Source organism: Lactuca sativa, chromosome 7 (assembly GCF_002870075.4).
Source record: "Lactuca sativa cultivar Salinas chromosome 7, Lsat_Salinas_v11, whole genome shotgun sequence".
Classification (NCBI taxonomy): Eukaryota; Viridiplantae; Streptophyta; class Magnoliopsida; order Asterales; family Asteraceae; genus Lactuca; species Lactuca sativa.
This window is the reverse complement of record NC_056629.2, coordinates 76,358,066-76,502,244: the sequence shown is the minus strand read 5'-3', so window position 1 is coordinate 76,502,244 and position 144,179 is coordinate 76,358,066.

Genomic DNA, 144,179 nt, shown 5'->3' with positions numbered 1-144,179 from the left:
CCACCACCTTAGGGTGGTGGCTGTCGCCACCGGCTGCCGTGTCGGGTGGCAGTGTGTTTGCCTTGTGAGTTGATTCGTTTGGGAGGGGTGCTTGAAACCCTAATGGGCCTTGTAAGCTTAATTGGGCCCAATAAAGCTTAATGGACTCTAATGGGCTTAATTAAAACCCTAAGGGGCTTTAGTATTATTCTAGTGGGCTTAATAGGCCCAATAAAGCCCTAATTGACCTAAAAGCCCAACAAATTAATAAATGGACTAGTATTTGGGTTGGAAACCCTAATGACAATAAAACCTTAATTTTGAGAATTAATCAGGAGACACACGGAAATTATTTAATAACTGGAGATATTAAATAATAACCATTGGCAAAAACTAATCTAACCAATACTGGACTTAATAGATTAAGTCCTTAGTGGATTAAGTCTTTAATGGGTTAAGTAGGAAACTTAACCCTAATCGACATTTTATGAGAAACCCTAACTTCACTTGGGTTTATTGTTGCGCCTTTCTTTTGGGCCTTGATGATTGGATTATTAATGGGCCATCTAAGAATAATCATGTGGACTAAAATAATTTAATGGGCCTAGGGCAAGGCCCATGTAAGGGGTTGGGCCCAATTTGGAAAATTGGGCCATAGTTGGGCCTTAATGATTATATGTGATGTTGGGCCTTAGAATAAAGTCACGTAAGGGGTTTGGGCCAAATTTGGAAAATTGGGCTATATGTTGGACTTTGAGTCCTATTCGACTTTGGGCCTATGAATTGGGCCTTGGGCTTGAATAAGCGAAGCTGGGGGTAATATAGTAATTACCCAAAGTATGTATTTGGTTATGTAGTGGAACCCAATCGCTAATTGGGTGATGTTATGATATTGACAGATCGGGAATCTTGTCATCCAACAGCTGGGGTTTAGTCTGCGGGACTTCAACAATATGGGATTGAGTCTTCGGGACTTCAGCAGTATGAGGTGAGTTACCTTCTAGTAGGGGTGGGTCTAAGGCCACAATGCCGGCCTACCAACAGGGGTAGTTGGTAGATAATTGTATTTGTGATAATTATCTTGGTATGCTTATGTATTATGCTTATGTGATATGCTTTGTGTGTCGGTGGTAGTAGCAGGGAATAGTTCTTCCCTGAATCGGTCGTTAGGATCGAAGGGTAAGTCAGTACCCTAGATATGCCTGACTGTATGATTATATCATGTTATTATATGATAGTGGTAGGGGTGAAATAGTCCCCGGTTACCGGATGAAAGATACCGTTGGCGGATACCGGTTGAAAGATACCGATGGCAGATACCGGTTGAAAGATACCAATGGAAGTTAACGGTTGAAAGATACCGAAGGGGTATACAGAACTCATGCAATGCTTATCTGTCGGTTTATGATATGTTAGTATGTGATCAGCATGTTTATGATATGTTTGTATGTGATCAGCATGTTTATGATGTTAGTACGTGATCTGTATGTTTATGACATATTATTATGTGATAGTGGTAGAGGTGAAATAGTCACTGGTTACCGGTTGAAAGATACCGTTGGCAGTTACTGGTTTAGAGATACTGATGGTGTGATGTGGTATGTGGTATGATGGGGGAACACTCTAAGCTTCGTGCTTACGGTTTACAATTTTGGTTTCAGGTACTTTGTTTCAAAGGAAAGGAGCCGGCTTGGTCGCAACGCATCACACTATGTTTTCCGCACACGAGATCCTTGGGATTATTCTCTGATATGGTTTCATAATATTATATTTTGATTATTGACACTTTGGTTTTATGTAATAACCTAATTGAAAATGAAATTTTTGGCCTTGAATTTTGGGATGTTACAAGTTGGTATCAGAGCCTTGGTTTGAGGGATTCAGACATACTCTCGAGTGTGTCTGAACTCAAACTAAGGGCTTGGGATGAAAATTTTCAAAAGTAAAACCATTTTACAAAAAGGAGTTTGATAAGAATCTGAAAAGAGAAAAGAACTTTGAGAAGAACAAAGTGTGTGATGCGTGCAATCAGCCGAGCTCAAGTAAGTTTTCCCCAAGATACACGTACATGTTATGTTATGATCTGATATGATTATGAGAACTGCATGCCAGATTAGGGCTAAGGATCTATGGAGGATGCCTTACATGCCTGCTGTATGTGCTCATTAAGATGCATGATAGTACCGATCAATTAGTGATAGGATAGCCTGTTTAGTTATGCATGATTGCGTGAGCCTTAGAATTGCATGCTAGTATAGATCCCTGACAAGAGGATAGATTGATTTGATTGGAATATGTTGGTTGGATTTTTCCATTGTCCGAATGCTGCTTGCTTTGTGCTTTGTGGAACTCTTAAGTGATGGGAGTCAACTACTAAGTGGATGTGACGACATCCAGGAGGTAGATGACTGGCATCGTGGAGAGTTCTTCAGCAGCTGATGGCAGGACGAGATCGAGAACCTAGGTAAGCCTAGGATATGTTTAAGTGGGTTAGTAGGGAGGCTCTATGAGACTTGGGTGAACCAGTTGAGGAAGTGACTTGGAGGATCCAGGAGGAATGCTGAGGAAAGTATGGATAGGTGTGGAAGGTAGTATTGGGCCCGTACTACTGAAAGCACATGATCCGTACTCGAATCGTGGGAGTCTTGGAGAATCTGAGAAGCTTTGGGGAGATGTTTGTGACCCGGTTGGGGACAGAGGATGTTCCAGTGTTGCAGCTTAGCCATTGGCTAGCGAGCTAGTGAGCGTGACAGGGTGTCAGACCTTAGAGGATATGATTTCCAAGAGTTGCAGATGCGGGATCGATTTGAAGCACCCTGGAAAGAGGCGTTCGCGCCAGGTGTGTATAGTAAAGTGGTCCCGGGAAGAGACACATGACTTTTGATCATCGGGGGAAGGGCCAACAGGGCCGGAGACAGTGCAATGCGTACGAGAAAGTGCACGAGCGAGTTGTCACTACAAGGGTTTAGGCTGCTACAGGTGTGGCAGGGTTGATCTTGATAGTTGTAGGTTATCCGTATTCCTCCAGATGAAGCGGGTATGTCGTCTTCTACTGCTGCTAGATGGATGTTGGCGATACGTATCACTTTGGAATTGTGAGTGGGTGTGGATAAGTCAGACCTCGGGTCGGTTTTTCTGCTAGTGTTTGGGTTACCAAGGATCATATATGCCATCCTGCATGACGAAAGGTCCTTGATGAACCCACAGAAGGATGCATCTTGCGAAGTGGGTTCCTCGCGTACCGTTATTAGTTCGGATCTTTGTCGGTATCTATGCAGGAGTATTATTTAGAGGATACTCGGTCAGGGTTGGAGTGATAGTTCTCAAGTGAGGTCAACGTTCAGGGATTCTATCATTTGTTCAGGGATGGTCGGTAATTATCTATGGATGAACTTTAGAGTTCAAGGCACTACCGTTGCTAGGACGGAATTAGTGACATGAAGAGGGTAGTATCAGTCGCGGGTGTTATATGCATAAGTGGTTGGTCATTGGATGTTGAAGAGGATTGTGTTTTCGCATGGGCTGTGTTCGGTTAGAGTTCAGTGGTACTGCAAGATTAGGAGCGGGAACGAGGATTCGTTAGCTAGAGTGAAGATTAAGGTCTTCAACTGACAGCATGTTAGATGGATTGAGGTGTCAGACTAGAGAAGATTTCAAGAGTACTCATCGAGATTTCCGAGGATGGGAGATCTCAAGGTTTAATCGGCGATTAAATGCTAGCATTGGCAGGCATAGGTTATCATCGATGGGATATTAGAAAGCGAGAAGGATTGGGAACCCTTTAATTCTCAATTAATGTGAAGACTTAGTCGAATCTAAGTGGGGGAGAGACTTTTTATAAAGTTCACTAACTGTGAGTTCTGGTTGCGCGAGGTGCAATCTCTTGGGCACCTTTTCTACCAGAAGGGTATTCTAGTTGATCTGGCTAAGATAGAGGCCGTGATGCAGTAGGAGATTCCAAGGTCTCCATCTGAGATACGGAGTTTCCTAGGTCTAGCAGGTTACTACCGGAGATTTACATTGGACTTCTCCGAGATTGCGGTTCATTTGCCGACCGACCAAGAAATTGGTGGCCTTTCATTGGGGGCCTGAGTAGCAGGCAGCCTTCAAGACTCTCAGACAGTGGTTGCGCGAGGCACTTATTCTCAGTATGCTAGAGGGTGTAGATGATTTTTTGGGTTACTATGACGCTTTGATCACGGGAATGGGTTATGGTACTGATAGAGTGGGGTCACATGATAGCAGGTTTTGGGAACCAAGTTAGAGTTCCGGTTAGGACTCAAGTTCAGTGGTATGTTAGGTCGAATGTGTGTTTGACTCAGTTAGAAAGTGTTGTAAGACTACGGGGGTAGCCGTAGCATCCACTAGCAGTCAGATAGTTTAGAAAGTGTCGTAAGACTACGGGGGTAGCCGTAGCATTCACTAATGGTCAGTTAGTATGGAAAGTGTTGTAACACTACGGGGGTAGCCGTAGCATTCACTAGTGGCCAATTAGTTTGGGGAGTGTTGTAAGTCTGCGGATGTAGTCGTAGCATTCGCTAGGTTGGTAGATATCATGAGTGTGTTGTTAGGACGCGAAAGGAGCAATTGTACCCACCCGTTCGGGTGCAACAGTGAGGATATGGAAATCCACAGATTGGATTTCGGATTTACTCAAATGGATTAGATCTCGTTAAGCTAGCAATGAGACTGTAGGGGCGTCACTACAATTATGGGTTCAGGAAAGCAATGGACTGTATAAGATTGCTTGTGATTTAAGGCTACCATCGGTTAATTGGCAATCACTGTTAGCCTTGGATTTGATGATGACAGGATTCGACGCATGAACTCGATCGTTTAGATCAGAAATTTGTTAGAGCCTCAATGGCATGATAACTAGTGGCAATTAGTTCCGGAGAAGGATTTTGTTTGAAAGTCGCGTGAGGCGACTAAGTGGGAGTCCCTTGGCTCCACTACCGGGCCGAAACACGGTATTTCAGATGGTTGGTGAATAAATTGAGACCAGGCAGGTCTCGTTACATTTTGTAAAGCAGCCATGTGGCAAGATACTGCTTCAGGCAGTTCAGTGTTCGAGCAGTTTCAGTGTTTGGGCAGTCTTGGCATTTGTGTTTCAGGTTGCAAGTACGTACGGAATAGCCGGTTGACGGGGAAGTAACAAGTCACTCCCAGCGGGATTCGCTGAGCCTCAACCAAGAATAAGTGATATGCAGGGGTAATTAAGTCTGTGAACCTGTTTTATAGTTGGAGCCTCGAGTTATTGAAAGTTGAGTAGTCGGTCGAGGGATAAACGGACTGGATTCATCGATGATGAATCAATATGAGTGGTCTGTCAGGGAATCAGACCATCTCGAGATACTAGATTCAGACGAAATAGATGTGAGCTTGTTGTGAGGAATTCGTTCACCTGTGGATTTTAGGGCTTTACGAGGATTGGTCATGGCTACCCTGGGATGGCTAGGGCGTGCCCATATTGGTGACCAGGGCGAGTAAGGAATGATAAGGAATGATTTCGAGGACGAAATCTAATTTAAGTGGGGGAGAGTTGTAATACCCTATTTATTTATTAGATAAATAAATAAATTAATGAACAAATGGTAGCCCTAAAATAAATAATTATATATCAAAGAATGGTCTCGAAGAGCTAATTGTCACAAGTTTAGAAGATGGGGGTCAAAAGTGTAAATCTTGGACTTGATTTGTAAGGATTCTCAGAAGGAGGGGTTAAATGGCAATTTATGGATCTTAATTGAGAATAATTTGTAGAGGAAGGGTTATTTTGTAACTGTTGGACTAGTATTGAAAAGAGTTATGGGAGCAAGGGTTTAAAGGGTAAATTAAGGATTTGCTTTATAAGAAAAATAGAGGATGAGGGACTATTTTTGTCAATATGGTTCCTTGTTTGGATGGAACGGGTATAACTGCTCCATTGCTCATACCCTAACCCTAAATCATAAGCAACCGTCACCCCCTTTCCCCCTTGTGGCTCCCTCCAGCCGGCACCGTTCGTTGAAGGCATTCCCGTCGTTATTGAAGCCTGCCTCCGTCACCAATATCTCGCCATCGTAGCAGCACCACCATTGCCGGGAATGCAGTGTACATCAGGGAAGTCCACCAGAAGCCAGCGGCAGAACAAGGAGCGAAGATGGGTCGTGACCGCTGTTAGAAGTTGTTGTGACCGCCAACGAAAACGATATGCGTGTGTTGTTGCCGCTGATGTGCCCCATCGTCAATACATTCAGCCGCCGCTGCTGCTGCGTTTATTCCTCTATGTTGTCTTCTTCTCTTCTCTCTTCTCCATTCAAGTGCCTCACACCACCACAGGGGTGGCTGGGATTGGATGATTCTTCCATTAAGAAGCCACTGTGGTTAAAGGGACGCGGGTGTAGATTCCGTATGGCCAGAATAAAACCCGAGAAAAACCACCATGGTTGCCGGCCATGGTGGCTGTCGTTGATAACGTTGCTATTGCTCACCACTCCGAATCGCCGCTGCCGCCGTACGCCACCAGGTGGGTGGCTTCCTTCCGTTTTCAAACATAAAATGTGTGGCTAGTTGATCAGATTTCACTAAAGGGCCACCACCACCACCGTGAGGTGGTGGCTGCCACCATGAACCACCACCGGCCACCCACAAGGGCGGCTGTGTGTGTTTATTTTAGTGTAGTGGGTGTGTGATTATTTTTGGTATTTTTCATTGTAATTGCAAATGGAATAATAAAAGAAATTGAAAACCACCACCTTAGGGTGGTGGCTGCCGCCTCCTGCCGCCACCGGCTGCCGTGTCGGGTGGCAGTGTGTTTGCCTTGTGAGTTGATTCGTTTGGGAGGGGTGCTTGAAACCCTAATGGGCCTTATAAGCTCAAATGGGCCCAATAAAGCTTAATGGACTCTAATGGGCTTAATGAAAACCCTAAGGGGCTTTAGTATTATTCTAGTGGGCTTAATTGGCCCAATAAAACCCTAATTGACCTAAAAGCCCAACAAATTAATAAATGGACTAGTATTTGGGTTGGAAACCCTAATGACGATAAAACCTTAATTTTGAGAATTAATCAGGAGACACACGGGAATTATTTAATAACTGGAGATATTAAATAATAACCATTTGCAAAAACTAATCTAACCAATACTGGACTTAATGGATTAAGTCCTTAATGGGTTAAGTAGGAAACTTAACCCTAATCGACATTTTATGAGAAATCCTAACTTCACTTGGGTTTATTGTTGGGCCTTTCTTTTGGGCCTTGATGATTGGATTATTAATGGGCCATCCAAGAATAATCATGTGGACTAAAATAATATAATAGGCCTAGGGCAAGGCCCATCTAAGGGGTTGGGCCCAATTTGTAAAATTGGGCCATAGTTGGGCCTTAATGATTATATGTGATGTTGGGCCTTAGAATAAAGTCACGTAAGGGGTTTGGGCCGAATTTGGAAAATTGGGCCATATGTTGGACTTTGAGTCCTATTCGACTTTGGGCCTATGAATTGGGCCTTGGGCTTGAATAAGCGAAGCTGGGGGTAATATAGTAATTACCCAAAGTATGTATTTGGTTATGTAGTGGAACCCAATCGCTAATTGGGTGATGTTTTGATATTGACAGATCGGGAATCTTGTCATCCAACAGCTGGGGTTTAGTCTGCGGGAAATCAACAATGTGGGATTCAGTCTTCGGTACTTCAGCAGTATGAGGTGAGTTACCTTCTAGTAGTGGTGGGTCTAAGGCCACAATGCCAGCCCACCAACATGGGTAGTTGGTAGATAATTGTATTTGTGATAATTATCTTGGCATGGTTATGTGATATGCTTATGAGATATGCTTATGTGATGTGCTTATATGATATGGTATGTGTGTCGGTGGTAGTAGCAGGGAATAGTTTTCCCTGACTCGGTCATTAGGATCGAAGGGTAGGTTACTACCCCAGATATGCCTGACAGTATGATTATATCATGTTATTATATGATAGTGGGAGGGGGTGAAATAGTCCCCGGTTACCAGATGAAAGATACCGGTTGAAAGATACCAATGGCTGATACCGGTTGAAAGATACCGATGGCAGTTACCAGTTGAAAGATACCGAAGGGGTATACAGAACCCATGCAATGTTTATTTTTCTGTTTATGTTATGATAGTATGTGATCATCATGTTTATGATATGTTTGTATGTGATCAACATGTTTATGATATTAGTACGTGATCTGTATGTTTGTGACATATTATTATGTGATAGTGGTAGAGGTGAAATAGTCATTGGTTACCGGTTGAAAGATACCGATGGCAGTTATCGGTTGAGAGATATCGATGGTGTTATGTGGTATATGCTATGATGGGGGAACTCACTAAGCTTCGTGTGCTTACGGTTTATAGTTTTGGTTTCAGGCACTTTGTTTCAAAGGAAAAGAGCCGGCTTAGTCACAGCGTATCACACTATGTTTTCCACACACGAGATCCTTGGGATTATTCTCTGATATGGTTTCATAATATTATATTTTGATTATTGACACTTTGGTTTTATGTAATAACCTAATTGAAAATGAAATTTTTGGCCTTGAATTTTGGGATGTTACAAGTTGGTATTAGAGCCTTGGTTTGAGGGATTCGGACATACTCTCGGGTGTGTCTGAACTCAAACTAAGGGCTTCGTATGAAAATTTTCAAAAGTAAAACCATTTTATAAAAAGGAGTTTGAAAAGAATCTGAAAAGAGAAAAGAACTTTGAGAAGAACAAAGTGTGTGATGCGTGCAATCAACCGAGCTCAAGTAAGTTTTCCCCAAGATACACGTACATGTTATATTTTGATCTGATATGATTATGAGAACTGCTGCTAGATTAGGGCTAATGATCTAGGGAGGATGCCTTTCATGCATGTTGTATGTGCTCGTTGAGCTGCATGATAGTACTGATCAGTTAGTGATAGGATAGCATGTTTAGGTTATACCTGATTGCGTGAGCCTTAGAATTGCATGCTAGTATAGATCCCTGACAAGAGGATAGATTGATTTGATTGGAATATGTTGGTTGGATTTTTCCATTGTCCAAATGCTGCTTGCTTTGTGCTTTGTGGAACTCTTAAGTGATGGGAGTCAGCTACTAAGTGGATGTGACGACATCCAGGAGGTAGATGACTGCATCGTGGAGAGTTCTTCAGCAGCTGATGGCAGGACGAGATCAAGAACCTAGGTAATCCTAGGATATGTTTCAGTGGGTTAGTAGGGAGGTTCTGTGAGACTTGGGTGAACCAGTTGAGGGAGTGACTTGGAGGATCCAGGAGGATTGCTGAGGAAAGTATGGATAGGTGTGGAAGGTAGTATTGGGCCCGTACTACTAAAAGCACATGATCCGTACTCAAATCGGTGGGAGTCTTGGAGAATCTAAGAGGCTTTGGGGAGAAGTTTGTGACCTGGTTGGGGACAGAGGATGTTCCAGTGTTGCAGCTTAGCCATTGGCAAGCGAGCTAGTGAGCGTGACAGGATGTCAGACCCTGGAGGATATGATTTCCAAGAGTTGCATATGCCGGATCGATTTGAAGCATCATGGAAAGAGGGGTTCGCGCCAGATGCGTATAGTAAAGGGGTCCCGGGAAGAGACCCATGACTTCTGATCATCGGGGGAAGGGCCAACAGGGCCGGAGACAGTGCAATGCGTACGATAAAGTGCACGAGCGAGTTGCCACTCCAAGGGTTTAGGCTGCTACAGGTGTGGCAAGGTTGATCTTGATAGTTGATGGTGATCCGTATTCCTCCAGATGACGCGGGTATGTCGTCATCTACTGCTGCTAGATGGACGTTGGGGATACGTATCGCTTTGGAATTGTTAGTGGGTGTGGATAAGTCAGACCTCGGGTCGGTTTTTCTGCTAGTGTTTGGGTTACCAAGGATCATATATGCAATCCTGCATGACGAAAGGTCCTTGATGAACCCACAGAAGGATGCATCTTGCGAAGTGGGTTCCTCGTGTACCGTCATCATTTCAGATCTTTGTCAGGATCTATGCTGGAGTATTATTTAGAGGATACTCGGTCAGGGTTGGAGTGATAGTTCTCCAGTGAGGTTAAAGTTTGGGGATTCTATCATTTGTTCAGGTATGGTCGGTAATTATCTAGGGATGAACTTTAGAGTTCAAGGCACTACTGTTTCTAGGATAAATGTGGTTACATGAAGAGGATAGTGTCAGTCGCGGGTGTTATATGCATAAGTGGTTGGTCATTGGATGTTCAAGAGGATTGTGTTTTCGCATGGGCTGTGTTCGGTTAGAGTTCAGTGGTACTGCAAGATTGGGAGTGGGAACGAGGATTCGTCAGCTAGAGTGAAGATTAAGGTCTTCAATTGACAGCATGTTAGATGGATTGAGGTGTCAGACTGGAGCGGATTTCAAGAGTACTCATCGAGATTTCAAGGATGGGAGATCTCAAGGTTTAATCGGCGATTAAGCTCTAGCATTGGCAGGAACAGGTTGTCATCGGTGGGATATTAGAAATCGAGAAGGATTGGGAACCCTTCAATTCTCAAGTAATGTGAAGACTTAGTCGAATCTAAGTGGGGGAGAGACTTTTTATAAAGTTCACTAACTGTGAGTTCTAGTTGCGCGAGGTGCAATCTCTTTGGCACCTTGTCTACCAGAAGGGTATTCTAGTTGATCTGGCCAAGATAGAGGCCGTGATGCAGTGGGAGATTCCGAGGTCTCCATCTGAGATTCGGAGTTTCGTAGGTCTAGCAGGTTACTACCGGAGATTCACATTGGACTTCTCCAAGATTGCGGTTCATTTGCCGACCGACCAAGAAATCGGTGGCCTTTCATTGGGGGCCTGAGTAGCAGGCAGCCTTCGAGACTCTCAGACAGTGGTTGCACGAGGCACTTATTCTTAGTATGCCAGAGGGTGTAGATGATTTTTTGGGTTACTGTGACGCTTTGATCACGACAATGGGTTGTGGTACTGATAGAGTGGGGTCACATGATAGCAGGTTTTGGGAACCAAGTTAGAGCTCCGGTTAGGACTCAAGTTCAGTGGTGTGTTAGGTTGAATGTGTGTTTGACTCAGTTAGAAAGTGTTGTAAGACTACGGGGGTAGCCGTAGCGTCCACTAGCAGTCAGATAGTTTGGAAAGTGTCGTAAGACTACGGGGGTAGCCGTAGCATTCACTAGTGGTCAGTTAGTATGGAAAGTGTTGTAAGACTAAGGGGGTAGCCGTAGCATTCACTAGTGTTCAGTTAGTTTGGGGAGTGTTGTAAGTCTGCGGATGTAGCCATAACATTCGCTAGGTTGGTAGATAGCATGAGTACGTTGTTAGGATGCGAAAGGTGCAATAGTACCCACCAGTTTGGGTGCAACAGTGAGGATATGGAAATCCACAGATTGGATTTCGGATTTACTCAAATGCATTAGATCTGGTTAAGCCAGCAATGAGACTGTACGGGCGTCACTACAATTTTGGGATCAAGAAAGAAATGGACTGTATGAGATTGCTTGTGATTTAAGGCTACCATCAGTTAGTTCACAATCACTGTTAGCCTTGGATTTGATGATGACAGGATCCGACGCATGGACTCGATCGGTTAGATCAGAAAGTTGTTAGAGCCTCAATGGCATGATAACTAGTGGCAACTAGTTCCGGAGAAGGATTTCGTTCGAAAGTCGTGTGAGGCGACTAAGTGGGAGTCCCTTGGCTCCACTGTCAGGCCGAAACCCGATATTTCAGATGGTTGGTGAATAAATTGAGACCAGGCAGATCTCGTTAGATTTTGGAAAGCAGCCATGTGGCAACATACTGCTTCAGGCAGTTCAGTGTTCAGGCAGTTTCAGTGTTTCGGCAGTCTTGGCATTTGTGTTTCAGGTTGCAAGTGCGGACGGAATAGCCGGTTGATGGGGAAGTGACAAGTCACTCCCGGCGGGATTAGCTGAGCCTCAACCATGAATAAGTGATCTGCAGGGGTAATTAGCTTTGTGAACCTGTTTTATAGTAGGAGCCTCGAGTTATTGAAAGTTGAGTAGTCAGTCGAGGGATAAACGGACTGGATTCGTCGATGATGAATCAATATGAGTGGTCTGTCAAGGAATCAGACCATCTCGATATAGTAGATTCAGACGAAGTAGATGTGAACTTGTTGTGAGGGATTCGTTCACCTGCGGATTTTAGGGCTTTACGAGGATTGGTCATGGCTACCCTGGGAAGGCTAGGGCGTGCCCAAATTGGTGACCATGCTACTAGAGTGGCTGGGCGAGTAAGGAATGGTAAGGAATGATCTCGAGGACGAAATATAATTTAAGTAGGGGAGAGTTGTAATACCCCATTTATTTATTAGATAAATAAATAAATTAATGAACAAATGGTAGCCCTAAAATAAATAATTATATATCAAAGGATGGTCTCAAAGAGCTAATTGTCATAAGTTTAGAAGATGGGGGTTAAAAGTGTAAATCTTGGACTTGATTTGTAAGGATTCTTAGAAAGAGGGGTTAAATGCTAATTTATGGATCTTAATTGAGAATAATTTGTAGAGGAAGGGTTATTTTGTAACTGTTGGTCTAGTATTGAAAAGAGTTATGGGAGCAAGGGTTTAAAGGGTAAATTAAGGATTTGTTTTGTAAGAAAAAAAGAGGATGAGGGACTATTTCCGTTAATATGGTTCCTTGTTTGGATGGAACGGGTATAACTGTTCCATTGCTCATACCCTAACCCTAAATCATAAGCAACCGTCACCCCTTTCCCCCTTGTGCCTACCTCCAACCGGCACAGTTCGTTGAAGGCATTCCCGTCGTTATTGAAGCCCGCCTCCGTCACCAATATCTCGCCATCGTAGCAGCACCACCATTGCCGGGAATGCAGTGTATATCCGGGAAGTCCACCAGAAGCCAACGGCGGAACGTGGAGCAAAGATGGGTCGTGAACCGCCGTTAGAAGCTGTTGTGACCGCCAAGGAAAACGATATGCGTGTGTTGTTGCCGCTGATGTACCCCATCATCAAGACATTCAGCCGCCGCTGCTGCTGTGTTCAACTGCCTCACGCCACCACAGGGATGGCTGGGATTGGACAATTCTTCCGTTAAGAAGCCACTGTGGTTAGAGGGATGCGGGTATAGATTCCATTTGGCCAGAAAAAGACCTGAGAAAAACCACCATGGTTGCTGGCCATGGTGGTTGTCGCTGATAATGTTGCTGTTGCTCACCACTCCGAGTCGCCGCTGCCACCGTACGTCACCAGGTGGATGGATTGGTTCCGTTTTCAAACATAAAATGTGTGGCTAGTTGCTCAGATTTCACTAAAGGGCCACCACCACCACCATGAGGTGGTGGCTGCCACCATGAACCACCACCGGCCACCCTTAAGGGGTGGTTGTGTGTGTGTTTATTTTAGTGTAGTGGGTGTGTGTTTATTTTTGTTATTGTTCATTGTAATTGTAAATGGAATAATAAAAGAAATTGAAAACCACCACCTTAGGGTGGTGGCTGCCGCCTCCTGCCGCCACCGTCCGCCGTGTTAGGTGGCGGTGTGTTTGCCTTGTGAGTTGATTCGTTTGGGAGGGGTGCTTGAAACCTTAATGGGCCTTGTAAGCTCAAATGGGCCCAATAAAGCTTAATGGACTCTAATGGGCTTAATGAAAACCCTAATGGGCTTTAATATTAGTCTAGTGGGCTTAATAGGCCCAATAAAGCCCTAATTGACCTAATAGCCTAACAAATTAATAAATGGACTAGTATTTGGGTTGGAAACCCTAATGACGATAAAACCTTAATTTTGAGAATTAATCGGGACACGCACGAGAATTATTTAATAACTAGAGATATTAAAGAATAACCATTGGCAAAAACTAATCTAAGCAATATTGGACTTAATGGATTAAGTCCTTAGTGGATTAAGTCCTTAATGGGTTAAGTAGGAAACTTAACCCTAATTGGCATTTTATGAGAAACCCTAACTTTACTTGGGTTTATTGGTGGGCCTTTCTTTTGGGCCTTGATGATTGGATTATTAATGGGCCATCCAAGAATAATCATGTGGACTAAAATAATTTAATGGGCCTAGGGCAAGGCGCATGTAAGGGGTTGGGCCCAATTTGGAAAATTGAGCCATAGTTGGGCCTTAATGATTATATGTGATGTTGGGCCTTAGATAAAAGTCATGTAAGGGGTTTGGGCCCAATTTGGAAAATTGGGCCATATGTTGGACTTTGAGTCCTATTCGAGTTTGGGCCTATGAATTGGGCCTTGGGCTTGAATAAGCGAAGCTGGGGGTAATATAGTAATTACCCAAAGTATGTATTTGGTTATGTAGTGGAACCCAATCGCTAATTGGGTGATGTTATGATATTGACAGATCGGGAATCTTGTCATCCAACAGCTGGGGTTTAGTCTGCGGGACTTCAACAATATGGGATTGAGTCTTCGGGACTTCAGCAGTATGAGGTGAGTTACCTTCTAGTAGGGGTGGGTCTAAGGCCACAATGCCGGCCCACCAACAGGGGTAGTTGGTAGATAATTGTATTTGTGATAATTATCTTGGTATGCTTATGTGATATGCTTACGAGATATGCTTATGTGATGTGCTTATGTGATATGCTATGTGTGTCGGTGGTAGTAGCAGGGAATAGTTCTTCCCTGAATCGGTCGTTAGGATCAAAGGGTAGGTCAGTACCCCAGATATGCCTGACTATATGATTATATCATGTTATTATATGATAGTGGTAGGGGGTGAAATAGTCCCCGGTTACCGGTTGAAAGATACCGATGGCGGATACCGTTTGAAAGATACCGATGGCAAATACCGGTTGAAAGATACCGATGGCAGTTACGGCCGGTTGAATGATACCGAAGGGGTATACAGAACCCATGCAATGCTTATCTGTCTGTTTATGATATGTTAGTATGTGATCAGCATGTTTATGATATGTTAGTATGTGATCAGCATGTTTATGATGTTAGTACGTGATCTGTATGTTAATGACATATTATTATGTGATAGTGGTAGAGGTGAAATAGTCCCTGGTTACCGGTTGAAAGATACCGATGGCAGTTACCTGTTGAGAGATACCGATGGTGTTATGTGGTATGTGGTATGATGGGGGAACTCACTAAGCTTCGTGCTTACGGTTTACAGTTTTGGTTTCAAGTACTTTGTTTGAAGAAGGAGCCAGCTTGGTCGCAACGCATCACACTATGTTTTCCGCACACGAGATCCTTGGGATTATTCTCTGATATGGTTTCATAATATTATATTTTGATTATTGAGACTTTGGTTTTATGTAATAACCTATTTGAAAATGAAATTTTTGGCCTTGAATTTTGGGATGTTACACAAAGGTGGCTCCTGACAAATTGTAAGGAAAACCAGGGTTCGAACCCTCGCAAATAGGTGTATATATATATATATATATATATATATATATATATATATATATATATATATATAAATATATATATGTTAGGAAGTAAAGCGGATGACATGAAAACCAAAAGCACAAAAGACACAGTATTTATGTGGTTCGGTTAAGGAGTCCTACGTCCATGGGCAGGAGGCGAGTATTCTTTATTTCACAGCTCTCAACACAGAGTTTACGAGTACAATTACACAGAGATTCTCCTGTCACTCTAGAATTCAAGATACTAAATGACCTAGCATGCATCCTAATTTATACTTGAGGGATCTGACCTAAAACCCTAATTGGCCAAGCCTATTGGCCCATAGGCCCATGAAGGGTGTCAACCAATCATAATCTGACATCGACATCTTCTAGTACATTCTTGAGCATTATCATCTTCTAGGCATACTTGGATCAACATGGCACAAAAAAGGTATCAATACGGCACATCATGTACCAGGATGTTCCGTGGTGGCACACTAGCCTCTTCATGGTGCAACAGCAACCATAGTTGGTACAAGATGGATCTAAATGGTGCAAGAGCATCAAGTATGGCACACAAAATCAATGTTGGAGCAGCATCATCACTATCAGCAACAGTCACATGCATGGATCAACAAGGCCATGCATGGCTCAATAAGAAAACAAGATGGCGCAAGAGGAGAATAAGGTGGTGCAAAAGCATCCCTCTTGACCCATCTCTGCATGATATGGCGCAACAAGGATCCCTTGTTGCTTCATATCCCATCCAAGTGCTCCAAACCCCCTTTTACGTGATCCATTCCTTTGGCACTTGATCGGTTCCTTTGTCTAATGATCCATTCCTCTCTTAGAAGATCCGTTCCTTTGTCACATGCTCCATGAACCCCAAGTGCTCCATTGAGGTCCAAGTGCTCCAAATGCTTCATGAACATGATCCAAATGCTCTAAATGCTCAAGTCACATTTAACAATCTCCACCTTGACTTAAGCATCCTCTAAACTCCACCTAGAACAAGAACTTCCTCTCCCTTCCTACCATTCGTCCATGAAGGGACCTACCTCCTACGAACATCAACCAAGTCCAAGCAAAGCTTAAACTTCTCTGTGGGAAACGAATTTGCCAACTTATCTGCTGGGTTTACCTTGGTATCAATCTTTAGTATTGAAAACTTGTCTCCTTCCAGAATATCCTGAACTAAATTCAGACTGACATCAATGTGCTTCGTCGTCTCATGATACACAGGATTCTTTGCAAGACTCAAAGCCCTTTGACCATCAGAATACAATACATGTTTCTCCACCTTCAGACCAAGATTATGAATAAGACCTTGCAACCATATCTCCTCCTTTATTCCTTCCGTCATGGAAATGTACTCGGTTTCAGTTGTTGACAAAGCAACGGTATCTTGTAACGTTGACTTCCAACTGATGGCACATCTGAATAAAGTGAATATGTAGCACATCCACAACCTACGCTTCAACAAGTCACCACCAAAATCAGAGTCAGCATATCCTACCAAATCACTCTTCGTATTTGCTCCATACACCAGAAAAACATTTGTCGTTCCCTTCAAGTATTGCAAGATCTACTTTATAGCTTCCAAATGAGTCTTCTTTGGATTACTCATAAACCTTCTAACCATACTAACTGAATGAGCCAAATCAGTTCTGGTACAAACCATAGCATACATGAGACTTCCAACAGCACCAGAGTATGGAACCCTGCTCATGTACTTCCTTTCTTCATTGGTAGTGGGTATAGTGCTTGGACCAAGCTTAAAGTGAGCTTCCAAAGGATTTCCAACTGGCTTGGACTGATCACAATTGAAGGATTGCGGAACTTTCTCAATGTACTTCTATTGAGAAATACACAACCTTACTGCTTTTCTATCCCTTTGTATCTCCATCCCAAGTATCTTCTTTGCTGCTCCTAAATCCTTCATCTCAAACTCATTCTTCAGGGTCGCCTTCAAGTCATTTTTTCCAGCCATGTATTTGGCTGCGATGAGCATACCATCGACATATAGCAACAAATATATGTAGGAATCTGGTGACAATTCCTCTTAGTAAAAGCAATTGTCAAACTAGTTCCGAGTAAAGCCATTCGAGATCATGAATGATTTAAATCCCTTGTACCATTGTCGTGGAGACTGTTGCAACCCATATAGGGATTTCTTCAGCAAATATACTGTTGGATTAGGTGTCTAAGTTCAGAACTATTTTTGCGATGTACTTGACCCGATTGGCGTGTTCCATTTTGGGTTGCATGGCATTGCAACACTTGGATAGACTAAATGAGAGAAAGGACACTTAAGGTTTATTAATATATTATAAGTTCTAATATATTAATAATATTATTGAATTAGTATTGATCAAGGATTAATTTAGAATTAATTTGGTGATCAGTAGGAGACTAATTAAATATATAGGGTTGATCGTGTAAATCATCCATTCTTTTATAGTGGACTAATGATCCATGATTTATTGAATTGGGCTAAAACCCATAAGGTGCTCCATGGATTTTCCATGGAGGTTATAAACCCATGGATCATGGAATATGAAAAGCGATGTCAATTAGGGTTTACATGATGTAACCCTACTTGTGACACAACTATAAAAGGACCCCATGGGCTACCAAAATCGGCACTATGTGTAGAACAAGAGGGCTAGCCGATTTTGAGTGATAGTGTACTTCTCTCAAAGTTATTACAAGATTTGTGGTATTGTGTGAAACATTTGAGGTGCTAAGCTCACAAAGTCCTCAAGGAATCAAAGCAACAAAAAGGTATGTTCTTCTACTAGCTTCTATGTTTCAAAGTTCCCCATGCCATGCTAGTTAGGTTAAGAACCTTGGAAAATCAAATTTGCATGTGTCTTAGTAAAAGATAGATCCAAGGGTTCTAGGGTTGCATGTACACCTTAGGAGTGTTAGAATGCTCAAAACCGTTCAGTGGTATCAGAGACTAGGCTTGTTTTCTTGATACTTGATGCAAATTGTTGAAAAAACTCAAGATTTCTGCATTCTGCTGAGTGAACTTGCTGAGTCCATGGGGGGGGGGGGGGGGGGACTCGACGAGTCCATGTGTTATTTCATCCTACTCGTCGAGTAGGTTCTTGCACTCGACGAGTAGGAGGCACTGAATGCAGATTTTCGAGGTTTGCTGCTGGAAATGGACTAGAAACATTACCCTAAATTGTATTGGTCTTATAAAACTTGTTTTAGATGGTGTAATGGTTATGCTAACCCATTTACAACGTCTATTATCAAAATTTGAAGTTTTGAATGTGTTGTTTATGATTCTTGAAATTGTTGATATGAATGTTCATGAACTTATGAGTTTGGTAGATCATAGGAATTATTTTGTTAGTTTAATTCTTGATCTTGATGTGTTTTAATGGAATCCATAATTTGTCCTCAAGTTATGGATTACCAAAAGTATTTCTTTTAAACTCCATTAATAAACACATAGGTTACATAAAATGAAGAGTCTCTCATTTCAATAAACCATTAACTCATAGGTTATGAAAGATGAAAAGTTAATAATATATATATATATATATATATGTATGTATGTATGTATGTATGTATGTATGTATGTATGTATGTATATATATATATATATATATATATATATATATATATATATATATGTATGTATAAGAACATGTCGTTTTACCGTTAGTAGGCCTCATTCACGAAGCCGGTCTATAAGGGGGGGGGGGTATAAGGTTGCTGCCTATAAAATGGAAGCCTAATGGGTGTCCACTCTCGCCCAGCGCTTCCTTGACTGGTCGAGGGTCATTATCCGAACGAGTAGGACAATGAATTTAATCCTCATTAAAAGTATGATGGTTATAAAGTAACTAAATGTTTTTTTATAAATTCCTAATCTTAGTTACTTTAGGAAAATGTGAATATGGTGCTAACCCATGAAATTACACTTTGAACATTGCTTAAGTTGTTAGTGGAGCGTGTGTGGTTAACTGACACACTAACCTGGACTTAACAAGGTTGGCAAAGGGTGGCTTAAGGTTTATCATAGATCGGTGGAGGGCGTGTGGTTAACTGGCACATCGGTTAGGTGATAAAAATTAAGAGTACCAAGTAATTTGGATGGTTAATTCACACCTTTTTCTGTGATCCTCGACATCCCAGTCACAAAACCTGAAGGGCACATTCGAGATTAAAACATGCCATAGAAAAGTTCAATGAATCTCAAAGAATCTAGGAGTTTTAAAAATCAATTAAAACCTAATAATACATTTCGTTTTTCATGGTGGAAATTGGTGGATCGTCATTCACCTACCTTCAAATATTTTATAGCTTGGATTACGGCATCCCTCTTCTAAGTTATAAAATATTGTGTTGGGTCCTAACCTTAATATTACATTTGGGTGTCTTATTAAGGAATATCTTTATATCTAATCTAAACTTGTTCTTCCTTCTTTTCAAATGTCTTCCAACAATGCTGCTTCTGGCTCAAACCCTACTGGCTCCTTCTCCCTCATGAACCTTTGTGGGAGAGTCATCTTCGATGGATCCAACTTTATGGATTGGATCAGGAACATTAGGATGGTCACTCGGTATGAGGACAAGGCATATGCCCTCGACAAGGATCTTAAGGAACTTGATGAGTCGTCTGCTACTCATGAGGAGAGCGCTGAATTTTCGGACTCATGAGAAAGATGCCACCAAAGTGGCATGTATCATGTTGGCTACAATGACAACCGAACTCCAAAAGTCCTATGAGGACTATTACCCTTTTGATATGCACCAGGACTTGATGGACCGCTACCATCAAGGTGCTCGTCAAGAGAGCAACTAAATCATCTCCTCCATGATAACAACCCGAATGAAGGATGGTGAGCCCTGTTGGATTAGTGTCTAAGCCCGTAACCATATTTAGTAAGTACTTGACCCGGTTGTGCATGGTCCTTTTGGGTTGCCTTCACTAAATCAACTTGACTGGAGAAATAATAGAAAAAGAGGTTATTATGATTTATTAATATATTATAAGAATAATATGTTAAAGGAGAAATAATATTTGTTTAATTAATATTGCTTAATAATTAATTAAGAATTAATTTTGTGATCAAATGTAATTAATTAAACTAGAGGGGCTAAATTATAATTATATGATAGTTGCAAATTAGGGCAATGGATGCCCCATGGATAGGGTGGACGAATTCAAGGTGATAGGGCCTTAGAATTCGTCTAAGTATAAGGCTTCTAGGCTTATCTTATGGGTTGCTTGGTGGGCAACCAACTAGATAAGGATAAGTGAAACCCTAATCTACACCCTATATAAAGACCCCTTAGGCCTTAGGAAATCCGCCACTTGATCCCTAGAAGGCTTAGAGCTGATTTACTGTCTCTCCCCTCTATCTCTCTTGCCTCTCCATTTGCTTGTGGTGTTTGTGAGCCATTAGAGGTACTACACTTGTGGTACTTGCTTTCAAGACTAAGAGATTGAAGATTTGTGTTGTTATTGCAATATAACAACAAGAGGTATGTAATCACTTCTACTACATAGATTTCGAAATACATAGGTGTATGATAGGGTTCTTCTTGTGTTCATAAAGTTGTGTATCTAATAGAGAAAACATAGATCCAAATCTAGGGTTGCATGCACACATAGGATTGTTTGTATAAACCCCATCAGTGGTATCAAAGCTTATGGTTAAATTGTTTTCAATTAGAATTATACAATTGTATGAATTTGACACTTTAGGGTTTATGGCCAATAAACCCTAGGAGGTAAGGATTTCGAAATTAGGGTTCTTGAACCCTAGTTTTCGAATTTTTTGATATGGGTTTTCAAACCCTTTCCTTTTTGCCCAAGATTTCGAAATCTAGGGTTTGCAAACCCTAGGATTTTCGAAATATGCCTCCTCCCCAAGATAAGATCCTAAATTTTAGGGATTTGGATAATCTCATATCTTGTAATTATCTTTTAATGGTTAAATATGGTAATTAAGGATTTTGAATTATCCCATCCCGTGATTTGCGAAATCTAGAGGGATTTAAGGGATTAGGATAAAATTAATTGTTTAATTTAAGATAATCTTTTATGATTTAGTAATTCAAATTAATTGTTTAATTTAGATAATTATTAAATCAAGAGTTTTAATATTTAAAATTTTAATTTAAAGGTTATAAATTTCGAAAATTTTAAATTGAAATTAAAACCCTTGTATTTTAAAATGTTTAAAATACACCCTATACTATTATATTATTACAAGATTAATATATATATATATATATATATATATATATATATATATATATATATATATATATATAACTAAAATGCTAGTCTTACCGTTAGTAGGCCTCATTCACGAAGCCAATCTATAAGGGGGTATAAGGTTATGGCCTATAAAATGGCCATTTAATGGGTATCCATTCTTACCCACCGCTTCCTTGATTGGTGGAGGGTCGTTAGCCGAACGGGTAGGATAGGGCAATCCTCTCTTCATTAATAAGTATAATGAATCTATATAAAGTAACTAAACGTTTTTACAAAATTCTCAATCCTAGTTACTTTAGGCAAAAGTGAATTGATTCAATCCCATGAAATTACACTTTGCACCCTTGCTAAGAAGTTAGTGGAGCTTGTGTGGTTAACCGGCACACTAATTGGTTCTAAGGAAAGGTGGCAAAGGGTGACTCATTGTTTGTCATAGTTCGATGAGTCGTGTGTGGTTAACCGGCCCATCGAATAGGTGACTGTAAAAATGAGGGCACCGTGTACATTTGCATGGTCATTCACACCCGCTTTGTGATCCTCGGCATCCCAGTCACAAACGAGAGGGGCATATCGAGACTTAAACATGCCATTGAAAAGTTCAATGAATCTCAAAAAGAATCTAGGAATTCTCAATACATTTAAAACCTAAACCTTTTATGTTTTTCATGGTGAAGAATTAGTGAATCGTCATTCACTTACCTCCAAATTATTTGCATGTTGGATTACGACATCCCTTTTCTAATATGTAAATAATGTTGTTGGATTCTAGCCCGAATTTCTCATTTTGGGTGTTTAATTAGGGATTCAATTCTAATCAAACTTTGTTCCTTTCTATTTCCAGATGTCTAACACAAATTCCAACAACGATGATGCTGGTTCATTCTCGCTAACGAGCCTATGTTAAAAGGTGACATTTGACGGATCGAATTTCAACGAATGGATAAGATACATTCGCTTGATTGCTCACTATGAGGACAAAGAATATGTCCTCGACGAGAAGCTTGAAAAGATCAATCCGGAAATCACTACTCCTGAAGAAATGGCCGTCTTTGAGACCCATGAGCATGATGCAACGAAAGTTCATTGCATCATGCTAGCCACAATGAACCTTGAACTCCAAAAGTCCTATGAGGACATCAAAGCGTAAGGCAAGAGCGCTATGACATCATCACCAACATGATCACCCTAAGCAAACTCCAAGGGCTCCTTAGGACCACTGAGAGCAACCTCAAGGACAAGTCTGTTGCATTAACTCCCACTCCACCCGCTGCTCCTGTATTGGCCATTGGGCAAGGGAAGGGCAAGAAGAGGAAGGCTCCTTCAAAGAGTCACCACAAGGGAAAGACCCACGATGGTACCTATTCTAGTGGAACCAAAGTTGGTTCTGCCAAGCCAACTCAAACCCAAAGGAGGCAGAGTGCCACCACTGCCACAAAATAGGGCATTGGAAGAGAAGCTGCCCGAAATATCTGCAAGCCATCAAGGATGGGAAGATCAAGCCGTCCTTCGCAGGTATTTACACAATTAAATATAATGATTCATCACATGCTATTTCTTGGGTTCTTGATACAGGATGTGGTTTTCACATATGTTCTGATTTGCTGGGACTAAGAAGAGATAGGGATGTGGAGCGTGGAAGAATAAATCTAATCATGGGGAACAGAAGATCATCGCCTGTCACCAAGATTAGAGTGTATTTTCTAGTGCTTAGTAATGAATTAAGTTTATATTTAAATAATTGTTGCTATTCGCCATATATGGCAAGAAACATCATTTCATTTCATGCTTTGTTTAGACAAGGATTTAGATATTCGTTTAATAATGAGAATGGTTCGATTTATGCTTATCTAAATGGTGTTTTATATTTTGAAGCATTGCCTTGTAATGGAATTTATGAAAATGTTATGATTGTAGGTAATCTAGGAAATGATGTATTGTGTCTGTAGATTCTTCCAATAGTATGGATAAAGCATGCTTGTGGCATTGGCGTCTTGGACATGTCAACAAGAAACGCATAGCCCAACTCCAAATGGATGGAGTGTTGGAGTCATTCCACCTTAGGGACGATGACGTGTGCGAGTCTTGTTTACTTGGAAAGATGACCAAGTCACCCTTCACTGGCACTTGTGAGAGGGGTGAGGGTTTATTGAATCTCATACACACCGATGTGTGTGGGCCCTTTAGAGCCACCACAAGGGACGCGAACCACTTCTATGTGACTTTCACCGATGATTATAGTAGATATGGGTATATTTACTTAATCAAGAACAAGTTAGAAACCTTTGAAAAGCTCAAAGAGTTTAAAAAATAAGTGGAGAATCAATTGGGCAGGAAAATCAAGATGCTTCGATCCGATCGAGGAAGAGAGTACCTAAGTCTTGAATTCCACGACTATCTCAAGGAATGCAGAATAGTTTCGCAATTGAGTCCACCTAGGACACCACAGTTGAATGGTGTGGCTGAGAGGCGTAATCGAACCCTGTTGGACATGGTTCGTTCCATGATGATTCGTGCTTCACTACCTATCTCATTCTGGGGGTATGCCTTAGAGACTTCCGCCCATATCCTTAACTTAGTCCCTACAAAGAAGGTTACCAAAACACCTCACGAGATATGGAAAGGGAAAGCTCCCTCGTTGGCACATATAAAGGTTTGGGGCTGCGAGGCTTTCGTAAGACGAGAGACTCATGACAAGCTCAACCTCGTAGTGAGCGATGTATTTTCATCGGCTACCCGCATAAATCCTTTGGATATCTCTTCTATAGACCGAGTGACAATGTTGTCTTCATTGCGAGGAGAGGGGTTTTCCGATAGCAAGAACTCATAAGCCAAGGAGATAGTGGGAGGCAAATTGATCTTGAAGAGATTCAAGAGTTGAGTGATGAAGGAACCTCTAACGTTGGCGCTCAACCTGAGGAGGAAACTCCAGTTGAACCAATTGACGAGTCGTTACCTCTTAGATGTTCCGAAAGAGTTAGAGTTCAACCCCATTTGTATGGTTTTCATATTACTACCGAAGGGGACACGTATATTAGTGATAGTACACTAGTAAATCTAGATGAACCTAACAACTATAAGGGAGCCATGGTAGGCCCGGAGTCTGAAAAATGGAAAGAGGCGATGGACAGCGAGATTATGTCCATGTATGACAACCAAGTTAGGAATGTGGTTGACCATGTGCCTGGATGTAAAACGGTTGGGTGCAAGTGGATCTTCAAGAAGAAGACCGACATGGATGGGAATGTACAGACATATAAGGTGCGATTGGTTGCGAAGGGCTTTACTCAAACACCCGGAGTTGACTATGATGAGACCTTCTAACCAGTTGCTAAAATAAAGTCTATTAGGGTGATGCTAGCCATTGCTGCATTTCATGATTATGAAATATGGAAAATGGATGTTAAAACCACTTTCCTTAATGGGAAGTTGGCTGAGGATGTTTACATGGCTCAGCCAGAGGGTTTTGTTGATCCGAAGCATCCGAATAGAGTGTGTAAGCTTGAGAAGTCCATTTATGGACTTAAGCAAGCGTCTCGCAGATGGAATCTTTGCTTCGATGAGAAATTCAAAGAGTTTGGATTTGTACGAAGCGAAGATGAATCATGTGTATATGTCAAATCTAGTGGGAGCATAGTTAGTTTTCTCATTTTGTATGTCGATGACATACTGCTCATAGGAAACGACATCCCGACTCTGTAGGAGGTTAAGTCTTGGCTCGGGAAGTGCTTCGCTATGAAGGACCTCGGAGAGGCTTCCTATATTTTAGGAATAAGGATAGTGAGAGAGCAATGTAAGAGACTAATAAGACTTAGTCAGAATACTTACTTGGACAAGGTGTTAAAAAGTTATAGTATGGAGAACTCGAAGAAGGGAGAATTACCGATAAAAAGTAATGCCATGTTGAGTAAGACTCAAAGTCCGAATACCGAAGTCGAGATAGCAAAGATGAGCCGAGTACCTTACGCTTCTGCAGTTGGATCAATCATGTATGCTATTAGTTGTACTCGCCATGATGTGGCCTTCACTTTGAGCATTGTCAGTAGATATCAAGGGAACCCTGGCAGAGCACATTAGTCCGCAGTCAAGAATATCCTTAAGTACCTTCGGAGGACCAAGGAATGGTTTCTAGTCCTCGGAGGGAGTGATGACTTAAAGGTGCGAGGGTATAGTGACGCCAGTTTCTAGACCGACAGGGACAACTACCGTTCACATTCGGGCTGGGTCTTTACCCTTAATGGAGGAGCAGTGACTTGAAAAGTTCCAAGAAAGAAACCGTAGCTGATTCAACGTGCGAATCACAATACATTGCAGCGAGCGAAGCGTCAAAGGAGGCGATATGGTTGAATAACTTCATTGGAGACCTTGGAGTTGTACCTGACATAAAGGATCCTATGTAAATTTTCTGTGATAATGAAGGAGTGGTTTCCTTGACCAAGGAACTGAGGTTTCATGGTAGATCTCGACATATCGACAAAAAATATCACTTTATTAGACATTGGGTAGAAGAAGGACTCCTCGTAGTTAAGAGGATATCGTCAGAAGATAACCCAGCAGATCCGCTTACGAAGGGACTGAGTAGGGTTAATCACTTGCAGCACGCTAGGAGTATTGGGCTGAAGGACGATGTTAGTTTGGATTAGATAGTTTAGAAACGTGTAATACATAAATGTAGTTAACATTTGATGATTAAATAAAGGAGTATTATTTATTAGTACAGTTATTGTCTTATGTTGATTGTTTAACTATAATTTTGATTTGCATGTTTTGACTTCCTGAAAAATTGAGTTAATTAAGAATAATCGAATTATTCAAACGGTCCACAGTCGTTCATATATTGGAAGTAGGTATGAGTGAAGACTGTCATGAATTGGTGTGTAGATTTCTAAAAGGTATTAGACATAACAAAGGTCTGTTACAACGTTCATGAGTGCTTATGAATAAGTTTTGAGCATTGGAATAAACTTGCGCTTGCTGGAATCACTTCATGGAATTTTCCACGAGTGATCACAACACGATAATATCATATAGTCTTAAAACCAAGATATATGGTTTATCTGTTTCTTTTATCCTAAGAGGGTAAAAGCGATATCAGGGCCCCTCGATGATGTGATTTGACTTATGTGTCGGGCTCGGTTAGGACTGAATTCATGTGTTCAATTAAGTTCTATGTCAAATGAATCCGAGATCAAGAATCAAACTGCTGGACAATAAGTATGACTATGTTCCATGAGATTGTCCGCACGATATCTAAAACAGAGGACTGTACGATCCCTTATCTAAAGGACAGGTTGCTAATAAGATCAGAGTTCGACAGCGTCTTTGAGAGCTACGATTTCTAATCGAGTTATACTTGCATTTGTGGTTACTAGACTTATCCAAGTGGGAGACTGTTGGATTAGTGTCTAAGCCCATAACCATATTTGGTAAGTACTTGACCCGGTTGTGCATGGTCCTTTTGGGTTGCCTTCACCAAAGCAACTTGACTGGAGAAATAATAGAGAAAGAGGTTATTATGATTTATTAATATATTATAATAATAATATATTAAAGGAGAAATCGTATTTGTTTAATTAATATTGGTCAATAATTAATTTAAAATTAATTTTGTGATCAAATGTAATTAATTAAATTAGAGGGGCTAAATTGTAATTACGTGATAGTTGCAAATTAGGGAAATGGATGCCCCATGGATAGGGTGGACGAATTCAAGGTGATAGGGCCTTAGAATTCGTCAAAGGATAAGGCTTCTAGGCTTATCTTATGGGTTGCTTGGTGGGCAAGCAATTTGATAAGGATAAGGACTGAAACCCTAATTTATACCCTATATAAAGACCCCTTAGGCCTTAGGAAATTGGCCACTTGATCCCTAAAAGGCTTAGAGCCAATTTCCTTCCTCTCCCCTCTATCTCTCTTGCCTCTCCATTTGCTTGTGGTGTTTGTGAGCCATTAGAGGTACTACACTTGTGGTACTTGCTTTCAAGACTAAGAGATTGAAGATTTGTGTTATTATTGCAATATAACAACAAGAGGTATGTAATCACTTCTACTACACAGATTTTGAAATACCTAGGTGTATGCTAGGGTTCTTCTTGTGTTCATAAAGTTGTGTATCTAATAGAGAAAACATAGATCCAAATCTAGGGTTGCATGCACACATAGGATTGTTTGTATAAAACCCATCAAACCCATCATGGGCCACATGTAGAAAATGCAAAGATTCATGGACCGTTTGCTGAAATTGAATGTGAACTTTCTTGAGGAGTTGGCAATTGACATCATTTTTCACTTCTTACCTTCGTGTTATGATCAATTCTGAATGACATATCACATGAACAAGGAGGAAGTTACACTCAGCAAACTTCAAGTACTTTTGAAGACTGTCGAAAGTGGTCTCAAAAGTAAATCGGTTGTTACCACTCTTAGTCCTACCGCGACCCCTGTCATGGCAATCGGGAAAAGCAAAGGGAAGAAGAGGAAGAGCCCTTCCAAGGGTACCAAGGGAAAGTCCCTTGATGGGTACTCTTCAAGTAGAACCAAAAGAGGTTCTGTCACTCCTTCTGCCAACCCTAAAGAGGCTGAATGCTTCTATTGCAATGAAAAGTCACAGTGGAAGCGAAACTGCCCAAAGTACCTGCAAGATGTTAAGGATGGGAAATTGAAACCCAACCATGTACGTATTTACGCTATATTGTCTAATAACTGACCCCATTCTAATTCTTGGGTCCTTGATACTGGTTGTGGTATTCACATATGTTCTGATTTGCAGGGACTCAGAAGAAGTGAGAATATGGAGCATGAGAAGATAAACTTAAGCATGGGGAATAGGAAAGCTTCACCTGTCACCAAGATTGGAGTTTAATCTTTGTTGCTAAGTAGTGGGTTAACTTTAGATTTGAATAAATGTTGTTACTCGTCTGAAATGGCGAGAAATATTATTTCCTTTCATGGTTTGTACAAACAAGGGTTTACCATTTCGTTTAATAATGAATGTGGTGGTATTAATGCTTTCTTTAATAATTTTCTTTATTTTACAGCATTACCTTGTGATGGTGTGTATGAAACTTTTTCGGTTGTTGATAACCTAGGAAATAATGGGTTGTGTATTGATTCTTCCACTAGCTTGGATAAAGCATCATTATGGAATTGTCGTCGTGGACATGTGAGCAAGAAACGCATAGGCCAACTCCAAAAGGATGGAGTCTTGGAGTCATTTGACCTAAAGTCGGATGATAGTTGTGGATCTTATTTACTTGGAAAAATAACAAAGTCACCCTTCACTGGTTCTGGTGCTAGGGGTGAGAGTTTGTTGGATCTCATACATGCTGATGTATGTGGACCCTTCAGAACTGCCACAAGGGATGCTAACTGCTTCTATGTGACTTTTACTGATGCTTGTAGTAGATATGTATATGTCTATTTAATCAATCATAAGTCAGAAACCTTTGAAAAGTTCAAGGAGTTTATACAGGAAGTGGAGAATCAGTTTGGCGGAACATTAAGATGCTTGATCCGATCGAGGTGGTGAGTATCTTAGTATAGAGTTCCTTGACTATCTTAAGGAATGTGGGATTGTCTCACAATTGACACCTACCAAGACACCACAGCTTAATGGTGTGGATGAGAGGTGTAATGGAACCTTGTTGGATATGGTTCGTTCCATAATGAGTCGAGATTCGCTACCAATCTCATTTTGGGGGTATGCCTTAGAGACTGCCACCCATATCCTTAATCTAGTCCCTACCAAAAAGGTTGCCAAAACACCTCATGAGATGTGGAATGAAAAGTTCTTGATCTGGACCACATCAAGATTTGGGGTTGCGAGGCTTTTGTGAGGCGCGAGACTCACGATAAGCTCGAACCTCGAAGTGAGAGGTGTATTTTCATCGGCTACCCACAGAAATTCTTTGGTTACCTCTTCTACAAACCCAATGATAATGTGGTCTTTGTAGCAAGGATAAGGGTCTTTCGCGAGAGAGAGTTCATAAGCCAAGGAAGCAGTGGGAGGCAAATTGACATTGAAGAAAATCAAGAGTCAAGTAGTGAAGGAACCTCAAACCCTAGCAATCAACATGAGGAGGAAACTCCTGTTGATTCGACTAACGAGTCCGTACCTCTGATGCGTTCCACGAGAGTTAGGAATGCACCTGAGCATTACTATGGTTTCCATATTACTGCGGAAGGTGATACACTTATCAGTGATAATACACTGGTATGTCTGGATGAACCTAAAAGGTACACAGAAGCCATGGCAGGCCCTGAGGCTGCTAAATGGAAAGAGGCTATAGACAACAAGATACAGTGCATGTATGGAAATCAAGTTTGGAACTTGGTTGAAAATGTACTAGGTCGCAAGACAGTCGGGTGCAAATAGATCTTCAAGAAGAAGACCAACATGGATGATAATGTACACACTTATAAGGCGTGACTGGTTGCAAAGGGATTTTGTCAAACTCCGGGAGTTGATTATGATCAGAGCTTTTCACCAGTAGCAAATATTAAGTCTACTAGGATTATGTTAGCCATTGTTGCATTTCATGATTATGAAATATAGAAAATGGATGTTATAACCGCTTTCCTTAATGGAAGGTTGGCTGAGGATGTTTAGTTGAGTCAGCCAGAGGGTTTTTTCTGTACAGAGTACCCTAATAGAGTGTGTAAGCATGAGAAATCCGTCTATGGATTGAAACAAGTACCTTGCAGATGGCATCTTTGTTTCGATGAGAAATTCAAAGATTTTGGCTTTTCGAGGAGCGAAGATGAATCTTGTGTATATGTCAAGGCTAGTGGGAGTATAGTTAGCTTTTTGGTATTGTATGTGGATGACATACTACTCATAGGAAATGACATCCCAACTCTGCAAGAAATGAAGTCCTAGCTTGGGAAGTGTTTCGCAACGAAGGACCTTAGAGAAGCTACCTATATCCTAGGGATAAGGATTTTGCGAGATAGGAGTAAAAGACTAATCGGACTTCATCAGAGTACCTACTTGGATAAGGTGTTGAATAGGTTCAACATGTAGAATTCCAAGAAAGGAGAATTACCGATCCTGATTAACACCAGATTGAGTAAGACTTAGATCCCAAGTACAAAGGCTGAGATAGTAGAGATGAGTCAAGTACCGTATGCTTCCGCTGTAGGCTCGATCATGTATGCAATGACTTGTACTCATCCTGATGTGGCCTTTGCATTGAGCATGGTCAACAGATATTAGGGGAATCCTGGAAAGGATCACTGGACTGCGGCAAAGAACATTCTCAAGTACCTACAGAGGACTAAGGACTGGGTCCTTACCCTCGGTGGGAGTGATGACTTGAGAGTAGTAGGGTATAGTGATGCTAGCTTCCAGACTGATAGGGATAATTTCTGCTCTCATTCAGGATGGGTCTTTACCTTAAACGGAGGAGCAATTACTTGGAACATTTCCAAGCAGGAGACAGTGGATGATTCAATTTGCGAATCAGAGTATATAGCGGCAAGGGAGGCAACAAAGGAGGCTATATGGCTAAAGAACTTCATTGGAGACCTTGGAGTTGTACCAGCTATAAAGGAGCCTATGGAGATTTCTGTGATAGTGAAAGTGCAGTTGCCTTAGCCAAGGAACCAAGGGATCACGGAAGATCTAGACACATCGACAGAAAATACCATTTCATCAGACATTGAATAGAAGAAGGACTCCTCGCGGCAAAGAGGGTATCATCAGATTTGAACCTAGCAGATCCCCTCACGAAGGGACTGGGTAGGGTTAACAATCTTCAACATTCGAGTCGCATAGGGCTAAAGGATGATATTAGTTTTAGAAATTAGATAGCTCATGAAATGTGTAAAGTGTAACTGACATTTGATGATAAATAAAAGTTGTCGTTTATTTATAAGTAAAGTGTTGCTATCTTCTGTTAATCATTTAGTATCATTTCATTTTGGTTGTTAGACTTCCAGAATAATTATGTTATGATATATCATATTATTCAAATTCTCCACAGTCTGTCATATGTTGGAAGTAGATATGAATCAAGACTGTCATGAAGTTGGCTTGTAGATGTCTAACGTGTTGGACATAGCAAGAGTTGCTACAACACTCATGAGTGCTCATAGTTTATGAGTATTGGATTCAACCCACACTCACTTGTATCACTTCATGGAATTTATCTTGAGTGATCGTGAGACGGTAACATCATATAAGTCTTCAAACCTAGAGATATGAGTTGTTGACTATGAGTTGGTTATACATTGATTGTACGAAAACGCATTGGTAACTCAATGTTATAAAACGCGCCTTTGTGTATGATTCAACAAGTAGTAGAACAAGCATATGAGTCGAAGTTTATCTATTCCTTCTTGGATTAGAAGCAATATTTGGGCCCCTGGATGATTTTGTGTTGACTTATGTACCGGGCTACGTCAGAACTAAATTGATGTGTTTGATTCAGTTCTATGTCAAAAAAATCGGAAATCGGGAAACAAACTGCTGGATAATAAGCAAGACATTGTTCCATGTATTTGTCCGACTGATATCTAGAACAGAGGATTGTATGATCACTTATCTTTAATGGCATATCATCATCATCTCAGTTCTGCGAGACTTTGAAAGAGATACGATTGCTGATCGGTTCCTGAAGTTATTCTTGCAGTTATAGTTATTATACTTATCCAAGTGGAGACTGTTGGATTAGGTGTCTAAGTTCATAACTATTTCGGGGATGTACTTGATGTGGTTGGTATGGTCCATTTTGGGTTGCATGGTGTTGCAACACTTGGATAGACTAAATGAGAGAAAGGACACTTAAGGTTTATTAATATATTATAAGTTCTAATATATTAATAATATTATTTAATTAGTATTGATCAAGAATTAATTTAGAATTAATTTGGTGATCAAAAGCAGACTAATTAAATATATGGGGTTGATTGTGTAAATCATCCATTCTTTTATAGTGGGCTAATGATCCATGGTTTATTGAATTGGGCTAAAACCCATAAGGTGCTCCATGGATAGTCCATGGAGGTTATAAACGCATGGATCATGGAATATGAAAATCCATGTCAATTAGGGTTTATATGATGTAACCCTACTTGTGACACAACTATAAAAGGACCCCATGGGCTACCAAAATCGGTACTATCTATAGAACAAGAGGGCTAGCTGATTTTGAGTGATAGTGTACTTCTCTCAAAGTTATTCTAAGAGTTGTGGTGTTGTGTGAAACATTTGATGCATCACATTTGAGGTGCTAGGCTCACAAAGTTCTCAAGGAATCCAAGCAAGAAAAAGGTATGTTCTTCTACTAGCTTTTATGTTTCAAAGTTCCCCATGCCATGCTAGTTAGGTTAAGAACCTTGGAAAATCTAATTTTCATGTATCTTAGTTAAACATAGATCCAAGGTTTCTAGGGTTGCATGTACACCTTAGGAGTGTTACAATGCTGAAAACCCTTCACATACATGGTCCTTATTAGCATCATGGAACCCTTTAGGCTGGGAAATATAAAACTTCTCTTCTAAAATTTCCATGAAGAAATGCAGTTTTTATATCAACTTGTTCACGCTCCAGATCAAACGCACTCACCATGGCCAAAAGAACTTGAATTTTCTTGTGCTTCACGGCCGGTGAGAACACCTCATGATAATCAATTCCTTCTTTTTGAGTGAAACCTTTTGCCACCAACCTTGCCTTGAACCTAGCAGGTTCACATGCATCCTACTGGATTTGCTACCTTTGGTAATGGATCAAGATCCCATGTTTCGTTCTTTTCTAAAGATTGAATTTCTTCATTCATGGCCATCAACCATTCATTTGCTTCTTTACTCATCACAACCTCTTTATACAATTGAGGATCCTCGGTGTCAACGTCTTCTCCAGTTGCTAAAGCAAAAGCAATGGAGTCAATTTCACCTGAATTTACACACCCTACATATCTATCAGGTTTTCGAATAACCCTCTTTGATTTTATCGTTGCTATAGATTCAGACCCATCATCTTTCCCGATATCAACACCACCGGATGAAGATCCCATGTGTTGCTCTTGGGTTTCATCTTGTCGAGGCTCACTGATGCCTTGCTCTTTGTCACTTATCATAGCTCTGTCTAGAGTTTGAGATGTAAACTCCACCTTCTGGCTAGCACCCTGATCATTGTTCCTTGCTTGACTTATTTTACCTCCTCCCTAGTTACCCATGGCAGATTCATCAAAGATCACATCTGTGCTCATAATAAATTTAGGAGTTCTTCCTTCTTATGTACACCACAATCGATAACCTTTTACTCCTATCACATATCATTGAAATATGCACTTCATTTCCCTTGGCTCAAGTTTACCATCATTCACATGAGCATATGTAGGGGATCCAAATACACGTAAACCAAAATAGTCAGAGGGTTTCCCATACCATACCTCTTGAGGAGTCTTCAAGTTTATTGTAGTTGATGGTGATCTGTTTACCAGATAGCATGTAGTGTTAACTGCTTCAGCCTAGAATTTCTTGGATAAGTTAGGAAATATACACATGCACCTTCATACTGCATGAGTGTTTGGTTCATACGTTCTGCCACTACATTTTGATGTGGTGTGTGTCGTACAGTGTGGTGCCTTAATATGCCTTCTGCCTTGTAGAAATTATCAAATGGAGCATTGCAGAACTCCAACCCATTGTCAATCCTCAGAGTCTTGACCTGCTTTCTAGTCCTTTTCTCAACCATTGTCTTCCACTCCTTGAAATTCCCAAACACTTCATGCTTTGTCTTCAAAAAGTACAACCAAACCTTCCTTGAATAGTCATCAATGAACATCACGAAGTATGAGCATCCTCCTTGACACTTCACTTGTGTAGGATCCCACAGATCTGAGTGAACAAAATCCAGGATTTCCTTGCTTGTGTGTTGTCCGGTATCGAAATTCACTTTGCGATGCTTTACCTTGACACAAGCTTCACAAAACTTTATCTTTCTAGTAGCCTCTCCACCATGCAACACTTTTTTACTTAGAATTGGCATGCCCTTCTCACTCATGTGCCCCAACCTACGATTCAACAACTCTATCTTGTCATCACCTTCATTCAAGGATTGGGAGATAGCCACCGTTCCCATAACCATATTGCCTTCTAGGATATAGATCTCTCCATGATTCATCTTCCCTTTCATTATAACTAGAGAGCCTTCGGTCACTTTGACCCAGTCTCCTTCACCAGCATACCTCATCCTATTCTTAGCCAATGTGCCAAGAGAAATTAGATTCTTCCGAAGTTCTGGAACGTACAAACAATCTAACTTCCTAACCATGCCTTCATGCGTCTTCATCTACATGATGTCACTACCTTTGATACTACTAACCCAATCATCACCCATCTTGACTATGCCATCCCAGTATTTGAAGGAGTCAAACCAGTCACATTTATACGTCATGTGATAGGATGCTCCCGAATCCAAGACCCAAGCATCAATAGAGCTTGATGTACACACAGTCAGTACATCACCACCGTCACCTTCATCAGAACCTTCCTGAACCACAACAACAATGTTATTGCTGCTTGATTCACTATTTGACTTCCCATTCCTCAGCTGTGGAAAATTTCTATTGAAGTGCCCCTTCTCCTTACAGTTATAACATTTCATGTTTAATGAACCTTTAGACTTTGATTTTGACCCTGATCTCCCTCGGTTTCCCCCTTTCCTCTCTTCTGTACTCCCTCTTCCTGCAAACAAACCAGAATTAGACACTTCCTCTCCACCTGAAACTTTTCTTATTAGTTCCTTGGCAATCAAAGAGTCATTCACATCATCCACAGTGATAGTTGTCCTACCAAAAAGCATGGTATCAACGAAATTTTCATATGAGTTAGGAAGCGAAAATAAGAGAATGAGCGCCTGATCTTCATCTTCAATCTTCACATCTACACCTTGTAGATCCAAGATGATGAGATTGAAGTTATCAAGATGATCTTTCACTTGGGTATTTTTCAGACATTTTGAGAGTGTACAAACTTTGCTTCTGATACAACCTGTTCATTAGTGAGTTGATTTGGTACTTGTCACTAAGTTTATTCCAAATCTCAGAAGCAGTTGTTTGATCCACAAACTCCCTCAGTACTTCATCTGTAAAGCTCAATAGAAAGGCACTATGTTCCTTCATCAGAATATCCACCTTCTTATCAGCCCCCATGTCCTTTGGCAGTTTTTCCTCTCCTTCCAGTGTCGTCGCACATCCTTGTTGAACCAGAAGAGCCCTCATCTTCACCTTCCACAAAGTGAAGTCATTTGAGCTATTGAACTTATCCAAATCAAACTTGTGAGCACACATCTTCAACCACAAGAATATAAACCGCAACTCTGATACCACTTGTTAGGAAGTAAAGCGGATAACAAGCAAAACCAAAAGCACAAAAGACACAATATTTACGTAGTTCGGTCAAGGAGACCTATGTCCACGGGTAGAGCTGTCAACACTCAAGTTACAAGTACAATTACACATAGTTTCACCTATCACTCTAGAATTCAAGATACTAAATGAACTTGCATGCATCCCTATTTATACTTGAGGGATCAGACCTAAAACCCTAATGCACCAAGCCCATTGGACCATAGGCCCATGAAGGGTGTCAAACAATCACAATCCACCATGCATCATCTTTTGGAACATTCTTGGGTATTATTATCTTCTAGGCATACTTGGCTCAACATGGCGCAACAAAGGAATCAATATGTCGCATCATGTACCAATATGGTCCATGATTGCGCAATAGCTTCTTCATGATGCAACAACAACCGTAGTTGGCGTACCAGGGATCTAAATGGCACAAGAGCATCATGTATGGCACACAACATCAATCTTGGAGCAATAGCATCACCATACGTAACAGGCACATGCATGGATCAACAAGGCCATGCATGGCTCAACAAGAAAACAAGATGGCGCAAGAGGAGAACAAGATAGCCCAAGAGCATCCCTCCTGACCCATATCATCATCATGTGGTGAAACAAGGACCCCTTGCTGCTCCATATCCCTTCCAAGTGCTCCAAACTCCTTCCAGGTTCTCTAATCCCCCTTGTACACGATCCCTTCCTCTGGCACTTGATCAGTTTCTTTGTCTGATGATCCATTCCTCTCTTAGAAGATCCATTCCTTTTTCACATGCTCCATGAACCCCAAGTGCTTCATTTAGGTGCAAGTGCGCCAAATGCTTCATGAACATGATCCAAATGCTCCAAATGATCAATTCACATTTAACTATATATATATATATATATATATATATATATATATATGTGTGTGTGTGTGTGTGTGTGTGTGTGTGTGTGCGTGTAGATAGTGTTCTAGTTGTCTTTGGAGGTGGCAATTGGCACTTATCTGTAAGACCTAGGGTTTTTGCCCCCGGCCTGCAAGACTATGGTTAGCACATAGCAATCTATATTATATGTATGGTATGTAGTTTTTTGGGGAACTTAATAAGCTTTGTTTTTAAGGTTTTTATGGTTTTGGTTTCAGGTACTTCTGTTTCGAAAGGGAAGGGTCCGACTTGATCGCAACGCATCTGCCTATGGAACCACAACTATATGATTTTAGGATTGTATTCTGATAACTGTTTTTATTCTGAAATGCTTTTTGAATGATTGGAAAAAAAAAGATAATTGGTGTTTCTTGTTAAATTAAAAATGAAATTTTTACCTTATAATTTTTGGGACGTTACATGTTGCTATCAAAGCCTTGGTTTGGGGGATTTGGGCAGACTCTCGAGTGTGCCTAAACTCAAACTGAGGGTTTGATAGATTTTTCATTGAAGAAGTGTTTATTAAAGGATTTTCTAATAAAATAAGGGGTGTGATTTGTCCAATAAGCCAGGCTCAAGTAAGAGAATCCCAAAATACCCATACATGTTTGTTATTTTATATGTTATGAGATTTGCATGTAAGATTAGGGCTAAAAATCTGCTCAGGATTTCATGTTAGGAGAGATGCCTTTGTATGCCTGTTGTTTGAGCTTTAGAATTGCATGCTATTATTGATTTCAGATGACTAGATACAATGGCTTGATTAGTTGGCACGATCGTTAGACTTTCTGATGCTCGGATGATGCTTGCTTTGTGCTTTGTTGGACTCATATTGATGTTAGTTAATTATTTCATGAATATGTTAAGTTGCATGTTGCAAAGGTTAAATAATCTCAGAGTGATGGATTTAACCCTATTGCATAGCTCTTTTGCGAGTCCAACCATTGTACGGATGAGTCTTTTACATAAAAGGATTATCTAAGCTTTGTTGCATGTGATTGTATTCATGAAGTAGTTAGTTGATGTTAGTGGGAGTTCTTCAATAGCTTATGTGAGAGTGAGGAACCTAGGAGAGCATAAGAAGTGTTTTAATGGGTTTTGTCGTGTTGTTTAGCGAGTACTTGGAGTATCAGTTTGCGAAGGTGACTTAGAGGATTCAGGATGATTCTTGAGGAAAGTATGGATAGGTGTGGAAGGTCATATTGCGCCCGTACTACTAAAAGCTTATCCATACTAAATGAAGGAGAGTCACGAAGAGTCTAAGAAGCCTATTGGATGAGGATTCGCGGGTATGCTCTGATCATTTGTATGATTGTTTTTCAGAATGGTGATGACCACACATGGAGGAGGTTCAGGTTCTGGTTCAGGCTCAGGTGTAGGTGCTGAGCCGATTGATGAGCGGATGCGGGGCTTAGCTCATCGAAGATCACCCATGGTATTTTGGAGTATACTCCTGTGATCTTCGGTGCTGTTAAGGAAGGGATTATGGAGATTTTAGATGAGCGTCAGGGTGCATTCCGCACTGATGTTATGACGATTATGGGAGCTCACAATCTTTACTTCTGCAAGTTCTGTGCTTGCGGATATGGTGAACGCTTTCTAGACGAGTTTCTACCTAGAGGGGTCGAAGGTCGATTTGCTTCCTATCTTCTAAAAGACATAGCTCGGGATTGGTGGGAGGAGGTAGAATTCACTTTTGGAGGCCATGTGACAACCCAAACTTTTCATTTGTATAATTTCCACAGTCAAACACTTCAAATATTTGTCAAAAACATTTCAGTACATTTTTGGCTGATTTAAGTCCGTTTGGTGTTTTATTTTATTTTTTCGTCAAACGATTAAATAAAAGGAAGTGTCATTATTAGTGAGGTATAACAAACAAAACAATCCAACACCTTAGCTAGGTGTTTACGGCCAAACAAGAGGTGTTTGGGCCGTAAACACCATTTTCACAAGACTCATGCATATAGCATGAGTTTACACTTCTTGTCCTCATTTTTCCACTCCCCACTCAAGAACACCAAGTTTTTCTCTCAAGCATCATAAGTTCATTTTTCCAAATCCGCCAAAAATGTAAGTTTTCCTTCCTAGATTCTTTCCTACAACACTTAATCTAGTGTTTATACATCATTTCATTCATGGATTTTTCGATTTTTACATAGATCTTCAAGTGATCTTCAAAACCCCAAAAACATCAAGAACACACTAGTGTTTTTAGGTCCTAAACACTCTTACAAGCTTCATATAAGTAAGTATACTCCTCCTAGCTAGTGTTTTACATAGTGTGCTTGCAAATCCATGGGATGAACTCCAAAAACCCCCCAAGAACATGTGTTTACGGTTTGGGGATCTCCCAAAACCGTAAACACCACCAAAGGGTGTTTTGATGCCCCTAACACCTTCTATAGCTTGGATAAAAGGCTAGAAGCTTGCATACATGATCTAAGAATCTCAAAACACAAAAAGAATGAAGTGGCCAAGAGTTTACGGCCGTTAACCCAAGGGTTTACGACCGTAAACTCCCATGGAGTTGTCCAAAGGCCGCAAACTCCATGGGGATGCCATTTCGAGCCCTAACCACTTCCTAAGCCCTTGATTTAACCCTAGAGCACTTGCTTGTGAAGCATGAGGCCTTAAAGCACATGAATACACCATTCCCATGAGTTTACGGCCGTAAAATCATGGGGGAAATGGCCTATGAACCGTAAACACCCCTAAGGGCCACCATTTGAAGAGTAAACTCCAATGTGAAGCCATACTCTCCTTAGATACAACCCTTAGCACTCCTAGCATTTGAAGAAAAGTGTTTTCATGCATTAGAGTGTCTTTGATTACTTAATTAGTGATTAAATAACTAAATAGATACAATTATATATCACTACATGCTACATAGGATCCGTTTATGTGTTCAAGTCCTCGCTTGACACCTAGCATCCGACCCGACACTTCCATCCACTCCACTCACTACAGGTGAGTTCATACCCCTTAATCGACCTTTTAAATGCTTTTATGATGGGGGGGGGATAGAAGTTGAATCCAACAAGTTATAGTATCAATCACATGTGATTTATAACTTGCAACCAAAAAGGATTTTCTACACTTTTAACCGCTTTGCCAACAAAACTGCTTTAAATGGTTATCAAACTCATTTTTCTTGTTTGATTGTAGACTTAGGGTACATTGTTATCTGTCCGACTGTCGTTGAATTCTTATATATATATATATATATATATATATATATATATATATATATATATATATATATATATATATATATATATATATATATTTGTGTTGGATATAAAAGTCTTCATTTCAATTCAATACCTTTGTGTATCGAAGGCATGCAACTAACATTCTATTTAACTATAATAGGTATAGTTAAGGACTACCGCTCATTACCGCTATTACCATGACACTTACTATAGTTAGTACAGTTATGAGTCAATACATGTTTAATACTATGCAAAGAGAATACTATATACTATACAAGAGAACACTCTATACATTATACCAAGAAGTACATTACAATCTAATACAAGAGAATATATTAAAACAGAATGTGACATAATACTTATCGATACGACACTTCACTGTGCTATCACCGTGTAACCAGAGTCTTCTGGAGGGAGAGCGGACATTATGCGTATAGATCTATATGGGACTGACACTCCCACATCCCGACTGCTAGCTACAGTCCGAGCCGACTATGCCTAGGGGTGACAAAATGTCACCATACTACGTGTGACCTGGAGGGTCATCTGTGATTCGATCGTCACTCAGGATGGTTACATACGAGTTCACATTCGGACCTTTAATTAACACATTAAGGATTAAAGGCGAAATAGACTCCCCGAGGTGTATTGTACATTTAATTCTACCTAGAGTCTGCATTTTTATTACATTCAGCCGACAGTGACACTACTGCGGTAAAATGTTATTTTCCGAATTACTTTACATGAATGAAGTCTAAAACTATATTTTCATATTGATAGTTTCATTGGGAAAACTTTTACACTTTCAAAGGATCAAACATACAAATAACCGAGTCTTGGTAGAAGACTACTTTTTTTTGGAAAATATAGGATTTTCTAGAGATCATACTATTTTCAAAAATTGATAACAGCTATTATATTACATGATTGTAAACACTTTTATCCAAGCAATGACACTAAATACTTATGAACTCATCAACTTTATGCTGATTCTCGTTTTCAAAATAACTTGTATTCTCAGGTCATCAGTAGATAGGTACAGCTGCAACTTTTGAGAAGATGGAGTACATACAAGACTCATCTTTTATTTTTATTATACTTTTGGTGTCTAACAAACTATTCAGAACACGCTTGTATTACAATTATTATATTAATGCAATGGAGGTTGTTGCTTGTATTTACTATTATGCATTGTTATGATACTGTACATGATGTTCTCCACCCCAAAACGTATTCTGCCGTTCTCGGTTTTGGGGTGTGACAGATTGGTATCAGAGCATTGTTTATAGTGAATCAAGTATATCAACCCATAAAAGATATACGAACTATAAACACATCAGGATTAAAACACTCTGAACAAGAATATATACTTTTAAATAATAAAATATTTAACTAAGTATATATATACATCCATTAATATAAAGGGCCAGTATCATATTAGAACAGAACAAAAGTATTAAGATTGTTGAACAACACAATTAGGCTTAGAGACATATAGTCAAATCTAAGTGGATCTAGCCTGATCAACTACATTTTCCTAGGAGTGACTAGCATGTGCCTAAGAGTGACTGTGGTGTTGCAACAAGTCTAAAAACTTACCAACACTACTACAAGAACATTAGAACAGGAATACTATAGGAGTATTCTACATTACTATAAGTTACATATGTGAGAACTAAAAAGGTCTTTACTAGTAGGGCGATACTTTCTAAGTGGATACACTAAGGTTACATGCAACTAAGACGCTATAGACTTAGAATCTGTGATCTTTTCTTTACTTCCTGTTCCTTGTTTGGTTGTGGATTTAGAGTTAGGGTCACTTATTCGAAGGTCTATCCTGCCTTGGTTACATGCAACTGGTATGCATTATGCAACTATTGAGTCGACTAATAACGATCACCTTATAAGTATCTTAGATTGGAACGCTTATTAACTATTCTTTCCCCATTCTCACGTAGATAGCATGGTTGGTTTCCACCTTCCCGGCGATCCGTACTATCCGAACCAAGGAATTGGAGGATGGCTCGATCAGGAGCCAGAAGATGATCACCCGATCCCTTTGGATGATCACCGTGCAGAGGGCTTTTCGGAAAGCTCCGACTCCGAACCAGAAGTCAACAACCTACCCCCACTAGCTCCAAACCCCAACCCCCGTCCAGCATTTCAAGGTCCCACTCCCATGTGGGCAACAACCTTGAATCGATGGAATGATGAACAAGGTCAGCCTGTACCTTTCAACGGAGACCGAAGCTTCTACAACATAAGCAAGGGTGGCTCGGCTGATCAAGCCCTACCCGTCATGATCCGTAGGATTGCTAGGAACGTTGAACAAGGTCATGCAGCCATCGGCAGAGTTGTGGAAATTGACGCCAACTCTAACCTGAACACTGTCTGTATCCGCCAACTTGAAGAAGCTACGGATAGGACTAGGAGGATCAATGAGGCTCTCTAGCAACAGCTAGCTGCATCCCGAGTCGAAGTCAGGGAACTCCGAGCGCGTCAGAGGGATCATGAACGACATCTTCAGGAAGTTGTACGCTAACTGGCTGATCTTAGGGTTGACCCAAGGGATACCTGTCGCCAGTAGAAGATGTCAACTCACCTTTCTCTTTTGATTAAGGAATAGCTTTTCTTTTCTATTCTCGGTAGAGCACTTGTCTGTAAACATTCCTAAACATGAAAGCACTCTAACTAGACTTCTAAGCTACCAACATTTTCCTTATGGTTTGATGTAAGACCTACTGTTAGGTCAACTTTTCTGAACTCCTTTTTACATCATTAATACCAGTAATATTGGCAGTTATCTACTCTATGGGAAAATCTATAATTTCGTGTTTCCCTACTATGTTGCTATGACTCTATCTGATAGTTGGACTACGGCGATTTAGTCCATGAAACACTCTCATCCTACTTATAGTCGATTCTTACTATTATCATCACTTTTCATAAATTTTCAGTAAAAGATGCCGCCTCGTCCTCGTCTGACCAGCGGCAGACCTGCAACTCAAACTCCACCACCTCCTCCTCCGCAGTTTGATGCGGTGATGTTTCAGACAGCAGTAACCGCGGCTATGGCCCAAATAAATTCTGGTGATGCAAGTGGAGCCGGAATGGGCACTAACTCTAGACATGGTGAAATCCACCCACATACACAGGGGTGTACCTATAAGGATTTCATGAACTGCAAACCAACATTCTACAATGGGACTGGAGGGATCATTGCACTGTCCCAATGGATCGAAAGAACTGAAGTCATCTTCGAGATGTGTTTGTGCCCTGAGGAACGCAAGATTAAGTTCGCTATTTGCACCTTCACTGAAAGGTCCTTGACATGGTGGAATGGCCATGTCAAATCACTCTCCTTGGTAACAGCCAACGCCATGGGCTGCAACACACTGAAAGACCTTTTGACAAAGGAGTACTGCCCTAGGGGTGAAGTTCAAAAACTCGAGGAGGAACTCTGGAACCTCAAGATGAAGGGGACATACATAGTGGCTTATACAGCCAGTTTCTGCGACTTAGTAACTCTATTTCCTAACATGGTCCCTACTGAGAGCAAGAAAATTGAACGATACATCTGGGGTTTAGTGCCCCCATATCGAGGGAACGTTTTAGCTTCACATCCTACGACCTTTGACAGTGCCAAGGAATTGGCCCAAAGGTTGATTGATCATAAAGTACCTTACACTCCATCAACAACCACAACGGTTTCCACTACACTGACCAAGACATTCGATAACAAAAGGAAATGTTGGGACTGAAAGAAGGGCAAATCAACCCAATCCCCTTCAAAGAACCAACAAGCGGTGGTTGTCCATGTTGCCACTACTCCTTTTGCCCCTATACCAGCCAAAACATATGTTGGAAACCTACTCAAGTGCACCAAGTGCTCCTTCCATCATAACGGCCCCTTCCGTGAAATGCACTGCACTAACTGCGACCGGAAGGGCCATATCGCCCAGTTTTGCAGATCTCAGCCCAAGCCCATCACTCAGGTTCCTAGTACCAGAGTAAGCCTGACCTGCTACGGCTGTGGCGAGATAGAGCATTTCAAAAGAACTTGTCCAAAAGCTGGCAATACGGCAGGAATAGGAAGACTACTTGTTATTGGCCACAATGAAGCAATAGCAGACCCCACAGTAGTCACGGGTACGTTCCTTCTTGATAACTCTTATGCTTGTATCCTATTCGATAGTGGGGCAGAAAGAAGCTTCGTAAACCAAAACTTTAAACACTTACTTAAACAATCCCCGCAACCACTAAAAGAAACCTTCTTCGTAGAAATGGCTAATGGAAAGACAGAGAGTTCTAACAAGATCTACATAGGTTGTACCCTCATGCTAGATGATCATTCGTTCCCAATCGACCTTATACCAGTATCGATCAAGACTTTCGATGTCATCGTGGGCATGGACTAGTTGAGTCTCCATCATACCGATATGCTGTGTTTCGACAAAGTAATCTGTGTAAATCTACCGAATAACAAAAACTTGTTAATCTATGGAGACAAACCCAGTACGAGTCTTCGTATCATCTCAATTATTCAAGCCTAGAAGTACTTGCGTAAGGAATATCGTGCATTCCATGAACACTTCATCGATACGATCCAGAAAACAAAAGACCTAAATGACTTCCTCGTAGTACGCGACTTCTCCGACATCTTTCAGGAAGAGCTACCAGGTTTACCTCCCCAACGTCAGGTCGAGTTCAGGATCGACTTAATTCTAGGAGCTACCCCCGTAGCCAAATCACCCTATCGTCTAGCGCCTGCTGAGATGCAAGAACTGTCCAGTCAACTTAACGAGCTGCTCAGCAAGGGCTTTAAGACCAAGCTTCTCACCCTGAGGAGCATCGGTCTTGTTCGTAAAAAAGAAAGACGGATCGTTCTGTATGTGCATCGATTATAGAGAACTCAACAAGCTGACGGTCAAAAATCGTTACCCTCTTCCTCATATAGACGATTTATTTGACCAAATGCAAGGGGCGAGTTACTTTTCCAAGATTGATCTGAGGTCCGGGTATCACCAATTACAAGTGCTTGAGGAGGATGTCCCGAAAACAGCCTTCCGAACTCGTTACAGACACTACGAGTTCGTAGTAATGTCGTTCGGACTGACCAATGTGCCCGCAGTATTCATGGACTTAATGAATAGGGTGTTCCGTCCTTACTTGGATCAGTTCGTCATCGTCTTCATTGATAACATACTTATCTACTCTCGAAGTAAGGAGGAGCATAGCGATCATCTACGACAGGTCCTAGAAACCCTACGATCGGAGAAGTTATACGTGAAGCTCTCTAAGTGCGAATTTTGGATCCGAAGAGTCGAATTCTTAGGAAACGTGGTTAGCGAAGAAGGAATCCACGTGGACCCATCCAAGATTAAAACTATTAAGAACTGGTCAGCACCGAAGACGCCTACAGAAATTCGACAATTTCTAGGCCTCGCTGGCTACTACCACAGGATCATACAAAACTTCTCTCGGATCGCGAAACCCCTTACAACACTGACCTAGAAAGGCATGGCCTTTGACTGGGGAGAGAAACAAGACAAGGCATTCCAAACCCCGAAAGAGCCTTATGCACCGCACCGATACTATCCTTCCCCGAAGGGATAGAAGATTTCATGTTATACTGCTATGCATCTAATCAGGGGCTCGGTTGTGTTCTGATGCAACGAGGTAAGGTCAATGCCTATGCCTCAAGACAGCTGAAGACACACAAAGTTAACTACACCACACACGACCTCGTATTAGGAGCGGTTGTGTTCGCCCTAAAGATCTGGAGATACTACCTGTATGGTACGAAGAGCACTATCTTCACACACCACAAAAGCCTACAACACATATTCAACCAGAAGGAGCTCAATATGAGACAATGACGGTGGGTCGAGCTACTCAATGACTACGAATGTGGAATTCGTTATCATCTGGGTAAAGCCAATGTATTAGCAGATGCCCTAAGTCGGAAAGAATATTCTGGTCGAAGGGTCAAGTCATTAAAAATGACTATCTATTCGCATCTATCCGCACAGATTAAGGAGGCTCAGTTCGAAGCATTGAAAGCTGAAAATATGGCGGGAGAATCCCTGCGAGGAATGGATATGAACTTGGAAGTCAAGGGTGATGGAGCCTTATATCTCATGGACTGAATCTGGACACCACGACACGGTGGCCTCAGAGACTTGGTCATGAAGGAAGCCCACAACACTCGATATTCCGTTCACCCAGGTTTAGATAAGATGTATCTGGATCTTAGAAAGTCATATTGGTGGCCTAACATGAAAGCAGAGATTGCTACCTTCGTGAGTAAATGCGTTACTTGCGCCAAGGTCAAGGTCGAATACCAGAAACCGTCAGATCTACTCCAGCAACCAGACATACCTGAATGGAAGTGGGAGCAGATCACTATGGATTTCATAACCAAGCTACCCAAGACAACGGGTGGACTTGATACCATATGGGTCATCGTCGACAGATTGACCAAGTCCGAGCATTTCCTACCCATCAAGGAAATAGACAAGATGGAGAAACTCACAAGAACATACATTAGGGAGATCGTACGACTGCATGGTGTTCCCATATCCATTATCTCTGATAGGGATAGCAGATTCACATCGAGGTTCTGGCAGTCATTACAAAGCTCCTTAGGAACGAGGCTGGACATGAGTACAGCCTACCATCCGCAGACCGACGGACAAATTGAGAGAACTATCCAAACATTGGAAGATATTTTGCGAGCCTGTGTGATCGACTTTCGGAAGGCATGGGATACCCACTTACCCCTTGTCGAGTTTTCCTACAACAACAGTTATCACGTGAGCATCAAGGCTACTCCATTCGAAGCCCTCTACGGCCAAAAGTGCAGGTCCCCTCAATGTTGGGCTGAGGTGGATGACAATCAGTTAGCTAAAGGACGAGTTCCTGACCGCACTCTCACGGGTCCGGAGATCATTCGAGAAACAACAGAGAAGCTCGTTTAGATTCGTAAACGATTGAAAGCCGCTAGAGACTGACAGAAAAGCTACGCAGACAAACAAAGAAAACCCTTGGAATTCTAGGTGGGAGACCGAGTCCTTTTGAAAGTCTCTCCCTGTAAAGGCTTGATACACTTTGGAAAGCGTGGAAAGCTGAATCCAAGATACATAGGGCCTTTCGAGATTCTTGCTAGAATCGGCCCCGTAGCTTACAAATTCAATGTACCCCGCGAGCTTAGTAACATACATCCTACCTTCCATGTCTCGAACTTGAAAAGGTGCCTATCCGATGAAACTCTCGTAATCCCACTTGACGAGATCGAGATCAACGAGAGCCTCAACTTCGTGGAAGAACGTGTGGAGATTATGAACCGAGAGGTCAAGCGAACGAAACAAAGCCGCATCCCAATTGTGAAGGTTCGCTGGAACACCAAGGGAGGACCAGATTTCACTTGGGAGTACGAGGATCAAATGAAACTTAAATATCCTCATCTTTTTGCTTAGTTATTATGTAATAACTTAGTTGTTTGAACTCTAATTTCAGGACGAAATTCCCTCTAACAGGGGGATGATGTGACAACCCGAAATTTTCATTTGTATAATTTCCACAGTCAAACACTTCAAATATTAGTCAAAAATATTTCAGTACATTTTTGGCCGGATTTAAGTCCGTTTGGTGTTCTATTTTATTTTTTCGTCAAACGATTAAATAAAAGGAAGTGTCGTTATTAGTGAGGTATAACAAACAAAACAATCCAACACCTTAGCTAGGTGTTTACGGCCAAACAAAAGGTGTTTGGTCCGTAAACACCATTTTCCCAAGACTCATGCATATAGCATGAGTTTACACTTCTTGTCCTCATTTTTTCACTCCCCACTCAAGAACACCAAGTTTTTCTCTCAAGTATCATAAGTTCATTTTTCCAAATCCGCCAAAAATGTAAGTTTTCCTTCCTAGATTCTTTCCTACAACACTTAATCTAGTGTTTATACATCATCCATGGATTTTTTGATTTTTACATAGATCTTCAAGTGATCTTCAAAACCCCAAGAACATCAAGAACACACTAGTGTTTTTAGGTCCTAAACACTCTTACAAGCTTCATATAAGTAAGTATACTCCTCCTAGCTAGTTGTTTACTTTGTGTGCTTGAAAATCCATGGGATAAACTCCAACCCCCCCCCCCCCCCCCCAAGAACATGTGTTTATGGTTTGGGGATTTCCCAAAACCGTAAACACCACCAAAGGGTGTTTTGATGCCCCAAACACCTTCTATAGCTTGGATAAAAGGCTAAAAGCTTGCATACATGATCTAAGAACCTCAAAACACGAAAAGAATGAAGTGGCCAAGAGTTTATGGCCGTCAACCAAGGGTTTTCGACCATAAACTCCCATTGAGTGGTCCAAATGCCGCAAACTCCATGGGGATGCCATTTCGAGCCCTAACCACTTCCTAAGCCCTCTTTTTCACCCTAGAGCACTTCCTTGTGAAGCATGAGGCCTTAAAGCACATGAATACACCATTCCCATGATTTTACGGCCGTAAACGCATGGGGGAAATGGCCCATGAACCGTAAACACCCCTAAGGGCCACCATTTGAAGAGTAAACTCCAATGTGAAGCCATACTCTCCTTAGATACAAACCTTAGCACTCCTAGCACTTGAATCAAAGTGTGTTCATGCATTAGAGTGTCTTTTCTTACTTAATTAGTTATTAAATAACTAATTAGATACAATTATGTATCACTACATGTTACATAGGATCCATGTGTGTGTTCAAGTCCTCGCTTGGCACCTAGCATCCTACCCAGCACTTCCATCCACTCCACTCACTACAGGTGAGTTCATACCCCTTAATCGAACTTTTAAATGTTTTTAAGTGCTTTTATGGGGGGAATTCAAGTTGAATCCAACAAGTTATAGTATCAATCACATGTGATTTATAACTTGCAACCAAAAAGGATTTTCTACACTTTTAACTGCTTTGCCAACAAAACTGCTTTAAATGGTTATCAAACTCATTTTTCATGTTAAATTGTTATAAAACTATTTTCAAACTCTTTTAAACTCCTTTGTTTCCCAAACCATATCTACACCAATATATTTATATAAGTTAGACCGGAAGGACTTAGGACTGATAGCTCACCTTACTTCCTGTTCTTGTTTGATTGTGGACTTAGGGTACATTGTTATCTGTCCGACTGTCGTTGAATTCTTAGTTATATATATATATATATATGTGTGTGTGTGTGTGTGTGTGTGTGTGTGTTGGATATAAAAGTCTTCATTTCAATTCAATACCTTTGTGTATCGAAGGCATGCAACTAACATTCTATTTAACTATAATAGGTATAGTTAAGGATTACTGCTCATTACCACTATTACCATGACACTTACTATAGTTAGTATATTTATGAATCAATACATGTTTAATACTATGCAAAGAGAATACTAATACTATACAAGAGAACACTCTATTCATTATACCAAGAAGTACAATATTCTCTAATAAAAGAGAATATACTAAAACATAATGTGACATGATACTTATCGATACGACACTTCACTATGCTATCACCGTGTAACCAGAGTCTCCTGGGGGGAGAGCGGGCATTACGTGTATAGATCTATACGAGATAGACACTCCCACATCCCAAATGCTAGCTACAGTCTGAGCCGATTAGGCCTAGGGGTGACAAACTGTCACCATACTACGTGTGACCTGGAGGGTCATCTGTTATTCGATCTTCAATCAACATGGTTACATACGAGTTCAAATTCGGACCTTTAATTAACACATTAAGGATTAAAGGCGAAATAGACTCCCCGAGGTGTATTGTACATTTAATTCTACCTAGAGTCTGCATTTTTATTACATTCAGCCGACAGTGACACTACTGCGGTAAAATGTTATTTTCTGAATTACTTTACATGAATGAAGTCTAAAACTATATTTTCATACTGATAGTTTCATTGGGAAAACTTTTACACTTTCAAAGGATCAAACATACAAATAACCGAGTCTTGGTAGAAGACTACTTATGCTGGAAAATATAGGATTTTCTAAGGATCATACTATTTTCAAACATCGATAGCAGCAATTATATTACATGATTGTAAACACTTTTATCCAAGCAATGACACTAAATACTTATGAACTCACCAACTTTATGTTGACACTCATTTTCAAAATAACTTGTATTCTCAAGTCATCAATAGACAGGTACAGATGCAGCTTTTGAGAAGATGGAGTACATAGAAGACTCATCTTTTATTTTGATTATACATTTGGTGTGTAACAAACTTTACAGAACATGCTTGTATTACAATTATTATATTAATGCAATGGATTTTGTTGCTTGTCTTTTCTCTTATTCATTGTTATGATACTGTAAATGACGTCCTCCACCCCAAAACGTATTCCGCCATTCTCGATTTTGGGGTGTGACAAGCCAAGCCCTGGAGACGATGACTTGGGTTGAGTTTGTGATGGGGTTTAGGGAAGAGTTTGCACCAGCTATTGAGGTGGAGTAGTTGGCAAGGAAGTTTCAGGAGCTTTGTCAGACTACTGACACGGTAGCAGAGATCGCTGCCAACTTCTGAGAAATGGCTTTGTTGGATCCGCAGTATGCAGTGGAGAAGGAGATGAAGAAGGTAAGGTATCATGATATGTTAAGGGATCACATTAGGGAGTTTGTGAGTTTGTGAAGGTGCAATACCCTGAATGATATGATTGCTAGAGCCCGGGAATGGGAGATTGATTTGGAGCACATAAGAAAGTGGAAGCCAGAGAAGGTGTAGGAAGATAGGGGTTTTGCAAAGAGTCCCAAGACTTCAGACCAGCGGTTGAGGGGCCAGTAGGGTCGGGGTCAGTGCAGCACATACGGGAAGCAGCACAATAGGTTTGTCGATCTAGGGGTATGGGTTGCTTCAACTGTGGGAAAGTTGGTCATATAAGCAGAGATTGTCCCCAAAGGATGAGCCCATTATGTTTTCAGTGCAACCAAGTGGGCCACAAGAAGGACGACTGTCTGTAGTTGATGAGAGGAGCGTTGATAGTGTCTGCTCCAGCCACTTTGAGCATTATTGATGGTTGCAAGGTCAGAGTGGAGGTTCCTGTGATGAGGAGCCAAACATTACAGTCACAGGTCGAGGGGATCCGAGTTCAATGAATTGATTTCATAGGTATATATTATATTCATTTCCTTTTTGCTCTTATTAATTTTGTTTATCATTGTGTGTGAGAGATGCTATGTGGGGTGTGTCTAAGTCTCCACCTGGAAATAATTAGAGTTTTCTTCATGACAGTCTAGATATTTTATCTTGAAATTTTTCATATGCCATTTTGCATACCGAGAGCCGTGTTTAGGGGATATTTGGGTGAGACAGTTTTGGAGTTCGATGTGGGAGGCATCAAATGTCATCGGAACAAGCTTAGAGTAACAAAATAACATCAGTTGATTTGATCTCTGGTGGTATCAACAAGAATTCAAGGAATCCGCAAAGTGGGCATGTTGGGTTAGAATGCAGGATATGTAGGGCTTCTTCATGGTTTCGAGGCAATGAGGAATTGGTTTGATCATGGGTGTAAGATCGGCAGTTGTCAAGTTCATACCTTAGTACTGTGGTAAGATACATGTTTTTATGGGAATTGTTTTAAGTGCAAGTAGGTTGTGGAATCGGTTGGGTAACTGTTTTGATATTTTAGTGTAACATCCCAAAAATCATGACATAAACTTTTTTGTTTTTAGTTTAAAAAATCATTAACACAAATTGTTTCCATAAAACGACCGTAACAAATATCTAACAAAACATCATTAAATCAAAGTAATTCTCAGAATGCAGAAACATGTGGTGTGTGCACTGCAATCTTCCCGAGCTCTACCATTTGAAAACCGGAGTACCTGAAACGTAAACTAAAAAACCGTAAGCACAAAGCTTGGTGAGTCCCCTAAAATACCATACCACATGCAATCACATGAAAACCAAGCAACAGAAAGACATACATGAACTTCCATGGACTCCCTTCGTGGTCTTTACTTGGAATGTCATGGGCTCCCCCCACGGTCTGATAACCAAGTGCCATTGGCACCCCCATGGTATTTACCTGGAATGCCATGGGCTCGACCTATGGTCTGACATCCAATTGCCACGGGCCCCCGGGGATCTTCCATTCAGTTGCCACATAGACAACTAGCATACCACATAACACGTAATGGGCCAACATTGGTTTCTTCAACCCATGGATATAGTGAGAAGACTCACCTCGCACTGCTGAATCATATAGAAACATCCTTGGCTATTGGCTGGCAGATCCCCGAACTATCAATAACAAAACAACAACCAATTAACTATTTGGTTCCAATCCATAGCCACAACTCCATACCTATGGTAAAAAGACCATTTTACCCCGAACCTAGCCTCGTCTAAATCTAAGACCCAAACCTACAATCTAAATGGCCTAAAGGCCAATTAATCAATCAATGGCCCAATTTTATAAAGTGGGACCAACCCCTTACATGGGCCTTACCTTAAGGCATAACCATTCTTTCTAGTCCAAAACACTTTGAGTTCGGATGGCCCATTAATAACTCACACTTAAGCTCAAAATATCAAAAACCATTTTTAGCTATAATCATGGCCCAATTTTCCAAATTGGGCCAAAACCCCTTCGTGTGCCTTCTCAACATCACTAACAAACCAAAAATTAATGGCCCAATAGGGACCATAACAAATAAGCCCAATAGTTGGCCCACACCGAAGCCCAATAAGCAAAACTTCCCCTAACTAAGTACGAATGGGGTACTCAGCTGTAAGCTAAGCGTACTGGCTATCTGGCTTGTGCGTTGCGCGTACACACTTGTACGCACATCATACTCCTCCATTGAGACAAAACTTAATTAATCTCTTAATGCTTGACCCCATAAGTCCAAACCACAGACCTACTACTAGATGAACGTCTAGAACCATAAAGTCACTAACTTGGTGACTTTGCATGCCCCAAGAAGACCCAATCTCAAAGTGTTGCATTCTAGTTTCATGAAAGGGACCCAAAATCAAACATGGATGGTTTTAAACTCTAAAAGTGTCAACTTTGTGGACCTTGAACCTCAGAAACACTAAGAGGGGCAAATCAAAGCTCCTGAAATCGGATCAATACCACTAGATCTCATTACTGGTACCAAAATGAACCAAAACTCATAAATTATACATCTAAGACATCAATGATCAAGATCAAAGCTTTTTACCTCCAACAAGCCGAAAATGAGAGACATAACCAACATCCATAAGCTCATCCTTGATTTCCATCCTTGCACCAAACTCCATCTTCTTGGAAATGGACCAAACACACCAAAAATTGACACCATGAGCTCAAAATTCCACCATGAAGGCTAAAGGATGGTTTAGGGTTTTGAGATGGTGGAGACTGACCTAGAAATGAATGAAACAGGCTAGCATTATGCTTATATAGGGTACAACCCTAAAATTACGGTTTTCATCCTGACCCTCGTACACGTACGCCGACCCACTTCGCAACTACGCTACGCATTCATCCAACTACACCTCGTGTAACTCCCTTTTCCTCGGTACACCCTGCGTACTACCTTGGTACGCCCCGCATACTATGGTTTCCCCCAAACCCTAATTCATTTGAAGACCATAACTTTCTTCATACAACTCCGCTTCCGACCGTCCCTATATCCATGAAAAGTTATCGAGACGCTCAACACTATTATCAATTCATACTCGCCATAAGATATCCCGAACGAAAATCGACTTTCCATAAAAGCCCGAGCTGAAAATTTACCGTAATGCCCTTTGATTCTGAAATACAAACCGGATTCCCAAAATATCCGAAATACATTATCAACTCTAACTGGGTCCAAAACTCAATTCCTATAGGATTTGATGCCTACTAATACCCAGTCCCTGATCACCATCTCCAACATGGGAACAATCCGAAAGAAGGCATTACAACTCTCCCCAAGTTAAATTAGATTTCATCCTCGAAATCCTTCCATGCCATCACTGGTACGCCCTATAATTTGAGCAACACGAACACAAACCCGAGCATACTCCCTCCTTCCCCAAGGCCACCAAAATCAACCCTCACATGGCTCTACAAACCTAAAGAAGAGCAAACCTTAAACCCTTGTAGAAAACCACCTCTACCTTTCCCGAAACCCAAAACCTCAACTTCATCTGATTTCCCTACAGACCTCCCACACTGAACCACTATCATACCATTTTCTCATGAATAGCAGACTAAAAAAAGTACTTCCAACCCTTATTATCTTGATGCTTCCTTAAGAACAAAATTATTGATCTTGAACAGCTAAAGAACATTAAACTGACAAAAGGCACAGATAATCCTTTGAGTAGAAGATTCCTCCCTGTAACGGTTAGACTCATACAAGAGCTGTGCAATTGGGTATAATCAACTACTCTAAGATTATTTAATCCCAATGCGAGTGACTTAGCATATGCCCCTAATCACAAGCGACTCTGCACAAGAATCCCAAATCCCTGGTCCCAACTTGTCTGCCAACTATTTGAAACACCGGAATCTTACCCGATTGCCGAGCTAAAAGACGCGCAAACACAGTAGCCCCATGCGACTCCCGGGAGAAACCTTTCTGGCGATAAAAGCCCAGAACACGTCAACACCAACCCTACTGCTAATAGAATGCCAAAAGAACAACTGCACTCTCATATCATACTCGGTCTCCAACTACCTACCTTCTCCTAATTCCGAAAAAGTTGTGGCCCTCCCATAGGCAGAACCAACCCAAGACACAACAAAATGTCTCGATTTTTCATCAAAAATAAACCATTCATTACCCTTGAACCCTATGATCGATGCCCTTGGCATATAGAGACCTTAATTCTTATTCCACTGAAACGAAATCCTGCACACAACACGTGTGATACCCAACTCGAGATCTTACACAAAACTAATTCTATACTCCACTCACAACCCTAGATGAACGAATCTACACTTGTATTTCACACCACAACCTTTCGATTCCCGTTGATCCCTCACCTGACTGATAAATAATTACGCCCAAACCATCTCTGAGACTACCAGTCTCACAACTTGTCCAACCACCAGTTTCCCAAGAGTCGAAATAACAAGGCTACTTAACCTATAACCCCTCTGCATCACATTCTGATACCCACATGATCATGCAACTCAAGATGCAATACCTTGACCCAAACGGTCTCTACCCGGACCCACCTAAACTATGATAATCACACGAGCCTCACCCAAGGGCCCCACTTATCAAGAGCCACTCATGGCCGACTCCACCTCGGACCCTAATGGACCTTAACCTAGAACAAAGAATAATTCCCCGACCATCATGGCCGACATGCCCAAGTCACGAACTGATTCTTTTTTCATGTTCGTGACAATCCCTAATAATAGTTTACCTTGAACTAAAGAATACTACGATCCCATCGTATTTTTACAACACTTCCAACCAACCATTATTACCAACCATGGCCTTACCACACTCAAACCATCACAATACCACTCTTCATGAGCCGAATCCTGCAACCAATCAGGATTTTGGGTCATATATTCGAATCCCACAACCTACTATGAATAACAATGCAGATGCCGACCTGCGGTTGGGAGTTTCCTGAAATCCTACCAACACAACCTCAATCTGGACAACCACTTAATTCTTCCCCACTTGGACTCGATGACGCTCTCTCACCTATTAATCCATATGGATTTCCGATCCATTTCCCGCAAATAGTGTGAACCGCCCATACCCTGCACTGCATAATACTAGCATTCCATTGCCATCCAAACTCATTAATCACCCAATTCCTGAAACCCTGAGGGACACTCTCGAAATCGTAGCTAATGTGGTAATCCAAATCACCCCACGATACCATACCAGTTCCCCGATTTCTTAATCTGGCGATTAAAAACTATAACCCTTGCCCTGAACCGACAAATCTTTATCAAACTTCCAATTTCAAAGAATCATTGGATTCTAATTGACAGCAACCCATGCGAATATAAAGCTCCTCTGACACTTCTGATCACCAAAAAACCCATGCAACTGATACTACCATCTTCGTGTCATTGCTCCCCTCCTAGCAACAGCAATGCTTAAACCCAAACGTTCTTCCATATGTAATTGTCGCTCCTATCGAAACAAATACTAGAACAAGCGAACCCTGACTATTACCAAGGAACTAACTCATTGAATCCGGACTATATACCTTGCACATAATTCCCCTGAACCGATCTTGACCAAAACCATAATATCAATCGAACACATTGGAACCCGCTACACAAGATACAACCCCTCAATAACCCACTAATAATTCATGGCATGCAAAACACATAAAACAATTCTCGAAGATACAATCCATTGATAACAGAGAGATAAACCGAAGATAACACTTACCCAAATCAGTATAAAATTCCAAGCAATATGAAAACTGATAACAACCAAAAAGAACAAAAAAGATAACATGCCCGCAAAAACACCTACTGGAGCATGACCCGCCCTAACTGACAGTGAAATTACCGATTCTTGCCCTAAACCTCACCACTTTCAGAGATCCGCAAGGTAGCCGGGCAAGTGCACTAACTGCTCCTCCCCTCCTCATCGGACATACAACCCTCTTATGGCCTATTTGGTCGTAGAGAAAACGTAACGGTGTTGCCCTGTTAGGACAATCCTTACTGACATGATCAATCCTGCCGCACTTGCAGCAACGTATACCGCTAGTATTACAAAATCCACGGTGCAGTTTCCAGCACGTGCAGCACTGCCCCGGCCCTGTCGGCTCCTTAATCGCTGACCTGAAGTATTGGGTCCCCTTTTCCCTAAGTGCTCCAAAACGATCTCTCGCTCACAGAAGATAGATCATTAGTTCTAATAATAGCCCTAAGCTTAGTGTGGATCACACCCAATCGCTCACCCTAGATCTCCAAGATCCCTTCCTTGACTGCACCAAAATCACGGGAGTCTGCTCCAAAATACCGCAAGTAAACTCCGATGAGATGGATTCCTGCATCTACTCGCTAAACGACTCAACACCCTTACCTGATCCGGTACCAGAACCGAAACCTTCCTTGAGTGCTCATCACCAAAATGAAATATAACATGCCACTGATCAGACATACCCAAGACTCCTCTTCCATAAGCCTCTTGGATTCTCCAAGACTCTCCCTGGTTCAATTATTGATCTTGTGCTTTCAGTAGTACGAGCCCAGTACTACCTTCCACACCTATCCATACTTTCCTCAAGAATCATCCTAAATCCTCCAAGTCAGCTTCTCAAACTAGTGCACCAAAACTCACTAAACAATGTGACTACAACTTTTGCAACACCCCCTAGGCTCTTGTAGGTCCTCGACGTTACCCTACCATCAGCTACTGAGGAACTCCCCATAATGCCAGTCATCCACCTCACGAACACCATCATATTAACTTAGTAGCTGACTCCCATCATCTAAGAGTTCCACAAAGCACAAAGCAAGCAACATTTGTGCAGTAACACTCCAATTCGTAGAGCTATCATAGAATATTCAACCCACACACCACCACTTATGCTAGCAATTTCACCTTACTTCCGGTTGCCTTGGGCATGAAAATTATAAACAAAATAGGATCAAATAGGCTGTTGAATAACAAACTCTACCCTAGAACCACAAACATACAAGGAACAGGAAATAAGTCCAAATCAATTATTCTAGGGCTATAAGATCCTAACTGTATATAAATTTTAAAGCGTACAGTTAGCAATTACTGATTCCAATAGATATTCCCATCTCAACATAATATGCAATTCACCTAAGGCAACAAGGTATCATATATCAAGCCAAACTACCACTAAATAATCAGCATTAGCATGCAAGTCTATTAGCTCATATAATATACATAAAAAAGCATCTTTCCTAGCATTCTATGATGAAAGAACTGAACAGATCCTTAGCCCTACCTAGCATGCAATTCACAAATTCATAAATCAAATTATAAAAGATAACACGTATAGGTATTCTGGGAAAACTTACTCGAGCTCGGCTGAATGGAATCACCACACCCTTCTCTTAGCATAGAAAAATCTTTTCTTGAAAATACTTTTGTTTTTGAAAACTTTACAAATCTTCAGTTTGAGTTCAGACACACCCGAGAGTATGTTTGAATCCCTCAAACCAAGACTCTGATACCAACTTGTAACATCCCAAAAATCAGGACATAAAATTTTTTCTTTTTAGTTTAATAAATCGTTAATACATATTATTTCCTTAAAACAGAGTAACCAGTATTTAAAAAAACATCATCAAATCAAAGTAATTCTCAGAATGCAGAAACATGTGGTTTGTGCATTGTAATCATCCCGAGCTCTTCCATTTAAAACCCGGAATATCTAAAACGTAAACTAAAAATCGTAAGCATAAAGCTTAATGATTCCCCTAAAATACCAAATAACATACAATCACATGAAAACCAAGCAATAGAAAGGCATACATGAATTGCCATGGACTCCCTCCATGGTCTTTACTTGGAATGTCATGGGGTCCCCACAGGTCTAATAACCAAGTGCCATGGGCTCCCCCATGGTCTTTACCTGGAATGCCATGGCCTCCACCATGGTCTAACATCCAATTGCCATGGGCTCCCCGTCGGGGTCTTCTTTGCAAGTATCACCGAGACAACTACCATACCACATAACACGTAATGGAACGACCTAGGTGCCTTTGACCCATGGATATACTGAGAAGACTCACCTCACATTGTTGAATCATACAGAAACACCCTTAGCTGCAGGATGGCAGATCCCCGAACTATCAATAACAAAACAACACCCAATTAAAATTTAGGTTCCTATCCATAATGACAACGCTATACTTGGGGTTAAAAGACCATTTTACCCTGAACCTAGCCTCGTCCAAATCTAAGACCCAAACTTACAATCTGAATGGCCCAAAGGCCAATTAATCTACCAATGGCCTAATTTTCCAAATTGGGCCCAACCCCTTACATGGGCCTTACCTTAAGGCCTAACCATTCTTTCTAGTCCAAACCACAATGTGTTCCGACGGCCCAATAATAACTCACACACTCACGCTCAAAATATCAAAAACCACTTGTGGCCCCAATCATGGCCCAATTTTCCAAATTGGGCCCAAACCCCTTCGTGGGCCTTCTCAACATCACTAACAGACCAAAACCTGATGGCCCAATAGGTCCCATGACAAATAATCCCAACAGATGGTCTACATAGAAGCCCAATAAGCAAAACTTCTCACGACTGAGTACGTTGCATGCAATCAGTTGTACGCTGAGCGTATTGGCTTTTTGGCTTATATGTTTACTTGTACACACAACGTACTCCTCCATTGAACCAAAACCTTCATGAAGCTCTTAATGCTTGACCCCATAAGTCCAAACCACAGATCTATGACAAGATGAACGTCTAAAAGCATAAAGTCGCTGACTTGGTGACTTTGCATGCCCCTAAAAGATCCAATCTCAAAGTGTTGCATTCTACTTTCATGAAAAGGACCCAAACTAAACATGGATGGTTTTAAACTCTAAAATTGCCAATTTTATAGACCTTGAACCTCAGAAACACTAATAGGGGCAACTCAAAGCTCCTGAAATCGGATCAATACCACTAGATCTCATTCTTGGGACCAAAATGAACCAAAACTCATAAATGATAGATCTAAGACATCAATGATCAAGCTCAAAGCTTTTTACCTCCAACAAGCTCGAAATGAGGCACATAAGCAAGATCCATAATCTCTTCCTTGATTCCCATCCTTGCACCAAACTCCATCTTCTTGGAAATGGACCAAACACACCAAAAAGTGGACACCATGAGCTCAAAATTCCACTATGAAGGCTAAAAGACGGTTTAGGGTTTTGAGATAGCAGAGGCTGACCTACAAATGAAGGAAAAGAGCTAACATTATGCTTATATAGGGTACAACCCTAAAATTAGAGTTCTCAACCTGACCTTCGTATGCCCAGCGTATGAGGTCTCGCACCCCGACCCACTTTGCAACTACGCTACGCGTTCCTCCAGCTACACCTCGCGTAACTCCCTTTGTGTCGGTACTCCCTTCGTACTACCTTGGTACGCCCTACATACTAGGGTTTCCCCCAAACTCTAATTCATTCGAAGACTGTAACTTTCTTGATACAACTCCGCTTCTGACCATCCATATATCCATGAAAATGTATCAAGACTCTCAACACTATTATCAATTCATACTCGGCATAAGATATCCCGAACGAAAATCCACTTTCCATAAATGCTCGAGCTGACAAATTACCGATATACCCATTGATTCTAAAACAGAAACCGGATATCCAAAACATTTGAAATACATTATCCAACTCCAAGTAGGTCCAAAACTCAATTCCTCTAGGATCCGAAGCCTACTAATACCCAGTCCCTAATCACCATCCCCAACATGGGAACAATTTGAAACAAGGCGTTACATTTAGATGTTATTCTTCTCGTCCGATAAGTCGCTAAGGACTTGCAGTGGAGTTAATGGGAAGTACTAGGATTATTAATCTCGTTGAGATTTCGAGAAGTATACATATGGTTTTAGATTGTGTGTCATCGCTAAGATTGGTTAGTAAGGGAATGCTAGTTCTTATGAACTCAGGTTGTTAACTATTTAAATTGTAAGGTTATGAGATGGTTCGGAAACCATCAATTTTTGTGGATTGGAAGAGCACAGTTCAATCCAAGTGGGGGAGAATCGGTTGGTCTAAGGGTTGCATAAGAATGGATATTTAGGTTTCATTGCACATCAGTAGTGACGAATAGTGGGTATCTGATTTGGAACACGTTAAGGGTTGAATAGTAGATGAGCTATAGGACCATGAGTTGTGACCATGACAGTATGGGAGTATTGTAAGGCTGCGAGGTGGCTGTAGCATTCACTAGAATGGAAAGTAGAGGTAGAAGTGATGTAAGATTGTGGGGTTGTCGTAGAATTCACTAGAATGGAAAGTAGTAGTAGAGGTGTTGTAAGACAACGGAGTGGCCGTAGTGTTCACTAGATTGGTGGATAGTATAGAACTGTTGTAAGACTATGAGGGTGGCCGCAACATTCACTAGGTTGGTAGGTAGTGTTGTAGTGTTGTAACACTACATGGAGGCCCGTAACATTCACCAAGTCCATGAGTATCTACAAAAGTGTGGTGAATCTATGGTTTGGCTTGTAGTTTCCTCTAGGTGGGATTAGACCATGGCATGTCAGGTCGTGAGACTGTGGGAAGGCCATGCCATTCGTGTAATTAAGAAATGTTATGGACCGTATAGGGCCGTTTGTGATATAAGACTACAAATGGTAATGTAGTTTTCATTTATCGCAAAGTAGATTATGTTTCGTCAGTGTAATGGCTGGTTATGTTATCTTTGGATGGACCAGGAGGGCTGTTGGAGCCATTATGGCAAGCAACCTAGGACAACTCTTGCTAGATAGAACCTCGCTAAGGAGTTGCATGGTGCGATTATGTGAGGCTATTAGCCTCAACAACTGTTTGGAAATTTGGTATATCGGTTAATTAGTAGGTAAGTATGAGACTAGGGAGGTATCGGTTGCATCAGAATTGTAATTATGGGACAACAAGATGAGCCTGAGGTGGTACTAATGTTTGGGACATGTGTTAGGGATCACCTTCTTATTAAGTGAATATGCTAAGTCACATGCTGCATAGGCTAAATAATCATAGAGTGATTGATTTGAACCTACTAGGTAGCTCTCGTCTGATTCTAACTATTGTAGGGATAAGTCTTTTACTCGAAGATTTATCTAAGCCTTATTATCAAGTGACAGTTTTCGGTAGAAATGAATGGTCAAGGGTTCAATCTCCCAATAAAAACAACAAGATGGTCCAGGGTTGGAAGGGTTTAGGCTCAGTTGGGTTGCAAAGTGGAGTCGATTTGACAATGATTCGAAATGCTCTGTCTGGCAGGAAGTCAGACAAGGTTTTGGGATTTGGATTTCGAGCAGAGTAGTAATGGCTATTCTTCAGTGTTTAACGCTAGTGGGGTAAGGATCCATTCGTCATCAGGCTATAAGAGCCCTGCTAAGGATGTGTTTGGTTATAGTTTTGTAAGGCAGTTGTATGTTTGAGTCGACTTTTATTGGGGTTTTGAGAGAATTGTTTAAATCGTTTGGGGTGATTGGAATGTAGTGAGAATGATTTCAAAGACAAAATCTAATATAAGTAAGTAGAGTTGTAACATCCATGTTCCAATAGGGTCTTAATTATATTGAGAGACTGATTTCCATCCTCGACAAGAAGATGAAAACCTTGAGGAACAAGGTTGTGAAGTTAGTGAAGGTGTAGTGGCAGCACCGAAAAGGGTCTGAATGGACATAAGAGTCTGAGGACGAGACGAGGGAGAATTAACCAAAGTTATTTGCAACAAAGAACTTTCGAGGATGGAGTCTGTTTCAAGTAAGGGAGATTTGTAACACCAGTTTCTAGGTATTTGCAGTGTTGGCCTTGCTTTGTGTTAATTTTGCATTTTGGTCCCAAACGCCAGACATTCAGAATGGAACGCCAGGCGTTCGCACGCAGAGGACAAACCCTAATTTTCACAAATTCACCCTATTTAAAGGCCATTATAGGCTCAAAACGTTTCTTATCTCCAGCCTCCGTCCCTTAAAGCCCTCGTTTCGAAACCCTTATTGTGCGTGTGTGTGTGTGTGAGTGTTTTGAAGCCTTGGAGTAACATTTTGGTATCATTTTAGTGTTCTTGGTGGAGTCGGTAGAGCAAACATTCATACAAATGGGACTTTGAAGACAAAAAGAACATCATAAAGCTACGAAAATGGGATCCAAGCACAAAAAAGCATCAAGGTGGAAACTTTTTACTTTCTGTAGCTTCCCAAGAAGGTGATGATCTAGGATCCAGAAGCTTGCTTGAATTTTATAATGTCCTTGATGCAACTCGTTCTTCCTTAAGCATGCCAAGATCACACTTTTAGCTCAAAACACTCTCTTATGGGGTTAGGGTTTGCCAAAAATGACTTAAGGGCTTGCAGGCTGAAGACATGGGAGTAAATGGTCCATAAAGATGGTTAAATACTCCACAAACCCTAAAAATTACGGTTTCAGTCAGACATAAGTACGCATAGCGTACTAGGGCGCGCCCTAGTACGCTTAACGTACCCACATGTACACTTATCGTACACCCCTGCCTCAAAATTACTATTTTTCCACTAGGGCTTCTTAGGGCTATATCCTTACAATCCAAAGATCAAAATGACATAATTTAAAATCAAAAGAAGGATTCGAAAATACCTGAAAACTAGGGTGTTATATAGGGTTCTTGAAAGCCTAGCCCCCTTTAACCCTTTTTCAAAAATTAGGGAGCCCTTTTAGGGATTACGTTGTTTCCTTATTTGTTTTTTTAATAGCCTTAAAATCTAAACAATTAAAACCTGATAAACCTTAGCCCTATTTTAAAATTTTGGAGGCTTTGGATTATGATTAAATTTGATTTATTTTATTAATTGGTTAACTATAATTAACTATTTAAACCATAATGATTTCATTAATTTAATTAATTGTTTAATTAAAAGATAAAGAAAAATCATAATTGGTTTAATATTAATTTATTAAAAGAATTAATTTAAATAATTAATATTTATACCTGATATTTTGAAAATTTTTGAAATATAGCTTATATATTATTATTAAAAGTTAATTACTATATGTATAAAACAACTCAGTCAAATCGCTAGTATGTGTCATTCATGAAACCACGCTATAAAGAGGGTGTAAGGAAGCGACCTATAAAATGGTCGTTGAATGGGTGTCCACTCTCACCTACCGCTCTCCTCTACGGTGGAGGGTTGTTAGCCGAACGAGTTTGAGGGGACATAATCTCATTAATAAGTATAATGATATAAAAGTACTAGAACCTTGTTTTTAAATAAATTTCACTCTAGTTACTTTAGGAAAAATGTGAAAAAGTATGTTTATCCATGAAAACGCACATCATACTTGAATATGTCATTAGTGGAGCGTGCATGGCTAACCGACTGACTAATTGGGTCTTTAATGAGAAATGATGGGCATCTTGAAAATTATCATTGTTAATGAAGCACATGTGGTTAATCGGCACATTAATTGGAGTTGATAAATGACATCAATGTTGGCAAGTGTGTTTGCATGGTTATTCACATCTTGTTTGTGATTGAAAGCATCCTAGTATCAAATAGAAGAGCATAATATGAGATTAAACATGACATTGATAAGATTCAATGAATCTCAAAAGATCTAGGAGTTTCTTTGTTTGAAATTGGTGAATTGTTTTTTACCTACCTTCAAAATTCGCAATAAGATTACGACATCCCTCTTCTTATTTGTGAATGGTTATCATGGATCCTAGCCTTGAATATTAATTATGGGTTAAAGTATTAAGGATTTATATCAACTAACTAAAATTGCTTCGTTCATATAGAAGTATACACCATGAGATGCTACTGCTACTCAATCATCTACTAACAACAACTTCACTCTACTATTGATCCTCTCTAAAGAGAAACCTGATGGTCCAAACTACATGGATTGGATGCGAAATCTCAAAATGACTCTTCGATACAAGGGAAAAGAATATGCCCTCGATAAAGCTCTTGTCGAAACTGATGAGTCAACTGCTACTCAAGAGGAGACTGATTCCTACAAGAAACACTATACGACACAACGAACGTCATTTGCATTATGGTTGCAACAATGGTACCTGAGTTGCAAAAGTTCTATGAGGACTATTGGTCGTATGAGATGGGTTGGATCTTGCAGAAAAGTTCCACAAGAGAGCATGTCAAGAAAAGTATGAGGTCGCCAAGGCATTAATGGCCTGCAAGTTAAAGGGGGGAGAGTATGTTTGCAATCATGTGCATAATGTGTAGTGATACATAGAGCATCTTGAAAGGCTTAATGGAGTGTTGGAATCATGTGACTTATGGTCAGATGATGAGTGCGAGTCTTTTCTTTTGGGTAAGATGACAAAATCACCTTTCATTGGATCTTGTGAAAGAGGTGAAGGTTTAATGGACCTCATACACACAGATTTGTGTGGGCCATTCATATCAACCACAAGGGATGGCAATCGATTCTACGTGACATTTATGGATGATTATAGCAAATATGGATATATCTACTTAATCAAACATAAATCATAAACCTTTGAAAAGTTCAAAGAGTTTAAACACAAGGTAAAGAATCAATCGGCCATGAAGATAAAGTTGCTTCGATCTGATAGAGGTGGGGATTATCTTAGTATCAAGTTCCACAACTATCCCAAGGAATATGGAATAGTTTCACAATTGACTCCTCCTACGACACCAAAACTAAATGATGTGGCTGAGAGGCATAATCGGACCTTGTTATACATGGTTCGTTCCATGATAAGTCACCTTCGCTTCTTATTTAGTTCTGAGGGTATGTGTTAGAGACAACCGTCCATATTCTAAATCTTATCTTTACAAAGAAGCTTACTAAAAGACCTCACGAGATGTGGACATGGAATGTTCCCTCACTAGGCCACCCCAAGGTTTGGGGATGTGAATCCTTTGTTAGACGAGAGACTCACGACAAGCCAGATCCTAGAAGTGAAAGGCATATTTTTGTTGGTTACATACAAAAGTCTTTTGGATGCATGTTCTATAGACCAAGTGAGAACGCAGACCTCGTAGCTCGAAGCGGAGTCTTTCACGAAAGAGAGCTTATATACAAAGAGAAGAGTGGGAGTCATATTGATCTGGAAGAATGTCTATAATCATACAATGAAGGAACCTTTGAAGACACTAGTTTTTAACCAGAGAATGAGACTTTTGTTGAGCCCATTGATAGTTCTTTATCTCCTCGTTGATTAGGTAGAATTAGCCTGCCACCAACATTTTTATGGTTTCAATATAACTTCTGATGGTCATATGTTTATTAGTGATGGTACATGGGTAAATTTAGATGAGCCAGCTAACTACAAGGAAGCGATGGCGAGCCTTGATGCTAAAAAATGGAAAGAGGCAATAGACAATGAGATTTAGTTCATATATAACAACCATGTGTGGAATTTGGTTGATCATGAACCTGGTCGAAAGACAATAGGTTGCAAGTAGATATTCAAGAAGAAGACTAACATGGATGGGAAAGTGCACACGTTAAAAGCACGATAGGTTGCAAAGAGCTTTACTCAAACCTTTGGGATTGACTATGATGCGACCTTTTCACCAGTGGCTAAGATAAAGTCTATGAGGATAATGCTTGCCATAGCTACTTTTCATGATTATGAAATTTGGTAGATGGATGTCAAAACAACTTTTTTTAATAGGAAGTTGGTTGAGGATGGTTACTTGAGCCATCCAGAGGGTTTTGTACATGCAAGGTTACCTAATAGATTGTGTAAGCTTGATAAATCCATTTATGGATTGAAACAAGCATCTCAGAACTGGATTTTTTGTTTCCATGAGAAAGTGAAAGAGTTTGGTTTATGCAGGAGCGAAGATGAGTCATCAATGTATGTCAAAGCTAGTAGGAGTATAATAATTTTCCTAGTATGGTATGTTCATGACATACTCCTCATGAGAAATGAAATTTCGACCATGTAAGAATTGAAATATGGGCTCAGGAAGTGTTTTGCCATGAAGGATCTAGGGAAAGCTGCCTATATTCTTGGGATAAGGATTCTGAGAGATAGAAAGAAACAACTTATTGGTTTTAGTAAGAGTAACTACTTGGATAAAATATTAAAGCGGTTTTGTATGGAAAATTCCAAGGGGACCTGCCAGTTCAAAGTAATGCCAAGTTGAGTAAGACTCAAAGTCCAAGTACAGATGAAGAAATAGCTGAGATGAGTCGAGTGACATATGCTTCGATTGTAGGTTTGATCATGTATACTATGACATGTACTTGCCTTGATGAGTCTTATGCTTTGAGCATAGTTAGTCGGTTTTAGGGAAATCCTGGTAGAGCTTATTGGACTATAGTAAAGAACATACGTAAGAGTCTGTGAAGGACAAAGGATAGGATTTTAGTCCTTGGAGGCTGTGATATGTTAAGAGTAACGAGATATAGTGATCTCAACTTTCAAACAGGTCGCAACAACGTTTTTCTTAGCCGGGCTGGATATTTGTGTTAAATGTTGAAGCAGTAACTTAGAAAAGTTCCAAGTAGGATATGGTTGCTGATTCTACTTGTGAATAAGAGTACATCACAATGAGTAAGGCATCAAAGGAGGCAGCTTGGCTGAAGAACTTTATCGTAGATCTTAGAGTAGTCTCGACAATTTAAGAAACATTGGAACTTTACTATGATAACGAAGGCGCATTTGTTTTTAGCAAAGAACCAAAGGATCATAGTGGATCAAAGCATATCAACAAAAAGTACCATTACATTAAACATAGGGTTGAAGAAGGTCATCTTGTAGTGAAGAAAGTATCCTCAGAAGATAATCCTACAGATCCTTTCACGAAGTCTCTGAGTAGGGTTAAGCATAACCAGCATGCTAGGAGCATAGTCTTCAAAGATCATATGATTTTTAGTAGTTAGTTGATATTTTAAAACTTGTAATAAAATAAATGTAATTGGATTTGACGATTAAGTAATAGAGATTATTTATAAGTATGGTTACTACCTTTTTCAATTATTTATTCTTGTGTTTTGTTTTGCATGTTTTACTTCCTGAATGATTTGATTATTCGAAACTCCATAGTCGTTCATTCTTTTGGAAGTAAGTAATGAATCAAGATTGTCGTGCATAGATTGTAGATTGTCTATGTAGATTAGACATTGCAACGGTTGCTACGATTTCATGAGGACATGGAAATGGAGATTTGAGTATTGGATAAACCCAGGCTCAGAGAATTATTTCATGCTTTATATGAAGAGTAATTCTGAGACGATAACATCTTATATTCTTAAAATGGAGATATATGAGTTGTAATTTACAACTCGGTTGGGGATTGGTGTTACATAAGCACATTAGTAATGTGATGTTATAAAACATAGTGTCATGCATGATTTAGTGAGTAAAAGATACAAGCATACGAGTCAAAATTTAGTCATTCCTTTTTCCCTAACAAGAAAACCGATATATTTAGGCCACTCGGTGATTTGGTGTGTACAATATAGTGTTGGACCTAGTTAAGAATAAATTGATGTGTTCAATTAGTATGTCTGACAAGGTCATCACAAATTGAGAAATCAGGAAACAAAATTTTAGACAATAAATTGATTATAATCCATGTCTCATGTCTATACGATATCTTGTAGAATGAAAGGATATTTTATCACTTATCTTAGGTCCGATATCTGATCAGATCAGAATTTGCAGATGCTTTGGAAAGCATCCCTTTGTTGTTTAATGTAGAAGTTATACTTGCAATTGCAGTTATAGACTTATCCAAGTGGGAGACTGTTGGATTAGGTGTCTAAGCCAATCACTAAATTGGTATATACTTGTAACGACCCAAAACTCAAGGGTAAAATTTTCATTTTTAATTATAGTCAAACACAAATGTTACTTCATCCAATCATTCAAAACATTATTTAATTAAATTGTTTATCAGAGTTACGTCCCAAAATCACATAAAGCGGAAAACACCGATGTGTGTGTTGCGATGAAGTTGGCCCCTTCCTTTCCAAACCAATGATACCTGAAACGATAAACAAAACTATAAGCACGAAGCTTAGTGAGTTCCCCAGACACACACTATGAAGGCCCAAAAGTCATACAATGCACCAAAGCCCTACATATGGCCCAATTTCCAAATTGGGCCCAAACCTCTACATGGTCTTACCTTAAGGCCCAACCATTTATTCTAGTCCAAACACTTAACAATCCGATGGTCCAATATCTCATAATCATCAAGGCCCAATTATGGCCCAATTTTCTAAATTAGGCCCAAGCCTTCCCAATGGGCCTTATCCTTAAAGCCCATTAATTTCCTTAGTCCATAAACATGTTCCCCATTTGCACACCCCAAAACCATGAACGGCGGAAACGTTCTGGAGTGGAGGATGTCAAGTACAGTATCACAACAATGAATAGTAGTAAACAAACAACAACACCATCCATTGCATTAATAATATAATTTCATACAATTGTGTTCTGTTAAGTTATAAAGACACCAAAATATACATAACAAAATAAAAGACGAGTCTTAAACGAACTCCATCTTCTCAAAACCTGGCACATGTACCTGTCTACTGGTGACCTAAGAATACAAGTTATTTTGAAAGAAAGTATCAGCTTAAAGCTGATGATATCATAAGTATATTAGTGTCTGTGTTTGTATGAAAGCATTTGTAATATGTTTTGTAAGGTGTTTCGTAAAATGTTTGAACTCTCCTAGAAAACCCTATGTTTTCTACTAATTGTAGCTTTCTACCAAGGCATCTAGTATCTGTGTGTGTCTCTTGTAAGAGTGTGTATTTTCCCAATTCTAACTATCATTAACCAAAAGTATAGTTTTTACATTACCGTGCATCGTGTGAATATTTACGAAGTGAATGTAATGGGAAAAATCATAGTATTGTAGTATTTGTAATAAGTGGCTACTGTTGTACTAACTACCTTAAACCAACTGATATTTAAAGTAACATGTGATTGACCTGTATCCTGCTACCGACTCTAGTAAAACGATGATGTAAGACACCGTAAGAAATGACATTTGGCACCCGTAGACTTGCAAGTCCCACTGTAGCGAACAACAAGGTGTAGGATAGTCAATCTAGTATAGATCTATACGCAAACGCATACGCTCCCCAATTAAGGAGATTCTGGATACAAAAACGGTCATGACAGGAAGTGCCATGACCCGTTTAATGGTTCACATAACTGCATGAATGTATATGTAATGAATGTGCTAACTGTAAAGTGTACTCTTTCTCTGTCTAGCCTGTATGTATTGTAATATTCTGCGTGTGCTAGTTGTAATGTGTGTTCTCTCTCTCTATCTAGTATGTATAGTAATGTACTATGTGTACTACCCGTATTGACTCATGAATGAACTGACTCATTGTATGTTTCATTCTTCTAGTAATAGTTTTAGTATCTTCCTAAACTACCCCTATGGTAGCTTACTAGTAATGTATGATCATGTTTGTAAACCCTTGCTACTCAAAGGTATGGAACTGGTTGAAAGAATTTTTATGTCTATATATGTATACATAATATATAACTAATAGATAGATGACCTTCAGACGGATAACCGATGCCCTAAAGCCACATCCCAACGAGGAAAAGGAGTTAAAGCGAGCTAGCCTTCCTAAGCCCTTTAAACATTACTTATATAACTATACATACATAGGCATGCATTTGACAATAAGTGTAAAAGATTCTAAGTAAAAGTATTTGAAAAGTATAAGATTTTGTAACAACAGTTTGAAGTAAAACAGTTTGGTAAACAATTTGAATAGTAATAAAACTACTGGTTTTGGTAGTTAGTAATCACATGTGACTGATATAATAACTATAAGTATTCAACTTGTATTCCCCCCCCCCCATAAAAGCAATTAAAAACATTTAAACCATTGATTAAGGGGTATGAACTCACCTGTAGTGAGTGGTATGGATGAACTGATGAAACAGGATTGTCAGGTGTCAAGTGAAGTCTTGAACACACACACGGATCCTGGTTGTCATATAATATCACATATATGTATCCAATTAGTCTCTAAACAACTAATAAACAAAGTTAAGGCACCCTAGTACATGCTAAACACCTTATATAAGTGTTATAAGTCCCAAGGATTGCATCTAAGTGTTGTAGGGCATGGCTAGTGTGCTTGGGGTTCAAGGAAAACTCCATCATGGAGTTTACGGTTTTATGGTCGTTAAAAAATGAGTTTATGGTCGTAAACCCTTGAGTTTACAGCCATAAGCTCCTCCTCTTTTGACCATTTGATGATTTGAAGCCTTAAAAGTCCCTAGAAGCTTTTCTACTTGAAGCATGTGTCTATGGAAGGAAGTTAGGGCACCATTTCACTCCTAATTAGAGTTTACGATTCCTAAACTATTTTCCTTTGAGTTTACTACTGTAAAATCATATGGTTTATGGTCTTTTGGGGTTTTTCAAGTCCTTAGCTCATCAAGGAAAGGATTTAGACATGTTTCTAAGGCTTGTGAAGGACTAGGGCACACTTTGGCACCTTTATTTGGGGTTTACGATCCAAGAACTTCTTGGACCGTAAACACCTTGTTCTTGGTGTTCTTGGGACGATTTCTTGATGTAAGGGAATGTAACAAGCTTTATAAGACTCTAGGATAGAAGTACTTACTATATAGAAGCTTGAAATGATCTAAAAGTCCAAGAACACTAGTGTGTGTTCTTGGTGTTCTTGGTGAAAATTGAAGAATCAACCTTTTGGAATGATTTCACGGTTAGAAGTGTGTTAAAACACTAGATTAAGGCATATAATCACTTAAGAAGGCTAGAACACTTATTAGATTGAAGATCTTGAAAAACTTTTGGATGATACTTGAGAGAGAAATGGATTTGGATCTTGAGATTTGGAAAAAGTGTAAATAATGACTAATTGTCATATATATACTCCCAAATTTAGGGTTTTTGGCTGTAAATATTTTATTCAGGTAGTGAACTCTAACTTCTTGGAGTTTTAGAATAACAACTGCACAATAAACCCTAGTGTATCCTCTCTCCTGATATCTCTTAAAGTGTAAATCCTAAAATACTCAAACTTATTATAAAAAGTCTGAAAATTAACAGCAATTGTTCTGACTTCTATTGACTTGATATGTTTGTACAGGATAGATATTTCGGGTTGTCACACAATTGGCCTACGAAGGCCCACAACAACTTAGTCCAAGAAATGGCCCAACAAGAACCCAAACCTAATCAGATTTTTTTCATATAAAATGACGATTAGGGTTAAGTCTTCTTACTTAACCCATTAAGGACTTAATCCATTAAGTCCATCACTCCACTAGACCAAGCATAAAACATGGTCGGGCATTAGTCAATATTCCAAATCCAACGATCTAATGTGGGTCCCGACAAATCCAAAACTCACATTCCCAAAAATTAGGGTTTTTTAAACCCTAATTAGGGTTTCTAACCAAATCACAAATCAATTAATCTAATAGTTAACTTTTTGAATTAATTAAAGTCAAATGAATTCGGGTACCACCGACTACCACCTCGGGCAGTAGTGGTTGGCAGTGGTCCACAGCGGTAGCCATCACCTCGCGGTGGTGGTGGTTATAAGCTTCGGCTAAAACAACACCAAAAGCCTTCCAAATATCAATCCAAATGAACCTAAAGCCCACAGCCACCACAAATGGTGGCTAGCAATGGCGGAACGACTGCAGAAGGTGGTGGTGGTGGTGAGTTTTTTTCAGTTTCCTAGCCAAGAAAAGATCTATAAAACTTTAAGCCATGAAATATGTTCACACACACCCAACCACCCTCCCTACGGTGGCTGGTGGCAGCAAAGAGGTGGTAGAAGACGGTAGGCACCATGGCTGGCCGCCATGGAGGTTATCTTCTCAATTTCCGGAAAACAAACGACCACACACGCATTTCTCAATTGTAGCAGCAACACGCACACACACACACACACGAATACTCGAGTTCTTGCAGAATACTTACCCATCTCAGCCACCATCGAGGTGACGGCGTTAACAACACACTTCAACCGCTCGAAGCGGCGGAGACAACGACACATCGTCAGAAAGGGATGAAGAAGAGGGATGTGCTCGGTCTTCATCTGGAAATAACAGCAACGACAGCCGTAGCTTCGCTCATTCAACCTCCAAAAGCCTCTTCGTCCAATAATTACAACTCGTTGAACCCTCAATCGCCGGCAGCAAACACAGTGGCATTGATTGGTGGTTGCAACTTCGACAGCAGGGGGTGGCGGCGCCGCACGGGGATAAGGGATATAAGGATGACGACTGGAAGATATCTTTAGGTTTAGGGTTAGCATGGGTGAGTAAGATGACGGGTTTTAACCTGTCTCAATTGAAGTTCTTATCATTTTCACACTTCCGACCCCTAACCCTCAATTCTTTTCAATCCAAGTCTATATTTTACTCTTTAGCCCTTGTCTCCAAAAATCCTTTCATAGTAAGTCCCGAAATTACCAATCAACCCCTAGTATTGAAAAGTCTATTCAATTTAAGTCCAACGTTTTACCAAACACCCCTTTATTTCTATTAATCTTTTCAAAATAAATCGTGGAATTACACTTTAACCCCCGAAAATCGAAATCATGTCATTTGATTCCCCGAAACCAATACCTCGCTAAATATTATGGATTTTTAGGGCTACTGTAAAATATAAATTTACATTTTGGGGTTCAGGGTTTATTATTTAATAACTTAATTTTAAACGGAATGTTACAATACGTGAATTAAAATCAGAGTGCTTTTCGGTGTCCATCAAAACTAGTAATTGATAAACTGACTTTTTGAGAGGGAGGTTGATTTATAGGTTTATTATAAGATTAATAAATATCTAGAAATAGTTTATTAATATATTATGAGAATAATATATTAATTAGAAATTGTATTATTTAATTAATAATTAATAAAAATTAAATGGAATTAATTTTTGGATTAATTGCATTAATTAAAAGTATAAAGACTAAAGGTGGTAATGTTAAAAAAAATGGCAAAGGATGGCTTAATCACCTATGAATACCTCTTAAGAGCCTTAGAATTTTCGGCCACTCCTCTCAGATCCTTAGATTCGAAATTTTCCATTCCATCTCCTCTCTCCTCTCAAGTCTTCTATTACTAGAGTTTAGGTACAAACCATTATTTACTACAATAATCAAAAGGTATGTAAACCTTAAAACCCTTTCTGATTTTCAAAATTAGTAGGCCACTCCTAGGGATCTTCATGTTCAATTGTTTGTTGCAAATCAATAGAGAAAACATAGACCCAATAGGTTACATGTGAATTTAGGGTTAAATTTTTCCGCCACATATTTTTTTGTAACCTATAAAACCTATCAAAGGTGTCTAACTACATCATTTCATTTATTCTCTACTCTTGATCCTAGCTTTGTTATTTAAATCCGTTACTTTCTGGCCATATATTCATTTATTATTTAATTCATACTATATTCAATTTATGTACAAATTGAAAACTTAACAATGATAAAGTTATCATACCATTATTTTATTTTCATTACTCTTTGGCTATATAAATAACCTAGTTGTAATTATCAACCAACTTATCATGGATTATAGCACATTAGGTTAACTTTTCATGGATTATAGCACGTTAGGTTATGTAATTATAAATTTAACTAATAAAAAATCATATTATTTTTCATATGTAGTAACCATGAACATACATGCTCATGTTAATATCTGCATATACATGCATATCTAACACATACACACACACACACACACACACATATATATATATATATATATATATATATATATATATATACATACATATTCATATAATATGGCTCACATTGTGAATCTTGTGAATTTGTGCAGATTCACAACGTGAATCTAAACATATCAAAGAAGAAAAGAATTTATTGAATTTGATATCTATGGAAAGAGGATAGGAAGTTATGAATTTTGATATTTTTAGATTTTTTTTCGATAAACAATAAACTATAAAACTTCAAAATATAATGATTCCTAGCTTTTAAGATTTAAAATGGTTCAATTTTGAACTTTTATATATATATATATATATATATATATATATATATATATATATAGAGAGAGAGAGAGAGAGAGAAAGAGAGAGAGTTACTTTCATATATATACTCTAATTATTGTGTGAACGTGTGATCGATTCCTGACCAATCAACACACAAGGTGATTTCGGAATTTTACATAAATTTATTTTAGTAACCTAAAATAAAATCCCAAATAATGGATACTTCCCTTAATAGGGGATCGGTTATTTTCTTCCCTTAATTCGCCCATTCACCATATTCACCTCGATCATAGGAGGAAACCAGTAGGAAAAAGCACCCCCTGAATATTAATGGTGTGTGTATCGATCGACCCCCTGCCTCATTGGCTGCTCCATCACCAACATTACCTAATTCCACAAAATCACCACCTTCAGAACACACCCAAACTTACATTATCATCTCCTTCCCCATTTTTTGTTCTTTTACCATATATCTGCAAGTCAAAGAAATTGAGAAGGATTTCCAACTCCATCGCCTTCTCTCCACGTCAAGCCACAATTGCCACCCTATTAGCATATTGTCCTTAGAGAAGACATGTTTGGGGTAAATACGATTAGGTCTCCACTTCCTTTTTCTTAATTTCCTGTACATCGATGTTGGTTCTCTATATCTTTAGAAAACGATTCAACAGATTTCGGGTCGAACCGGGGGTATGCTCATTCTATCATATCTTTCTCTTTTGTATCAGGTAAATCATTAATGTCTATCGAATTTCTTTCTCTTTTGTTGTATATGACTAGGGTTTCCCTCAAATTCTCAAATCCTAGGCTTGTTAATTTACAATTCATTGAGTTTAATTGCTTATGTGATTTTTATAGGTATAATGATATCTACTACAGTATGGATCTTTCTATCTTAATTAGTTTTGCTATGATCTATTTGTTGGATTAGGTGTCTAAGCCCATAACTATTATTGATATGTACTTAACACGAGAGTAGCATGGTCCATTTGGGTTGCAGGGCACCAGAACAATCTGAAAGATGGATAATTAAGAAGAGGTTATTTATGGTTTATTAATATATTATAAGTGCTAATATATTAATATGAAATCATATTATTTAATTAGTATTGATCAATAATTAATTTGGAATTAATTTTGTGATCAAAAGAGACTAATTAAATATGAAGGGTTGATTTGGTAAATCATTCATTCTTATAAAGTGGGCTTATGATCCATAGTTCTTCATGTTGGGCTAAACCTATGAGGTAACCCATGGATAATCCATAAAGGTTTTCACCCATGGAGCATGAGGGATATGGAAAGTAGTTAGGGTTTACATGGTGTAACCCTAGTTTGCCACACTATATAAGAACCCCTCTAGCTTATGAAATTGGCACTAGTGGAAACACAAGAGGGCTAGCCAATTTTATGAGTTCAAGTGACCTCCTCTCAAGTTCCTCTATTTTTGGTGGAGTTGTGTGATTCCATTTGAGGTGTAACACTTGGGGCACTAAGTTCCTAAAGGTCCAAGGCTTCCAACTACAACAAAAGGTATGTCATCTAACTTGTTTTATCACCCCAAGTATGAAAGTTTTGTATGCTAGTTAGGGTAATACCTTGGATAGATCAAGTTTGCATGTATACTAGAGAAAACATAGATCCAAGGTATTTAGGGTGGCATGTACACCTTAGGAGTGTTAGAATGCTCAAAACTCTTCAGTGGTACCAGAGCCTAGGGTTGTTTTCAATTATACTTGATGCTACTTATTGTTAATGCTTTAAAAATCGATTTTTAGTTGTCTGGAAAGTGGACTCGCTGAGTCCAAGAACAAATGCAACCAACTCGCCGAGTTTGTTCTTGCACTCGACGAGTTGGTGCTTGAGAGTGCAGGTTTTTTGACATTTAAGGCTGGAATTGGACGAGGATCGTTACACTAAACTTTTCTTTGGACTTATAAACTTGTTTTTGATGTGGTAATAATCATGCTTATCCAATTTAGAAGATAATTGTCAAAGTTTCATGTTTCGTATTAGTTTATATGATTATGCTAATTACATGAAATTTGTTTGATATGAATTATCTTGTTCATATGAGTTTAATCTAGATCATGGACATTATTTGACATGTTTGGTAATTTATTTAATGTACTCCATAACTTGTCCTCAAGTTATGGAAAATGAATAGTTTTTCTTTTAAAAAATTCATTAAGCTCATAGGTTATGGTGTTGAAGAGTCTTTTTCCTTAAATGTTTTTATGAACTCCATAACTTGTCCTCAAGTTATGGATTTTCAAGAGTCTTTTCATTAATGCCTATATTAAACACATATGTTATGGATTCCAAAAGTTTTTGAAAAGTTCAAAAATTGCCCTCAAGTTTTGGAATTTGTAAATGTAGAGTCTTCTTTTGACACATTTAGTTCCAAACCCTAGATTTTTAAAAGTTTAAAATTCAACCCTTATACTATTATAATATTATAGGTTTAATATATATATATATATATATATATATATATATATATATATATATATATTTATATATATAAGAGTAAAGTCAGTCTTACCATTAGTAGGCCTCATTCACGAAGCCGGTCTATAAGGGGGGATATAAGGTTACTGCCTATAAAATGGCAGTTTAATGGGTGTCCACTCTCACCTACCGCTTCCTTGACTGGTGGAGGGTCGTTAGCCGAACGGGTAGGATATGACTCTAATTCTTTCTTCATTAAAAGTATAATGATAAATATAAAGTAACTAAAAAGTTATAAATTCCCACATCTTAGTTACTTAGGAAAATGTGAATATGGTGCTAACCCATGAAATTGCACTTTGCACCTTGTTAAGTCGTTAGTGGAGCGTGTGTGGTTAATCGATACACTAATCTGGACTGACAGTGCGTGGAAAAGGGTAGTTTGATGTTATCATAGATCAATGGAGCATGTGTGGTTAACCGGCACATTGATTAGGTGGTTGTAACATTGGGTGTACCAAGCTAATTTGCAAGGTTATTCACACCTTGTTTATGATCCTCGGCATCCCACTCACAAACTTGAAGGGTACAATCGAGATTTAAACATGCCATTGAATTTTTCAATGAATCTCAAAGGATCTAGGAGTTTCAATTCACTTAAAACCTAAATTTTTTTCGTTTTTTGTGGTGGAAATTGGTAAATCGTCATTTACTTACCTTCAAATATTTTGCAGTTTGGATTACGACATCCCTCTTCCTTGTAAAATATTGTGTTGGGTCCTAGCCTTAATATTTCATTTGGATGTTATATTAAGGACTAAATCAACTAACTTGAACTTCTCCCATTGTAGATGTCTAGTTCAGACAACTGTGGTCTTCCCAAATCCTTCGGAACAAGTTTTCCTCTTAAAGATGATTTCCCGCGGTTGGACCGTGGAAGTCATACTTCACTTCCTCCACTTCCTCCAGTAATTCTCCCTAACCCACAAGTTCAAAGACTTGAAAAATTCAAGGTCACTCAAGCCCTACTTGCAATGAAACATGATGATGGAAGGCCTGTGTGTACTCACAACTTGGAGATGAAATCACATATTGACATGCTGAGAGTATTGGGTGTCAAAGTCTTAAGGAAGTTGGCTGTTGACTGGGTTCTTCAATCACTTCCTGAGTCATATAGTGAGTTCATTAAGTGCTACTATGTGACAGACCATGACATGACCCTTGTTGATCATACCTATTTGCTTGTTGTTGTTGAATCATCAATGATTTGGCGCACTAGAAAAGCAAATTTGATGGGAAGATCTACTCCTGAAACTTCCATGGACATTGACAATGGAAACATTGGAAGTCCATAAAATATTTCTCTCTCCAAGGGAAAGAGAAAGGCTAAGTCTGATATTGTCCTGTATACCATTCCCAAAAAGTCCATATGTTTGTGTTGCCAAGGGAAGGGGCATTGGTTCATAAGCTGCCATATTTACCTGAAAGACCGTAAGGATGGTAAAGTCAAAGCTTGACTCTACTTCAGGTAAGTCTACTGTCTTACTCTATTAAGTTCCTATTTGTAGATTCTTAATACATAATGTGACTAGGTCGCATCTTGATGTTTTGTAGAATCGAAGTAAAGAAGCTTAAAGGAAGAGTATGCTGAATCTGATCGCGGAGATGGATTTCAATCGCATGGTTCGATGATCGGTTTTTTTGAGCTGCTGCTTAGGAGTTATGATAGATTGCTAGGAAATATGTAATAACATAGTTTTCATTTGTAATTGCATTGTAAGGAAAAGTTTTTTCCGCATTTTATAAATAAATAAAATTTTAGTTTTTATTTTTTATCTCCTTACAATGATATCAGTGAAAATTGATGTTTGTATGTTTCTATGTTAACAATATGGAGTTGATTCTTTCGTTTGTGGTAGTGTCAAAATTTACCAAATAAGGAAAGATTCTCATCACCCAAGTTTCAATTGCACAGAAACTTGGAATCATGCAAGTTGTATTGTATGATGAATGAGAATTTTCATCTTTGGTAAATTAAGACTGATTCTTTGTTCACATGTATATGTGAGTCAAGTGAAGGACTAGGGGATCGGGTACACTAGGTGTGCACTGGACAAGATCCACCATAAGGATTGATAAAACTATTCGTCATGATTTACTAAAGTTTAGTAAACATGGTTATGATTACAAGTTTATGTAAAATTCTAAAACATTGGAAAAGGTTCAATGTATGGCAGAATGAATGAGAAGAATCAAGTTAGGCAGAAAGATAAAGGTTTCTCCAATCTGGAAGGACGGGAGAGTACTTTAATATCATGTTTTATGATCATCATAATGGTTATGGAAAAACCATATCACAATTGATCCTCTAAATACATCTTAGTGCATTTGTATGGCTAAGAAGAGGAATCATGAATTGTTGAAATGGTTAAATCAGGAAGATGAGTCATACTTCGTTCCCAAAACAAGTCTTAGAGTAGTACTCTAAGATTGTAACCTTGTGTGACATAGTCTTAAGAAAGGTTTAAAACACTTATCAAATGTAGAGTACAAGTTTTCTACTCTTGTACATTTGAAATGGATGAGTTGTGATATTTTGGATAAAACAATGACCAACTAAGGCCAATTTTGTGAAGTGTTTGTCTTGATAAGAATCCGCACTAACTCTTGAATATTTTTTTGTCAAGGAATGATTCATGACAAGAGAATATTATATGTTAAGAGGGCAGTGGGAGTCTTAAAATATCTTGGAAAAGCTACAAGAACTAATCAAGAATACAACCTATTGTTTGTCACTAGCACACGACTTGAGATTTATAACCTATCGTGTTGACATATTCTTGTTTCTTTGCCCATTCCAGTTAGAGTTGACTATGAATGTGAGTTCTATGAGTTCTTAGCTGTTTGCATAACTACTTGGAAGCAATGGTAGGACCTTGAGCTGCCAAGTGGCAAGAAATTATGATTGAACAAGTTCAGTCCATATGAGTTTGGATTTGTGACTAAGCTTGTCTTATGATTATGGTTATGACAAATTCACATGGATAGGAACACATACACCATAAAATTAAGTGTCATATGGTTTCCCTTTGATTCATGAAAATGATGGTGAGGAAACGCTTTCACTAAGTAGATTTTAAGGAGATAGAATTGTGATATTTGCATTCTCAAATTTGATTATGATTACATCATCCCTTTTCATAATTCGAATTGTGAGGAATGGCAAAAAGTCTAAATATTTGAGACTTTTTGCTATAAGTCCTTAAATTGTTTAAACAGAGATGTGAGCTATCAAAGGAAAGGTGTATGATTTTGAGATGCCTAGATAAAGTCTTATCAAAGCATCTCATATCAGAAATTTGAACTTTGGTAATGAAAGTCAATAACTATTGATTTCTAGAAGTCCAGCTGATTTCTAAATACATGTCAAAGCTGGTGGGAGCATAAGTGTTATGCTAATAAAGATAATAATTATTATGCTAGTGGGAGCATAATTATTATGGAAGGTGTTGCAAGTTGGCAATGTTAATTATAAAAAACATAAGTTTCAAATCGCAAAGTTGCAGGGTTTGAAAAGTTGTTTTGCTATAATTAAGGATGAGGAATTCATACTTCATTTCAAATCTAAAAGCTTAGATTATGAGATTTTAATTAAATTTAGTCAAATATATATGAATGTTATGTTGGAATGGTTCAACATAAGGAAATTATATATATGGAAATGTTAATTGCGTTCATAAAGTTTGATTATGATTACGACATCCTTCTTCATAATCAAAATTATGAGAACATGGCAAATAGAAATATTATAGAAAAAGACTCATTAAGTGTCATGTCTTTATGTTATACATTATGAATCGTATCCCTTATGCTTTGAGTATAGGATCGATTGCATATGCTATAATATTCTCGTGGTCTAAATTTTCCAAATGCCTAGGGCATTAAGAGGGAAAAAGGAATAGAATTAGATATGACTAAAGTGGTTAAACAATTGTTAAGGACAATCTAAGGTTCGCTAAAGATCAGTCGCTTAAGGACAGTTGGAAGTATAGCAATGAAAGGACCACATTGACATTATTATGAATAGACAGTAGTCTATTAATAACGAGTTGCCGTATGGAAAATATGGAATGTTTCCGTATTGGGAGTTAAAGAATAGATGAGAAAGTTAGAAACTTTATGAAAGAAGGATGTTCAAATGAATGTAGTTTGAATTTGAGACTTCATTTCCATGGAATTGTCTTATAACAATCTCCAAATGAATATTTTGTAATATCATTGGTCAAGTCTCTTTGACTTTTGGCACCTAGACATTACAAAAGAATCATTGCATGATAGTTTAGAATCTAACACTTTCTAGTAGGGACAAGAATTTGCAATAAGGATTTGAAATTTTGAAATAAGCATCATTGAAATGTTTTTCAATTGATCTATTTCACAAATTAAGGACCATAGACAAACATAGTATGCATACTTGGTACATGGCATAACTATCGTTTAGAAAAAACATAGTGTGCATGCTTGGAGCATGGCATAACTATTGTTTTAATTCAAGTATTAAGTAGATTATTCGAAACATTATACAATGAATGATGAGCAATCAATATGGCTCAAAAGTTTTGGGGCCATATAGGATTAGTATTATTCTTGTGTTTCACTTTTCATGTCTAGGACAAAGAAGTTGTAGTGTTCATGAGTACTCCTGTAGTAAGATTCGAGTATTGGAGTTAACCCACACTCATTTGAATTACTTCATGGATTTTATCACGAGTGATCATGAGACGATAATACCTTATATTCTTCAAATAGAAACGTGTGAGTTGTAGTTGCGAGTCGGTTGTACATTGACATATGTAAATGCACGAGTAACTTGGATGTTATAAAACACTTCGTTGTGTGTAATTTGATGAGTAAGTACAAGTGAGCATTTGGGTCGAAGTTGATCCGTTCCTTTTACCACGTGTGGATAAAAGCGATATCTGTGGGCCCCTCGATGATTTAGTGATGACACCAGGCCTAGACTGATTTGATTTGTTCAATTAATCGGTCGTCATAAATTAGAAATCGGGAAACAATAGACGGACAGAGAGAATGATTATAATCTATGTCTCAGTCCATATGATATCTAGAAAGGAGGAATATATGATCCCTTATCTAATGGACGTGTCATTGACTAGGTCAGAGTTCGATAGCGACTTTTAAGAGCTACGACTGTTAGTCGGGTTGGAGTCATGCTTGTAATAATAGTTATTAGACTTATCCAAGTGGGATACTTTTGGATTAGGTGTCTAAGCCCATAACTATTATTGGTATGTACTTGACCCGAGATTAGCAAGGTCCATTTGGGTTGCAGGGCACCAGAACAATCTGAAAGATGGATAATTGAGAAGAGGTTATTTATGGTTTATTAATATATTATAAGTTCTAATATATTAATATGAAATCATATTATTTAATTAGTATTGATCAATAATTAATTTGGAATTAATTTTGTGATAAAAAGAGACTAATTAAATATAAAGGGTTGATTTGGTAAATCATTCATTCTTATAAAGTGGGTTTATGATCCATAGTTCTTCATGTTGGGCTAAACCCATGGATAATCCATAAAGGTTTTCACCCGTGGAGCATGAGGGATATGGAAAGTAGTTAGGGTTTACATGGTGTAACCCTAGTTTGCCACACTATATAAGAACCCCTCTAGCTTATGAAATTGGCACTAGTGGAAACACAAGAGGGCTAGCCAATTTTATGAGTGCAAGTGACCTCCTCTCAAGTTCCTCCATTGTTGGTAGTGTTGTGTGGTTCCATTTGAGGTGCAACACTTGGGGCACTAAGTTCCTAAAGGTCCAAGGCTTCCAACTACAACAAAAGGTATGTCATCTAACTTGTTTTATCACCCAAGTGTCGATGTTTTGTATGCAAGTTAGGGTAATACCTTGGATAGATCAAGTTTGCATGTATAATAGAGAAAACATAGATCCAAGGTATTTAGGGTTGCATGTACACCTTAGGAGTGTTAGAATGCTCAAAACCCTTCACTATTGTAATTTTCATATGCCTTGTATGTGTTTGATGAAATGTTATAGAGAAATATGGTTACATACTTACATACTCAGATATTACAAGTTGTCATACTGTAATTTAGTAGTATCATGTGCTTCTAACTACCTTTTTCTTCATATGGGATTTATTTTTTTATTGGAGAAAAACAAAATTGACAATTTGTGTGGTGAAGCTTATGAGTATACAAACTCTAATTAGTTCATACACATAAATATTGGAGTTTTACATTGAAAGTTTAGTGTTTCATTATATTTTTTCTTTGTTCATTCTCTGTCATCTGAATGATACTTTGTCTAGTTGTTAGTAACCTCTTGTTTACTGATTTTTAATGTCTTGGTTTTATGGATGTTTGCATATGCAGATGCCACAATGTCAAAGTAAGATGGAATGATGTGAAATTGAAACAAGCAAAGACACAGAAGTCAATGAACTCATAGAATTCTGGGAAGAAGAAGATATAGATTGAAATGATGTAATGATGAACAATAATTAATTCCAGGGAATCTCCCTCTCTCACTAGTACTTACCATTTGCCAATTACAAACCAAGAAAAAATAATTTAACAAGCACAATAATGAGATCCTCCTTCCTTTTTATGCTTCTCTCTCATCTCTCTTCAGGTCACCTTTTAGCCATTTTCTTTAATTTCCTTTTTTACCCTCCAGGAGTAAACATGCAAAACTCTTGGCTTACCCACATTGGTCTCAATATTTCTGGACCTATATCAGAGATGCTAAATCAATGGAGAAAGATACCTCCCCTACTTGAGTTCTACGATTACCAGGCACCTCTGGTTTAAGAAGGTCGTGGAGAGAAATATGATTGCCTAAATAAGCAACAAAAAATCCATCATATAATATCGTACATCTGAATGAATTGAGAGCTTGGCATCACCAAGACCTTCTCCAAGAAGAAACCATATGAAATTGAGGAACATATAGGGTCAAGTCCTTTGAGGAGGTCTGATACTGGTCAGAAGTGTCTTCAAGGGGATTGAATTCTTCAAGAATTGTATTCTTCAAGTATTCTTCAAGAATTCTTGAATTCTTGAAGAACTCTTCCGTTTGTATAATAAGTTTATGGAGTTACGGATCTGGAAATCATTTTTATTCTTCAATTATTCAATAATACTTTACTTTTTCAAGAGCATTCTTTAAGAATGCTTGAATTCTTCAAGAATTGTAAATTGTATTCCGTTGAAATTCCTTATACAAGTATATTTTATTTTCAAAGAATGTAATTTTTGTAGTTAATGTAAATTTTTTGAGTATTGTGCAAAAAAGTGTTGTATACTCTTTAAAAATATGTCATAGCCAAATAAATTCTCTGTGTAATTGAAATCAATTAAACTCAAATTAAAACTAAATGTTACATATTCTGTAAAAGCACTACATTTTCTTTAAAAAACACTACATTCTATATGAATGCTTTGTGCAATTGAAATTCATTAAAATCATATTACAATTGAAATTGAAATAGAATAAAACGTGATAAGAAAAATCAGTAAAATATATATCCTTAAAATCCATTATTCAACTACATTCTATATGAATACTTTGTGCAATTGAAATTCATTAAAATCATATTAGAATTGAAATTGAAATAGAATAAAAGGCGATAAGAAAAATCAGTAAAATATATATCCTTAAAATCCACTATTCCTAATTTGTTTATCATCAAAAAGTCTAACCTACCCTTCTCATGTTTCAATATAGAAAATAATTAATTTTTTTCGATTTAATTTCAACAATGTCATTGATGATCCAAACCCTCCATTCTTTTTATTTGATGGATACAATTTGGTCTACACTCACACTAAAATTACAATTCACATTTAATCCTAACCTTTTATATATATATATATATATATATATATATATATATATATATATATATATATATATATATATATATATATATATATATATATATATATGTTTGGTTTTAATTAAAAAATCTCATAAAATCAAAGAAATCAATCGTGAGTGTCGAAATTCCAACGATCTACCTAGTAAAAAATGGGGATGTAGATTAACTAATTGGAAGTGCATGGGTTGAACTATACCAACAAGTTCACTTTGTTTTTTTGTTTTTAATGTCTATGCCTAAAATTTTGTTAAAAACACTAAATATATGAAAATTCAAATTGTTTTTGTCTTCTATCAGTACAGATCCATATAACTTTTGTAATTAGTTTTGAGCAAAGTTTGCTAAAATGAAGTTTTGTTAAACTTTCGGTTTTTTCACGAATGTTTGAGTTGTTAACGTAATATATATATATATATATATATATATATATATATATATATATATATATATATATATATATATATATATATATATATATATATATATATATATATATATATATATATATATATATTAACAAGTTAATGTGGGTAGCTAGAAAGGCGAGTAGTTGGTTTTTTCTAGAAATGAAAAAGGCACCATCGAACACTTAGTTGTTTATTCGATCATTTTGTACTTCCAAACAAACCATAGTGGAGCTTTCCTTCCTTCTAATCAAAGATGGCTACTTTCAAAATCAATTATTGAGACTTTAACGTAATTCTATTTATGTCGTTATACTTTTAAAAATTACTATTAGGTTTAAATATATCTTACTTTCAAAATCAATTATTGAGACTTTAAAGTAATTCTATTTATGTGGTTATACTTTTAAAAATTACTATTAGGTTTAAATATATCTTAACTGCTAATATGATGTTGATATAGTAAAGGTAAGAAATCATTGTATGTAACATACATTAATATAAAGCAAAATGTTAATTTGTAAGAAAAATATATCTCAAAAAGTTGTTGAGTTTAAAAAGGTGAAATTTATAGTTAGGAATTACGATTAAGATTAGTTTAGTATACACATTAGTTTTTCAAAAATATATATATATATATATATATATATATATATATATATATATATATATATATATATATATATATATATATATATATATATATATATATATATATATATGAAACTACTCTTTATTAGTTAACATGGGGTGGATATCATGGCTTCAATATATTTGTATAAGATAAGAAAAATAAAAGAGAAAAAGTGATGTGACAATCGGTTGAGAGGGAATGACTTTTTCCTCTCTAACGACAAATACATAAACTTAGTATGATTTATGTAATAATTAAATTTAATTTTATTAAAAAGTTGTTGAGATGCCTTTGTCTCGTCTTCATGGGTCGTAAAAAGAAATAGCTTTATAGAAACTTGCCATAACATTTGTAGCATAAAATATTGGCAAATGTCATTGTTTGCTATAGTGAAGATACCCTATTTATGTGAGGTTATTTTGCGTGTTAGGTTAGTATTTATATAATGTAGTGGATCATTATTATTTTGTAGTTTTGTGAGACTATTAGATTAAGAGCTTTTTAGTGAGAGTTCTTAGATTAGATTTGAGAGTTTGTGAAAGATCTTGGTGTGTCTTACATTGCTGTCTTGTGTTTAAAGAAATAATTTTTCCTCAGTGAGAATTCAGTTGCAATGTATTTACGTGTTTTTTTTACGTAATGTCCTGTTTTCAAAACATTATTACTATGGTTATTCAAAACATTTACATGGCTTAACTCTTGATTTACCAAAAAATTGGTCTAATAAAAACATTTGTTTCTAAAAAGTATATGCATCATTTGGATTTTACATTTTCATATCATTATATAAACCATTGTAAAAGTAAATAGAAACAAAAACTAGGTTCATATTCAAATCATCTAAAAGTGATCATCTTCAAATGACCATGCATGTCTTCTATACTGTTGAATTAAACATGGAGTACATGAAATTAAAAATAAACTACGTAAGAAAACTTCTCATAAACTATATGGGGTTTAGACTCACAAGCTTTTAAAACACATTTGATAAAACATTATCTTAATCGTAATATATGTTAGAGTGCAATGTACACAATGAATGATTACACTTAAAAGCTAGGATACCAGACCTTTTTGATACAATGTTCCATAGTTACTTTAAGCGAGTGCTTATGTATGTGGTTGTTTACGACGTCAATCCTCATTAATTAATGGTTATGTACCATTTTTATCGCTATTCATGGCCGCCAAAAGTCATAACCATAGTTGCTTAAGTTCTCCACTAGACATTTACCATCCCAACAAGGAGCGAATCAACTCGTTATGGTGGCTTGGCTATTACTTAGTAGTGCCTTTGTTCGAACAAGAGAACCATTTGTTCTAGTCTATTTCAACGTGTGACTCTAATGCAATCCCAAGCTATGTATGATTGAACACCACTTTTTTATCATTTCAATAACACATAAGTGCCATGATATGGATATGCTACAATCATATAGTTTGCATACTTTAAAGAACATTCATTCATCTTGTCATTAATATCATGGCAAATCATAAACTTTAAAAGCTTCTTATAAAGAAGATATAACATATTTATGAAAATACTTCATAAAGGTAAACATTTAGCATCACTACAAAACTACAAGAAATAACACCTTTAGGGAAGACAACTTTAGCAACGACTAATGGCTTTAGCGGGGAGACTAGACAAAGTCATCGCTAATGGTCTCTGTCGTCACTAAAGTTGTCGTCTCTAAAGGTCTTCCACCGACGATCCTCTTGTGTCACACGCTATTAAATCCTGACCGTAGGCTGCTATAGTGATCCATCGGTTAGGGTTTCATCTGGTGGGACGCAATAGCGGCGACACCAATAGCAACAACATGTCGCCGCTATTGATAGTGATCCGCGTGCATTTCATCGTGACCCTTAAATTGTTTTTAGATCGGACGGCTACCAAGATCCAGAGAATGGCGCGTGTTTTTCCCTCTAACTTGTCGCCGCAATTGGTTCAGGGTCGCTGCAAAAAGCGTCCATTTGACTACCCCTTCGTCCAGACGACTCAGTTTCGCTGAGTACATACCACTCCCTCGCAAACTCCGGCGACCATCGAATTCTTCTACGACATTACGTCAATTTCCGGCGTACTTCACCACCACAAACCACTTCTCCTTCTAGGCTTTCATTTCCCATGAATTTCCAGCAAATTCCGATAATATCCGGTCATTTCCGGCGAAATCTAAGTTTTCCAGCGAGATTAAAACTCCGATAAGGTGTGTTTTGTTCTTCCCTATTATATTTCTTTTGTTTTGTCACCTATATTTAACCTTAGTTTCAATTTTTTGTGATTTTAAGTAACTCCCATGGTGCTCTCACAATTTTCGGCGACTAGAAGATATTTCCGACGACTTTCCGTTTACCGGCAGCAGCAGGTTCCGTTTTTTTTTTTTTTTTTTTTTTTTTTTTTTTTTTTTTTTTTACACTGTTGATAATATATGTGAAATGTATATATGTTGTTATGTGAAATTTGCATATTTTGGTATGTGAAATTAAATGAAATCTAAGAATGTATACGTAAAATGTATATGCAAATAATATGCAAATATGTATGAAAAAAATGTATATGTATGTGAATATTTTTGAAAAAAATGTATATGTACGTATATGTATGAAAAAATGTATATGAAAATGTATGTATAAATGTTTTTGTATGTGAAATATATATGTATGTATATGTATATGAAAAAACGTATGTGGAAAAATATATGTATATGAATTGTAGGCATTTTGATGTGAAAATATATATGAAAATATAGGTATTTATATTAAATGTATGAAAAATGTATGTGAAAATATAGGTATTTATATGAAATGTATGTGAAAATATAGACATTTTTATATAAATTGTATGAAAAAATATATGTGAAATTATAAATATTTATATAGGGCTGTTATGGGCTAACTTTAGACATATGAAATATTTATTATTATTAGCTTGGATATTAATATTTAATGAAAACTTTATTTATAAACATCAAATAAATTATACTTTAAAAAATTTAATAACAAAGAAGCGTTATATTATCCATAAAGAAATAGTAATAGCTTACTATTTTAAATAAAACAAACTAAAAATAAAATTCTATTAAAGGTATCCATAAAGATCGTTATAGTAGCATGTCTCTATTTTTTTTAAAAAAATTCTACCAAAGTGACGGCGCTAAATATGAAAAAAAAAAAAAAAAAAAAAAAGATGATATATATAACAAATATATAATATCGTTTATAGTACAATGTTATAAGAAAAAATAAAAATGAAAAATTAATACGCTAAACTAAGTTATAATTACTCAAAATATAAAAATAAAAACAAAAATAAGCTGGCATTAAAAATCAAAATATGAAAAAAAAAAATGATATCAATAACAAATATATAATATTGTTGAAAGTATAATGCCATAATAAAAAAATAAAAATCAAAATTAAGACGTTAAAGTACAATGGTATAATAAATAAGTAAGTTATTTTTAGTTTAAGTCTCTTCTTTTTAAATCATCAAAATCCTAGAATTACCCGCCCGAAATTGATTTAGAAATTAATTTCGGGTTGCCCCGTTTTGTGACTGCTTTTTTAATACCTTACCTCATTTAGGATGTAAATGTGTATTACATGATTGATTGTTTAAGAAATATTCGGTTGTTATTTTCTCTTTGCTCATCAGTATATAATTTTATATATACTTAGGAGCTAAGGGGAAATGCTGCCGAATTTTTCTGAAATGGTCAATCATGTAATACACATTTGCATATGAGGCAAGGTATTCAAAAAGTGGGTTTAGAAGCCTACCCTTGTGAATACTCTCCTGTTATCCGGTTTCCTATTCCATCTGATTGAGTGGTTATTCTATTCTAATAAATTTTTAATCCTAATTCTAGTTCTTGTAGAGTAAACACTAAAACCTAACCTATGTTTCAGTTGCAACATGTCTATTGATAAAACCTGGACTACTATTGAAAACCGTAACTCTACCCTGTTCCAACAAGGACTCAAATCTTTTATCGAGAGGTCCAAACCACACGTCGATAACAAAGGTCAAATCAGATGCTCGTGTAACAAATGTAATGTCAATAAGTTTATAATACTAAGCATAATGAAATTCCATATACGTCAACATGGTTTTAGTCCACATTATATTATATGGAAGTATCACGGAGAAAATACAACTCATCCGGTTGTTGAAGACATATTGTGTAGTAACGAGATGGCCGATGTTATTGATGATGTTATGGGGGGTATGATTGAAAATGATACCAACCGCAATGAAGGGAACCCAGATACCGACGGTAGCGGTGTCGATGATGGATTTCAAAAGTTGTTAGAGGAAGTCCAATTAAAATTATATCCTGGATGTTTGTTCTCGTCCGTTGACTTTTTAGCAAAGCTGATGCATATCAAGGTGATCAACAAATGGACTAATAGTTCATTCGATCAGCTTCTTGAGTTGTTGCAAACTGCATTTCCTCAAGGAAACAAGGTCCCCCCGTCACATTACGAAGCAAAAAAGACACTTAAAAAGATCGGCATGGATTATGAGTCGATACACGTATGTAAAAACAACTGTTTTCTTTTCTAGAAAGAACAAAGGTTGTTGCAAAAGTGTCCAGTTTGTAATGAGAGTCGGTAGGTTGATGAAAATACAAAGGGCAAGAAGGTTGCTCATAAGTTGTTAGGATACTTTCCCCTGACCCCCAGACTACAACGTTTGTACTGTTCTAGACACACAGCTAAAGATATGATTTGGCATAGTACCGGACGATCCAAAGATGGTACGATGCTTCATCTCGTTGATGGTACTTCATGGAAAAAAAAAATTGATATGAAGTATCCTAACTTCCCGAGGGAACCCTGAAACGTACGCTTAGGCCTTGCTGCTGATGGTTTTAATCTGTTTGGTAACATGTGTAATCCTCAAAGCACGTGGCCCTGTCATACTTACCACTTACAATCTTCCACCATGGCTATGCATGAAAGAGCCCTCCTTCATGTTGTCCTTGTTGATTCCCGACCCCAAATCACCCGGGAAGTACTTAGATATGTTCCTTAGGCCATTAGTAAACAAGTTGAAGCAGTTATGGAGTTTTTGTATACTTACTAAAGATGCAACGACAGATACATTCTTCAATATGAAAGCGATGTTGTTATGGACAATAAACGACTTTCCAACTCGTAGTAGTTTATCCGGTTTAAGCGGTCAAGGGTACAAAGCTTGTCCGACTTGCAACGAAGACACTCCATCATACCGAGTATCGAATAAAGTTGTATATGTTGGTCATCGCCAGTTCTTAGATGCTGATCATCCATGGAGAAAATTTTGGACTATAATGGTGAACATGAGACAAGAGGCCCTCCAAGACAGTTTAGTGAGGAAGAAATACAAGCGCAACACGCTCGTCTATTGTTTCGTCCATTGAGTAAAGTAGCTGCTCAACAAGCTGGTATTAAGAGAAATCGTGACGAGTTCGAGTTAAATTGGTCTAAAAAGAGCATATTCTTTGAACTTGAGTATTGCTCTTCTCTTGAGCTGAAGCACAACTTCGATCTTATGCATATTGAAAAAAATGTGGGTGAGAGTCTTTTGGGTACTTCTCTGATGAATGATAAGTGTAAAGACACATCAAATGCTCGGGTGGAATTGACAAAACATAACATTCGGAAAAGTCAGTGGTTGAAAAAGAGTGGCAACAAGTTCCTTAAACCTCACCCACCTTACTCATTCACGAAACCTGACCGCATTCGTTTTTGTCAGTTTATAAGAGATGTGAAACTGCCTGATGGGTTTGGATCTAACATCAGTAAGAAAGTGAATGGAACCAATACTAACACTATTGGGCTGAAATCTCATGATTATCACATTCTTATGCAACGTTTGATACCCATTGGAGTTAAAGGGATTTTGGGAAAAGGTGTTTATACACCAATAGTAGAGCTTTGTATGTTTTTTAAGCAACTTTGCTCAAGAACACTATTGGTGAAGGATATGAAAGAAGCAAAGGCAGCCATTATTAAAATATTGTGCAAATTAGAAGCGATCTATCCTCCTGCGTTTTTTGACATTATGGTTCATTTAGTTTTGCATTTACTTGATGAAGCTATTTGTGGAGGCCCAATATGTATGAGATGGATGTATCCTTTCGAAAGGTATATGAAAAAACTAAAAAACTATGTCAGAAACAAGGCGAGGTCGGAAGGTTCTATAGCTGAGGGTTATGTCGCTGAAGAGGCATTATCATTTTGTTCAATGTACCTTGAAGATGTCGAGACTCAATTCAATCGCATCGAAAGAAACGAAGATGTTGTCATAGAAGAAACAAAGTTATGGGTGTTTCAGTCAAAGTGTCGACTCGCGGCTAGCGGAATGAAAATGAAAAATCTCGGTCTAGAGGAAAGAAAATGTCTACATTGGTTTGTGCTTGATAGTTTTAAGGAAGTCAGAAAGTATATTGCGTAAGTGTTCTTATCTTGTAATTCATTTTCTATTTTTAATTTCTCTTTTTTTACTATATATATATATATATATATATATATATATATATATATATATATATATATATATATATATATATATATATATTCATCAATGTAGTGAATTCAAATCATTACATCCTAAAAGTGATGAAAAAACCAAATTCCCTAAATGGTTCCTTCATAAGGTCTATAATATGCAAAAACAAAAATCTCCAAAGTATAACAAGGAGTTATCGGCTCTTTCAATCGGTGCGCATGCGAATGCCTTTACTTACACCGCTTGCATAGTGAATGGTGTTAGGTTTATGGTACTTATGCGTGACGCCCAACGATCAACACAAAACTCGGGGGTTCTAACTGAGGGAGAGAATAAGGAGAAATAATATGGTCAGCTAGAAGAGATTATCGAGTTGCATGATCCTCATAAATATTCCACCGTTCTTTTTCGTTGCAAGTGGTTCGATACTATAGGAGTTAAATCTGATAATAATTTCACCAGTATCGACCCACAACACGAATTGAGCAGCGAAGATAAACTCATATTTGCTACGCAGGCCAAGCAAGTATTTTACATCCAAGAACCTTCTCGAAGTGACGTAAATTACAACCACCGATGGGTTGTTGAAAATGTTAATCATAGAAGAATTTGGGATCTACCGATGAACGATGTCGACCATGATCCCATTGAAAATGTCGACAATGATTCAACCGATCTTGTTCTTAGTAATGTTTCTTCTAATTTCACTCTCTCAATTGACTTTAGCCAGTACTTTCAAAATTCTCAATCAGTTGAAGATGATATTGAAGTTGACCCACCAACGAGTACCATGAATAATGTGTCTGATTGCGAGACTGATCAATGTGAGGAAGATTCTGATTATGATAGTGATGTATCAGCAGACATTGAAGTGTCTGGGGGCGAGAATGATTAAAAAAATCTTTACATTTGACTAGTAAAATAAGGTTAATTTGTATTTGTTGTAATCATATATATATATATATATATATATATATATATATATATATATATATTCATATTGTGTTATAATTTTTTAGGATGTCATTTTTTTGGATTGCATTGCTCCATCTCATGGCTGCTGTGATGGGCCATGGAGGCGACGGTGGTGATGAGCCACCACGTCCGTTTGGTGGAGGTTTTGGCGATCACCAGAACGATGGTAATTAAGATTTATTCTAATTCATTGTATTTCATATTATATGTATATAAAAAGTTATTTTGACTAATATTTTTTTATGCAGTGGTGCCTCCGAGGCGAAGAGGCATAACAGTAAATAAAAAAATGCACAAACTATTTAAAGCTAACGGTGAACGGCCTCTAAAGATAGTATTCGACATAAATACTAACATGCCGATTGTATATCCGAAACTTCGAAAAATCATAACTTCCTCATATGAAGTCAGATTTGGACGTTCTTTTTATGTTTGTTTACGGTTTAATGATATCTACGACATTCATTTAGATACCTAAGGTTAAAAAGTATTTTATTAAAACTTCGCGTTTTAGGCTTTACAGTGTTCTACTGGTTTTGTTGCGGATATTCGATTGGTCATAACTTATTCGTTATCACTCGTATTTTTGTGTTCCTTATATTTTTGGAAACCTTGTTATGATATCTACCACTTAGTACATCCCAATTATAGTTACTGAACAAATTTATTTTTGACCTAATTTTTGTTGGTGTTACATCTTTTGATACACCACACTCCAATTTCTTTTTGGATTTTTCCCAGTTTCATTTTGTTCAGATCCTTCGATTCTTCTTCAAGTTTCAAAATCGGTTTCTTTTTCAGCAAAACTGTAGTTTCCACAACTAATTTTTTAAACTCTTGAATGTTGTAAACCAACATTCTTTTCAGATGAGAAACGATTGGCTCATACTTCGCTTCTTCTTTCGAAAAGATAAGAAACAAGGTAATTCAATCGTAAGGATTAGTGCAAGGCAAATCCGCAATGGTAAAATCAGTTTCTGATTTATTGGCTCCTTTGAATCCTTTAAATCTAATGTTGATGAAGTTATCAGTTGCAATGGGAGCATAAACCTTCACTGCAACAAGCTTTTTTAAACTCCAAGATCGGAATTGAGGTTGTCCATACGTGATGTAGAATGAGAAGAGTGAATGATGGACATCAGAATCAGAAAGCAGAGCTCTTTCAATATTCTCAAAGCATCTAAATAGAAACGCCCTAGGAGTTATTGGATAATCGAGTTGCGAATCTGGAGTATTTTCCAATTCAAATGAAACTGAAGGCTCTAACCAGTTGTTGCTTGGTTCATCAATTGCTTCCTTCTGAATCCTTTTTATAGTCCATGGAGGAAACAGGGATTTCTGAGTCTCTAATGTTACATTCACAACTCTTTCTTCAACTTCCTTTGATTCTAACTCTTTTCTGAGTTCCATAACATCATCAAGCTCCTTGTCTCTCTTCTTTTGTACGAGCTTTTCTTCTTCAGGTAATTCTTCTTGCTCTTCTTCATCATCAACAACCTTTTCTTTTCCTCTAGATCCAGAGGCTTCATTATCCTTCTGATCTTTACGGTTTGGTTTTGGATTCTGTACGGATTCATTAGTGTTTGGTTTTGGTTTCTGTTTGGATTTAGCAGATGTTTTCTTAGTCTTCTCTTTCTCTTTACCTTCTCCTCCTTGTTTCAGAAGAGCATCACTTTCCGAAACACCCTCAATTCTTTTAAGCATGATGAAGACAGGCTTGAGTTTTTTCGTAAGATGTTGACGTACTGAGACTATGAGCAATGAATCACGAATCTCTATGAGGTTTTGCAGATATAGGTTAACGTCCGAAACACAACTTTTGAGAACAATTTTCTCCGACCCTAAATCATGTAGATGCCGGTTGGCGTAGTTCAACTTGACCGGCAAAACCTTCACTTTTTTTGTCTTCTGAGCCAGCTTATCCATAAGATTGTTGTTAGTTGCGAGGTCTGCTTGAAGTTTTTCAATTTTGTTCTCAATAGCGATATTGAGTGCAGAATTGTCAACTTGGATTTGAGAATGAATACGCAAAAAAAAGTGTCCTTCTCAATCTGCAATGTAGATCCATGACCAGAAATCGCCTTGTTGACACGCTCTGTGTTTTCATCATTAGATTTCTGAAAGTCCTCCATGAACTTTGTAACTTCAGCATATAGTTTTTCGAATTTTGTGGTCGCTTCGGAAATAGTAGATTCTGAGGCTTGAATGGTCTTTGTTACTTCAACTAGGACCTTTTCATTCTCTTTGGTAAGCGATTCAACAGTTGCTATGTGAGTCTTGAGCATGAAGTCATAATTGGTTGAAGTGACTCAGGACTCCAAAATTGAATCCAACTTGGTGTTAAGATTCTTAAACCGCCCTTGAGTCATAAGGGTGTTGCCATCATCACTTTCCTGATGAATGGAAAAAAGGACTAAAAGTTAAGTCCTAAAAAACTTCTTGATCATCCCCAAAGATGAGATCTGGATCATCGGCTCGCAATGGTGAAACTGTTGAAGTGCTTGTACCAATACTAACACCGAAATAATATGCCCCCGTATCAGACACGTTGACAGTAGACATCAGAGTACTGATTGTAGTTGTGGTTGATGTAGAATCGGTATAGAGCGGAGTGGATAATGGTACAGAAATTTGGGGTTGAGAAACTCCAACAGACAAATTTGGAAGTGGAGCAATGAATATAGGTATAGTGGTGGTGATTGGAGATGAAGTGGTAGTTAGAGAAGGTGGAGGAGTGGGCATGTGAAAGAATTTAGAATCAGGAGTACTTGAGGTAGGGGGAGTAGATACCTTCGGAATTGGATTGGAAGTAGGTGGTTCCGAAGTAGCTGCGGTATCGTCAACCTCAGTCTGAACATGTTCACCCTCCCTCAAATCGGAATGCGTTCTTGAATCTGAATCGTCATGTACTAGAGATGGTGACTTCGGTTTCCTATCTACTTTCTTAACCTTCTTCTTCAGTGTTTTGACAGTTTCAGAAGGACCTACCTTTCCCTTTCGCTTTGCTCCCCTTTTTGGCTTGCTGGCCTCCTCAATCTTCGTTCGCAATTCATCTGGCATAGGACGAACACTAGAAACAAACTTTTTCCGATACTTATTTACTATCTCATTGTCATTGGGTAGTTTTTCGAGCATTACCTCCAGGATGGATCCCACAAAGGCGAACTTGACTGGGTTAGACATCACGAATGAAGATGTCTGTAGGATCAGAATCGCAGCAACTACAGCATCATTGGAGATCGGAACTTTGAAGTGAACCAATGCTCATTTAACCACGATAGACCAAAAATGGGCACAAGATATCTCGGTATTGTGAGTTGAATACGAGGTACTCTGAACAAGTTGAGTCCAGAGAATGGATCCATAGTCGAGATTAATACCCTTATAGAGTCCGAAAAGGATTGTGCAAAAGAGCTTGCTTGCACTATCTGAACCTGCTACTCATTCCAAAAAGCTTCTAAAGAGTAGCATAAAAATACCATACCAAATTGGAGGAAGATTGGACTTCCTAAACTTGGATAGCAAAGTGATATCCCTAAGGTAACCCATCTGGAAAATCATGTTGATCAGAGTAGTGGATGAAATCGAGTCCTGATCAACTAGTCCGTTAGAGGAATCAAGCCCTAGCATTCTTTAAAATCGAGCTTTGTTGATCGAGGTCATGTTGGAAGAAACCTCGAAGGTGATTAAGCCTTCAACCTGAATATATGATGCAGATGTATATGCATTTGATAGATGAACCAAAGGAATCAACTCAGCCATTGTCAGAGCTTGAGCCAGAGGAGAAAAACACAGACATTTTATCATAAGCCTCAAGGTTTTAGGGTATCATGAAGAATCCAGATCTGGAATCAAATTTTAACCATCCATTAGGTTTAGCATGATCTAAGAAGCCGATTGATCAATAAATGATGTGGTGTCAGACAATCCAGTCATTATCAGAGTTGAAGAAGATGAATAGGAAAAGAGAGAGAAAAGGGTTTTGCTTTGACATTTTTTTTGTGAGCGTGATAGTAAGTTAACCGTCAAAACCCTTTTATACATCTGTGATAAGTGGAGAGAGAAAAGTCCGCCGTTTGACGTTCCCATATCCTGGTAAAGTAGCCTAGAAATACGTGACAACTGTATGTGTTAGATGACGTTACAACTGACATGCGTGATGTCAGGCGGTGAAAAAAGACGCGCCTTAATTTGAATCCTTATCCTCCAAGAAAACCATCGTTTCAGTTTCTATCGTTCGGAGTGAAAGCCAGTACACCATATCATGTTCTCAGAAGAACAGTAATCCAAACAAATTAATACAATACTTTGAAAAATCAAAAAGATTTGTGTGCAAAAGTGTGCCAAAGAAAAAGATATAAAGCAAAATAAATATTTCGGATTTAGTGATGTCAGAATAAAATTGACATGAACTCAGATGGATCCCGGGCAACGATCTCTTCCTTCTGAATCAATAGAATTTTGGAAGTGCTTGTGAGGTATCCTGTTGAATTACGATCATCTATTTATTAAGAAATAGTGATCAAAGGCTTCTTTTTTAGTACACTTCAAGGATGGCTTTAGCTTCAACCAAATTCTGAAACTTAATATATGTCTGAAAGTCTGGAAGAAGTACTTGTCAGACCAGTGTATCCATAATAACAAGTAAGCTTTGGATCTATTTTAAGTGCCTAGATATTAGTTAAATCTCAAGAAAAAAACTAGATCCTTTGGGAAGAAAAGTCTTGGGTCGAGAACTCTTTATAAAGATCACTAAAAAAATGAGATTTCAAACTATGAAAGGTACAAACCATGTAGGTTTTAATCGTCAATTCATTGGTGAAAAAATTCTAGAACATATTAATTGTTCACCGTCAATTCAGAAATAGGTTTTGGATTTTAGGTTTCACTCAAATCATGGTAATAACAATTTGAAGATCATGAACACAGATGTGGTGTAACCATAAACCTAACTGGTAATTGTTGAGAGTCTTAAGGGTTACGTATTGTGAATATGAAGGTTAATGGAGAAATAAAATATTTGTTCCAAAGAGAAAAGTGTACCTCTGCTATAAAATAATGACCAAACAGTCAACTCTTAACTCAATACAAGAAGAGTAAGGTAGCTCAATGACTTATGTGAATTTCGACCTGTTGGGAAGAAACAATCGGAGTGAAAGTTTCATTAAGACTTCAAACATAGAGTCTCGGAAGCTTGGGTCAACATGCAGCAGCATGCTTCTAGGGACACTTAGCTAATACAAAGATTCAGAACGTTATACCTGCCACGATCATTCTGAATTGAGCTAATAAGAATTTGTACCTGAATCAGAAACGTATTTTGAAAATAACAAACAAATACAGAAATATATTTTTGTAATTTTTTGATTTTCTGAAAAAGATATAACATAAATAAAGAAAATATTTTTGTGATTTTGATTTTTTTGAAAAAGATAAAATAGAAATAAAGAAAATATTTTTGATTTTTGAATTTTCTGAAAAAGATAAAACAGAAATTGAGTCTTGAATTATCTGAAAACAAATAAAAGAAAAATAGAAAATAAATAAAAATGTAAAGAAAATAAATTCATAAACAAAAATAAACAGTGACTTCCAAAGCGTTCCGAAACTCGGAATCAATCGGAAGAAACATAGTGTACAATGATACAACTCATTGTGAAACCTTTTGATGAACAGTGAATTCCGAATCATTCCGAAGCTCGGAACCAATCGGAATTTGGAAATAAATTCTGAATCATTCCGAAGCTCGGAACCATTCAGATCGTGAATACTAAATTCTGATTATGATACATATTTGAGAACGTTGTCTGCTTCGATCATTCCTAATCCTTGTAAAATTCAATTGAAGGTTGTTTCAGGTAAGGGCTTTCATTAAGATATTTGCCAGTTCATCAGAGGATCTAACAAAGTGCACTTCAACATTTCCATCCTCAACGTGATCCTTAATGAAATGATATCTCAGTGCAATATGCTTTGTCTTAGAATGTTGCACTGCATTATGGCATATCCGAATTGCACTTTCGAAATCACAATATAGAGGAATTCTCTTCATATTTATCCCATAATCTCGAAGTTGATTATATATCCATACAACTTGAGAACTGCATGATGTAGTTGCGATGTATTCAGCTTCTACAGTAGAAAAGGATACACACGTCTGCTTCTTTGATTGCCAACTGACAAGTTTGCCATCTAGAAACTGACATCCCAGAAAGTTAATTTACGATCGAGACAGCTGATGGGTTTTGGTCATAAGACATCCTATGTGCTCATACAAACCCTAAAGCTTGGATCTAGGTTTCTCTATTGTACATACTTTGAATCCAATACTTTGAACCCTAATTCTAGCATATGGAAATCAGAATTCTCATGTAATTAGGTTTAAGAACATACCTTGATTGTTATATAGAAATAACAATCCAATTCCTCCTTGAATTGACCTTGGAAAGCTGAGAGTCACAAGTGTCACTCCTCTAATGGCTTACAAACACCAAGAGCAAATGGAGAAGGTATAAAGAGAGAGGAGGGAGGTTAGAATTCGTCCTTAGGACCTCTTGGGAAGGGTTAGACGAATTCCTAAGCCCTAGGGGGTTTATATAGGTGTAAAGATTAAGGTTTTAGTCCTTATCCTTATCTAGTTGCTTGTCCACCAAGCAACCATAAGATAAGTCCTAGAAACCCTTATCCTAGTCGAATTCTAAGGGATTTACACCTCAAATTCGTTCACCATATATATAAGATAATCCTTACCTTATTTTGTAACTATCACATAATTACAATTCAGCCCCTCTAGTTTAATTAATTACACTTGATCACAAAATTAATTCTTAATTAATTATTTACCAATATTAATTAAACAAATATGATTTCTCCTTTAATATATTATTCTTATAACATATTAATAAATCATAATAACCTCTCTCTCTTTATTTATTTCTCCAATCAAGTTGCTTTGGTGAAGGCAACCCAAAAGGACCATGCACCATCGGGTCAAGTACATACCAAAATAGTTATGGACTTAGTCACTAATCCAACAGTCTCTCACTTGGATAAGTCTAATAACTATTTTGCGTATGACTTCGGATCCCGATCTACAATCGTAGCTTTCCAAAGCCGCTGTCAACTCTGATCATATCATATACGCGTGTCCTTAGATAAGGGATCATATATTCCTCCATTCTAGATATCGTATGAGATATGATTTCAAATCATTCTCTTTGTACTATATCTCGATTCCCGATTTATGACGACTGACTAATTGAACAAATCAAATTAGCCCTAGCCCGGCCGAGCATTTACGTTTGTCATCACTAAATCATCGAAGGGCCCAAAGATATCGCTTTTATCCTACTTTGAATAAAAGGAACGGATAAACGTTGATACAATGCTTGCTTGCACTCACTCACCGAATCACACACAACAATATGTTTTATAACACCAAGTTACTAGTGCATTTACATATTATCAATGTGCAACCGATTTGCAAGATACAACTCACACATCTCAGTTTCAAGAATATAAGATGTTATCGTCTCACCAATCACTCGTGATACAATCCATGGAGTGATCCAAGTGAGCGTGGGTCTAATCCAATGCTCAAATCATATTCATAAGCACTCATGAACGTTGCAGCAAACATTTGCTTATGTCTAATGCTCTTTAGACAATCCACACACCAATTCACGACAATCTTCATTCATATCTACTTCCAACATATGAATGACTGTGGCCCATTTGAATAATTTGACTGTTCTTAACCAATTAAATTATTCAGGAAGTCAAAACATGCAAATGTGAAACACAAGAATAATACTAATCCCATATGGCCTCGACCCTTTGAGCATAAATAAAACACCTTTTATTTATCACCATATTGATTACTCATTATTTGTAGTTTCGGTTAATCAACTTCTTACTTGAATTACAACACTTGTCCCATGCTCCTAGCATGCACACAATGTTTACCTATGGTTCTTACTTTGTGAAATAGATCAATTGAACACATTTCCAATCTTTCTCATTTTACAACTCCAAATCCTTTTTCATAAGTTTAAGAATATCAATTCTTGCTACTTATAGAATATGCTAGATTCTAACACTTTATGCAACGATCCTTTCGTAATGTCACTGTACCAAAGTCACAAAGACTATTGCCAATGATATTACAAAGTCCTCTATCGGAGATTGTTACAAGACAATTCCTTAGATATGATGTCTCTCACTCAAAGTACATTCCTTTGAACATCCTTTTGCATAAAAGTTTCTAATCTAGTCATAGATTTTTAATATTTACTTCCCAATATGGACACGCTTCCATATTTTCCATATGACAACTCATTCTTAATAGAATCTCATCTATTCGTAATGATGTCGATATGGTCCATCCAATATGAGAACATTTTCATATCTTCCAATACTATACTTCCAACTACTCACAAGCGACCAATCCTTGTCGAACTTTGGATTGTCCTTTGATAGTTGTTTAATTATTTTAGTCAAAACCAATTCTAGTCCCTTTTCCCTCTAAATGCGCTAGACATTTGGAAAATTTTAGAATGGTCAAACATTAAAGCATTCGTAATCGATCCTATACCCGAAGCGTATGGGACACGACGCATAATGTTTTATTTGCTATGTTCTCAAAATTCGAATTGTGAAGAGGAATGCCGTAATCATAATCGAAATTTTAAGAACACACTATGTACCCTTGACTAAGTTTATTAACATTTCTCAACCTAATCCTTTAGATTTGAAATGAAGCATAATATTCTCTCTCTTAATTATAGCAAAACAATCTTTCAACTCTTACAACTTTGCAAAATATGACTCTTGTTTTCTATAATTAATATTGCTAACCTTGCAATACTTGCCTTAATCGTCATACAATCATAACATTTATGCTCCAACTATCATGATGATTATTATAAAACATAACACTTTTGCTCCCACTAGCTTCGACATGTATTCATAAACATCTTAACTTCCAGAAAAACAATACTTATTGAATTTCTTAAGTTTATGTTTCTAATACTTAATGCTTTGATAATCTTTTATCAAGGTTTTTTGAACTTATACACCTTTGCCTTCGATAGTTCATATGTGTGTGTGTAAACAATTGCCAAACCTCACAATTCAAATTATGGAGAGGGATACCATAACCATGATTGAATTTAAGAATGCAATTTTACAATTACTATCTTCTTAAATCTTTCTTAGTGAAAGCATTTCCTCACAATCATTTTCATGAAGGAGGAAATCTTATGATACTTAGATTTGAGCGGTGTATGTGTTCCTATCCATGTGAATTTGTCAAAACCAAAGTTTACGACAAATTCAAACTCTTATGGATCAAACTTTCTTGATCTCGATTTCTTGCCTTTATGGTAGCACAGCTGCCCACCATGTCTTCCAAGTAGTTAAGCAGATCACCCTTTCCTATCAATGTACCTTTCATTGATTAAGGTGCTTTGCCTTTTATGCGTTCAAAATGAGAACTCATAGAACTCACATGCATAATTAACTCGATTGGATTGGCACAGAATCAAAATAATGTCAACACGATAGATTGTAAACCTCAACTCGTGTGCTAGTGATGATCGATCAGGTTTATTTGATTTGTTCTTTAAACCTTTCAAGACCATTAAGACTCCCACTGACTCCTTGACATATAAGATTCTCTTGTCAATAAACATTTCTTGACAAACAAATATTCAAGAGTTAGTGTAGTTTTTATCAAAACACTTCATAAATTGGTCCTAGTTGGTCTTTGTCTTATCCAAGACATCACAACTTTCCACATTTAATGAAAGTTACAAACCTTCTTAATACCTTTCACTCAATGTCACAATCTTAACTTTAAGATTTGTTATTAGAACGAAGTATGATTGACTTATTGATTTAACCATTTCTTCAATTCTTGATTCCTCTTCTTAGACATACAATTGTACTAAGACTCACTTAGAGGATCAATTGAGATATGGTTCTTAATCATTAAGACCTATCATAAAACATAAAAGATACTCTCCCTTCATCTTAGCATGGAGTAACTTTTATCTTTCTGCCTACTTGATTCTTCTTATTCGTTCTGCTATTGATTTAAACCCTTTAATCAATTCAGAATTACACCTAATCATGTAAGTATAATCATATTTACTAAACCTTTAGTAAATCATGACGAATATCATTTTTACTCTTATGGTGGACTTGATCAACACGCAACATTGTGTGCTCGATCTCTTAGTCCTTCACTTGACACCTTGTCAACGAATTAGTCTAATTTCCATATATGAAATTTCTCATTCATCGTGCAACCAAGTTGCATGATTCCAAATTTCTGTCCAATTGAAACTTGGGCGATGAGAAAACTCTCCCTATTTGGTAAATTCTCGACTTTTCCAAAAACACCATAAATAAGAATCATATCCATTTGTTGTAGAAATATGCAAACACCAATTTTCATAACGATTTCATTGCAAGGAAATAAACAAATAAATAAATAAGTCAAACGAAAATTTATTTTATTTATAAAAGCAGCGGAAAACATATGTCCTTATAATGCAAAATCCATTGAAAACTATGTATTTCAAAAGAAAATTTTCTAACAACTCTATGATAACTATCTAAGATCAAAATCTAATCTTTAAGTCCATGCGATCAAGATCCATTCCTTGTGATTAGATTCATCTTGCTCTTTCACCAAGCTTCCTTTCTTTTCACCGATCCTGTAAAACATTCAAATGCAATCTTATTACATTATGTATTAAGAATTAATGAATAGGAACTTAATGGAGTTAGATAGTGGATTTTACCTGAAGCGCAGCCATACTCTTTGACTCTCCCATCTTCTGGACTCTTCAGGCTCTTTGGGCAGACTTGTATCCAATGCCCTTTCTTTTGGCAGCAAACGCAGGTCGGTTCTCCTAGAACGTCCTCGGAAGTATGGTCGGTTGACTCTCCCAACAAATACGCTCCATTGCTTCGCCAAATCATTTCTGATTCAGCAGCAATGAGCATGTAAGTTAGGTCAATGAGGTTGTCGTCATGATCCATCATATAATACTTTCTTTTGAACTCATTATATGATTCTGGAAGTGACTGCAAAACCCAATTCACAGCCAACTCATTCGGGAATGACACACCCAACATTATCAACCTATCAATGTGTGATTTCATTCCTAGAACATGGGCACACACGGGTTTACCATCTTCATGTTTCATTTCCAATAGGGCTTTAGTGATATTGAACCTTTCAATTCTTCGATCTTGTGGGTTGGGGAGAACAATAGGAGGAGGAGGAGGAAGTGAAGCATGATTTCTCGTTCCTCGATTGAATCGTGGAATACCATCTTCATGTGGAATGCTTGTTCCACGGGATTTGGGAAGACCATAGTTGTCAAACTTTGACATCTACAAAACGGGAGAAAAAAAACAAATTCAAGTTAGTTGATTGATTGAGTCCTTAGTAAATCACCCAAATGAAATACTAAGGCTAGGACCCAACACAATATTCTACAACTCGGGAGAGGGATGCCGTAACCCAAATTGCAGAACATTTGAAGGTAAGTGAATGACGATTCACTAATTTCCACCATGAAAAAACGAAAAGAAATTGATGTTTTAAATCTATGAAAACTCCTAGATCCTTTGAGATTCATTGAACTTTCAATGGCATGTTTAAATCTCGATATGCCCCTCTAGTTTGTTACTGGGATGCCGAGGATCACAAAGCGGGTGTGAATAACCATGCAAACTTACATGGTGCCCTCACATGTTACAGTCACCTATTCGATGTGCCGGTAAACCACACACGCTCCACCGAACTATGACAAACATTGAGTCACCCTTTGCTACCATTGCTTAGAACCATTTAGTGTGCCGGTAAACCACACACGCTCCACTAACGTCTTTGCAAGGGCACAAAGTGTAATTTCATGGAATTGCATCAATTCACTTTTGCCTAAGTAACTAAGATTGGGAATTTTATGAAAACATTTACTTACTTTAGTAATTCATTATACTTATAATGGAAGGTTTCGTCCTATCCTACCCGTTCGGCTAACGACCCTCCACTAGTCAAGAGTGCGGTGGGTAAGAGTGGATACCCATTCAATCGCCATTTTATAGGCAATTTCCTTAAACACCCCTTATAGACTAGCTTCTTGAATGAGGCCTACTAACGGTAAGACTAACTTTTACTCATACATATAATGTTAGACTTTTAATGTTATATATATAGTATAGGGTGTATTTTATACTTTTAAAATATTAGGTGGTCTAATTTAACAATTATACTTTTAATTCAATTAAATTGTAAACCTAAACTTTTATGGATTTATTAAATCTCTATTAATTATACACCTTAATTAATTAATAAACTATAAGGGTGTGATTTGAACTTTTTCAAAACTGAACTAGTTTTAGAATTTAACATTCCTAATTAAACTTTTAATCAACTTTTAAATTCCAAAACTTGAGGGCAAGTTTTGAAACATTTCAACATATTAGGGTTTAGAATTTAAATATACATCAAAATTAAACAATTAATCAAAATTTAAATTCCAAAACTTGAGGGAAAATTTTGAAACCTTTTTCAAAACATTAGGGTTTCAACTATTTAAATTTCAAAACAACAAAACTTTTGGGGTTCAAATTTAAACTATAAAACCTAAAGGGCCAAATATGAAACTTTTCACAACAACAAGGATCAAATAACAAATAATTCAAATTAACATTTAATCACATAATTTTCCATATTTGATGATTTCTTGCAAAATAATTTATCAATTTACTTAAAATAATTAATCAATTATCTTATAAGGAAACAATTATCTTATTAATTGATAAATATCTTCAATTAGATTAAAAAATATAGTCAAATATATCATATAATCGGATTAATATTAATCTAACATGATAAGGTAATTATGCCAATGCAAAAACAGCAAGAAATCCCGAGATAAGCACTATCTGACGCATCGAGTCACCGAGTCACCCTCTAGAACTCGCCGAGTAGGGCTGACTCGCCGAGTCCAAGAGTGACTCGCCGAGTCAGGTCGAACAGTGAGGCCAAAACACGATTTTCAGTTACATCAAGCATCAATATAATAGAAACCAATCATGGCTCTGATACCACTGATGGGTTTTGGTTATAAGACATCCTATGTGCTCATACAAACCCTAAAGCTTGGATCTAGGTTTCTCTATTGTACATACTTTGAATCCAAGACTTTGAACCCTAATTCTAGCATATGGAAATCAGAATTCTCATGTAATTAGGTTTAAGAACATACCTTGATTGTTATATAGAAATAACAATCCAATTCCTCCTTGAATTGACCTTGGAAAGCTGAGAGTCACAAGTGTCACTCCTCTAATGGCTTACAAACACCAAGAGCAAATGGAGAAGGTATAAAGAGAGAGGAGGGAGGTTAGAATTCGTCCTTAGGACCTCTTGGGAAGGGTTAGACGAATTCCTAAGCCCTAGGGGGTTTATATAGGTGTAAAGATTAAGGTTTTAGTCCTTATCCTTATCTAGTTGCTTGTCCACCAAGCAACCATAAGATAAGTCCTAGAAACCCTTATCCTAGTTGAATTCTAAGGGATTTACACCTCAAATTCGTTCACCATATATATAAGATAATCCTTACCTTATTTTGTAACTATCACATAATTACAATTCAGCCCCTCTAGTTTAATTAATTACACTTGATCACAAAATTAATTCTTAATTAATTATTGACCAATATTAATTAAACAAATATGATTTCTCCTTTAATATATTATTCTTATAACATATTAATAAATCATAATAACCTCTCTCTCTTTATTTATTTCTCCAATCAAGTTGCTTTGGTGAAGGCAACCCAAAAGGACCATGCACCATCGGGTCAAGTACATACCAAAATAGTTATGGACTTAGTCACTAATCCAACAACAGCATCCACCAAGATCAGCATCAGAGAACCCTTGCATAAAGAATCCAGAGTTAGAAGGGTACTAGATTCCAAGAGAGGTGGTCTTTTTGAGATATCGGAAGATGTTTTTCACAGCAATCGTATGTGGTTGTCGAGGATTCGCCTGAAACCTACCACAATAGTAAACAGAAAACATAATATCTAGAAGACTAGATGATATGTACATTAATGAACCAATTATTTCTCGATAAAGAGTTATATCAACTACAGGTTTATCCAGAGATGGTGTAAGCTTCGTTCTAAATGCTATTGGCACCTTGACCTTCGAATCTCCCACCATTCCGAATTTCACAAGCAAGATCTTCGTATAGTCTTCCTGATTGACGAATATACCCTCTGAACTTCGTCTAATGTTCAAACCAAGGAAAAAGTTACTAGGACCCATTGAGCTTATCTCAAGTTTAGTTTCCATCAGTTTTCGGAATTCAGCTGTTAATCTAGGATTAGTGGATCCAAAATGATATCATCAACATTAATTTGGACGATCATTAAATGGTCACCATCTTTCTTGCAAAATAAGGTTGGGTCTAGTAAACCTTGTTTAAATTTAGATTGCTTTAAGAAACAAGTAAGGGTTTCTTACCATGCATATGGTGCTTGTTTTAAACCATACACAGCCTTATCCAAAATATAACAATGATTTGGATACTTCTCATTTATGAAACTTGGTTTGTTCCATATAGACTGTTTCTTCAAATTCACCATTTAGAAATGCACATTTCACATCCATTTGTTAAACTTAGAAATTTTTGAGCTGTATAGGCAAGGAAAATCAAAAAAAATTCTATCCTTGCAACTAGTGTGAATGTCTCTTCATAGTCTATGCCTTCCTCCTGGAAATACTCTTTAACAACCAATCGAGCCTTGTTACAAATCACATTGCCTTCTTTGTCAAGCTTATTCCAAAATACCAATTTTAATCCGACCACAGATGCATGCTTCAGAGTTAGGATCAATCTCCATACTTTGTTACGCTCGAACTCATTAAGCTCTTCCTGTATAGCCTGCACCCAATCTGAATGATCAAGAGCAATCTTCACAGTTTTAGGCTGAGTTTTGGAGATGAACGAATTACACATGCAAAATTCCATTTTAGAAAATAATGCAGTTTTCGCTTTTTGTTGAGCTCTTATGGGAACTCCTGAAGGTGCTGATCCGATTACTTGAGATTTAGGATGATCTTTGGTTCATTTGGTCAATGGAGGGTACTTCGGATCATAGTTTGGATCAAATTTGGTATTCACGTCTTCGAATTCTGATTGAGTGTCGGAGTCATTATTTTCATTGTCATTCTCCCCCTCGAATTTTGCATGTGACTCTACATTCGGAATCAGATTCTCCCCCTCGAATGGAATATCAGTGTTGACTTCTGGATTTGAATTCTCCCCCTGAATAGGTGTATCGGTTGTGGAGGTGAAAGTCAACCCCCCCCCCCCTGAACAGGAACATTTGTAGCTTGTGGCTGAATTGGAATTACAGAAGCCTTTAGAATGGGTGGCTCTTTTCCAAGATCTTTGGTAGCATCATCAATGATTTTCTTCAGATCATCCTTCTTATTATCTATTGCATTTGATTCTGAAGAGATAGCTTTATCGGGCTCATCAAACAAATTCATGAATTCCTCATAAAGATTTGAAAGAGGAATTGTCATTTGATTTTTCGAAGGAAAAATCTCCTTAGAAGGACAATCAGCTTTCTGATACTTCTTTAGATAATTATCGTCAAAGGTGAAAAAATAGGTTTCCTCAATCTTTTTTGACTTTTTGTTCAGAACCCTATATGCCTTCGAAGTAAGAGCATACATCGAAAAGATTCCTTCGTATGCTTTCACATCAAATTTGTTCCGTTGCTCTTTGGAATTAAATATGAAACACCTGTAACCAAAGACATGAAAGAACTTAACATTAGGTTTTTGTTTATTCAAAATCTCATAAGGAGTGATTAAGAATATTTTATTGATTAGTAAGTGATTTGAGTGAAACAAGCAGTTCCGATAGCATTAGCCCAGAAGTAAAGTGGAAGATTCGCAAATGATAACATAATCCTTGCAGCTTCGCAAAGAGAGCGGTTTCGTCTTTTAACAACACCGTTCTACTGAGGAGTGTAAGGAGTAGAGAAGTTGTGTGAAACTCCTTTGTTAGTTAAGAATTCTTCAAATTCTTTTTTTTAATTCAGAACCGTTATCGATGCGTACTTTCCGAATGGGCTTTTGCAATTGAAGCTCATCTGCTTGATGAAATCCTTTAGCTTCGAAGTGGCATCTGATTTCTGTCTAAGAAAGTACACCCAAGTGAATCTTGAAAAATCATCAACTATAGCTAGAATATACTTATTACCACCAATGCTTTCGATAGCAGATGGACCACAAAGATCTATATGTAATAGTTCTAGTGGCTCAATGATTTTGGTGTTGATAATAGTTGAGTGACTCTTCCTACTCTGTTTTCCTAGCTCACATGTTGCACATAGATGTTCCTTCTCAAACCTCAGAAGAGGGAGTCCTCTTACAAGATCACCAAGTACAAGTTCGTTGATCTCTTTGAAATTCGAATGTGAGAGCCTTCGGTTCCATAGCCAATTGTCATCTAAAGATGCTTTCGTAAAAACAAAAATGGAAGGCTTCCCGGTGATTGGTTTTATGTTCGAAGGAAACATCTCTCCCTTTCTTTTGGATTTCAGAAACACTGCTTTTGTTTTCTTTTCTATAATATCAGATACCTCATCATCGAATGACACTTTCAGCCTGGTACCTACAACCAATTGAGATACGTTAATTAGATTATGTTGCAGTCCTTCTACATAGGCTACCATCTGAATGGAGAATTCTCCATTCATAATCATGCCATATCCTTTAATTTCACATGTGGCGTTGTTTCCAAACTTTACTCTGCCACCATTTTTCAGCGATCGGAATTCCCTCTGTTCTTCTCTCCTTCCGGTCATGTGATTCAAACAACCACTATCGATGTATCATTCAGAGTCGTATTGTTGGGTTCTCGTGAGGATTTATTAATAACTGGAAAAGATTTATTCGTATCAACCCAGAAGGTTCCTTTTAGAAAAACACTATCTTCCCCTTTAAATATTTTAAAAACCTTCATTTTATTATCACAAAGATTAGTCTAAAGAGGAATTGTTTTTCTTTGAATAAAATCTTTGTGTTTTTCAGCAATCTTCTTCGCAAAAGCGTTTTTCTCCTTTTTCACGTTCGCTTCGAATTCCTGGAGAGAAATCCCTGGTTCCGAAATGACTTTACTTTTTCCTTTAACATCTTTTGATGGGTTGACAGATTTTGAAACATTTGTTTTTGGAGAAAAATTAGTTTTAGGCTTTTCAAAAAGTTTTGAAACTTGGGTTTTAAAACCTGTGGTTTAGGAAAAGATTTTGTTTCTGGTTTCTGAACTAGAGAATAATTCGTATTTTGATTTAAAGATCTTTCTGAATTAACAGAATTTTGATTGGAAATTATGTTTTACCAAAAGGATTTTCATTCTTGTAACTTTTTCCTATGTCTAGCATTCATTTTCTTTTGCCTAGCAACAATGTCTTCAGCAGATATTGAATTTTAAATTTAGGTTTCTCTTTTCTGATTGGCTTTTCAGAAGATGTTTCATTGGAGACATCCTTCGTGCCACTTGGTTCTGCCTGATCGTAACGAAGGCCAACATGATTCGGTGGTTCCAAAATGTATTTTCCTTTCGCTTTCCAAGAGGTCATTTCGGAAAGACCTTTTGTTTCGTCTGCATTGTCTATTGGCCCAAACCATAAAACTTTGTCACAACCATCAACATTATCATTATTAACAATGGATGTTAGTTCTAGTGTATCAGTTTTGTCAAGTTCATTTTTTACGAAAACTTGATTAGAAACGGTTTGTACTTTCGGAAAAATTGTGGTTTTTGCTTTTAAAACATTGGAAAATTTATTTTCTACAATACGAACATATTCAATTGAATTTTCAGAAATCAACTTTTTCTTTGGTTCAGCCTCATTTTGTACAAACGATGAACAATCTATCTCATCATCTACAGAAATTACACTCATGTCGCTTTAATCGAATTCAGAAACGTTTTCAGCATGAAAAGTATTTTTTGAACTTAACTTTATGCTCAACGAGTCAAATTTTTGCATAGTATTAGATTTAATTTGGTCTTTATCTTTATTATCCAACATTTTTTTTAACATATTCTTATGTTCTTTGGAATGAATGTATGCTTCTATTTTGTCAAGCCCAATTTTGTACGAATCGGAAACATCATCAGAGGACATAATAGATTCACACTTATAGCACTCTGTATCGATTTCATCCTTTTTCAATACGTGAAAGGGTAAAATCATTTTGTTTATAATTTTACATATTTCACAATCAAGATGCAGTTGAGTAATATTGAAATATAAATGCTTCGCAATTAAATAGAAAATATTTTTTTTGTTTTAAAAGTGCTAAATTGTCTCTATTAAGATAAATGACATCATCCTTTGACCTATTAAGCTCTAATTCCAACTTCTCTATCCACATCATTATCTTTTCACTTTTATTTGTTATCCTACAGATTTGATCACTTAGGTTATAATTACTTAGACGAGTTCTCTTTAAACTATCGCCAAAATTAGAGAAAGTGTAATTTAAATCATCTAATTCAAATTCTTAACATGAAAATAGAATATTGAGAGATTGGAGTATAGAGTGTACCTTACTGATGACCTTCTCACGTTCTTTCACCTGTTCAAACAGGCTTCATAGCAAAGCATTTTTCAGAGGCCTAGACGCCACCAGTCGCATAGCCCTCTGCTCCGAAACACCACTCCGAACCATTAGGCATTTTCCTTCGTACTCTTGTGCTTTAGAATTTTCCACAAAACATCCACCATGTGTGGACTTCCGAACCTCCTCATCTTCAGAATCTGTGCATTACACTTCCATACATCCTGAAACGACCCAAAAATACGACCCAAAAATTTCAATTTTTATTATAGCAAGACCATGGAACTAAGTATCACATAATAAAAACCATAAGTTGCATGTTTCAAAAACCATGATAAAATACTGTGATAAAAACTGTATCACAACTGTATCTAAACATAACAAGAAACTGAATCAACTCCCAGGACAAAAACTGAAGTTGTGGTGTGTGCGATGCCATCATCCCGAGCTCTTCCCTTTGCTTGCGGAAGTACCTGAAACCAAAACTGAAACTGTAAGCACGAAGCTTAGTGAGCTCCCCCAAACTACCACATACCATACAATACATATAAAGCACATACTGGGCCTTGCCGACTGACTAGGACCCCGTCCCATGCATCGGACCGAAGTCCGGACTAACTAACTGGGACCCCGTCCCCTGCATCGGACCGAAGTCCGAAACTGACTGGGACCCCGTCCCCTACATCGGACCGAAGTCCGAAACTGACTGGGACCCCGTCCCCTGCATCGGACCGAAGTCCGGACTAACTGAACACAGTATAGCATAACATATCAACTAGCATAAACACATGAATCTTGTCTGAGCCACGGAGGCGTCAAACATACTAACTACTGCATTGGACCGAAGTCCAGAAACTACTGCTAACTGAAGGCATTGTGGCCTTAGACCCGTTCCTACTGGAAGGAAACTCACCTCGTGAACTGGCTGCTGTGTGTATGGCTCTGGAAGCTAACTGTTGCTGCCCCGGTATCTCCCCGGCTACAAATCCATAAACACACTCAATCAAATGCTAATCACTGTATTGGGGTAAAATGACTCTTTTAGCCTTGGTCAAAGTCAACTCTCCCAATCAAAGTCAACCTACAGTTGACCTGACTCGCCGAGTTGGGCCGCCAACTCGCCGAGTCCCTAGTCTCACTTTTCAACCCTACTCGTGGCTACTCGTCGAGTATGGCATCGGCTCGACGAGTACCCTCTTAATTAAAAAGCTCAGGCAATCTGCATCCGACTCGCCGAGTCATATGAACAACTCGACGAGTTGTTCTTTGATCTAAGAAGATTGTCTTGGACTCGCCGAGTTGTATGAACAACTCGTCGAGTCTCTCCACTACTGAGTCTAACCTTCGACTCACTAAGTCCACCCTACTGCTCACTGGCCTCCACTCGGAATCACTCAAAGGCGTAAAGATCGGGGACCTGCGACCTGACTCGCCGAGTCCGAAGGACGACTCGCCGAGTCACATGCATGCAGATTCTAAAAACTCGATTCTGCTCAAAACCACCGCATACAATTTATAGATCTGAGTCTCAAAGGCTGAGTTACGATGTAAAGTTTCCAACTTTACATGTACATACTCGTGAAAATGGATATAAAGGCTAAAAAGGCACTTGGAAGAGTAGATCTAGGGGTATCATGCAAAATGGCTCTATAAAGATGATAGATCTATGATTTTGGAACTGAAACATGGCTAGATCCGAAGGCTAATCAATCTAATGTGATCTCTCTACTAAGAACAAGCTAAGAAATGGCTAAAAGAGGCTGAATATGCTTGTTAAAGAGAAATCAATCATAGAAACAGAAGGGATTCGGTTAATACCTCAATAAACTCTGAAATGGGTGCAAGACTTCGGATCTTCTTCTTCTCCTTTGGATCTAGCCTCCTTCTTCTCTTCAAAACTTCAAGATTCACACAAGAAAAGCTCAACAACTCAAAGAAATGATTAGGGTTTGCTAAATGGTGCTCTGAGGGTGAAGGGGACGAGTTTGGGGCTCATAAGGTGGTTTAAATAGGGTGCAAACCCCCGGGGATTTAAGGTTTCTACTTGGCAGGCAGACTCGCCGAGTCCCGAATATGGACTCGCCGAGTCACCGACTAACACGTGCTCGAAATCTTGTCCTTACTCGGCGATTCAGGCCATAGACTCGCCGAGTCCCTCTCGAAAACTTCTAAATAAATCCCACAGAAGCAACATACCAGAAATGGGGTGTTACAATTCTCCCCCACTTGTCTCAGACTTCGTCCTCGAAGTCTGCTACGGCTGAATCTACAAATAACTCCGGGTAGTGCTCTCTCATTTCCTCCTCAGCCTCCCACGTCCACTCAGACCCCTTCCGGTGCTGCCACTGCACCTTCACTAACTGAATTGCCTTGTTCCTCAAGGTCTTTGTCTTTCGGTCCAGAATCGCGACCAGCCTCTCAATATAATTCAGGCTGCTATCAACCTAAATATCTTCTAGGGGAACAACTGCTGACTCATCCACCTAACACTTCCTCAACTGAGACACATGGAAAGTGTTGTGGATCTGGCTAAGCTCTACTGGAAGATCCAACCGATAGGCAACCCGACCCACTCGGGCCAAAACCCTGAAAGGATCAATGAACCTGGGGCCCAGCTTGCCCCTCTTACGAAACCTGATGACACCCTTCCAGGGTGAGACTTTCAGAAGGACCATATCGCCCACCCAGAACTCCAAGTCTGAACGCCTCCTGTCGGCGTAGCTCTTCTGCCGACTCTGCGCAGTCTGCAGTCTACTACGGACCAGCTGAATCAACTCAGTCGTCTTGAGCACCACCTCAGTGCTCCCAACGACCCGCTGACCGACCTCGCCCCAACAAATCGGGGTCCTACACTTCCTCCCATAAAGCATCTCAAAGGGAGGTCGATCAATGCTCGCATGATAACTGTTGTTATACGAAAATTCCGCTAACGGAAGATACGTATCCCAACTGCCACCGAAGTCTAGAACACTTGCCCTGAGCATGTCCTCGAGAGTCTGAATCGTCCTCTCGCTCTGCCCGTCCGTCTGAGGGTGGAAAGCGGTGCTGAAATGGAGACGAGTACCCATCTCGTCGTGAAACCGCTTCCAGAATCTGGATGTGAAACGGACGTCTCGGTCTGACACCACCGACACCGGCACTCCATGACGTGCCACTATCTCACGCACATAGATATCGGCTAACTTTTCTGCCGATATGCCCTCCTAGATCGGGATAAAATGAGCACTCTTAGTCAACTGATCCACTACTACCCATATCGAATCTACCCCTCGTGCGGTCCTGGGAAGCTTGGTGATAAAATCCATGGTGATGTCCTCCCATTTCCACACGGGAATGTCTAACGGCTGCATCTTGCCATGAGGCCTCTGGTGCTCCGCCTTGACCTTCCTGTAGGTCAGGCACCTCTCAACATACCAGGCGACATCCCGCTTCATGCAGGGCCACCAATAATCGGGTCGAAGATCTCTATACATCTTCGTCGCCCCTGGGTGGATAGAAAATCGAGACTTATGAGCCTCGTCCATCAACACCTGCCGTACCCCACCCCAGTACGGTACCCACACTCTCCCATGAAGTGTCAGCAATCCCCGACTGTCATAATCAAACGAAGCTACTCGGCCCACTACCAGAAATGGGGCGTTACACATCCATCTTTGTCACTCTCTTCCTGCACAATCAAAGCAGGCTTTGCGTTCGCGGCACTCTTCTTCCTAAGCTCCTCTATCTTTTGAAGATAGTAAGCTTCATCCTTCTCTATTTCCTTCTTTTCACTCATCCTTCTCAACATATACTCTTTGGAAAAATGATTCTCTCCATGGCAGTAGTTGCAGTCCTATTCTGGATCCCCTAACAGCTTCTTTTCTTGCTTCTCTTCTTCCTTTTGAGAGTTCTTGAAGCTCTCTTCTCTTGAATTTTCTGAACTGAAGTTTCCCTGCCTCTTCCTATTCTTGAATCGGCCAAAATTCTTTTTGATGAACTTTTTGGGATTAGATACCATTAGAGCATATTCCTCTTCGTTAAGTTCACTGTCTGAAAAGTCGAATTCAAAATCTTCTTCAGCTACCTTTTTCTCAACCAAGGCCAATGATCCCATGCTAGAGACAAGCTTTATATCCTTCGTCGCTTCATCTTCATGGGATCTTAGGATTCCCACAAGCTTTGCCAAAGAGTTGCTCTTGAACTGTTCATGAGATTTCACAATTGACACAACCGCTTTCCATTTAGGCCTTAATCCATTCATAAATGTAACTTGCTCAATATTTTCATACTTGAGATTATGTTTAAGCATCCTGCTCAATAGATGGTTAAAACGGTTGAAGGTCTGATTGAGCTTTTTATCAGACTTTTGAACAAAGGCTCCAAATTCCAAAAGAAGGAAAGTTTGGACGGAGTGTTCCAAATCATGTCGCTTGAATAAACCTTTTTTAACCTATCCCAGATCTCCTTTGTTGTCTCACATGCACTCACCAGATGAAAAGTTTATGGTGGAAAAGCAAACCTTATTATTCTCATTTCCTTGATGTTACTTAACAACTTATCTTTTTCATCTTGAGGAGTATCTTTTTGTTCAACCAGAATTGCGTTGTATCAGGCTTGAGTCTTGGCGACCTTTCTTGTAGCCGAGTGAGAGAAAGTATGTTGCGTCATGGCTTCCCATATTGTGGTGCCATGTTCTTCAATGCCAAGAACATAATCTTCGAAGTACAGTGCCCAGACTTCATAATCTTGCGGAAAAAGGATTGGGATTCTGATACTAGATCTGATACTGTTGGAAAGATTGAAGGAAAGAGTATGAGGAACTTCGTGATTCATTTTCTCGAGAGTTTCCAGAAGCGAATATAGAATCAGATGTATAATAATGTTAATCGAGATCTAGGGTAAAACAGGAGATCTAGATTTGGAGACTACAACCGATTAAAGCAGTTGAGTCACCAACAACAGATCCAAGAAAAATGATAAACCCTAGTTGAAAACTCGACAGAAGAATAGCGTATGAGATACACAATCTCCTGCTTTGATACCAATTGTTGAAACAATAAAAACTTAGATCGATATTCCTAAGTGTGCATGCAACCCTAATAAACTTTGGATCTATGTTTGTCTAAATACATGCAAAATAATAATTTTCCAAGGTTCATAACCTATCTAACATGGCATGGGGTACTTTTAAACATAAAAGAGTTAGAAGAGATTACATACCTTTTTGATGAGTTTGATTCTTGAAGAGTTTGAGGGCCAAGCACCAATAGTGTGAATGCCTCAAATGGAATCACAAATCACCACAAACTCTTGGAAAACTTTGAGAGAGTATACACACTTGTATTTTCGGCCACACACAAGCACACACACACTAGTTCACTAGTCGCCATTTCATGCATCATAAGCATGCTTATATAGTGTGCATGGTTAGGGTGAAACCCTAATAACCCATGTATTTTCCTTTCCAAGGATCCAGGGGTTAAAAGCTCCATGGATCATCCATGGACTTCCATACAAGCCTAGCCCATTAAGAAATGAGTATTAGCCCACACTATATAAAACTAATAGCCCACAATCTAATTAGTCTTCCTTTTAATCTCTAAATTAATTCATAATTAATTTAAGACTAAGACTAATTAAATAACATAACTTCATATTAATATATTATAACTTATAATATATTAATAAACATATGTGTATAACTCTCATAAAATTATCCATAAATAGTTTGGGTGAAGTGCAACCCAAATGGACCATGCCGGGTCGGGTCAAGTATATACCAAATAAGTTATAGACTTAGACACCTTATCCAACAGACTCCCACTTGGATAAGTCTCATAACTGTACTTGCCTATATAACTTCAGGAACCAACCAACAATCGTAGCTCTCGAAAACTCTGTTGAACTTGAAGCGCCATTTTAAGACAAGTGATCATGTAATCCTCTGTTCTCATGATATCAGCCGGACAAACACATGGAACTATGTCTTGCTTATTGTCTGGCAGTTGTTTCTCGATTTCCGATTTTTTTGACAAAGAACTTCACTGAACACATCAATTTAGTTCTGACCGGGCCCGGTACATGGGTCAACACAAAATCATCGAGGGGCCCAGATATCGCTTCTATTTCTAGAAGGAACAGATAAACTTCGACTCATATGCTTGTTCTACTACTTGTTGAATTGTACACAAAGGCACGTTCTATGACATCAAGTTACTGATACGTTTACGTGCAATCAATGCACAACCAACTCATAGGTAACAACTCATATCTCTAGGTTTGAAGATTTATATGATATTATCGTCTCACGATCACTCGAGATAAATTCCATGAAGTGATACAAGTGAGCGTGGGTTTATACCAATACTCATAACTTATGAGCACTCATGAACGTTGCAGCAACCATTGCCATGTCTAAACACCTTTAGCCATCTACAAACCCAATTCATGACAATCTTGATTCATACCTACTTCCGACGTATGATCGATTGTGGAGGTTTGAATAAATTAATTATTCTGGAAGTCAAAACATGCAAAACTGAAACAATAGTAAATAATCGACAATGACAGCAACACTTTACTCATAAATAAATCACAATTTTTATTCATCATCAAACGTCGATTACATTTTACAAGTTTCAGGAAAACTATCTAATCTGTAAAACTAATATCGTCCCTCAGCCCGATGCGCCTCGCATGCTGAAAATGTTTAACCCTCGTCAGTCCCTTCGTAAGGGGATCTGCAGGATTCTCATTCGACGATATCCTCTGTGCCACGAGGAGTCCTTCTTCAATCTTGTGTCTTATGAAGTGATATTTTCTGTCAATGTGTCAGGATCTGCCATGATCTCTTGGTTCCTTGGCTAAGGAAACCGCACTATTGCTGTCACAGAAAATCTCCATAGGTTCCTTAATAGCTGGAACAACTCCAAGGTCTCCGATGAAGTTCTTCAGCCATATCGCCTCCTTCGCTGCTTCACTCGCTGCTATATACTCTGATTCACAAGTCGAATCAGCCACCGTCTCCTGTTTGGAACTCTTCCAAGAAATTGCCCCTCCATTTAAGGTAAAGACCCAGCCCAACTGAGAGCGGAAGTTATCCCTATCAGTCTGAAAACTAGCATCACTATACCCTAATACTCTCAAGTCATCACTCCCACCAAGGGTAAGGATCCAATCCTTAGTCCTCCGCAGTTACTTGAGAATGTTCTTTACCGCGGTCCAATGAGCCTTGCCAGGGTTCCCTTGATACCTGCTGACCATGCTCAAAGCAAAGGCCACATCAGGGCGGGTACAAGTCATAGCATACATGATCGAGCCAACAGCGGAAGCATACAGTAATTGGCTCATCTCAGCTATCTCTGCCTCTGTACTCGGACTCTGAGTCTTACTCAGTTTGGCATTGCTTTGGATCGATAAATCCCCTTTCTTGGAATTCTCGATGTTGAACCTTTTCAACACCTTATCCAAGTAATTACTCTGACTAAGTCCAATTAGTCTTTTAGTCCTTTCTCTTAATATCCTTATCCCTAGGATATAGGCAGCCTCTCCTAGGTCCTTCATAGCAAAGCACTTCCCAAGCCAGGACTTAACCTCCTGCAAGGTTGGGATGTCATTTCCTATAAGTAGTATGTCATCCACATACAGTACCAAGAAGCTAACTATACTCCCACTAGCTCTGACATACACGCAAGACTCATCTTCACTTCTCGAGAAGCCAAACTCTTTTACCTTCTCGTCGAAACAAAGATTCCAGCTACGAGATGCTTGTTTTAATCCATAAATGGATTTCTCAAGCTTGCATATTCTATTAGGGTACTTTGCACTGACAAAACCCTCTGGCTGATTCATGTACACATCTTCAGCCAAATTTCCATTAAGAAAAGCGGTTTTGACATTTATTTGCCATATTTCATAATCATGAAATGCAGCAATGGCCAACATAACCCTAATAGACTTAATCTTTGCTACCGGCGAGAAGGTTTCATCATAATCAATACCTTGAGTCTGAGTAAAACCCTTCGCAACCAGTCGAGCCTTATAAGTATGCACTTTTCCTTCCATGTCGGTCTTCTTCTTGAAGATCCATTTGCACCCCGACTGTTTTACTGCCTGGTACATTGTCAACCAAGTTCCAAACTTGATTGTCATACATGGACTGTATCTCGCTGTCCATAGCCTCCTTCCATTTAGCAGACTCCAGGCCTGCCATGGCTTCCTTAACACTGCTAGGTTCATCCAAATTTACCAGTGTACTATCACTGATAAACGTATCACCTTCCGTAGTAATATGAAAACCATAATAAAACGAAGGTGTGTTCCTAACCCGTGTGGAACGCCTCGGAGGTACAGACTCGTCAGCTTGCTCAACAGGAGTTTCCTCCTCAGGTTGATTGCTAGTGTCTGAGGTTCCTTCACCAATTGCTTCTTGAATTTCTTCAAGATCAATTTGCCTCCCACTGTCTCCTTGGCTTATAAATTCTCTCTCACGAAAGACCCCTCTTCTTGCTACAAAGACCACATTCTCACTGGGTCTATAGAAGAGGTAACCGAATGATTTCTGTGGGTAGCCGATGAAAATACACCTTTCACTTCGGGGTTCGAGCTTATCATGAGTCTCACGCCTCACGAAAGCCTTGCAACCCCAAATATTGATGTGGTCTAAATTGGGAACCTTCCCAGTCCACATCTCATGAGGTGTTTTGGTAACCTTCTTTGTAGGGACTAAATTAAGGATATGGGCGGCAGTCTCTAAGGCATACCCCCAAAAAGAGATTGGTAGCAAAACTCGACTCATCATAGAGCGAACCATGTCCAACAAGGTTCGATTACGCCTCTCAGCTACACCATTCAGCTGTGGTGTCCTGGGAGGAGTCAATTGTGAGACAATCCCACACTCCTTAAGATAGTCAAGGAACTCGGTACTAAGATACTCACCACCTCGATCGGATCGAAGCATCTTAATGTTCCTGCCCAATTGATTTTCTACTTCCTGTTTGAATTCCTTAAACCTTTCAAAGGTTTCTGACTTATGTTTGATTAAGTAGACATACCCATATCTACTAAAATCATCAATAAAAGTCACATAATACCGATTAGCATCCCTTGTGGCGGTTTTGAATGGCCCACATACATCAGTATGTATTAGGTCCAACAAACCCTCACCCTTTTCACAAGTTCCGGTGAAGGGTGATTTTGTCATCTTTCCAAGTAGACAAGATTCACAACTATCATCCGATTTAAGGTCGAATGACTCCAAGACTCCACTCTTTTGGAGTTGGCCTATGCGTTTCTTGTTTACATGTCCAAGACGACAATGCCACAATGATGCTTTATCTAGGCTAGTAGAAGAATCAATATACAACACATTATTTCCTAAGTTGTCTAAAATCGACACAGTTTCATACACACCATCACAAGGTAATGCTTTAAAATAAAACACATTTTTAAAGAAAGCATTAATACCACCACATTCATTATCAAACGAAAAGGTAAAACCTTGTTTGTACAAAGCATGAAAAGAAATAATATTCCTCGCCATTTCAGACGAGTACACACATTTATTCAAATCTAATTTTAACCCATTATTAAGCAACAAAGTATAAACTCCAATCTTGGAAATAGGTGAAGCCTTCCTATTCCCCATGATCAAGTTTATCTTCCCGTGCTCCACATCCTCACTTCTTCTTAGGCCCTGCAAATCAGAACATATGTGAATACCACATCCTGTATCAAGCACCCAAGAGTTAGAATATGTTGAGTATTTAGACAATATAGTGTAAATACCTGCATGGGTGGGTTTCACTTTCCCATCCTTTAGATCCTGCAACTACTTAGGGCAGTTTCGCTTCCAGTGTGCCTTTTCATGGCAATAAAAGCATTCAGCATCCTTGGGAATGGCAGAAGGAGTGACAGAACCGCTCTTGGTCTTCGATGAGGAGCCTTCAAGAGACTTTCCATTGGTACCCTTCGAAGGGTGCTTCCTCTTTTTCCCTTTGCCTTGCCCGATAGCCAAAACAGGGGTAGATGTTGGAGTAGGAGTAGTAGAGGTAACAACCGCCTTGCCCTTAAGACCGGTTCCAGCAGTCTTCAAGAGTCCTTGAAGTTTGCTGAGGGTAACTTCCTCCTTGTTCATATGATATGTCATACGAAAATGATCATAACAAGAAGGTAAGGAGTGCAAAATGATGTCAATTGCCAACTCCTCAGGGATGTTCACATTCAGCTTCAGCAAATGGTCCACATACCTTTGCATCTTTTGCATGTGAGCCGTGACGGAATCACCATCCTTCATGCGGGTAGTTATTATGGAGGAGATTATTTCATACCACTCCTGACGAGCACTCTGATGGTACCTTTCCATCAGGTCCTGGTGCATCTCAAAAGGGTAGAAATCTTCATATGACTTTTGGAGCTCGGCTGTCATCGTGGCCATCATGATACATGCCACCTTAGTAGCATCTCTCTCATGAGTCCTGAATTCAGCGATCTCCTCAGGAGTAGCAGTAGACTCATCAAGCTCTTTTAACTCCTTATCGAGGACATATTCCTTGTCCTCATAACGAGTAACCATCCTGATGTTTCTAATCCAATCCATAAAGTTGGAACCATCAAAGATGACCCTCCCACAAAGATTCATGAGAGAGAAAGAACCAGTTAGGTTAGAGCCTGAAGCATTAGTGTTGGAAGACATCTGAAAGAAGAAAGCAAGTTTAGATTAGATATATAGAATCCTTAATAAGACACCCAAATGTAATATTAAGGCTAGGACCCAATCACAATATATTATACTTAGAAGAGGGATGCCGTAATCTAAGTAATAATATATTTGAAAGGTAGGTGAATGACGATTCACCAATTTCCACCATGAAAAACAAAATGAATTATTAGGTTTTAATTGGATTTGAAATTCCTAGATTCTTTTGAGATTCATTGAACTTTTCAATGGCATGTTTCAATCTCGATTGTGCCCTTCAAGTTTTGTGACTGGGATGCCGAGGATCACAAAACAAGGTGTGAATAACCATGCTAATTCACTTGGTACCCTTAATATTATCACCTAATCAATGTGCCGGTTAACCACACACGCTCCATTGATCTATGACAAACATTAAGTCACCCTTCGTGATCCTTACTAGTCCAAGTTAATGTGTCGGTTAACCACACACGCTCCACCAACGACTTGGTAAGGTACAAAGTGTGAATTCCATGGACTAGCACCATGTTCACATGTTTCCAAAAATAACTAAGATTGGGAATTAAAAGGTTTAGTTACTTTATAATAATCATTATACATTTAATGAGGATTTAAAGTCATTGTCCTACCCGTTCGGCTAACGACCCTCCACCAGTCAAGCAAGCGGTGGGTAAGAGTGGACACCCATTAAGTTGCCATTTTATAGGCAACAACGTTATACCCACCTTATAGACCGGCTTCGTGAATGAGGCCTACTAATGGTAGAACGACTTTTTCTTATACATATATATATATATATATATATATATATATATATATATATATATATATATATATATATATATATAATAATTAACCATTAATGTTATAAATAGTATAAGGGTTGAATTTTAGCTATTAAAACTCTAAGGGTTGGAATTAAAGTTTATTAATGTGTGTGAAACTTTACAAATTCCAAAACTTGAGGGCAAGTTTTGTAACTATCCAAAACTTTTCATTTCATAACTTATGAATTAAAGGACCATAAAAATGAAGACTCTTCATTTTCATGTAACTTATGTGTTTAAATGTGTGTGTTAAAGAAAGTGACCTTTGGATATCCATAACTTGAGGACAAATTATGGACTCCGTTAAAACTCATAAATGATCAAGAGTTAATTCTAAACAATTCAGCAAATAATTCCTATCATCTTCTAAATTCATAAGAACATGAACATGTTCATCAAAATTTCAAGAATTATATGAACACATATTAGGGTAATGTTTCTAGTCCATTTCCAGCAGCTAAAATCGAAAATCTGCACTCTATGGCTCCTACTCGTCGAGTTCATGAACCTACTCGGCGAGTCCCCCCATGGACTCGACGAGTTCATCAGGAAGACAGCAAGTTTTTCGACTTTTTCAACTATTTTGCATCAAGTATCAAACAAGCAAGCCTAGGCTCTGATACCACTGTTGGGTTTTGAGCAATCTAACACTTCCTAAGTGTGCATGCAACCCTAATAAACCTTGGATCTATGTTTATCTAAATACATGCAAAATAATAATTTTCCAAGGTTCATAACCTATCTAACATGGCATGGGGTACTTTTAAACATAAAAGAGTTAGAAGAGATTACATACCTTTTTGATGAGTTTGATTCTTGAAGAGTTTGAGGGCCAAGCACCAATAGTGTGAATGCCTCAAATGGAATCACAAATCACCACAAACTATTGGAAAACTTTGAGAGAGTATACACACTTGTATTTTCGGCCACACACACACACACACTAGTTCACTAGTCGCCATTTCATGCATCATAAGCATGCTTATATAGTGTGCATGGTTAGGGTGAAACCCTAATAACCCATGTCTTTTCCTTTCCAAGGATCCATGGGTTAAAAGCTCCATGGATCATCCATGGACTTCCATACAAGCCTAGCCCATTAACAAATGAGTATTAGCCCACACTATATAAAACTAATAGCCCACAATCTAATTAGTCTTCCTTTTAATCTCTAAATTAATTCATAATTAATTTAAGACTAAGACTAATTAAATAACATAACTTCATATTAATATATTATAACTTATAATATATTAATAAACATATGTGTATAACTCTCATAAAATTATCCATAAATAGTTCGGGTGAAGTGCAACCCAAATGGACCATGCCGGGTCGGGTCAAGTATATACCAAATAAGTTATGGACTTAGACACCTTATCCAACATAAACGATGTGAACAAAATAACACAAATAATGAAGATCAAATAGTGTTGAATGCTTAGATTGAATAGCTTTAGAAAAGTTCAATTTGAGCTTTTCTATAAAGCTAAGTAGGGCAAATACAATCGATAACCCTAAAACGATACATGCATGCACATTAAATACTCTAACCCTAGCAACATAAAAAATCGGATGGAAAAACATTTGACACAACAAATTAATAACCCAACAACATTCAAGCCTCTCTTGAGGATTCAAAGGCGATAAAGGTTTTTATGTTCTTACTTCTTCTTTGGTTGATGTTTTCTTTCTAATTTTGGCAGGAAGATCCATGGTTGGTTATAACTAGTTTATAATTATTCGAAATATTAAAGTTTCCCATTCCTAAAAATTAAGTTTTTCAAACTATTTTTGAATAAATACCCAACATGTGTATACCTGATATTATGTTTGAATGATATATATATATATATATATATATATATATATATATATATATATATATAAAGATGAATAAAAGGCAAATAAAATGTGTGTGTACAATATGATCGTAGAAGAAGGTTTCTGAAAGTAAAAATATAAATAAAGTGCAATATGTGTATTATCAAGTAGTGGTGCAATCTAAGTAGAGTTATTGGTATGAGGTCTAGGTATTCATATTAGGAGAAGTTCAGCTAGCTCATGTTAATACTGTTGTTAAGATTCTGCTTATTAGATTCAAGCGAGTCTTCTCACTATACTATATAGGACACTAGGTGTCATGGTATGTTAGAATATCTTTGTGACTTTACATGAAATACTATGTTTGAATCACAGTAGTGGCGTGAATGACTATGGTTGGATTATAGCAAAAAAGATTGCAATTAGATTGTAGCAACGTAAGTAAGTGTAAGAATATGGTTGGATGATAGCATTCACATGGATATTTGGTATTTTGGGTAACTGACTAAGCTTTGTGTTTATTATTTTAAGTTTAAAATAATTCATGTTGTTCAGGAAGAAAAGGGAAGGGCACGGCTTGATTGCACTGCATCAATGGACATGTTTTGGAGACTTTCGCACTTACGATTTTCATTGTACTATTATTACTTTGATTTTGATGATGGGTTGTCAAACTTGAACGAATACTTACTTATTGATCTTTTTGGAACGAAATTAGTATGATTGTATTTTATTAAAAATGAAAAAAAATGATTTCAAATTTAGGATGTTACATGATCTTTAATCCACTCTACCTTTCATATTGGTGTTAAGACAACAAGGCCAACCTTTAATAGTAACTTAATATTAAAGGTTGGCCTCATTACCTAAGCACGTAAATGCAAAGAGGTAGAGTAAATTACAGATCTTGTAACTTCCCAAATTTCAAACCAAGAAATGCCAACAAGTGAGTTTCTTACTCACTAAAAAAACCACCAGCTGGAGTATAAATCTAACCACGTGTGGATTTTGAATCGCTCATGTGATTGTTAAGCGTGTCATTTATACCTAAGCAAATAAATTCACTGTTTAGTTGCAATAAAGGATATCGCACAAATGTAGATTCGAATCCTAAAGATACAACCTAAAATTCAATGCGTCTTTGCATAAGGCACATACTAGTCAAAACAAAAATAAAAATAAAAAAAGGGGTATGTTTAATATTAAAAACTAAAAATTATAGAGAAAGAAAATGAAGTAAATTCAATAATAAAATTATGTGATTTTCAGTTTATGTCATAATTAAATCAAAATATGGAACGTACTTGATATTTACCAATCGACTAAAATAATTACAAATTTTAAAAACTGATTAACTATATTGACCTTAGTTTAGATGATCTGTCTAAATTGAACTAAAAGTCAAACATTTATGAAGAAAAAAAAAATTGAAACTACTAGATATAAACACTAATTAAAAACCAAATTTAAATCTTAACTACATAAAGAGTTGATGTTTTTGCAGAGCTGAAAACGAGGTTTTTAGCCAGACATGGCTAAAAACAATCTAAACAATAAAAATAAAGATATAAAAGTAAATTGTCGAAAAATATCAATAACGCTTGGAAATCGTCTTCAATTTGTCTGGAAAAACTCTACGGAATCTGACTTGATATGGAAGTAATAAGGTTATATATAGGTAGTTGACAATGTCTGATTAGGATTTTGGGGCTTAGATGGTCCTGTTTCGAAAAAACGCATTCGCGAAAAATACAAAAAACACATTTGGACAACTTTTAGTGAAGTTGGATGTTATTTCTACACTTTTATCCAAAAGCACTGTCATAGAACTTTAGAAATACCATTATGTAATGATATTTATGATCATTTTTTGTTGTCGAGATGTGAAAAATCAAATTCTGGAGTTTGAAAAGTTGCAATCCTAAAACACTACAAGAAAACATGAATCATATTTCTGGCCCTATGTTATAAAAATAAGATTTGGTAACGAAAAACACGATCATGCAAGTACGTAAATGAGAGATTCGGACTTGATATCTTCAGTTTTTAGTTGCTTTATTCCAGCTTCCATAATTCATTAGGTGTTTTTGATGGGTTTTAGCCATATGAACATTCCTATGTGCACATGCAACCCTAATGCTTGGAACTAGGTTTCTCTAATTGAACATACATTGAATCCAAGACTTCTATTGACTAATAAATTATAATAACAATATGAAATCAGAATTAGAAGTTTACCTTGAATCACTTGCTTGATCTTCTTGTCCTTGGAGCTTTAGAGTCACAATTGTCACTCCTCTAATGGCTTACAAACACCAACTAGCAAGAGGATGATTTAAGAGAGAGGAGAGGGAACAAAATCGGCCAGGGTTTCTTTCTAAAGCACAAGTGTCGATTTCCTTAACCCTTGGGGTCTATTTATACTTGTAAGGCTCCTAGGGTTTTACACTTAAACCCTAATTGGATAACTTAGGCCCTAAGCAATCCAATACCCTAATTGATAAGCCTTGGATGATTTCTATGGCTATCCTAAGCCCCAAAATCGTCCCCCCTTATCCATAAGGGATTTATAGCCCAAAGTACAACTATCAAACAATTGACAGTTTATACCCCTTATATTCAATTAATCTCTTTAAGTCACCAAATTAATTCCTAATTAATTTATGACTTATATTAATCAATTAATAATATTATTACTCTTTATATTATTCTTATAATATACTAATAATATTTCTTCTCTCATAATAAATCATCCTGTCAAGTTGCTATGGTGAAGGCAACCCAAAAGGACCATGCACAACCGGGTCAAATACTTGCCTAATATAGTTGCAGCCTTAGACACTATTCCAACAGTCTCCCACTTGGATAATTCTACTAACTCTATATACAAGTATAATCCGATTAGCAATCGTAGCTTTCAAAGACGCTGTCAAACTCTGATCTTATCAATCTTGTCCTTTAGATAAGGGATCGTACAGTCCCCTGTTTAGATATCATGCTGACAATTCTATGGAACCAATTTTGTCTAGCATTTGGTTTCTCGATCTCCGATTTATTTGACATAGAACTTAATCGAACACATCAATTCAGTTTTGACCGGGCCCGGCACATAAGTCAAATCAAATCATCAAGCGGCCGAGATATCGCTTTTAACCTCTTAGGATAAAAGTAACAGATAAACATTGACTTATATGCATTTACTTATTCCGTAATCAACTATACACAACAATGCGTTTTATAACATCAAGTTACTGATGCGGTTTCGCATTATCAATGTACAACCAATTAAAAAATAACAAACCATATATCTAGGTTTTAAGACCATATGATATTATCGTCTTGCGATCACCCTTTTATCACATTCCATAAGGTGATTCCAGCAAGCGCGGGTTTGTTCCAATGCTCAAAACTAGTTCATAAGCACTCATGAACGTTGCAGCAAACTTTTGCTATGTCTAATACCATTTAGACAATCTACACACCAATTCATGACAATCTTCATTCATACCTACTTCCAACATATGAACGATTGTGGACAATTTGAACAATTCGATTATTCTTAATAAACTCAATTATTCTGGAAGTCAAAACATGAAAAGTGAAACAATAGTTAAATGATTAACATAAGACAGTAACATTACTCATAAATAATACTCTTTTGTTTAATCATCAAATGTTAATTACATTTATCTATTACACGTTTCTAATACTATCTAATCTATACTAATATCATCCCTCAGCCCAATACTCCTAGCATGCTGCAAGTGCCTAACCCTACTCAGTCCCTTTGTAAGCGGATCTGTTGGGTTATCTTCTGATGATATCCTCTTCACAACGAGTTGTCCTTCTTCTACACGATGTCTAATAAAGTGATATTTTCTGTCGATATGTCGAGATCTACCATGATCCCTCGGTTCCTTTGTCAATGTGACATCCCCAAAATCTCGGCCAGAAAAGACCGATTTTCATTTATGCTTTTAAATATTTTCAGAGTAAATCCTTTTGATTTGAAAGAGTTGCGGAATTTGTTCCCAAAAACAAAACATGATAAAACAATGTTTACCGAAGCATTTCATAAAAGAAATGTATTTTCATTATAATCAAAACTCGGGGTGTCATGTTCCGATACAGACCAATAAGCATAAACGAATACATTACAAGTCATATAACAAATATAAACATATGCAGACTTGTAAACAAAACAACTTGATGGTTCATCCATCTCATGCCCTTCCGCCACTTCCTGTAATACAATTTAAAACTGAGTGGGTCAGGCTTGGGAGCCTGGTGAGCATATAGGGTTTTCAACCCACAATAAATATCATATTTAATTTTCACCAACCAACAATAACCCAATTACCCATTCCCGTTATTCTCACTTTAATGTCCCTAAAACAACTAACATAAGGGACCTAGTCTAAGAATATTTCATCGGGGCGACAACACATGCTTCGGGGGTACCTCAGCAATATAAGTCAAATAAGGCAACCATGAGGGGGATGGAGTGCAGCGAATGAACACCCAAGTTCATTAACACCTACAGGTGGCGAACCTGCTAATGTTTCCACAAGACTATCTAGAAAAGTATGTGGTCGTCATCTAAACTCCGCTAGATGACTAAATCAAACAACAACGAGGCCTCTCATCTGTTTATTACACACCAACTATCTACCCATGTTCTACCCAACATATTAGTAGATAAAAATATACATTTGTATACATAGTTTAAAAACCTGTATAGCATGCTTTAATCAACACATATATCACATAACAGATGAGGCACACACACACATAACACATATCTCATAGAGAAATAATCAGATCTATAAGATAGAAGAGAGTGAATACACATTCACACATAACACAACCAAATATATACACATAGCACGTATTTTATATAAAATACTTCATATTATTGTATTTGGAAGAAAATAACTACACACTCACTTGATCAGAAGATGATCGAACAGCACTACGACTTATAGAAGTAGTAATCCTCAGCAGATCTGGAAGATCTCCTCGAAAATCGAACTTCTCGCGGGCAGAGCTTCGACTCGGGAACCGCACTTCTCGGGATCTTCGGGATCTCGGGACTTGCCTCGGGGCTAGAGTATGATACCGGGCTTCGGGGTATTTCTGGCACGCAAAACAATGCAAAACGGGAGAGAGAAGAGAAGAAATGAACAAAACTCTCGGTTGCCTTCGGATCCCTTTTATAGAGGTTGGAGCCTCGGAGTACGCGGGGCGTACTGCAGTACGCAGCGCGTACTGCTTCCGAAATCATCACTGCATGCGTCATCCGAAGTGTCGACACTCTCGGAGTACGCGGGGCGTACGTCGGATCGGACTGGTGACTCCCCCTTCGGATAATGCCGGATTTTTGATTTAAAAATAAATACAATTTATTTATCAAACTTCGTAAATTCATATCTTCTTCATACGAAACTCCGTTTTCGACGTTCTTTATATCCACGGAAAGGTGAGACCACGCTCTACGACTTTCGTTTAGACTCCGTCGGCTAATTTTGAATTTATTTTTATTAATTATTTTTAATAGGCCGGGACAGAAACTTTCGTTATAAATTCATAACTTCTTCGTTTGACGTCCGTTCTCGCCTAACTTTTTATCGCTTCGATACCAACAATGAGATCTTCGATTCTCATTTAGATTGCTTCGGCTAAAAACCGCTCGATCTCAAATCGAGTATTTCAGGCTGTATACCGCTAAGCCGAAACTTCGATAAATCATAACTTCCTCATACGAAGTCAGATTTGGGCGTTCTATATATATTCGGGAACCTCGTTTCCACTACTACAACATAAATCAAAGATATTAAGTTTATTTTACACTTAAATTTTGACGCTTATTTTTATTCTTAATTAATCAAACCACATAATTAAGCAATTAAGCACAATACACATAATACTCAAATAATACAATCTTATTATTTCAAAACGGGTTACAAAGGTTAACCTAGACCATTACATTGCTAAAAGTGGCAAGCCCGGAAACACAGGCGTTACAATTCTCTCCACCTTAGAATGATTCCGTCCCCGGAATCACACATCAACAAACAAATGCGGATAGCGACTCAACATGTCACTCTCCGTCTCCCAGGTGAGATTCGGCCCATTCGTGTGTTTCCATCGGACAAGCACTAACCCAACCATTTTGCGTCGCAACTTCTTAGTCTTTCGGTCAACAATTGCCTCTGGTTCTTCAATCAACCTTTTGTTTTCATCAATTCTCAATTCAGAAATTGGAATTATATCAGGAACTTCTCCCGTGAACTTCCTCAAATAACACACATGAAAAGTGTTGTGAATTCCATTCAGTTCTTCGGGTAATTCGAGCTTGTAAGCTTGGTTCCCAATCCTATGAAGGACTTTAAACGGTCCAATAAACCTTGGACTCAACTTTCCCCTTTTACCAAATCTTATAAGTCCCTTCCACGGCGAGACTTTAAGCAAAACCGAATCTCCAACCTCAAAAGTCATCGGTCTTCGCTTCTTGTCAGCATAGCTCTTTTGACGATCTTGAGCTGCTAACATTCTTTCCCTAATTATTTTCAACTTTTCAGCAGTTTGATGAACCATCTCCGGTCCCATAAACTGCTTTTCCCCAGCCTCAAGCCAACAAGACGGCGTACGACACTTCTGTCCATACAAAGCTTGATAAGGTGCCATCTTAATGCTCGAGTGAAAACTATTATTATAGGAAAATTCTACCAACGGTAAATGTTCATCCCAATTACCTAGGAATTCCAAGGTACATGCTCTCAGCATATCTTCAAGTGTTTGTATTGTTCTTTCACTCTGACCATCAGTCTGCGGATGGTAAGCTGTGCTTAAACATAACTTGGTACCCATTTCCTCTTGTAGACTTTTCCAAAACCTTGAGGTGAAACAGCTATCACGATCCGATACAATCGTTAGCGGAACACCGTGAAGCCTCACAATTTCCTTCACGTAAGAATTCGCAAGCTTTTCCATAGACCATTTCTCCTTGGCTGCTATGAAATGCGCACTCTTAGTGAATCGATCAACGACCACCCAAATCATGTCGTGACCATTCTTTGTTCTGGGCAGTTTAGTGACAAAATCCATAGCAATGTCTTCCCACTTACCCATAGGCACAGGAAAAGGTTCTAAACTCCCGTAAGGTTTCTGATGTTGTGTCTTGACTCTCGCACAAGTCACACACTCGGCCACATACTTTGCAACATCAAGCTTCATCGTCGGCCACCAGTACTAGGGTTTCAGGTCCCTATACATTTTAGTGCTACCCAGATGAATTGAGTACATGGTTTTGTGAGCTTCTTCCATCAGAAGATCCCTAATTCCTCCTGACTTAGGTACCCAAATACGATCTTGGAATACCTTCAGTCCATGACCGTTAGTACCAAACACCAACGTTTCACCCAAACGTTCCTCCTTTCGGTCATTTTTCTCAGAAGCTTCCTCTTGAGCTTTCTTTATACTTTCCACAATGGTCGAGACAACTTCAATTCTCAACACTCTTGGCCTCTTCCTTTCAAGATTGACCTTCCGACTGAGAGCATCAGCAACAACATTAGCTTTACCGGGGTGGTAAAGTATCTCGCAGTCGTAGTCTTTAAGTAATTCTAGCCAGCGTCGTTGCCTCATATTCAATTCTTTCTGATTAAAGAGGTATTGGAGACTCTTATGACCAGTGAAAAGTTTGCACTTCGTGCCATAGAGGTAATGCCTCCATACTTTCAGAGCGAAAACTACCGCTGCCAACTCCAAATCATGAGTCGGGTAATTCTTTTCATGCTCTTTCAGCTGTCGAGACGCATATGCTATCACCTTTTCTCTTTGGGTCAAAACACAACCCAATCCAACACCAGACACATCTCTATAAATAGCGAAGTCTTCAACTCCATTGGGTAGAGAAAGTATCGGTGCCTCGCATAGCTTCTTCTTTAACTTCTCGAATGCTTCTTTATGCTTCTCACTCCAAGCATAAGTAGCTCCTTTGTGGGTCAAAGATGTTAATGGAGTAGCAATCGAAGAAAAGCCTTGGATAAACCTGCGGTAATATCCGGCTAATCCTAAAAAGCTTCGAATCTCCGTGGGACTTTTCGGTTGTTCCCACTTCATCACAGCTTCAATCTTTGCTGGATCAACCATTATCCCTTCTTGGTTGACCACGTGACCCAAGAATTGGACTTCACGAATCCAAAAATCACATTTGGAGAACTTTGCATAAAGCTTCTCCTTCTTCAGAACTTCTAACACCTCTCGCAAGTGTCTGCCATGCTCCTCCTGGCTTTTTAAGCAGATCAGAATGTCGTCTATGAACACTATCACGGATTTATCAAGGAAAGGATTACAAACCCTATTCATCAAATCCATGAACGCTGCCGGAGCATTGGTTAGTCCAAACGATATAACCAAGAACTCGTAGTGTCCATATCTAGTTCTGAATGCAGTCTTCTCGATATCTTGCTCTCTTACTTTTAGCTGATGATATCCTGACCTAAGATCGATCTTCGAGAAATAGCTCGAACCTTGCAATTGATCAAACAGGTCATCAATCCTCGGCAACGAATATCTATTCTTTATTGTTGCCTTGTTCAGCTCTCTGTAATCGATGCACATTCTCATACTTCCATCTTTCTTCTTCACAAATAACACCGGAGCTCCCCAGGGCGATGAACTAGGTCTAATGAAACCTTTGTCCAACAACTCCTGAAGTTGCATCATCAGCTCCTTCATCTCCGTCGGTGCTAATCGATAAGGTGCTTTTGCTATTGGTGTGGTTCCTGGTAACAAGTCTATTCTGAACTCCACTTGTCTATCAGGTGGCAATCCTGGAAGATCCTCGGGGAATACTTCCGGATAATCACACACCACTGCAATGCTCTGCATCACCTTCTTTTCCTTCTTAGCATCAATCACAAATGCTAAATATGATGTACATCCCTTGGTCAAACACTTTCTGGCTTTCATTAGAGAAATGATCCCAGAATTCACTCGCCGTTTGTCCCCATACACCATAAACGAATCTTTTCCAGGCGGGTTTACTTTAACTATCTTTTTCTTGCATAAAATTTCGACATCAATGGCACTAAGCCAATCCATTCCCAAGACGATGTCGAAACCATTAAGTTCGATAGGCAATAATTCCTCGTGAAACTTATTCCCATTAAGGTCGATCAAGATGTCTTTCATACGATGGCTAACAGGTACAAACTTGCCACTAGCTACTTCGACTAATAAAGAATTATCTAGTCTATCAATAGGCAAAGCTAGCTTTCTACCAAACTCATGCGAAATAAAGGAGTAGTTGGCTCCAGAATCAAACAATATATGAGCAGGTAATTCGTTTACGAGAAAGGTACCTGAAGCGACATCAGCTTTATCCTTTGCACCCTCAAGTGTCATCTGGAAGGCTCTCGCCTTCGGCTTTGGTGGAATGTTGGGCTTCGCTGCCTCCTTCTTCTTCGGACAGTCCCTCAAAATATGCCCCTCTTCATTACACCCAAAACACATCCTTTTGTTGTTCGGACATTCATTGGCAAAATGTCCAACCTTTCCACACTTGTAGCAGGTCACATCCTCGCTACATTTCCCAAAGTGCTTTTTCTTACACTTATCACACCACTTTGCTTCGCCTCCTTTTCCTCCAAACTTTTTCGAATCAGATTTCGAAAATTTTCCTTTCTTACCGGAACCAGATGTTCCCTCAAACTTTCTTTTCTCACCAACATCAACCTTGTCGGTGGTTCTCCCCTTGATCATGTTTTCAACAGACTTGGCAGCCCAGATAGCTGCCTCTAGAGTAAGTGCCTGACGTACTGGCACCTCGTACTCCCATGGAAGTCCCTTCGCATACCGATCCACCTTTGTCAGCTCATCTGGAACGATACGCAAGTCAAACTCCATCTTATCGGTGAAGTTATTGGTGTACTCATCCACTGACATGCTACCCTTCATCAATGTCAAAAACTTATTCTCCAACTCTAACAGATTTTGAGCCGAGCAGAACTTGCACTTAAACTGAACCAAGAACTCTGCCCATGACAATTGCAGTGGCTCATTAGGGCTTAAGATCTTCCCTAGAGTGTTCCACCAACGAACGGCTCCACCTCGGAATTGACACACTGCATAGATAGTTTGCAACTTACCTCTGCAGCCACACGTCATGAAGGCTAGCTCCATTTTGGAGATCCAATCCATAACCCCAATCGGATCCTCCTTTCCATTGAAGGTCGATGGTTTGCAAGTCAAAAAGTCCTTGTACTTGCATCCCATTCCATCATTCCTTCCATCACGGTTATCTTGCCTAACTATTGGTGGGTTGGCTTAACCAACAGACCCACTGAAGTTTCCACCTTCCGAGTGCCCTTCATTCAGCTCAGGCTCTTCCACACGAATCGACAGTTCTTCACGATTTTGTTGAAGCAACCGTCTAGTTTCATCCATCTGACGATCCAACATCGTCTGAATCATCAATTGCACACCAGCCATGGTTATTGGCTCAGGCGCTGCTGCTACGACAGGTATTGGCTCAATCACTGGTGGTTGATTCCTGTTTTCGTCAGCATTTCCAACTCCACTTCTTGTTCTCACCATTTTGATCTACACCGAATAAGGTGAAATTAGATCCTCAATCATGATAGATATTCAAATCATCCTTATCACTCCGAAACGTTTACATGCTAGTTCTAATATCGTAGACGTACGCTTAGAATCCTATACACATAAGGTTTCTAGATCCGGTCGGCAACAGACCATAGATCCGAACAAATAATATCTTATATGGCAACATATAACATTTAGCACATAAAGCATTTTAGGCAACTTTCCTAAAATAAACTAGTGCTTGTGTCTAAATCACAACAGACACACATCTCAAAATTTCACTTAGCATTCTAAGTTTAAGTCTAGAAATCCTACAAATTCCTAGTTCGCTTAAACTAATGCTCTGATACCAACTGTGACATCCCCAAAATCTCGGCCAGAAAAGACCGATTTTCATTTATGCTTTTAAATATTTTCAGAGTAAATCCTTTTGATTTGAAAGAGTTGCGGAATTTGTTCCCAAAAACAAAACATGATAAAACAATGTTTACCGAAGCATTTCATAAAAGAAATGTATTTTCATTATAATCAAAACTCGGGGTGTCATGTTCCGATACAGACCAATAAGCATAAACGAATACATTACAAGTCATATAACAAATATAAACATATGCAAACTTGTAAACAAAACAACTTGATGGTTCATCCATCTCATGCCCTTCCGCCACTTCCTGTAATATAATTTAAAACTGAGGGGTCAGGCTTGGGAGCCTGGTGAGCATATAGGGTTTTCAACCCACAATAAATATCATATTTAATTTTCACCAACCAACAATAACCCAATTACCCATTCCCGTTATTCTCACTTTAATGTCCCTAAAAAAACTAACATAAGGGACCTAGTCTAAGAATATTTCATCGGGGCGACAACACATGCTTCGAGGGTACCTCAGCAATATAAGTCAAATAAGGCAACCATGAGGGGGATGGAGTGCAGCGAATGAACACCCAAGTTCATTAACACCTACAGGTGGCGAACCTGCTAATGTTTCCACAAGACTATCTAGAAAAGTATGTGGTCGTCATCTAAACTCCGCTAGATGACTAAATCAAACAACAACGAGGCCTCTCATCTGTTTATTACACACCAACTATCTACCCATGTTCTACCCAACATATTAGTAGATAAAAATATACATTTGTATACATAGTTTAAAAACCTGTATAGCATGCTTTAATCAACACATATATCACATAACAGATGAGGCACACACACACATAACACATATCTCATAGAGAAATAATCAGATCTATAAGATAGAAGAGAGTGAATACACATTCACACATAACACAACCAAATATATACACACAGCACGTATTTTATATAAAATACTTCATATTATTGTATTTGGAAGAAAATAACTACACACTCACTTGATCAGAAGATGATCGGACAGCACTACGACTTATAGAAGTAGTAATCCTCAGCAGATCTGGAAGATCTCCTCGAAAATCGAACTTCTCGCGGGCAGAGCTTCGACTCGGGAACCGCACTTCTCGGGATCTTCGGGATCTCGGGACTTGCCTCGGGGCTAGAGTATGATACCGGGGCTTCGGGGTATTTCTGGCATGCAAAACAATGCAAAACGGGAGAGAGAAGAGAAGAAATGAACAAAACTCTCGGCTGCCTTCGGATCCCTTTTATAGAGGTTGGAGCCTCGGAGTACGCGGAGCGTACTGCAGTACGCAGCCCGTACTGCTTCCGAAATCGTCACTGCATGCGTCATCCGAAGTGTCGACACTCTCGGAGTACGCGGGGCGTACGTCGGATCGGACTGGTGACTCCCCCTTCGGATAATGCCGGATTTTTGATTTAAAAATAAATACAATTTATTTATCAAACTTCGGAAATTCATATCTTCTTCATACGAACTCCGTTTTCGACGTTCTTTATATCCACGAAAAGGTGAGACCACGCTCTACAACTTTCGTTTAGACTCCGTCGGCTAATTTTGACTTTATTTTTATTAATTATTTTTAATAGGCCGGGACAGAAACTTTCGTTATAAATTCATAACTTCTTCGTTTGACGTCCGTTCTCGCCTAACTTTTTATCGCTTCGATACCAACAATGAGATCTTCGATTCTCATTTAGATTTCTTCGGCTAAAAACCGCTCGATCTCAAATCGAGTATTTCAGGTTGTATACCGCTAAGCCGGAACTTCGATAAATCATAACTTCCTCATACGAAGTCAGATTTGGGCGTTCTATATATATTCGGGAACCTCGTTTCCACTACTACAACATAAATCAAAGATATTAAGTTTATTTTACACTTAAATTTTGACGCTTATTTTTATTCTTAATTAATCAAACCACATAATTAAGCAATTAAGCACAAAACACATAATACTCAAATAATACAATCTTATTATTTCAAAACGGGTTACAAAGGTTAACCTAGACCATTACATTGCTAAAAGTGGAAAGCCCGGAAACACAGGCGTTACAGTCAAGGCAACCGCTCCTTCATTATCACAGAAAATCTCCATGGGCTCCTTTATGGCAGGTACCTCTCCAAGATCACCGATGAAGTTCTTTAACCATATTGCCTCCTTCGACACTTCGCTCGCTGCAATGTACTCTGATTCACACGTTGAATCAGCTACGGTTTCCTGCTTGGAACTTTTCCAAGTTACTGCTCCTCCATTCAGGGTAAAGACCCAGCCCGACTGTGAACGGTAGTTGTCCCTGTCAGTCTGAAAGTTGGCGTCACTATACCCTCGTACCTTCAAGTCATCACTCCCTCCAAGGACTAAAAACCATTCCTTCGTCCTCCGAAGGTACTTAAGGATATTCTTGACCGCAATCCAATGGGCTCTACCAGGGTTCCCTTGATATCTACTAACCATGCTCAAAGCAAAGGCTACATCAGGGCGAGTACAAGTCATAGCATACATGATTGAGCCAATTGCGGAAGCATATGGTACTTGGCTCATTTCTGCTATTTCAGCTTCGGTACTCGGACTTTGAGTCTTACTCAACTTGGCATTACTTTGTATCGGTAATTCTCCCTTCTTCGAGTTTTCCATAGTAAAACGTTTCAGTACTTTATCTAAGTAAGTGTTCTGACTAAGTCCTATTAGTCTCTTACTTCTTTCTCTCACTATCCTTATTCCCAAAATATAGGAAGCTTCTCCGAGGTCCTTCATAGCGAAGCACTTCCCGAGCCGGGACTTAACCTCCTGCAGAGTCGGGATGTCGTTTCCTATGAGCAGTATGTGATCGACATACAAAATGAGAAAACTAACTATGCTCCCACTGGATTTGACATATACACATGATTCATCTTTGCTTTGTACAAATCCAAACTCTTTGAATTTCTCATCGAAGCAAAGATTCCATCTGCGAGACGCTTGCTTAAGTCCATAAATGGACTTCTTAAGCTTACACACTCTATTCGGATGCTTCGGATCAACAAAACCCTCTGGCTGAGCCATGTAAACATCCTCAGCCAACTTCCCGTTAAGGAAAGCGGTTTTGACATCCATTTGCCAAATCTCATAATCATGAAATGCGGCAATAGCTAGCATCACTCTAATAGATTTAATCTTCGCTACTGGTGAGAAGGTCTCATCATAGTCAACTCCGGGAGTTTGAGTAAAGCCCTTCGCAACCAATCACGCCTTATATGTGTGTACATTTCCATCCACATCGGTCTTCTTCTTGAAGATCCATTTGCACCCAACGGTCTTACGTCCGAGCACATTATCAACCAAATTCCAAACTTGGTTGTCATACATGGACTGGATCTCGCTGTCCATCGCCTCTTTCCATTTTGCAGACTCTGGGCCTGCCATGGCTTCCTTATAGCTATTAGGTTCATCTAGATTTATTAGTGTACCATCACTAATATACGTATCCCCTTCGGTAGTAATATGAAAACCATAAAACTGGGGTTGAACTCTAACTCTTTCGGAACGTCTAAGAGGTAAGGACTGGTCGATAGGCTCAACCGGAGTTTCCTCCTCGGGTTGAGTGCCAGCGGTAGAGGTTCCTTCATCTATCGACTCTTGAATCTCCTCAAGCTCGATTTGCCTCCCACTCTCTCCTTGGCTTATGAGTTCTCGCTCTCGGAAAACTCCTCTCCTCGCAACGAAGACTACATTGTCCTTCGGTCTATAGAAGAGATATCCAAAGGATTTTTACGGGTAGCCGATGAAAATACATCACTCACTACGAGGTTCGAGCTTGTCGTGAGTATCTCGTCTTACGAAAACCTCACAACCCCAAACCTTGATATGTGCCAACGAGGGAGCTTTCCCTGTCCACATCTCGTGAGGTATTTTGGCAACCTTCTTAGTAGGGACTCGGTTAAGGATATAGGCGGCAGTCTCTAAGGCATACCCCTAGAATGAGATAGGTAGTGAAGCACGACTCATCATAGAGCGAACCATGTCTAACAAGGTTCGATTACGCCTTTCTGCCACACCATTCAACTGCGGTGTCCTAGGTGGCATCAATTGTGAAACTATTCCACACTCCTTGAGATAGTCGTGGAATTCAAGACTTAGGTACTCTCCTCCTCGATCGGATCAAAGCATCTTGATTTTCCTGCCCAATTGATTCTCCACTTCATTCTTGAACTCTTTGAACTTTTCAAACGTTTACGACTTTTGCTTAATTAAATAGATATACCCATATCTACTATAGTCATCGGTAAAAGTCACATAGAAGCGGTTCCCATCCTTCGTGGTTGATCTAAACGGTCCACATACATCGGTATGTATTAGGTCCAATAGACCCTCGCCCCTTTCACATGTACTAGTGAAGGGTGACTTAGTCATCTTTCCAAGCAAACAAGACTTGTATGTGTCATCTTCCCTAAGGTCGAATGACTCCAACACTCCATCCTTTTGGAGTTGGGCTATGCGCTTCTTGTTGACATGTCCAAGACGACAATGCCACAAAGATGCTCTATCCATACTATTGGAAGAATCCATGCATAAAACATCATTTCGTAAGTTATCTACAATCATAACAGTTTCATAAATTCCATTAATCGGTATTGCTTCAAAATGTAAGACACCATTTAGATAAGAAAGAATAGAACCAATCTCATTATTAAAAGAAAATCTAAAACCTTGTCTAAACAAACCATGAAATGAAATGATGTTTCTTGCCATTTCTGGCGAATAGCAACAATTGTTCAAATCTAAACATAAACCATTCCTAAGAACTAAAGAATACACTCCAATCTTGGTCACAGGCGATGATCTTCTGTTCCCTATGATTAGATTTATTCTTCCATGCTCCACATCCCTATTTCTTCTTAGTCCCTGCAATTCAGAACAAATGTGGTAACCACAACCGGTATCAAGGACCCAAGAAATAGCATGAGATGAATCATTAGATTTAATTATATATATATATATATATATATATATATATATATATATACCTGCGAAAGATGGCTTGATCTTTCCTTCCCTGATGGCTTGCAGGTAGTCTGGGCAGCTTCTCTTCCAATGCCCTATTTTATGGCAATGATGGCACTCTGCCTCCTTCGGGTTAGGGTTAGGCTTAGCGGGATCAACTTTGGTCCCACTAGAAGAGGAACCATCTCGGGAATTTCCCTTGCGGTGGCTCTTAGACGAAGCCTTCCTCTTCTTGCCTCTTCCTTGCCCAATGGCCAAAACAGGAGCAGCGGGTGGATTGGGAGTGGGTGCAACAGACTTGTCCTTGAGGTTGCTTTCAGCAACCCTAAGGAGACCTTGGAGCTTGCTTAGGGTGACCTCTTCTTTGTTCATGTGGTAGGTTATCCTAAATTGATTGTAACACGGAGGCAAAGAGTGAAGCACCATGTCGATCGCCAAGTCTTCCCCAAAGTCAACATTCAACTTGCAAAGACGATCGATATACCTTTGCATCTTTTGCAGGTGCAAGGTAAGAGATTCTCCATGACCCATTTTGGCAGAAATCATGTTAGTGAAAATCTCGTAACGCTCTTGCCTCACGTTTTGGTGGTATCTCTCCAACAAGTCTTAGTGCATTTCGTACGGATACATGTCCTCATAGGACTTTTGGAATTCGGCATTCATGGTTGCTATCATGATGCAATGTACCTTCATTTCATCACGCTCGTGAGTCTCAAAAGCAGTCATTTCAGCCGGAGTAGCGATTTCTGGGTTGATTTTCTCGAGCTTCTCATCGAGGACATACTCCTTGTCCTCGTAGCGAGCAATTGTGCGAATGTATCTTATCCATTCGCTAAAGTTTGTTCCATCGAAAGTCACCTTTTGACAAAGGCTCATCAATGTGAATGAGCTAGCAGCAGCGTTGTTCGCGTTCGACATCTACAAATAGAAAGGACAAAGATAGATTAGAATTTCAATCCCTAATTATCACCCAATAAGAAAAATTAGGGCTATGATCCAACAACAATATTTACACATTAGAAAAGGGATACCGTAATCTAACATGCAAACATTTTGAAGGTAAGTGAATGACGATTCACTAATTCTCCACCATAAAACATAACTTTAAGTCTAAATGTATTGAGAATTCCTAGGTTTAGATGAGATTCATTGAAACTTTTCAATGGTATGTTTAAATCTCGATATGCCCCTCTCGTTTGTGACTGGGATACCGAGGATCACAAAGTGGGTGTGAATTACCATGCAAATTCACATGGTGCCTTCATTGTAACAATCACCTATTCGACGTGCCGGTAAACCACACACGCTCCATCGAACTATGATAAACAATGAATCACCCTTTGCTACCTTTGTTTAGAACCAATTAGTGTGCCGGTAAACCACACACGCTCCACTAACTTCTTAGCAAGGGTGCAAAGTGTAATTTCATGGGATTGCATCAATTCACTGTTCCTAAAGTAACTAGGCTTGGGATTTTTTTTTTTTTTGAAAAACATATAGTTACTTTATAGGTTCATTATACTTATTAATGAGGAGAGAGAGTTGCCCTATCCTACCCGTTCGGCTAACGACCCTCCACCGATCAAGCAAGCGGTGGGTGTGAGTGTACACCCATTAAGCGCCATTTTATAGGCAGCAACCTTATACCCACCTTATAGATCGGCTTCGTGAATGAGGCCTACTAACGGTAAGACTAGCATTTTAATTATACATATATATAAATATATATATATATATATATATATATATATATATATATATATATATATATATATTAATCTTGTAATATTATATTAGTATAGGGTTGAATTTTAAACATGTAAAATTCTAGGGTTTGAAATTTAAATTGTCTAAATTAAACTTTTAATCACAAAACATAAATTTCAAAACTTGAGGGCAAGTTTTAAACTTTTCAAAACATAGGGGATCAAATAACAAATAATCTAAATTAACATTTAATCACATAATTATCCATATTTGATTTATTTAATGATTTCTTGCAAAACAATTTACCAATTTAATTAAAATAATTAATCAATTATCACATAAGGAAATAAATATTTTATTAATTGATAAATATCTTCAATTAGGTCAAGAATATACTCATATATATATCATAAAATCGGCCTATATTGATCTAATATGATTAAGGCAAGTATCTCAAAGATAAGCAGCAAGAAATCCCGAAGATTGCTCTTTCTGACGCTTGGACTCGCCGAGTACCCCAATGGACTCGCCGAGTCGAGCCTACTCGCCGAGTACCACCATGGGACTCACCGAGTTCATCAGGCAGAGGACAAAAAAATGATTTTTTGCAAGCAACAAACAAGCAATCAATGCATCAATTCAATAGAAACCAATCTAGGCTCTGATACCACTGATGGGTTTTAGCCATATGAACATTCCTATGTGCACATGCAACCCTAATGCTTGGAACTAGGTTTCTCTAATTGAACATACATTGAATCCAAGACTTCTAATGACTAATAGATTATAATAACAATATGAAATCAGAATTAGAAGTTTACCTTGAATCACTTGCTTGATCTTCTTGTCCTTGGAGCTTTAGAGTCACAATTGTCACTCCTCTAATGG